General features: G+C 42.3%; 2 long non-coding RNA genes across 2 annotated transcripts; both read right to left on the reverse strand.

Moving 5' to 3' along the window:
- Window positions 1–2,583: 2,583 nt before the first annotated feature.
- LOC110354911 (uncharacterized) lies at window positions 2,584–94,524 on the reverse strand. The gene is made up of 3 exons (XR_010469673.1): window positions 94,264–94,524; window positions 20,695–20,781; window positions 2,584–2,776 (listed from the first exon to the last, which is right to left on the reverse strand). It is a non-coding gene; the product is annotated as an uncharacterized LOC110354911 (long non-coding RNA).
- Window positions 46,931–61,957, reverse strand: LOC110355702 (uncharacterized). Its single transcript, XR_002408557.2, has 3 exons — window positions 59,876–61,957; window positions 57,723–57,817; window positions 46,931–57,279 (listed from the first exon to the last, which is right to left on the reverse strand). It is a non-coding gene; the product is annotated as an uncharacterized LOC110355702 (long non-coding RNA).
- Window positions 94,525–104,436: the final 9,912 nt, after the last annotated feature.

A 104,436-nucleotide genomic window follows, 5' to 3' on the forward strand; every position in this document is an offset into this window, starting at 1 on the left:
CCTTCCTGCATGGTTTGGGTGATCCATCTGCTTGGGCCACTTGCCCTCTGGCAGGTCACTCTGATCTACAATTTATTACAAGTGAAACAGATGTTGCAGCTGTGACTGATAGTAGAACCAGAAATCTTCCTTCTCCAAGCCAGGAAGACCTGAAGGGGAAGAGCAGAGTCTCATACACAATCTTCCACAGACTGGTTCAGCCATCTGATCCCGTCATGACAAAATATGGGGCAAGGGATGACCCTGAGGATACTGCTTATGCTGTGCCATTAGATTGACCATGCTTGGTCAGGAGATGTGTCTTATTGCCCTGGTGTCCTTGCCACAGCTCCCAAGCAGTTCTGCAATAAGGATGGTCAAAGCAAGCTGCCCATGCTCTACCATCCATCCAGTACATCCAGTACATCTTCGCAATTGAACATTCCCAGGAGCATTTCATTCCTCCTTCCCAGAGGACACAAAGCCAGGGTTGTATACTTAATAGCAGCTAAATTGGTGATGAGTCTGGAGGCAGGGAAGGTAACAGCTTTATGGAGCAAAGGCAAAGACTCTTCCTTCTAAGTATTTTTTTGGACTCTCATAATATTATCTGAGTATACTGCAGCTGTAAATCCATTTTCTTTCAGCACCCTGTTGTTGTAGGGAAATGCTAAAAAATATGCCTGTTTTACAGACTGAGGACAAAGACCTAAACCCAGAGAGGCACTTAAACCCCTAAACTGTACAAATTCCTACATGCTTGCAGGTTGGGACTCAAGTACCTCATCCAAGGTGAAAGTAAGAGACTTCTATGGCAGAGCCAGGATGGGGAAACCCAATGATAGTTTTCTGGCTGCTCCGTGATCACTGCAGCTTGAACATCTGGGATGATGTTTTCCCCACAAGGAGAAGATGCGGAGGAAGGATTGTGACCAGCCTTGGACTAAACCCACAGAACGAGAGTGCTCTGGTCTTGCTCAGAAATCCCCACTTTCCTTCCAGCTCCTCATCAGCCATGGAGAACATCTCCTGGAGTGACTGCAGATGACCCCTGCTTAAAAAAAAGCCCTACAAATCATTTAAAAACATATTAATAAGCTTATTTTAAGGCATTAAAACAAATTAGAACTAATAGTGTTGACGAATAACAAGATTTTTGTAATAAGATATTATCCCCACATACATCACCATGACTCCAGTTAGCTAGCTGCTGTAAGAATAGGTAAAGATGATTGATTGGCTTGATTTTTCCTCTTCTGATTATAAAACAAGGCAGCTTGGATTCAGAATATTAAACTGCACTATAAAATACATTATTAATATGTACAGCAACCCTCTTTACAGCCTTATGCCAGTTTATTGCTACGGTATCCTTCTGAATGTGACATTAATAAAACTAGTGTGATGACACAGCCTCTAAATTGGTAGTTATTGGTAATGAGGGAGCGATTTAGTAGTGAGGTTTGTTGGCAAACTGAAGGCCCATTATTAGTCTGATGGTTGATTAATTAGTAATTATTCACTATCTGGCTTGTGACCCAGCCCACTGTTTTTAGAGATATCCTCACAAACATGCAATTTTTAAGCTGTTAGTCAAAACAGAAGTAAAATAACAGGCTGCTGTGCAGCCTAACCAAGGATTTCAGTTTCAAGATCAAGTAGCAAGAATCCTCATCCTCCATCCCATAATCTGATGCTGTAAATTGTCAGGGATGTCCATATTCCTAACAGTCTGGGAAGACCCAAGGCTGACACGTGTGAAATTGTCACCTCTCTCTCCCAAAAGTTGTGTCCTTCTGCCCTTGACCCCGCAGCATCTGTGGGCAGCTTTCTGCACTCAAGAGGCACATGTGCAGCACCCCAGGAGCTTCAGACATAGAGACACGTTCCATGGTGATGGTGACGAACTGGCAAAAAACAAAAACAACAAAAGGAAGAGCTGATAGCAACAGGTGGTTGTTTTATTCAAGATCATGTTGTATAAAAATGAGTTTTATGGACACTCTAAAGTTGTCAAATGTGTGGATGAAGTTGACTGAAGGAGCTGTTAATATGGGGAGGGTGCAGGACCTCACTTTCCCCTAGCAATGTCCTTTCCATTGTTGAAACCACTAGATCTACAAACTGCATATTAAAAAAAAACCAAACCAAACCAAACCAAACCAAACCAAACCAAACCAAACCAACCCAACCCAACCAACCAATCAACCAACCAACCAAAACACGGGGCAAATATTTTGGCTTTTTTACATGGAATTTTCATTCCATGCAAAATCCATTGTGATATATCAAAATAATATAATTAATGCTTCAATAGCATTTACATTTATGAACAGACCTTATAATCTGCATTTTGTTAATTTAAAACAAAAATGTTTTCTGCAGTGTTCATTGTCCACAGCAGCAGCAACTATTTTTATAGCATCTGGACATCTCCCCAGGCTATTTTATCTACTAAACCATGAATCATTTTCCTAAGCTACTAAATACTCTACAGTTAATGTCACTTAAAAAAAAATGGGAAGTCCTGATCTTGTCCAGACTTTTATGAATAAAATAACAAAACAATGCTGAACTGAAAGATTTTTAAAAATTTTTATTACTTTGCCCAACAAAAAATACAAATGTTCTTTCTTTGATATCTCCAGAGACATGATATCACCAAGGATATCTGGATGATCTTTCACCTGAGAAGGAGTTCTCTAAAGGGCATTAAATCCTTAATATTGCTTCTGCTCCCAGTTCTTGCCATGGAGCTCTGATGATTGGAGTCCCACCAAAATATATGAAGTGCCAACTGCAAAGAAGGAAAACCAATTAATATTTACATGCTTATGTGTTCACTGCAGATATATATTTTATGGGACTTGGTAAAATTACAGCTGAAGTTTACTGTGATGTAACTGAGATTAATCCTCTCTGAAGACAGGACCAAGGTTAATATCTCTCCAAGGTTCGCACAGTACATGGAGTATAATAACTAGTAATCTCAGGGACAAAATCTTTTTGAAAAGTGATGACCATCTGAGGAGGCTGAGATCAGATAAGGCTGAATTAACAGTTGAGAGGGGTTTTTGGTGAGTTTGACTCTGATGTGTCAAGCTAAAATGAAGACAGAAAGCCACAGGCTGACTTCATCCTCTGACCAAGAGGACACATGCACATGCTCTCATGCATATCCGTCACCAAAGATGGATTCTTACAAAGCCCAGCTCCACCAGCAACTCATTGCTCCTTTCAAACCCATAACCACTTTGGCACGGCAGAACAAGACGATGAGCAAATGCTAAGAACTGCAATCTTGTCAGACGTTGCTCTTGATCATTTCTTCAAGACCCATATTTTATTTAATCTACTGTTCATTTAATCATAGGCTGTTTGTTAAACTTGTTCACATTTTGAAAGTGGGAAAAGCGGGATTCATGAAAGCACAGGTATTTTTCCCAGTATTACATGCTGAAATTTAACTGTTCTGTCTTGTAAGCCATGGAGTTGGAGCTAAAGAACAGGCTGAGTTTGACTACATCAGCATTTTGAGTTGCTCATATATCCTACAATGCACGTGCATATAAACCTCTCTGTATTCTGTATTTAAAAATGAATTCATCTACATTTACACCCCTTCCCCATGGACCATACAAATCTAGAGAGATGGAAAAGTCACAGTCTATTAACATCTTCTCAAAGCTTACTCATGGTCTCATGCTTTCATATCCACCCTGTTTGACAAAGGGACTCCGTTCCAAAAAATGAACAGCTGCCAGACTTTACTGCCTTATCCATCCATTAGAAAAAACCTCACATTTTCTTTATAAAGGCAAATAATTTCACATAAAAGACTACTTCCACTGCTGTTACATCTTCCAGCAAACCTCCTGACTGCCAAACCCAGTTCCCTTCTCCTCATGCAACCATAATCGAGAGGATGCTTTACCAAGGCCAACAAGTGCCACAGCACTGAACAAGCTCATTCCAGGGATGTGCAATCCATTTATGAATCCCAAGTGCTGGAATTGCTCATACCAGATTGTAAAATCTTCGGAAGGAAACATAGCTTCTCTGGATATGAGGTTTTCAGTCTTATTCACTGAACTGGTATCATGTAGAGGACAATTCAATCAGGAGTTTTCTGCGTGCTCATCAAAGAAGAGATGTTATTTTTTCTCTGTTCTGTAGCTAAACCACGGACTTCTACCCATGTGAAATGTTTGGCAGACAGATATCGGAGGGAGGAGGCCTCCAGCCAGAGCCTCTGAAGGAAGGAGTTGACAAGGGTCAGAGAAAAATGCGTGTTTACTGGCTTTCAAAGCATTTCTGCCTTAGCTTTAGGCTCAGGAAAGGGTGTTACTATAATATTATACTGTCAAAGGCAAGAGTGCCTGTTTTCAGGCTGTTTTCTGAAGACATTAACAGTTGCTGAGTTGTCAAAAAAGACCACAGTTGCAACCTCGCGGGTTTTGAAATCTGAGATGAAAAAGACAGAGGGGGGTTCAAAGTGATAAGACCCCACCACTTATATCTCGTTATCTGGCAGAGGCACAGCAATACGCACCGATAGGGACTGTCTGTTGATCAACAAACCAAAGAAAGATTTGGCTGAAACTGATATAGGCTGGTTTAAATCCTTTTTCATCTCCTTCAAAGTTATATTTTCACCTTTCTCATTTCAAATCCCCTCCTATCAGTTCTTGCAAATACATTAGACACACATATGTCAGGAAGGAAGCAGATAAATCTCGTACAGACTTTGAGTAGAGGATGGACCATAAGTCCCCTAAACACGTCTCCAGCCCTGTGACCCTGTGAGCCAGCAAATTCCTTAACATGTAATTAACTTGAATGACATAACAAATTTGATGTTGGTTAATTGAAATCAATGGGAGTTTTAAGATCCATAGTCAGTAACATAAAAGTCAAGACTAACATCTGTGATAAGCTCTGCTGTTGTAATGAGGGATCACTGCCTTGGAAATGTAGAAGAGCCCACAAGAAAATCTTAATTACACATTGGTTATGCGTGCAACTATACAAACAATTTACAAGCTATAAACAGAAGCAGATAGGCGGTTCTATTGTTGTGGGGTTTTGTTTAGATATTTTTGTGGTTTTATTATTATTATTAATAATCTTCCTCAGTGGAATAGAAAAGTGGGGAGGTTGGTGGTGATGAGATCCAGCACATTGATCTGGCCACTACATTTTGTCTTTATCCTATTTTCTATGCCTGCATCTGTCTGTTGTTTTTTGGCTCTTTGACTGACGTCTTCTTTGACTGAATCAAGAGAAACTTGCTACTGACAGGGCACTAACCGCTCTACTTCTTATTTCTTCTTGCTTTGTAGTTTTCCTCTCCTACCTCACTCTACTTTGTCAGATTATGTCCTCATTTTTGATGTCTTCTAATTTCCTCATGGGAATACCAATATGGACAGCAAACTGGGTGTTTTCTGGTAATATACTGGCTCATTCCATATCTGATATAATTAACGTAGTGTTACCACTGGCTGCCAGGTAACTGCCTAAATGAAAAATACTGGGAGAAATCTTGAGCTGCTATCAACCAGTAATCTCTTCTGAAGTCCATTAAACTGAGATCGTTTATATCAGCTGAGTATCGGCACCATTTAATTCATCAAGCTCAAATTTGTCAAACCCACATCTTCAAATTTGCTGTTTATGGCTTTATCTCAATTGTATTTTTATAGCCAATGAGTAAGTGACCTGATTTCCAACTTTCCAACTGAAATGACAAATAATCACCTTATGACTGGGACACTTCAGATTACAGTTGAAAATGACATTGACTGACTTGTTGCTTTTTTACTTCACAGATTTTGATCTACTGTCTTGCTGTCTCTCTTTTAGAGGTCTCTTTCATTGTTAACATTTTACAGCTTCTTGCCTTGGACTGAGACCAATATCCTTCCAATCCAGACAGAATGTTTGTTGTTTGTCCAGGATCAAATTGATTTCATAATGAAAGTGAGGAAACAGCTTCCAGCAGAATGAAACATGTCACACAATCCTATAACCTAGGTGCAGTCAATGCTGCCTTTAGGACTGCATGGACTTGGTGGCCTCTGGACATCTCCTCCAGGTATACTGCTTTCTGGTGTTCACAAAAATCAGGTAACTTCACCTTGGGCAAAAAAAGGAACTAGAGAACTGTGAAACAACAGACAGTACACTCGATAAATAACATTAAAAAAAAAAAAAAAAGAAACAAAAAAACAAACAACCAAACAAAAAAACACAAAAAAAGGGAATTCTGAAGAAATTACATGAGTCAGATCCAGTCACAGACTAAAAATCACTAGCTACAAACTCTAATAATAAAAAAATTGATTGTTTTTTTTCACCAATCACCTTGCCTTCTTAATCAGCTCTTCACTGCCCCTTACAGCACAGTGCAGAGTACCCGAACAACACTGTAAGACATTCCTTTATGTACAGACCAGGAATGGGTTTGCAGGGGAACCAACCCTCGATAATTAAGAAAATGCCAGTGTCTCTGGAAAGATTTATTCCATGACCTGATACTTTCAGTGTCTTCTCCTAACCCATCTGGTTCAGCCCTGTCTGTCTCTGAAAGGTAATTAGAACCTCAGAAGGCATAGCCAGTATTCACCTTAACAGCTTCACACATCTAAGCTATTCCACTCTCTTGAGAGCTGATTTTCCCTTCAGAATAAGGTTTTCCCTTATTTCTTAATTTTATTTTTTTTTCCCCCGTGGTATAGGCTTGGTCTATCTCACCAGAACAAAATACTCTTTGAAAATTAATCAGTTTAGAACATAATGACCAATGGAAGTTTCTCTGATAACAGTGATCTGGATAACCCTAATAAGGAACAGAAAACTCTCATTTGGAATAAATAAATAGACTTATTACTGTTTGAAAAAGAGAGCATTATGGAGCTGGGCCTGGACCTCCCATAAGGGCTGAATACCCCTAGCTCTGAAGAAAAAAGACCATCATTTTACATCTCAGGAATTGAACTTGTGAGATAAGGAACTGGTGATAATAGGATGGTGTTCACAAAGTGGGCAACTCAGAGCAGCCATTGAGGCAATTTCTCACCAGAACTAAAGTCAACCCAGATACCCACAGCAGCTTCTAAAAATTCAAGGACACCGCATCGATGGAGCAGGATGTGTACAGCAAAGTCTAACACATTCAGAAAATGAGCAGCTGTTAAGTGATCACGCGTTGGAAGAAAAGAAGAACAAAAGGAGACTGTATTCATAAAATCACCAAAGAACAGCAAAACTCTAAAGGGCAGTACGGCATGTCCCAGAAAGGACCCTATTGCGTTCAAAAGATACATCTCTGTGACAGGAACTACAATGCAATCTTTGGAGTTGCTACAGACTGAGGCATGAATAATGGAATAAACAGAAAATATGAAAATGAAGCTTCAGGAAAGGAGTTAAAATCCAAATTAGTCACCCTGGGCAGATTGCCTCCTCCCCTTCCACAGTACACCACTCTTAGGGTAATCTAATTGAAGTCAAGAGGATGATTTAGGAGTAAAGGGATATGAAAAATGATTAAGGACATCAGAATATGGCCTTTTTTTTAAGATAAAAGATGCTAAGATGAACTAAAGGGAATCTGAAAAGGTTAAGATTTATGAACAGTCATTCAGAGAGAAATGTATCATGCTAACAACATTTATGCATCCTAAATTCACTTTTTTTTTTTTTTAAACCTGTGTTTTGGTATATTTCCAGTGTAAAGTACAATAAAAATGGTTAATAAGCAGGAAACGTCAACAATTAATCGGGCTAACTTTTGGTGCTGTTCTAGTTATTGACATTTTATACCATAAATGTAAATCTAGTTTTGGTGACCCCAACAGTTTAAGACGACTGGTAGAGTTCTTTCAAACTAGTAGGGCTAAAGTTTCACAGGGGGCTACAGTGAAGCCAGTCAAAGTTGCTTCTCTGCATTCAAATACCACATGCAGACCACACTCCCCCATTTTGTGAGCTGAAAGAAGGAAGGAACAGAAGTGTGGGATTTGTCTTCTATTATCTTTAGGCCGCCACAATGTCAACAGCCTCATCTGAGCTAGTTGTTGAAGCTACGTTGTCAGCGGGGAGAGGAAAATAGTTCTATAAATGTGATTCATGCAATCTATCTCAACATCTACATTAGGATGAGATGACTCACACCCTTTAGATGACTACAAAGGGAGTCATGAGTCGTGTGGGTAGTGATATCTAACTTCTATCAGCACTAGGTGAGAGGAAGCTCACATCTAGAGTACAAAAACACAGCTACTTTTGTTCCCTAGACCACAATTTCTAAGCCTTTGGCTCAAAGGCCCTGGTTTCATGCTGCTGCTGTCTTCACATGGCAGCAAGACTGGGTTTTAAGATTGCAAGTCTTTGCAGTTTCTCAAGAAAGAAGTTATACGCCTTGGGATCTGATACTTTTCCATCATTTCTGATTCAACTGCTGCCCAATGATAATCTACATACTAAACCAACCACATGGGGTACCAGCCATCTTCTCAGTCACGCCCAGTATCCTCCAGAATCATGTCACAATCTGCTGGAGATGGATACGATCACACAAAAGTCTGTGATTTCAGCAAGACTTCTTATATGATATGAAACTTTTCTGTCTAGTGTGCGGACCACAAAAATACCTCAAAGGTCTATTCACGTTTTAAATGAGTTTGTATTTTCTGAAAAAAATAAGAGGAGATTCCTGTGTTTCAAACCACCATCTTCCTGTGTTGGGAACAAGACCTATCCTATAGTAAAGAGAACTAGGGGTTAATTTGCATTGTGTTCTGATTTCCCACTATTCAAAAGGGTGTGTTGGCTACTGGATATGAAAGAAAACCACAAACTTGAAGAGTTTAATGAAATCCTCCAATCTGACATTCCTAGAACATAAAGAAATAGCTGATTACCCTTTCAGTTCTTCGGTTTGGTAAACAGACAGCCACTTCACCTGAACACTTATTACACATTTGCCTTGTCAAAAATAAAAGATGGATGTCTGCATTTTTCCTTTTCTTCTTCCCAATACAGAAGGAGCTGAGCTCTTTGTGAATGGATCATGGGCTGAGAATGCACTGTCACAACAGACAACCCGTTTAATATAGCTGCCCAGAGGACTTTAAATGCTCCAGGGTAAGACAGCATATGAGAGAAGCTGTTGCAGCCTCAAGAGCTCACCCTGGTTTCAGCAGTACTAGTGAGTATATACATAGGATTTAAGGAGAGTAATAACCCCCTTTTCACATTGCCCTAAGTTCATAGACTCATAGAATAGTTTGGGTTGGAAGGGACCTTCAAAGCTCATCCAGTGCCACCCCTGCCATGAGCAGGGACATCTTCACCAGCTCAGGTTGCTCAGAGCCCCGTCCAGCCTGGCCTGGGATGTCTCCAGAGATGGGGCATCCACCACCTTTTTAAGCTATTGCTAAACTATGTAAGTAAACACTCCTCAATCTGGTGCTGCCAAGCAGGACATCCATAGAAGTGGTGGAATCTCCATCCAAGGAGGAGTTCTGTTGGCTAGACAAAAGCATGAGTCACCTGCTAGTGTCAGTGATAGTCCTGATTCAGGAAAGAGATGGGGCTAGAGACTTCCAGAGCTTCCTTTCAACCAGCATTTATGTGACCGTTACCCCTGTGCCCAAGGTTAGGAAAAAAAATCTCGTATTTGAAGACGAAAAGCAAACTTTTGCTATTTCAGTGTACAAAAAATAAAGAGAGAGTGGCCAAGCAGTTGTGCAAGCAGATTGCAATGGGCACCAAGCACAAGGGTGATCTTGGAAAAGTTGTTTTGGAGACTAGTGACATTTGTTATAGCTCAGCAACAATCAGGACAGTCCATCTCTGCAGTTCTAATAAATCCTTTAGTTCTTAGGTACAAACTGCAAGATGATATTTTATGCTTAGATAACGTCATTTAAAACATTTATTGCTCCGCATTGCTCACCTGTTCTGATGAATTCAAAAGTTTGGTTTTTTTTTAGTAAGGGTCTGTACTTTCCCAGCCTGGTTAATGAAGCAGAAGCAGGAACATTTCTTTCTAACCTACAATTCTCTCGCTTGCCATGTGGAGGTGCCCAACGGGGTGAAGGAACCCACTGGGTCACACCTCTCCCCAGCACACATGTACACAACATACACACTCATCCTGCTCTCTCTGAGGTTGCTTTGCCACCTGGGATTTCAAGAGCTCCCAGGAACATTTAAGGAGCAGAAGAAGGGCCGTCGAGCTCTGGGTTTGTCTTGGCAGCACAGAGGAAAATTGGCAAATGGCCCAGGCAATCTGAATAAGAAAAATAAAGTGGTAATCCCTCAGAGACAGTTGAATATTCAGATTTTTTTCTGTATTTGCACTGCTCCATATGCAACAGGGGCACGGAGGGGTTGAACCAGCCTCCATGAACTGTTCAGTTGATCCTCAGTATTTCCCATCTCCCTAGTCAGGAACAATTTGCCTGAAAGATCTTTTATTTCCCCTCTGTTAAGGAATAATTACTGCTTTAAGCAGGTAATTCTACATGTTTTAAATAATCATAGGTTTTCTGGGGCCAAATTTTCAGGGCAACTTCCAGCTTGGAAAGGTCTCATGCTTGTTCAGAGTTCAGAAAAGCTTCAATACTCCCACCAAAGCAGTCTGTCCTGTGAGATGCTCCTGCTCTTGCAGTGAACATCTGCTCCCTTTCCTGATATCTGGAGGCTTTTAGCTTGAGACAGTGTGAGACTGAAGGGAAAAAAGAAATCTTGATTCATTTTTTATCTTTTGTAAGATGAGCAAAACATGTTCTGTCTCACCGGACTGCTGATAAATCCTGGGCCACAAGAGAGTGTGTGACAATCACTTACCAAAGTAAATATGTTGGGCTTTTCTTCCTTTTTTATGTATATTTGAATATTTCAGAGTGCCTAAAGTTTAATTAAGCAGTTGCTGCTTTAAAGGTGAATGCCTGCCTCATAGCATCAGTGCGACGACTGAGAACAGAAGCCAGCAAGAGGGGAAAACACTCATGAAAAATGAAGCCCCCTTCCCCCTTATCGCTGAGCAACCATCCACTTTTGCTCCAGGCATTGCAATTTTTTGTTCCTTACCTCATGTCTGCTTGCTAAGGATAAATAGCACATACAGTGTGTTGGTTCGGCTGGCTGGAAATTGTGAAACATAAAGGATTTTTCTGTGTTAGAAATGTATCTTGTGAATGCCCAGATGAAAATATTCTTCAATATCTCCTTTTTGATCTGGTTTGACCTGCTGGATTTAACATCTGGCTCATCACATACGTTCTTTGCTGGCTGCCAAGTGCATTGATACGATCTTAATCCCTCTCTTCCTCTCTCCTTTCCCCACAGGACACAAGAAAAACCTCAACGTTACTTGCCAGTGCAGTGGCCATGGAAGGGAGATGCTGAGCCCTTTCATGAAATCCCACACATGGATTTTACTGAGGAGGCTTTCTGTCCGTGGTGTGTTACATCTTGGAGCAGAAGGTACCCAAGTTGGATGCTGAGGCTTCACATGATGCATAGACCTACCTCCCAGACATGAAGTGACTCCAGTAGGTTGGAAGCAGCAGCTCAGCTTCGGTCTTGCAGGAGTCATCGTCAAATACAAGATAAATGGGCTAGAAAACCTCTATATCTCTGGGTCTCCCGCAAAGACCAATGGAGTTGGGCTGATCTCTTAATACACACAACACAATTGAGCAGAGTTCCCAGGATTTCCTCTCCTTTCTGTGCCACTATCTCAAGGGAAAGAGCAATATCACTCCATCTCGTTAAGGTCTTCACATTAGTAGTATATTGTTTACAGCAAGCAAGAGGCAAATAAGATCCTTGCAGCTGACTGATGTTCCCTTTCCATTTACAAGCCGCAGAAGTGCCCATGAAGACATCATTGTAAAGTCAGTTTTGATAATACATAATTCAGTGCCTTCAATTTGGCCCTCCAGGCAACTGTGGTGTTTTATATAATGGCTTTACTCACGAGGGGAAAATTAATTGCATCTTCCTGGCTGGTTGCTCAGAGCTACAACTTCATGTGCACAAGGCAGACTCCCCTCAGGAGTCCTGATTATTGTCAGAACAATCTGAAATTGTCTCCATATCATTTATTATTACAACAACAAGCAGCGTATATAAAATACAAATCTAGGTCCATTTAAAAGCGTTACGCCTTATTGCTGCTATGAACAGCATGTTTTAATGAAAGTGAAGAAAGAATAGATGTCTGGGTTATTCACCTGGTGTAATTTTGGGACACATGGCTATAGATAGGGAAGGCTCTGAGGAAAACATATTGCAAATGGGCATCCTCTTATTCATTCACACTTTCATTTGGCCTTTGGGGCTTGTAGGGAAATTAAAATGGCAAAAGCAGAGCAGGATGACTCAAATAACCCCTACTGTCCAAGCTGTCAGGGTATCAATAAAGCCACTTGCCTAACAAAGGATTGTTCACATAAATATTCACTGCTGTCCACACAAAGAGACATTATCCCACCTGGCTGGAAAGCTCAGCGAGGTGAATGTTCATCAGAGTTTAGGAAATTTCAAGCCTAACAGCCAAAGCAGAAAGTTTCCGAAAGTATGATTATGTATCTTTACACCATCATCTCGCATTAGACCCCTCATTAAAGCCAGGTTCCTTATGTACTAGATGCTGTACAAGCACGGAAAGAGTAAAAATGGTCCTTGACTGTGACGAAGCTATTGCAGCTGCCTGTTACTTCTTTATAGAAGTTTTTGGGAGGTGCTGAGCTGCCAGAAAATGTCCCCATGCAGCTTGCACAGCACCAGACCTGCAGTCCCGCAGGGCAGCACACGGGCTGCTGTGCCAGCACCAGCACAGGTGCTTCTTATTTTCCACCCGCTGCAAATAAAATAGCTCTTTTCTTTAAAAAAAACCCACACAAACAAACAAACCAAAACAACACCATAGCTTTTCAATGAAAAATCACTGAACCAGAGTAGCCTTTTTCATGATGTTTCTCTGCTGCGTTTCATCAGTTTTTCCTTACAAATGTCACTACATCTTATTTTGCTGTGTGTTTTGTTTAACCCAAGCTTTTAACCCAAGCTAGTACTTTTTATAAGAAAATATAATTTCTCAGGTGAGGGAGAATCAGACTCTTCCATAAGGAACTGAGAAGCTGGATCCTAATTTCCTATGGCCTGTATCCTTAATGTTCTTCACCACATTAAGCCCAGTTCCCTGCTTTTGTTCTCTATGACATGAGTGCCTCCAGCTCTCTGCCATATCCCCCAGCCCACAATGTACCCCAACACTACTCCTGCTCTCCAACTTCTTCCATTATTCACCACCTATTTTGACCTCCAGTTCATTCCTGAGAGAGGATTTCAGACAAGCAAATGCATCAGTACTGTCGTAGTCCACAGCTACAGCCCTTATTGAGGCATTTTTCTCTCTGCTTTTATAGTTCAAAAAAAAAAATGCAGGGATTTAAATACCCCTTTATTAAATGTGTTTGGAAATGGCTGGTAGGTAAGGAGAGATATTGACAACACTGGGTAGACAGTAAGAGGAAGGATGTACAACATGACCACTGGAGTCTCTAGTAACAGCTAGAAATAATGGGAAACCACCTCAGAAATGGACTTCAGCCTTTCTCATTTGGATATTTACTTCAAGTTTTACTTTTCAAATTTTGTTACCAGTCCTGCTTCTGCTTTAATCTGCAATCAGGAATACCCATAGAAAATTATTTTTCCCTGATACAGTGAATCATCCTCTGACAACTGACAGTTTTGGGATTCCCTGAGCTTAGGGAAGCTTCTAGGCCATTTTTATGATTATTTGTGGGTATACCCTCCAGAAATGTGCCTGACGTCATTTTGACAGTCATGTGTTTTCCGTTGTGTGCAGTGCTTTGCCTACAACTTCAAACACTTGGTTAAAGCAGAGGACAGAGAGGTACCCAGACGTCCACGGTGCCCGACCACATGTGGGGACAGAGTTTGGGGCTGAAAGAAACCTTGCAAAGCCCACACAGCTGGATGGGCCAGGGTTTATAAAGAGAAGGATGATAATGCCTGGCAGAAGACCAAAGGCTTCCGCTTGCATATGAACACCTCCCTTCTCATCCAAATGAACTCAGGTCTTAGGATATCACCATACTCTTGGCCAACCAGTCCCCAAGACCATTGAGTTCAACGGTTAGTATTGAGCTAGGGTTTGCATGGAGGCTTGTCCACATGTAGCACTGATGTAGCCTGACCAGGCCTTTCCCACCACTGAAGTGACTGCTAAATCTCAACGATTTTGCACCAAGGATATGACCTCAGTTCTTGCCTGTTCAGGAGAAACCTCCAAACCCTCTGGCTGGCTTCAAATCCTGTCTCCCATCCTTTGCCTTTCTCATCTCTGAGATGTGATATTGAATGTTTCAGACGTGTGAGGCATTATATCTTGTGGCACATAAGGGACAGGTGCCAAATCCAGGTTTGCTATTTCAGAGGTAAATCCTTGGGACAAAGCATGTGTCCCTGCACTCCTCTCACAGGTGATCCAATCTTAGTCACAATAGTCCAGCACTGGAGATGATAGCCCCAAAAATCCGAAGGTGTTTCTTTCTCCCAGGAATTCTGAGCCTTTAGGTCTTTCAGAGAAGAAAAAATGGATGGAAGAGGCTGCCTAGAAAGTGTGTATGGGAAAGGAACGAAGCTCAGTTCCTTACCAAGTTCAGCAGTGGAAGCACTTTCATGAAACATTCATGCCCACTTTGAATATTATATAAGAACTGTTAGCGAATGATTCATGCCGTGTGTCATTTACTCACCAAGTGCACAGATTGTTTATAAATATGTTATAGTCTATCTTTGGAAATGTAAACGACTGTAATTAAAGACTCCTGTTTTTAAGCCCGGTGAAGTCAGTTAACTGTGGCATAATGGTTACTGAACGCTGTTTTAAAATACCATCTGAAAGGTCTTTACATATTCATGGGTCTGTTGCTTATACCTTGCTGTTGGGGACTGCAATTTGTTTTTCCAGCTATGGTGTTAGAAAAGGGCTTTAGATCAAGGGTACAGCTTTAAATGCATGCTGGCTGGAAATCTGGTCCTCAGTTTCTGATTATTACAGTGGACCAAATCCTCTGTAGGCATAAATCTTCTTGCTTAACTCAATAAAATACACCAAATGGAATAATTAATCCTAACCTTCCTCTTCCCATTTAGCTTTCAGTGTTTAACAGCCTCACATACTATTTCACAGCTGCATGTTCCACTTCAGAAAGCCATGTCTTTGAGGCGGATAACTGGTGCATACGAGGATGCAATATACCAGGACAGCCTGAATGCCTAGTTCTAGACAATTTTTGTGCTCTCAGGCATAGTGAGAAGAGGTCAGTCATCAGGAGATGGGCTCCTTTTGAAGTAGCTCCTCTCCTTTCTTCAAGGTTTTGAGTTGCAAAGTTGTCATTTTAGTCACAATCAAGCAGCAGAGAAGTCTTCCTGTGTTAATCCTATCTTTCTTTTCCCTTGGGAAGTATCAACAACAGTAAGTTTTGATAACAAACATTCTCCAGCATTCATGCTTGCCACAATACCTCCTTCTGCATTGCAAATAACATCTCTGGTTTCAGACACAGGAGAAGATCTGCATGAACTTGCTTCAACTTGATCTCTGACATGCTTGGGTTCATCTCCCATGAAACATTCAAAAGAGTAAGTTCGACAGGCAACAGGTTCTTGCAGAACACTGATCCCCTAAACACTTCTGCAAGCCTGTCCTGAGAAGCTGGGGGCTTCTGAAAGTTAGGCTGCTTACTTAGAAGTATTCAGCACCCGTTCAACAAGAAGAGGTAGGTTTGAACAGAAATCCAAGAGTTAAGGACACTGGGGTCTAAATATAGATGAAAAAAGTTCTCTCAGGATGCAGCTGATTTAAGAAAATCTGCTACATAGATTTGGAAGGGTCTGGAACTATGAGGCTGCACAATAATTTTCTTATTTGCTCCTTCTTTCTCACTTACTTGCTTGTTCCTTTGTCATATGGAGCTCACATTTCCCTCACAAGCACAGGAGAAGCACAAAGGTAGGGAGAGTGCATTTTTGTTTCCATCGCAGAGATCTGTTCTTTCACCAAAGATGAATTTGTCCATCTCTGATGCTCACATGGTTACAAGATGAAGTGTGCAGCTGAGGTGATACTGAACATGATGTGGCTTCTTGGGACAGCCCACATCTAAAACGATGTCTAGGAATCAATGAAGTTTTGTTGCTCTTAACCAGAAGGCATGTTTGTTTAAGGGAAGACTGGAAGATCAAAATGCAGGACTGAATTGTTAAGAAGAGGAGCCACAGCTCCCATCAAAACTTTTATTGAGAAATCTTTGTCTTTCTAAATGTTAAGAAGTTTTTTCCTATCATCAGGTTGCTCTTAACATTTATTCTCTGGTTCATCAGTGGAGCCATGGGTCAAGGGAGACACAGTTCAGAGCGGGACTTGTTAAACTTAGTTCTAGCATAGAGGAGTCTTGCTTGGAACCTTGTATGTTGGTCATTAGGAGCTGCACTGAGGTTTAATTCTACAATGCCCACTTGTTTATCACCTCTGGGACACAATACAACTCTCCTCACCTTCCAGCTCACACCCAAGCCACTCTGCACAAAGTGGGGGAGTTTTTCTGGGGTCATGGAATGAGTCCAGTTAATCTATTTTCCTCAATATTTTTATTTTCTTGAGTGCCTGTATCTGGGATGAAGGGTCTGCTTTGGTAATGCTTACAGCCTAGCTAGAAGCGTACAGAAGTTCAACTTCCTTAAACTGCCAGATGACTTATGCAGAACAAGCAATCCAGAAAAGTAAAACTAAACCTCCAAGTCAAATTCTAAGCCCTGATCCTTTCACAGCTCTTCTCATGTCTCCAGCTTAATGTCATAACAGCTCTTTAAGTTTCCAAACAGCACTTCATCATCAAGGCCTTAACATTAAAGACATGGAAAAATGCTTTTCTTGAACTTCTGTTTTTGGTTGCTCCTAAATTTGACAATTTTAACTGTGAAAGCTGGGATTACCCACGTATCTCCTCTGCTTTAGGAAGCTATTTTGAAAAGTCTAAACAAAATTTCCCAGGTGTGTCAATTCTGCTTCAGAAGAATGAAAAGAAAATTCACTGCTATTTTAAATATTTTCCAAGTGGTTTTGGTTGGAAGGAGGAATTGAAAGGTGACAGAGGGAGCACTTGTCTTAGCAAGAGGCTTCAAACTTTGAATGCTACTGTCAGTGTATGGGCCCTGGACCAAACCTAGCATCCTGAAGGCCACACAGGCAGGGCCATAGTGAAAAGAGTCATCTTCTTCCTCCCTATCCCTGTCTCATCTCTTCCCCTGGATAATATTCAGTTTTATGCACTTCACGACGTTTCTCCCTGATCAGGATCTGGTAATGCTGTTGCTGCTTCATTTTGCAGGTGGGGTAACTACAGAAGAGAAAGTCCGCAGAAGGTCTTTCCTATAATAACTGCAAACTTATTCTTGTCTTGCAAAATGCCAGATCTACTTGTTTGGCTCGAGTGTCAGTCAAACGGGCAACCACACTATGAACAGCGAGACTGCAAACTGCTGGAGAATAAAAAGTGACAGCAGTGATCTGCTCAGCTTTCTGCTCTGGCCTATTCCTTCTACACAGCCAACACCATGTCTGGAAGTCTGATTGCCACCTTTCTCCATCCCTGTGGCATGGTTGAGCTTTCCAAAGAGCACTGAGGTGAGCAGCATCTGTGCACATCCCCTGAGGGTGTGCACAGAGATAATGGTGCCCACCATCATCTCTCGTGTCTTGGACCCTGTGGCAGAGCTGTGTAAGCACTAAAAAAATCACAGTTTCAGACCCTGATGGCACAAATGTGGAATGGTTATAGCTGCATGTAGCAGTGTTACTTTAAGCTTTGGTTTTGTTTCATTTTCCTTTTCTTCAAAGAAAAGGAGAGAGAATAGTAGTGAACACTAACTTGAAGCACCATGTTTGAGGCACAAACGTTAAAACAGCAAAACCAGGCAAATAACAAAATTGTGCTTGCCCGTATCTGGTCTCATACGCCAAATATATACCAGGAGAGCAAACATCCAGGTTTAGGCCAAGACAAATGGGAGTGTAAAAAGCACGTGGAAGAGGGCAGAGAGGACAAGTACTGCAAGACCTGGCTGGTGAGAGCCACAACTGATGGTCAGGGAGGCAAGTTTCAACTTTTTGCCTTGAGCACAAACTGCAATATTAGAAAAAGGAGTTTGCAAAAGGAATTTAAGGAGGACACTAAGGCCTTCTGGCTTCCTCTGTGTCACAAGCCCAATTATACTGGCATCCATGTCCAGGGGTAGAAATCCCTCAGCAGAGCTTCTCTGCATACCATTGCTGCAGTCACGGGGCATCTTTGTGCATTGGTCATACCCTCTGGGCAGCTGAGGCCAAGAATGTGTGCACAATGGCAATTAGTCAAAGAGGAGAAATTTCAATTTAATTCCATTTCAACCTCTCACCCGAGCTGTTAACGCTTGGGAAAGGATTTTAATAAAATGGGACAAACGGTGATCTCATTTGCCGTAACTAACGCTATAGTTACAGATGCACCATCTGATTCCAGGCACAGAAGAACAGAGGATTATTGGATTAATTCTAATCTCATAATTGATTCATTCTGGTTTTAGTCTGCTTGTAAAGCAAGATAAGATCTTAATATTGTGCATTCAGCACAACAACCACTTGCCTTTCAGAGAAGCCTCTAATTTCTGTGAGTGATTAGCTCACACCACATCCCCAGTTTGGCACAGTCCCAGACTATGGGGAAATTTGGAGCAACATCCAGACTTTGCAGCTGGTTCTTATCTGAATGAGGGGCCTGGCTATATTTACTATTAAGGCAATATTAAGCTCTAGAGCTGAACACAAGTATGAGTTTGTTCATGTACAAAAGCAAGGAGAGACTGTCCCAATAGATCTTACAAGTCCGTAGCTGATTTGCCACAGTGAATGGAGAAAAACAGTCCAGTTGAAAATGTGATGAGAAACAAAAATATTCATATACCATACTAATGCCAGGCCTGGAGGTAGACTGTGGGGATGGACACACAGATCACTGTCAAGGTCAAGACCTGGGCACAGTTAATGGTCATCTAAGTATCACTGATGATATGGAAAACATTTCTGGCTGTTTAGAGAAGCACCTGTCAGTGTGCACAGTCAGGACATGGCCTCAGGGCACACTGCTGTCAAGAGACTGCTGTCTCACCCATGCCACATATACTACCTACCTGAGAACTGCTCATCTAACCAACTTGACACATCTTTGGGGAAAGGTGAGCAAGACCAGCTGTCAAGATGCATTCTCAGAAGACATTTCAATAGATCTGTCATCCACAGCACTCTTTTCTCTGCCTGTGCCCCTTATCCTGCTGCATTTCCACTAAAGTTTAAAGCTTTTTGAGAAAGAGTATATGTCAGCTTGTTTTTACAACACCTATTGCAATACGCAGAGGCAACACTCACCCCAAGTCTTTTTTAGAACTAAATCTTTCCAGCCACCTGTTTCAGCCTCAACGAATGGAGATGACTGAGCTGCTATCAAGGCTGAGAAAGAGGTACAGAAGGGAACACTGGATGTGTGCAGTGAGACACATTTGGGCTCTGATCCTGGCAGACAGTGAAGTCTGACTTTGGCCATACAGATCACAGAATCATAGAATCATTTTGGGTGGAAGAGACCCTCAGAATCATCAAGTACAACCGCAACCTAATCTAACTCTAGCACTAAACCATGCCCCCAAGAACCTCTTCTAAATGCCTTTTAAACATCTCCAGGGATGGTGACTCCACCACTTCCCTGGGCAGCCTGTTCCAACACCTGACAACCTTTTCGATTAAGAATTTTTTCCTAATATTCAATCTAAACCTCCCCTGGTACAACTTGAGGCCATTTCCTCTTTTCCTCTCACTTGCTACATGGGAGAAGAGACCAACACCCTCCATGCTCCAACCTCCTTTCAGGTAGTTGTAGAGGGTGAGAAGGTCTCCCCCCAGCTCCTGTTCTCCAGGCTGAACAGCCTCAGGTCCCTCAGCCGCTCCCATCACACTTGTGCTCCAGGCCCTCCACCAGCTTTGTTGCCTCCTCTGCACTCTCTCTGGTACCTCAATGTCCTTCTTATGGTGAGGGGCCCAAAACTGAACACAGTATTCAAGGTGCTTGATACCATCTGGAATGCCGTGGACCTTGTTCATGGAGAGACACGTCCTGAATCCTCCAATTAACAAGAAGACACGGGCACTGACATGACTCTTTGCCTAGACCAGCAGTGACTTCTCTGCTGGGAATGGAAGTCAAGACCTTGTGAAGGTAGCGGTGGTGGGAGTGAATGGGTGTGTGAGATAATCAGGTAGGGAAAAAGCTCTAATCCTGTTGGTTCTTCAGCAAACCCCAGCATCCAGATTCACTGCTGGATGTCATTTATTCTGCCTCTCCCATGATGTCCTCTCAAGTCTGATGTCTGAATCTGTGAGCTTGCTCTCATCTGAAACTTCTGCAGCAGATTCTTGATTACTGTTGCTGTGGGAAGACATTCGTGTAACCCAAACACAGGCTCTGCATCTGCCATGGTGAATCTCAATTCCAACAGAAGTCATAGAGAGACCCCCAGAAAGGGTGTATAGGGGATAAGGCTTGGGGAAACAAAAAGATCAGGGTGACATACCTGTTGTCATGTCTGCTGCCTGCTCCCAGGCCCACAACGCCTCCATTGCCTCGGCTCTACACCTCTCCAGAGCAGGGGTGATGCTACCTACAAGAGAGACAATGCTAGCAATAGGCTGTTCTTTCCTTCTCAACACGCCACAAGCAGCTTCCTCCTACTCTTCCAGCAGTTTTCAGATCCACATGTCCATGCATTTCTGTGTCAGGATCTCTGGGCCTTGGGATGGACATGGACATGGACAAAGACTCCAAAGGGTGTGGAGAGCATAAATCTGGGAAAGCGTGGAGGGGAAGGTACCCAAAACTTCAACATGGGCTATACTATCACCACAGATCCTAGGGAGACCCAGTTATCTAGAACCTGGGGAACGGAACAGGAGACAGAGAAAATAAGGGGCTTCCATTTAGCCATTGCTCCTAAAACCTCACTGCCAACAGGACCATGATACCTGACAGCATCCAGAGCTTCTATTTTCTCTCATTCTTGTGAAATGGCATCTTCTATCAAGCCCAGCTGGGTTACATACACCCCTGTGAAGGAATTGATGTCACTGGGGCTTCATGGACTAAGATCACCCCAAAATGTCTGCTGAGGAATAAAGACCTCTCTGTCAAATCTCCGATCACTTTATGGCTATGCCTGCACCATTTCTCTGTCTCCCTTCCATCTTTGCCTGCATGCCTCCTAGCTGAATTACATTTACTGAGCTGACACTGGCACCAAGCTGGCCAGCCCATGTTTTAATAAAATCACTCTGCCCCTTCCTCAAACAGATTACTCCAGTATTTCAATTATCATGCTGGTAATTAGAAACCTTAGTGAATGAATAGCAGCTTCATTCCAACAGAGGCCAGAGGAGTATGTTGTCCCCGAGACACATCCCCAACCATTTTAATCACTCCTGAAATACTGCTTGAGGCTAGAAAGGAGACACTCAGTTGCTATGAGATGGCTTTTGAAAAGATCCAGTGTACCTAACATGGGTGGGGACTGGATGACTGGAGATGTTATTTTCCACCTTCTCTTCTGCCCACACAAAAGGCAGAAATAATGGTGATTGCATAGGGATCTGACCTTTACACATCCAACCTCTATGCCCCTAAAAACAATACGCAGATTCAAGCAATTAATGTTTTAAGGGGTTCATATTGATTTTCATTTAATTTGTAAGTGTAGAATTCATAAGCAGTAGTCAAAAATAACTAAGAAGCTGGGGAGGCATCTTTAACATGAAAGACAAAATGAGAAGGGTTAGAGGGCAGACACGGGGTCTGTGTTGTCTGTCTCTTGGTAAGTCTGATTGCCAGATCTAACAACCTTGTCGAGCCAGAGCACGTCACTAGGCAATGCTGCTTCCTTATAGATCATGCAGTTACCTGGCTGAACGTTTCACACCACTGGTGAAAGGTTTTAAAGGTTCTCCTTTGTCTTGTTAGAAACAGCACAGATGTAAACCAGAGGAAGCTGTCAGTATCCACAGGATTTCATTTGGAGGGCTGGGGTGGGACTCAAAACAAACAAATATATGATGAGGTATTTTTAAATAAATGAGGTTTTACTTTCTTTTTCAACATAACATTTCCCTAAAAATATACTTTTTGTGTAACAGTGTTGTAAAATTCAAAACAACTGCAGTTACAATGAGACATTTCAGTGATATGAAAATTAGTTCTTATAATTTGACTTTAATATGACTCCAATTGTGATTTGCTGTGGGAAAATTTTATATAGTAGAAATCTGCTCCAAATTGCATTCATCCTTTTTGGTGTTGAGAGTCCAATGCCAAGTTTAAGTGGTACCTGTAGTGGTGACATCGTGGATCAGGAGAACCTGATTCTTCTCCACCATGTCCCTTGTGTTGCTCCTTGTACTTGTGCAGGATGGCAATGCAACCTCAGTACTGGAAAGAGCAACGGGCTATGGTGTGTGTCCCCTTTCTACTGCTCATGTTCTGAGAGAGGAAGGACCTCTCCAGGTGGGAAGAAAGGAGGAAAAGAAATCAACCTCATTTTTACAGAGGTATAGATGTTGACTTCTAAGAATATTTTTCAGACCAACTCAAAGTAAATTCCTGGTCTCCATGAAGCTGTAGGAGCATTGTTAGGAACTGCAGGGCAGTTAATGGTGCCAAGCAGAGAGCTTCAACCTAAGAAACTCTCTCATGAGGTTTGACGCAACTGCATAGACATAATCCTGTAGTCCTTCACCTGGGAGAAGATGAATCATTTGAACTTTTAAAGTGATGTTCTTGGAACCAGATTCATCCCAGCCAGCATCCACACAGAATGGATCCATTAAAGATTCTGCCTTCAAACAGCATGCATCTGTTTGTCCGGCCCCAGATATCTCATTAACACATCTGCAAAGTTGTGTTACTATTGTCCTTTGATCACGACAACTTTTATGAATGTTTCTCCATGAAGTCTGAATATAAGCCAAGTAACAAACACCAAGCATGTGTGACTGCAATGTGTCTTGCCATTCGGATGATACTTCAGAAAGAAAGGCGAAGGCAGAGATAGGGAATGTAACCAGATGACAAATATTGGCAGAAACTTTGCAACCCGGACAAAGAGTATTGTCTTTTTGTTACTTCCCATGCAGTGAATATAAAGGCCATGGGTACAATACTAAGCCTTGATTTTACAAAAACTTCTGAACATGAGTAATTGAATACACAAACACATTTTAATTAAGTACAGGTTGTCACATGATTACCTATATCTCCCAGCTGGCATCAGTCTTTTTATGCTGGCTATATAGGTGCATGTTTTGGCTTACACCAGCTCATCACCTACACAGACAAGAAGCAGATTAGGGACAAGAGACACAATACTGCCTCAGATCATTCCAAAAAATCCGTGTTCAAGCTATGAGAATTCCCACATGGGTGGACTCGCTGGGAAGAGTTATTTCCAGGAGAGCACATACATACTAGCAGGAAATAAGTTCTCTGTCATACAAGCTCCATCTGGCACGTAGCATGCAAAGCACACATGATTATGCCCATCTGACCTAATGAATGGAAATGCTTCAAGGTTGCCACACAGATAGTTGTCTGGGCAGTCTGGGGACTTATCTGTCTCCTTTGTCATCAGTGATTTCTGCTCACAAAAGCCCTGGGGTGAGGATTTGGTGGTTAAGGAATGTGTAGGCATGGAAGCTCTCAGATCCTCTGCAAAACCCTCCTAGCATCAAAAGCCTCAATTCAGATTGAAAGCATTGCTGTTCGCAGAAAGAAGCCAGGCTTCTGGGTTCTTTCTTGGTGTGCGGGCATTAAATGTACTTACGTATGGAGAAGAATGATTCAAAAGGTCCCCACTGCAAAATGAGTCACCAGCTAGGCTTGGTTTCTGTGCTAATTTCAAGGCAAATATGTATTAGCAGAGGCAAAGATCAAGGTTTTAAGGGCAAATGGGTTAATCTGCAGCTATGGTCCAATCTCCCCCAGTGTAGTGAGGATGCTCTATTGCTACAATGGTGGAGGAAACCGGGGTGAAGAAAAGCAAATCCAAGGATTAGTATGATGACCTGGCATTGATAAAGCCATTTTCAAATCCTTGCTTGACTACAGATGAGTTGCAGGCCCCAGAAAACTCTCTTGGTCTTATGTCCTCACAGGTGTTTATCATCCAGCTCCTGTAGAAAACAACAGGGACTGTGTGTGGAGATTTATTTGTCTTGTCATCAAAGACCTGGACGTCTTTGCTGAACAGTTTTAGACTTTGGAAGGCATGTTCCAGATTTTAAAAAGAATGGTCAACTTTTATGTAAAATGCAGAGCTGATACACAAAACAAATGTTAGAGAGCATGAAGTAGCTAGATAGTAGAATACAGGAGTCACTTCTGTAAAAACAGCACAGAAACTAAAACAGGTCAAAACTCAGAATATGCAAAATGTTTTCAGGATTCCTTATAGAATGAATTTACTCTGCTGAGGCCAGAAGAAATCCACTTTGGATTCAACTGACTTAATTTTTCTATTGTAGTCGGAACAATGTAGCCAAGCCTTAGCCAAAGTGGCACTTTGAGAGTCTTGACATGAAATGTTTTGATAAATTTTCATTGATCTTTTTGACTCATGTGAGACCTCTCCACAAAACACTTCCATTCATCAGTTACCAAAGCTGTCAAAAAAAAACTGAATAATGAAAACTGCATTTAAGGGAAAGTCCATTTTTCTGCATTTTACACATCTTTATATGAACAGTTCTTGATATTTCTTCTACAACACATCCCTTAACAGAGAGAAGAAAGCAAAAGTTCAATTTCATATGAGAAGGAAAGTCTGAAAGTTTTTTCATTGCAATCAGTCTCTTTCTGTTCATGATTTTATTTACTGAAGTCTGAAGGCAGAATTCACATGTAGGGTAAAAGACAGAATTATGAGGAGCATTTTTGGCTCTATGTTTGATTATGTGTTGTTGGAGTCAGCAGCTCCTGCCTAGCTTGGTACTAACTGAAATTCTCCCAGGTAAAAAGGATGTGGGATATCAATGTGTTTTTCAGTGGACAAATGTAATTATGTCAGAATTACAGACATCACAGACCACCTATCCGCCAGTGGCCCAATGCTGGGAGTTGGCTTTAAGTGACAATGGAAATCGATTTGTCACCAACACAGCTGGGTTAGAGGAACAGTGAAGTGTGTCCAACTTCAGTGAGGATCTCTGAGGTGAGCAGAGTGACTTGAAAGACCCATTTAAATAACATATTCCAAGCACAGATATGGACTCAAATAAAAAACAGCAATTTCGCAGACACAGAGAATAGCATTTGTCTGACTAGTGCAGCATTCCCTTCAAATCCCCAACTCAAGCTCATTTCATAAATGCATTGTACAGTAATAATAAGATTTCTCCCCTCACAAATACCATCACCAGTTAATCCTCACACATGTAAATATTAGCTCTTTTCACCCAATTGAATGTAAGCTTTATAAGGAAGAAAAGTAAATTCACATCCACATGGCATCCAGCAAGAATCACTGCATGAATTATTAAAAGCCAGTATTTGAAGTCCTCTCTTGCTGGGTGAAGAGAGTTTCTAAGATGGATGTTCCCCATAAAGCCCATTTTGAAGTGAAAGGACAACTTATATCCATTTTGGCACTTATCTGTCTACCCACCTGTTTAGAACTCTTTCAGGTTTTTGAACTGAAGGTTACAATTCTAACCTCACTAGAGATAATAGGGCTGAGCCATCAGTGTCAGTAGGATTAAAATGACATGCCCAGTGATTTTCCTGCGAGTTTACACAGCTTCCCGAAGCTCAGAACTTAGTAATAGTTTACGGGATTCATAGATTCTGGGAATTAGCATTCCAAATTGTGAACAGTAGGATGGACAAGATATTCCATCTGCCTTTGCTTTTTGGACAAATTCAGCTAGGAAATATGCAAAGGTGGCTCTTGTTGACTTTGCAGGTTGGTCACATGGAACACCAAGTTCCTACAAGCGGAATCTCTTACTTTGCCATATCACTCAGACCATTTTGCAGGACAAGGAGAGAAGGATGGGTGTAATTTGGGCGATTGTAGCAATGTAGGCGTACGTTTCTTGCTGTTGACTCTGCAACTTGAAAACACCAGGGAATATTTGGCTTCTTTGGTTAACATTTAATCCAAGAAAGAATGAAGAATAAGGATTTAATTGTAAGGTTATTGAAACAGATGAAAAAGTCCACCTTCACTTTTTGGACTTCAGTGGTGTTCCCCAGGGGTCAGTGTTGGGTCCAGTCCTGTTTAACATCTTTATTGATTATTTAGATGAGGGGATTGAGACCATCATCAGCAAATGTGCTGATGACACCAAGCTGGGAGGGAGTGTCGACCTGCTGGAAGGCAGGAGGGCTCTGCAGAGGGATCTGGATAGACTGGAAAAATGGGCTGATTCCAATGGGATGAAGTTCAATAAGGCCAAGTGCCGGGTGCTGCACTTTGGTCACAACAACCCCCTGCAGCGCTACAGGCTGGGCGCAGAGTGGCTGGAGAGCAGTCAGACAGAAAGGGACCTGGGGGTGCTAATTGACAGGAAGCTCAACATGAGCCAACAGTGTGCCCAGGTGGCCAAGAAGGCCAACGGTATCCTGTCCTGTATCAAAAACAGCGTGGTCAGCAGGACAAGGGAAGTGATCCTTCCCCTATACTCTGCATTGGTGAGGCCACACCTGGAGTATTGTGTTCAGTTCTGGGCCCCTCAGTTCAGGAAAGACATTGAAGTGCTGGAGCGGGTCCAGAGAAGAGCAACAAGACTGGGGAAGGGACTTGAACGTAAGACCTATGGGGAGAGGCTGAGGGAGCTGGGCTTGTTTAGTCTAGAGAAGAGGAGGCTTAGAGGTGAGCTCAGCACTCTCTAGAACTACCTGAAGGGAAGTTCTAGCCAGATGGGGATTGGTCTCTTCTCCCAGGCAGTTAGCAATAGGACAAGGGGGCATGGGCTTCAACTCTGCCAGGGGAAATTTAGGCTGGATATTAAAAAGCAATTATTTGCAGAGAGAGTGGTCAGGCATTGGAATGGCTGCCCAGGGAGGTGCTGGACTCACCATCCCTGGAGGTTTTTAAACTGAGATTGGACATGGCACTTAGTGCCATGATCTAGTCAATGGACTGGAGTTGGACCAAGGGTTGGACTTGATGATCTCTGAGGCCTTTTCCAACCCAGTCGATTCTGTGATTCTGTGATAATCTTCACTTACATTTCATCTGCACACAGATGATGAAACTTCCTCCAGTCCAGGGCTATGGTCTCTCATATTTCCATGCAGAGTGTGCACTCAGAAAGTTGTACACCTGAGTCAGCAACGTGCTGGAGTCCTTTTCTTTTTGTGTTGTGTTGACTCCAGAATGGTATCCTAGGGAGATGTATCATATCTGTGAAGAGATGTATCATATCTGTGAATCTGTCGTTTGTCAGGAATATCCAAGTGAGAAGGTCTGGCAGATATAGCTTTTCTTCAGAGATGGAATGAATGAAGATGAGTTATTTCTTGTGGTAAGCAAACACACACCACCTCATCCTTTGGACTGATGTCAAAATGACACCTCAGCTGAGCCAAGAATGACACATTCATATTCCAAGTGACAGAAAACCACTGTTAGTCATACTGCAAGATAGGACTCTGACGTCTCAGTATCTCATGTACCATTCACAGAGACTTTGACAGGCTTGAGAGGTGGGCCTGTGCAAACTTCATGAAGTTCAAGAAGGCCAAGTGCAAGGTCCTGTACAAGGCTTGGGGAAACGCCAAGCACAAATACAGGCTGGACAGAGAATGGACTTGTAGCAGCCCCAAGGAGAAAGACTTGAGAGCATTTGTTGCTGAGAAGCTCAATGTGACCCAGCAATGTGCTTTTGCTGCCGAGAAAGCCAATAGTGTCCTGGACTGCATCAAAAAAAAACGTGACCAGCAGGTCGAGGGAGGTGATTCTCCCTCTGTAATCCACTCTTGTGAGAGCCCACCTGGAGTACTGTGTTCAGCTTCAGGGGTCCCAACATAAGAGGGATGTGGACCTGCTGGAGAGAGTCCAGAGGTGGGCCATGAAGATAAGCAGAGAGCTGGAACACCTCTCCTATGAAGACAAGCTGAGAGAGTGGGGGCTGTTCAGCCTGGTTGTCAGGCATTGGAACAGGCTGCCCAGGGAAGCAGAAGAGTCACCATCCCTGGAGGGGTTTAAAAGATGCATAGATGAGGTTCTTAGGGACACGGTTTAGTGACAGTGTTGGGTTGACAGGTGGACACTATGATCTTGAGGGTCTCTTCCAACCAAAATGATTCCATGACTCTATGAATGCAGAGCTCATTTACAGAGATCTGGGATCCTCTGTTCTCTCACTGACCCCCTCTTTGAAGTCCTGAAAGACTGAAAATGAAATTGCCAGAACAAAAATAAACTTCAGCCAAAGGAAATGAAGCAAATAACTGCCACCCTTGATAATTTAGAAAAAGTTCCTTCACCTTGGTACCTGCTGCTCCACGGAGAGCTCTGAGTGGGGATTATTGCTCAGACAGACTTTGTTTCCTCACACAAATGACACCAGCCTGTACCCCTTGGCAATCTGTGGTCCATCACCCCAGTATACGGAATAATTCATGGCATTATTGCTCTTCATTGTACTTTCCAGTGTTCAGTTGTCATTCCAGAGTCTCTGTTCTTAGACAATTACAATTTATCTCAGCATATACACTTCTATTTAAAAATCTTCTCTGATCTTTTTTATTCCATTCGCATGGAGTCTATAGGTTGCTTTCAGAAAGGAAGAACAACATCCAGAACCACGTTCAAGCTAAAGGCATATTTCTAAGACATTTATAGCAGATTACTAGGTACTTAACACCAGTTTAAATAACTGGTTTATTAGAGCAAATTAAACAGTATAGACTGTAAAAAATGATTAAAGTAATTTTTCCTAAAAATGGATTATTCAAGTAAGCTTTTCACAAAGGTAACTTCCAGTTAATTTTAAAAATTATCTTCCATTTCATTGGGATGTGCCAAAAAACCCACAAAGTTTTGTTTTGTTTTTACTATGCAAAAATGCCCCATGAGATACTTAGTGTATCTGCCTCTTTTTAGATTCTTCTCTGTGGACAAAAAAGACCTGGGAGATGTGGGTGTTACATCTCCTGCAGCTTGTTATGGCCAGGATTATGGGGAATACTTTTTATTCCCCAAATGTTGTTCCCCCTCTGCTCTTCTGTAAGGAGACTTCATGTTATATCCTGAGGCTTACAGGAAAGCAAGGAAGCCTATAGAGTGGGAGAAAGTAATATGTTCTCGTACTTCATCCCCAAAGGCAGTGTTACAGCAATTAGGAACTGACTCTACTGCTTATTAGGAATAAAAATGGTATTGAAATTTTCATATAAATGTTTAATCATTTATAGCCAAGAAGGTTATTTCAGCACTTTACACCCATCTCTGATATCTGTAACTTGCTCATAACATCGTTGTTACACAACACGAACAGCACTACAGACTATTAATTAACCTTTTGTACAGGCAGCCTTTAGACCAAATGTGATCAATAGGATTTAAAAACATGCATGGTAGATTTTGGTCAAAAGGCTTCCAGGACACGCAGTAAAAAAGTGCCTGGGAATTGCTTGGGAGATTTCTGACTCTGATGCTTTTGGGTTTCTGTGGGGTTTTTTTGTGAATCTGTGTTTCAGGGCTTCTTGTAGGAGCACCACAAAATCAGAGCTTTACTCTGTCAAGCTAAAAAGAACAATATTAGATCTATTAATTAGACTTTTAAAATTCTGGCCATTCTATAGGGCTACATGTGAATTCAGCTGATTCCTCCTTTTAGCATAGTTGGTCGGTGGGAGTGCGGGTGTGGGAGTCGAAGGGTAGGAGAAGTTTAGCCATCTTTTCCCAAATTTGTTTTCACTAGCCAGAGGATTTTGTAGATAGGAGATGATAAATCCCTAGCAACGCAAGCCCCTGACAGATGGTGTTAAATGGCTTTGAGAATACTTCAAAATCTGCCCTACTTTTTATTCCCCAAATGTTGTTCACTCTCTGCTTTTTTTATATATATACAGATTTTTCCTCCAGTCTCCCACATTCTCATTTGTGTTACAATTTATGCTTCCTTATTCTCCAAACCAGAATCCAAACCACCCATTTAAAAGGAGAAACAACGTGCTGAATTTTGAACCTGGTTCTTTTCCTCCTGTTGGGCTGGGTATCCAATCTGAAATGAGGGAGGGAGTATCAGGCTGATCTGAATTTACTTCACATTCTCTGGGACGGATTATTTGGGCACAGCACCACATGTAAATCAAGAGAGAGCTTCACAACCAGACCCATTCTGCAGAGGAAAGAGCCAATTCTCCTTTCACATGAACTTTGGTGAGAAAAGACTGTGTATCCCTGGACAATATCATGCAAGGAAATATAAAAACGTGAGGCTGAAGAGCGTGGGAGAAATCAGCTTTTATAGTTTGCTTTAAAAAGGCTGGTGCTTAGAGGGATGGGAAATGTGCTGTTCATCCCCCAAAGAGGAACTTTAGAGGGTTCCAGTTTCCTTTCAGATCCAAATGTCACCTTATTCTTGCACACAGTGCCTGAAGTCCAAACTGAAATGACGGATGACTTTGCATTAACAAAACCTCAAACAAAACAAAACAAGAAATGGATGTGCCTTTTCAGGTTGGTATAAAACACCAAGCCAGGACATGTAATTTTTCCACAAAAGGACGGTATTCTCCACAGCTTCATCGGTGCTTGTTAGTGACCTCATTCTAAAGCAAAGGAAGATCAGAGCCTAATTACTGTCCTTCTGCCAGGGGCTCTGCTACCTTCTCTGTGGAGATCTGTTGCGATTACTGCCTTTTCTTTACAGATCCTGCAGCTGGCAAAGGCAGATCTCATCTTTGTTCAAGGCTCAACCATGTGCAAATCAAGAAAACCTCACAATTGTAAATACACTTTCAAGGGAAGAAGTCCACAACATGGCCTGCCCAGGGAGGTGGTAGACTCACCCTCCTTGAAGACTTTTAAACTGAGATTGGACATGGCACTTAGTGCCATGATCTAGTGAATGGACTGGAGTTGGACCAAGGGTTGGACCTGATGACCTCTGAGGTCTTTTCGAACCCAGTCAATTCTGTGATTCTGTGAACATCAGAAGATAAAGTTGCACAGGACAAAGTAAACTGATCTAATGGCTCGCCACTGTCAAAAAAGGGAAGGTTCCATTTCACACACATAGATTTTTCCCTTATCCCATCTCTGGTTGCATGCTAGTGTTATTATATTTTACCAATTCACTGGATGATGCTGAGAACCAGTGCAACCCCCTGACCTGGAAGAAAATGAATCTTCCCCTACAGTCATTCGACCCTCTATCCAAAATAGGAGAAAAATATGGACTATTTTTCATTGATTCAGCAAGCTAAGCAGGACCAGAGCATGTTGATAAGCAACAGCACCGACACAAAAGAGGAGAGGCAGAGCAAGAGGAGAGGACAGAAGAACTGGCAGCAGGAAAGAGAAAATGAGAAGAAAGCGTGTGGAAGATCCTGCCTCTTCATGACAGCTCAGATGACCCTGTAATCACACCCCAAATGTGCCCATGAAATGTATTTCTTTGTTCCTGCATTTACTTTCTTGGTTACACTGCTAAGTTCGGAAAAGAGCTTGCTGTGACAGCAACTTTGCACTTTTAAGACGTGATTTTCTCCATATGATTCTGGAAGCAACGAAGCTTCCAGGTACTTTTGGTGAACTTCAGGTTTTAAGGATGTCAATGCATCCTTAAGTCTAAAATAACTGCCCTTCAGCACAAGAACACTGAATATTTATGGATCCCTGAAGAGAAAATGTTAAAGAGCTCACAGCTGACAGCATTTTAATAGGATGCCCGAACTAGATCCATGCCTATTTTCCAGCAAGTGACTGGGTTTGCTTGCTAATAGGCAGAAATAAACACATACACTTGTTTTCTATGTACAGATGATTATTATTTAATAGCTAATTAGAAGCTGCACCCAGTGACCTTCTTCTAGGCAGACCACCCCTTAGCCTAGACAGAGAAGTAGTTATGTCCCACTGGAGATACCTGCTCTGTTGAATGCACAGGGAACCAGGGCTGGCAGTCTTGAAGAGACAACCTTGTGCCGCGAAGGCTCCTAAGTTCAGCTAAAGAGCTGAAAAGTTTGTCTGAATGCCTTCCACACCTCACCAGAGGCTTCCAGTTCATCCTGCTTGTCCATGCATCCCTGCCTAACTCCCTTCTGTCCACACATCTTCCATGCTGCAAATCCACCCAGTCCTCAAGAGCCGACTGCAAGTTCCCATTCCCAAAGGCCTTCTGTGTGCAATGGCATGAAGGTTTATTCACTTGTGTTGCAATGGTAAGACCCAAGGGAATGGCAGAAGATGTGCCAGGGGAGGTTTAGGTTGGACATTAGGAAAAGGTTCTTCACCCAGAGGGTGGTGGAACAATGGAACAGGCTCCCCAGGGAGGCAGTCTTGGCCTTAAGCCTGACAGTGTTCAAAGAGTGTTTGGACAACGCCCTCAGACACATGGTGTGGATTTTGGGGTTGGCCTATGCAAGGACAGGATTTGGACTCTATGGTCCTTGTGGGTCCCTTTCAACTCAGGACATACATTCTATGAAATGTGGCCTCAACATCCTTCCCTGCACAGCAGTCACCTTTATGGGTTCCCCAGGTTTGCTTTGCCTACCTGGTTATCATCACCTCTGCCAGTGCACCCTCATGTAGGTAGAACTGCCACAGAGAGCAAAAGCAGCTCAGCATGCACGGAGATCATGTTGTGTAGTCACACAGGCAACATTGGAGAGGATTTAGGGTGACCACTGCATTACAGCAATCAATTTACTCAGGGGCCAAAAGACCTCTACGAGGAATTAAGGTTTACGGAGATGTGTTGGAAAATGATTTATCTTGGTTTCAAGGATGCTACAAGGAATGTGAAATAAAGAAAAATATCATGCTCGGAAGAAAATCAGTGTGTTGTAACTTGTAATGCAATATTAGAGACAGTTAAACCCTTTTCTGTAGTTCCCAAACACTTGCCTGGAACATCATTTGTAGAAAGCAACAGTTTTCCAGTTTCCACATGCCAAACATACCTTTCTTCCCTCTGGGAGGAATAATATTCCCTCCATTGGGCAAATTTTCTATGAGGAACGGAGATAAAAAACAATCGACCGATCAATCAAATAAACAAAAATCTTAGTAGAGCTAGATACGTCTGCTCTGAAATTCACCTGTCAAACTACAACTCCCTGACTTTTGAAATCAAGACAGTGAACATAGACCAAAAGACCATAACAGAAAATTAAATAATGGGAGGTCCTGGAGGGACAAAGATACACTTTCTGATCCCTAATTCTGGGGTGGTCTGTTGATAGGGATGATTCGTTTCTACTCCAGCATCTTTGGTGTTTTCTAGAGACAGTGAAACACATTGAGTTGCTCTTGTTTTAAATGCCAGAGATTCTTTGTATATATAACCGAGACACCTTCTGGAATTATTTTAAAGCAAAACCAAAATTATCCCCAAGGCTTATGCTCAATTCCAAGTAAAAATTTTAAATGAACTTAAGACAAGCCCTGTTGAAGGTGATGGCAACAACAGTGCACATACAGTCCTATGTGGCTTTAGTATTACTCTGGCCTTGCAAGCAACGTACTATAGTGAGATAATGCTGTTACCAGCCTAAGTAGGTCTGTGTCACAGGACATGGGCTGTCAATGACCTCTACTTACCAAATATTGTGTTTTAAGCAAGTTTGAAAATAATACTCAGAGCAGCCCAACTTGGGTCACCCAGGCTTTTGAAAAGAATTGAGTTTCCAATTTCTGGCAAGAAAGAAGATAACCAATTTTAGAGTATATTAGTCTGGATGGAAAACTGCAATGCAAACCATGGCAGAAATGGAGCCATGGGTATGTTTTATCTGGCAGCTGAAGGATGGCTCCTACCCATTCAAAAAGTGACATTTCAGAGAAGTCTTTGGTTCATTTAGAGAGGGAGCTGGGTACTTTTATGGAGGATTATAATTTCTGAGATATATTTTCCTGCTGTTTTTTCCTGCTATTATTTCTAAGGCCCAACATATCCCTGTCAGCCCAAAGTCCTGTTACAGAAACAGGCATCACCTCAATGAGATGCTTCAGTCCTCCCATAGCTCCATGAAGGTTCCTGTGTAGAACTCACAGATGGCTTGAGGCTAAGTCAGTCCTAACATTAATTTTGCATGTAAGCTCTAATAAGTAATTACAGAAGGAGTATATAGAAAGGATCTGTTCGGTGGCCTCCTCACAGCATGAAATCAGGGCCAGGGCAAAGATCTTTGGGACATCGTGAGAAATTAAGTTCATCTCTGCCTTGCTGGTACTGCAGAACTGCCTGTTACAACATCATCCCACTTAACGCAGGTGCTCAGCTGGGTTAGACATTGTTGTCTCAGGCTCTTGTCTCCAGGACCAGCTTCCAGGTACACAACAGAGACAATTTAGATGCAGTAGCAAAAGGGCAGGTGAAGACGAAGAATGTTATTGCCAGGCCAGACAGGTATGTTTCTGAGAAAGCAAACTATGAGGATGTACGGTATTGAGAAAAATAAACCCTGTTTACAAGAGCTTGGTGAGTCACATCATCGCAACAGCTCAGAGACAGACATCCCGGAGCACTTATGCAAATGCCAGACATCATGTTTGAACAAAAGGTTACTCAGTAACATAAGCTGAAGTAACCTGAAGCTTTTACTGCTAATGAAGCATTTAACTTCCATCTCAAAATGGGGCTGTGAGGAATTTAGCACTTTTTGTAACTCAATTCATGATGGATTCAGTGACATAAAAATAACAGCATCCTCTATCTCCCTCATCTGAGATGGAAGACTTAGATTTAGTTTTTTTTTTTTTCCTTTCTTTTTTAATCTAGAATTTCTAATTGACAGAAAAACTTAGAATAGATCTTAATTTTTGCTTGTTTCTTTTCATTATGGGATGAAGCAGCTAGAGAACAGTGACAGCATGAGACGCAGGCTGTACTGAGCAAAAATGCTACCTAGCCTGTCTTACACCAGTGAAGAAGTTAAGACATTGCAATTTTAGGTCTTCTTTTTGCACAGATAAGAATATTGTTTTCTAAATGGCACACTGAAAAATGCATATGGAATAGAGACAGTTACTTTCCAGACAACCTTCCACTGGAAGTTGTTCCTTTAGTCCAGACTGTGGTCCATGAGACCAACCTTTGTGGTCTGAAGTTGTAATGCAAAATCAAATTAAGCACAGCAATTTGCAGACTTCACAGTTCTAATACACATGAACCACAGGGAACTTTAGAGTTGACAGAGATTTGTGGTTGCTCAGAGGTTTGGAAGCCACTGACACAAGTAATCCATCCACTTCATCCCAAGCCTCATTCAAAGACACTGTCAAACAGTGAGGAGGTAATGATGTGAAAGATTTTTGATCAGAGGTGAAAATAAGAAGTAACAAAAGCTGTCTCTACACTGATACGACGTTTAGATGACTGAACCCCAGCTGCAGGCTCCAACTGTCCCGACCCCTGCAGAGATATGTAGACAAGTCTTCCTGGCGACCTCCTGCAGCAAGAAGAGATCAGATCCAAACCCCCCATGGTGGCATCACAGCTTGTTGGGAGCTCATATTGCTGAGATATAGAGTTTTTGCGGAAAGTATATCTTTTTCAGCACCTTTTCACTGAAGATGAGTCTATTGGCAGAAAAAATGAAGCAGTAGTTTTAAAGGGAAGATATAGACATTAATGTTTATAAATATGTAAAGGGTGTCATTAGGAGGGAGACAGGCTCTTCTCAGTGACAAACAATGGTAGGACAAGGGGCAAGGGGTATATACTGGAACGCAGGAGGTTCCACCTAAATATGAGAAGAAACTTGTTCTCAGTGAGGGTGGCAGAGCCTGGCCCAGGCTGCCCAGGGAGGTTGTGGAGTCTCCTTCTCTGCAGACATTCAAACCCGCCTGGACACCTTCCTGTGTAACCTCATCTGGGTGTTCCTGCTCCATGGGGGGATTGCACTGGATGAGCTTTCCACGTCCCTTCCAACCCCTGACATTCTGTGATACCGTGTGATTCCATGAAACAATTCTGGGGGGGTAAGGATGGAGGGAGCAGGAGAAAGAAATGAGTTAGAACATGCCGTCAGCTGTCCAGGTCAGGAGGGCTAATGAGATCTGGAGTAAGGCAAGCTCTCTACACACAGACATAGCTATGTCAGGGACTTGACTATCAGCCTACTCAAAAGGAGGCCAACAGACTCATCAAACCATTGTGTTCTGAGGTTGCCATTTCACACCAGCCTAAGCCAGTGCTCTCCCCTTCCTTCCCTCCTGCAGCTGCTCATTCCCATCTATTCCCTTTGTGCCATCCCCACAGCCCCCCAGACCACTTTGTTCCTCTGTGTAATAGTCCAGAAGTAAATTTAATGTCACAAAAAATTGTTTTGGGAGCATGAGGTTGCCATATGGTCATCCTAGTCTGGTATAAATCTGTGTTGAAGCTGATAGGGTTGCAGTATGACATGACCCTCCCTGCCCTAGGTAGACACTTTTGCTCCTGTACCTACGTCTATACTTGCAAGTAAAATGGGATAGAGCATGGGGTTTGAGCCCCATCTTGTGATCACCAATGCTTTTTATTTGTTAATATATTTGACATGGTTTCAGCTTCTCACAGATGTCGAAGGGCCACAGACAACCCCTGGGACACAAAATGGATGAGATGTGTGTTAGGGGAAAAAAAAAAAAGAGTTTAGTCCTGTGGACTTGAACAGTTCTGTGCTGCCTTCCCTCCTGGAATGGTGCACAGCTCATTTTATTTACTATTATAGACCTGATTCAGATGAAAGCTGGTGACACTGCAAATTCCAGTACAAAAGAAGAGGCTGGTCTTTGATTTTGGGCAACACCTTCCATAGGCTGGAAAAGTAATCCTAGGACAAGTAATGGAAACAGCAAAAATCCATGTCTAAAAACACCAAGAAAGCAAAATATGCTGTGAACATGTCTAATGAAAGGAAACTCTAAACATTGTAGTGGTTTCTTAGTGAACTTCAGTTTTTGCAGGATTTTACTAAGTGAAGAAGTTTTAGATTTCTTTTGGAGAAGGGGAGAAATTTGATTCTGTTGCTGAGACAGAAATACTCATTTAGGCAGAGATGGTTTAAAACAGAAATCTCTCCACAATTTAAAGGTCGCTCTCACACTCCTAATGTTAGAAAACTTGCACAGCTGAAAAGGAAACTACCTACATTACAGTAATGGTTTACAGCTCCTTTTGAAATTGCACAGAAACCATCACGAGTTTCTGCATGAGGTCAAATAAGAGGGGCAGAGAAGAAGCCACACTACACATTCAAAAATCCCAAAACCCAACAAAGGTCAGCAGTTCAGCAGTTTTCTTTCAGTTGTCAGTGTGTAAAAGACACGTAAATCGAACAACTGAGAATCAAATAAGTTAGTGCAAGGATGTTGTTATCACCTGCTCCTAGTAATGCAACTGAGGCGAGACAGCATGGAAACCAGAGAGAGGACTTCAAGTTTAAGAAAGATCTGGGGTAAAAGAAGCTGAAGGCATGTTCTTCAGGGAGATAAAGGGTGGGAGTTATTTCCATCTTCATCCATGACCAAATACCCCCAAATTTTGGATCTCTAAGGAAGAATGGTCCAATATCTCAGCATTAGGAGTGTTTGGCTAGCTTTTGAGTTGAATAACTGTGTTGTTGGGTTTTGTTTGTTCATTTGTTTAATCCAGATGTGAGTATCACAGGGAACAGGGTGAGAGACTGACTGCCATGCTTGGGTTGGCATCAGACACCTATTTCACCTCTCAAAGAGTCCCCAGACTTTGGAAGTAACCTATTCCTTTCCTAAACTGAAGGGAGATGGGGTGACTACACACATGCAGATTTTGTTCACTTTAACCTTTTGCCATGATGTGCTGGGTGTTGGGAGATGCCATTTGTCTAGACATGAATCACATCTTGATGAGAGTTATAAAAGTTATAGTAAATATCAACTCTTTGTAATCAGTGACAACTGTGTAATGGCAACTTAGTGAAATTCTGTCTACAGCATCCATTGAGTAGTCTTCCATGTCTTCTTCTCCAGACTGTTCAGGTGGAAGAAAGAGAAATGGACGTAAACAGAGGGAAATAAAAAGAAGCATTTAGTGCTGTTCTATTAAAGGAGACACAGATACACCAAAGGTTTCACTCGGACCATGAGATCATTATTTCAGAATCTAGTTGCTGGTCTCCAAAACTAAGTGCTAAGTGCCTGAGCACCTGGCATTGAGTATCTGGAGTGGCAAAAAGGACAATAAACCTGGAAGTAAGCAAGGCTTGAGAGTCAGCCTTCAGGCTGTTACATCCCAAACACCATAAGAATCTCTGATGCATAAATTAAAAGGCTTCATGGGAGGGGAGGCAAGGAGTCCGGTCTGCTCTTCAGACAGATGCACAAGCTGAGAAGGACAAAAATAACATGGCAAGTGTCTCTTTTGGTAAGCAGTGCCACTTGTAGAGGGCAAACAGCAGTGCTGCTTCCTGAGAAAAGCAGAGCGCCAGGTGTGAGCTTGTAACTTACACATTCTTAAAATTATCCTCATCAAGACTGTTATTCTTGGTTTGGTTTGGGTTTTTTTAAACCTTTCTTATACCATGTTGTTGGAAAGAACCGTTAAGAAGTACCCAGAAGTCAACACAGTGGGCATTTAGGGGATGTTAACTTGTTCCAGTCTGGTGATTCTGATCCGGTCACACTATAAGAAATTACTCATTTTGAGTTATGGCTTGGAGAACTTCACCAGCTGATTTACCCTGAGGTCTGACAGGAACTGTGAAGTCTCTATCACTCAGCTTCAGATGATCCTTCAAAACACAAGACTAGTAGAGCTGTACGACCAAGTATTCTACAATGTATTTCACCAAGGAGTCTTTTTTTCTATACAATCTTGACTTGTTCAAGCTTCCTGATGGTACCAAAGTATTCTTTCGCATCCTGTCTGTCCTGCTGAGATAAGGAGGTTCCCTAGGAGCACAGTTCAAATCTATGTACCAAAAAGTGCTGACAATTTTTGGCCACTTCGCAGTCTAATTCAAATTTTGAGCTGAGTTCTGCCATGTTTCTATTTGAGATGTATTAAATAGAGGTTGGAAAACAGTGAAATTTCACCAGTGATGATCCTTCAGGATGCACAAGGGTGGCATACCCACATATGGATGTTCTTATATTGGATGATATTGACCATGGATCTGGTCAAACTCTGAGCAAAACTATTGGTGTAACTGTGAAATGCTTCCCAGTGAGCATTGCTCAGTTCACACTTAATCAGGAGCTTTATTATACCCAACCTGTTACCTCCCCTTATCATCAGTGGGTGTTTGCAATGTGCAGTAGCAAAGGACTCATTTTGTCGTATGACCTACAGCTCCAATAGCAAGTGTTGCCCCGAAGGGCAAATTTCACATTGGCGATTTTAAAAGACATTACCAACTGAGAGCCAATACCTCCCAACGGGGGGAAAATTGTCATAAACAGGAGTCCCTCCCTAACTCTGAATCATCCTGCTGAGATGCAGGGATCCAATCACAAATCCTGTTAGCTCACGAGAAATCAATGCCTAATGTTTCTTTACCTTTAAATTATACATAGCCATGCAAATACACAGCTTATTGGGTTTTTTTTATATATACATTTAGTTATGTGTCCATCTAATTACACAGATACATGTAAAATATGCATGAATGTATGTGTTACACAGGGTCATTAAATCACCTGTACTTTAGACTTGTAGACACATACACATATGTGTGATATAGATATATCTCCTTCTCTCTCTCTACATATATGACTTGTAGGCAATTTTGTACAACTTAGAGCTTGACTCTTCTGCTTCGTAATTTGATGCTGTTGATTTCCTCTGATTATTTTTCACGTGGGAGAGGCTGTGGAGAGATTCAAGCCCCTTGTACAGTTCCCCAGATTTTAGACTTGTATTCTGATAGTAAGAAAAGTCTGACGACCCAGCCAGCTACTCACTGGAAGCACTGAGGGGTGGAAACTCTTGATCTTTGAGTGCAAACCAAATGGATTTTGGCACCAAGGGACATTTGACTGGGTCTTGGCTGAGTGTGTCATTTCTGAGCTAGCCCAATTAAAGACGTTGTTAGCACATATGACATTGTGTTGATATCTGTAGGGAAGTGTCTCCAAAGCTGAGTTCAATAGAGAAGGATTTATTCTCCTGATTCTTTCTTCCAAAAGTCGCACAGTATGGAGATTTTTTTAAAAGAATTGCTAATAAGATTTGTTTCCTTTAGAAACTTTATCTGTTACATAAAGAAGAATAGTTCCTAGTTTCTAGGACTCCCCAAGGTGAGGCTGACACAACAAGGTTCTGCAAGCTTAACTACAGATGTGGTGAATCCACCTGATATCACTATGTCAGAAAAAAAAAAACAGTGAAGAGTTTCTTTCTGTTTGAAAGGAAGACATGTTCTGCTAATTCTTTATTGACTATTTAATTGCTATTTGATACCAGAGCAGTGATGTCCTCTCCCGGTTTCTGAACATGTTGGGTCACGTGTTTAACCTGTTTCCATGTTCTGGTGGTCTGAATAATCCTTCAAGTTGAAAACAGGGGTAGTAACCAAAGTAACTATAGTAACTACATTACTCTGATGCAGCAGAGAAATGTCTCTGAGCAATCATCTGTAGAAACACATTTTAAAAAAATCAAGGGGATAACAATTGCATCTGGTCTTTGCAGCTAGCAATTCTGAAGAGCTCATTAAAAAAAAAAAAAAAAAGAATAAAAATAAAAGGATTTAAACTACATGACAAAGATTTGGAACATAAATAAGCCTGTGAATTTATCATCCAGATGCTGCAAGCTCATTGACAGAGAAGCTAACAAGAAGGTCTGTCTGCAAGATCGATGAAACCTAGTTCAGGAAAACGTACAGAATCATCAATATTAGCATTATTTGTTAGGTTCTTTATACTTTATGGTGTTTCTTTATTATGGTGAATTTTTTACTATTCTACGTCTATTCATCTGACATTGATACTGTTTTGTGTAGTAGAAAAATAATATATTAAGTCAGGAAGCTTTTCACATCAAGCAATACACAGAAAGCAGAAAAACAGCAAACCAGGAAATTCAAAATACTAGACCCCGTAGAGATGGTAAATGCAGTCTCTATTTTGCAGAGTCTTTCTTATGCAGTCTAAGTGAATATCTATGTTCCTTCTGTTCAAAAGGTACAGGAAATACTTAACGCTGTCTTCCTGAACCACACTCTCCACTCGTGTGAAACAGTTTCTTTTCAGGGATGCCAGTTTACTGTGGCTGAACCTCTTGGCTTCAAAGTGGACCACATAAGTATTCAATGAGAGAGAGATTTCCAATATTTTGCACTGAAATGAGAAAAGTAGACTGACTGTTTTGGCAAATCAAGGAAACTCTGAGTTCCTTCAAATTTTGTCTTCAGCTTGACTCAAGTTGGAAGTTATTAGGCATGACTTCTCTCGTTATGTTGACTGAGGCTGAGTTTTTTTGGCACTGAAATAATCAGTTATCTGCTTTTTCAGCTGTTTATAGAAATTGTAAATACCTGTTTTTTTGGTATGTGTGCTCTTTAAATGATGTACCAACAGCTGCTGCAGTTACTTCGCATTTTATGTCTTTATATCATACCAAGATCGTTGTCTCACAGGTCACACTAAAACAGTGAGAGATAAGAGGGTGGTGCAGACTGAGATTAACCCATTATAAGATTTCCCAGGGACATGGATGGTGGTCTTGTTGAGTTACGTGATGGCAAACATGGTCAGTAGTGAAGAAGAATCCCAGATTTTCTCTGGGTTTCTCAGCAACATTTCAAAAACAAAGGGCATCACCCCAGAAAAGGGATTTTCAAGGTGCTATGCCAAGGCTTAGAAGTGCTTGAGGAAGACATGCTTTTTGCTGAAGGGATAAACTGATCAAAGAGATAAGAAAGCATCATGCCCACAGAAGGAACCACATCTCTTCCAGCTTTAATTTGCACTGCCCATGCTGGACTTGATCATTTATTTGAAACTGCATCTTATCTTGCTAGCAAATAAAATGGGCCAGGGCCAATTTCTGGCCCTCACTGAACTGCACCTGAACCTTCTTATTCTGCACCACAGGTAGGCTGGCCTCGTCTGTGCTGTATCAGCACGCTCCTCAGCATCGTCTCAGACTTGACACAAGACCAAGACAGAACTAGAGCATCCAAATAAACACTCGATCTGGCCTGAGTAATCTCCTGGCCCCTTTTAGTTTACTAGAAAAGACAAAGCCTGAGAAACACGGCACTGGGAAGGTAATGGATGCTGAGCTGCAATTTGTAATATTTTTCATAACCTTCTACTAAGCTATTGCTTATGCATTTCCATGTGGCCTCCCTCTTCCCCTTGCATCTTCTGTGCAATCCCTAAGGTCTAGCTGAGGTCTTTCCTTTGCCCCCTGCAGCTACAAAAGGGACAGTTTATCCTCACCAATGGTGAGAAAGCTTTGACATTATTCTCAACAGTAGCAGGATTGTGTAACCTGGACAAAACAAGAGCTATCTGGCTTTGCTGAGGTCTATGTAAATAATGAGCCTCGCCACAAAAGTTAAAGAGTGATTCCACAGCAGCTTCCTTAACCTCAAACATTGCTGCTGCCGCTGGTCCAGTTCCAACAGGGATGGCTGAGTGCCAGGAACATGGAAAAACTGATATTAGCATTGCTTTATAGTGACATTTTTCTTTCATAATGAAAATTACAGGATATTCCACAGTGCTTGGTCAAAATATTTTGGGTGAGACCTGATCTCTCAGATCCAAGTGGGAAACTGAAGTCAGCCCATTCTACCCAACCTTGCTGCCCTAATTAAATAAAAAAATTGCTGCATGAGACTGAATACTCTTGCATACTATTTGCATGGACATAAACAAGCTGAAGTAGTTTGACACTGGAACCTATTCATTGTCCCTGAGGTCAGAACTGGGATCACACCCTCATCAATCCAACCTCATCCATACGATCAGATGGTGAGCGATGCTAGAATACCTTAACTGCAGCTATAAATCGGGTGTGGAAGCAGGCAGCCTGTCATTCTCTGGAGAGAAACACTGACAGAAGTTGCATTCTAATATCTGATTTTACACCATTGCTCCTTGTTTAAACAGATCAACGCAGATCAGGCTGATCAGGCTGGCAGAAAAAAAAAAGAACCCTGAAGAAACATGTTTGTTGAAAAGCAACTGAGAGTTTGGTGGATTATGTAATGTTGCAGAAAGTAACTGCATAGCTTAATTTTATGGTTTCCATGGAAACCATCAAAATGAAAGGTAAAGGAGTTCACCGTTCTTGGCTCCGAGGAGCGAATCTCTTGGTTGAGATGTGCGTTTGGGGGAGAGGGGATTTTACCTGTCTCGCCTTGTTTTGGAGCAAAATAAACCTTTTGCAATGCTCAGTGCTGTTTTTTAAGGCGTCTCTGCTGTTCCTGGCCCCAGCAAGGCTGCACAAGAACCTCATATGCAGATAGAGCCGCACGAATTTTACCTGTGACACAATCAGGTAGAGGTCCCATCCAAGCTCATGTGGGTTGTCGGTGTGACAGTGAGCAACTTGTTTTCCATGGAAGATTTTTGCTAACAGAAAAACACCCACTCTTGCCTCATTCAAGATAAAGAACAAAAAAAAAGTGAGAAAACAACAAAGCTGGCAAGAGTCACTGCAGATGCAAAGGTTTCTGGCTATTTCTGTTAGTTCTGTGAAAGACCAGAGCCAGTTCTGCTCTTCTCTTTGCTGGGGCTTAGCCTGGCAAATCTCAGTGGTGTTAACCCAAAGACTCCTGCTGACCTTGGTGCGTTGTGGATCTGCTGCCATATGTCCTTGGATGTCGTAGCTGAGGTGATGGAGACAGGTTTGAGCGTGGGCTTAGGCAGGCCAAACCCATTAGACCACCCATAGCTTTGTCTCAGATACCAAGATGGAGAGACTGGTGGATGGATAGAGAGGCTGCAACACACTGAATTAACATCTCCAGGCAACATGGGGAAGAATAAGGACCACTTGTCCCTCTCCCACCAGAGAACCATAGGACATGGCCAGAAACTCCATTATAGGAAGAGCAAAAGCTTTACATCAGGGGCAATGGGCAGGTGTGATCTTCAGAGGAATCTTAGACCTATATGTAACTGAAAGTGTGAATGCACCTTCAACAAATCTGTTTCTTCGTTTGAAATTTATAACCTATAATGACATCAAATAATAATATTATAGCATCACACACTCTAAGAAGTATTTGTTACTGTCCTGCAATTTTTGTTATGGCTGTATTAGTACACCCTTGTATGAAAAAGTTGATGCAAACAATCCAAAAGCAAAATGAAAGGAGCAATGTGCAAGCAAGAGTGATGAGGTTCTGTTAATAAGGGAAACAGCTTATTCTTTCTTTTAAAACTCAACCTCTAGTCATTTTTCTCCTACCTGATTATCCCACAGAGCTTTGACACAGCTGAATTTAATGGTGGTTTTGGCAGTCTACTGATCTGGGATGATTTTCAAGTAGTCATGAGACTCTTAGATCTCAGGTGAAAAAGATATATCTTGTTTCAGCAATGAGCAACGATGTAAAATGTGGCATGGGTGAAACCAGAAGACAAATACAGATGGTCTCAAACATTTCCCTTCTCTTCAAACTCATGTCATTATTTTGTCAGTCTCCTGGTTTCTTCTCAGCCTGACTCAGCATTTTTCTTGTTCTGAGTTGGCCGTTTCGGTCCAACAAGCACCGGCATTGATAACAAAACAGCCAAGTTTGAAATCTGCAGTTGAGTCTCTCCTTTTGTCTCCTTCTAAAAGACAGGGAAATGGGAAAAGCCAGCAAATTCCAAGTATTTCAAACTCAGTCTGGTCATTGTTCATGTGCCTGGCCACGATGCCTTGGAGAAGCCAGCTGATGGTTCTTCTGTGGTATCGTTCTGGAGCAGGAAATACTAGTTCAACAAAACCAAAAAGTTTGGGAAGTGTTCATTGCTCTGAGCATGAATTCCTATGTACCACACATGTACTTAAAACCTCAAAAAACAAAAGGCTTTGCTTTATCAACTCAGCTTGGGTGCCTCAGTTGGAAAGCGTTTCTCTGTAGGATCCATAAAAATCCCATGGGATTCTTTAGAGAGTGATTGATTTGGAGGATCTTAGCTGCTCTGAACACAGAGTTCAGATGAAACTGGTGCTGTCTGTCATGCCTGGGTGTGTGTTGTGCCCCTTTCTGTACTACCTGTATCTAGCTCCCTTTTGTTACATGATGCTACACTAATCCCAGCAATAAAGTTCACTCAGTCCTGAAAGCAAGTGCTTTTACAGTATTCTTAAACTTATGCAAACTATACAGATACAGGTGGGGCTGGGAGGAATTTGGGGTCCATCTGTTCTTAAACCCACTGAGCTGCTCTGCCCGCGATACTGACGGGAAGTAACAGATGAGCAAAAGTCACTCACAAATGTTTCTAGAACCGAGCCCTAAGGGTTCAATTCCTCACTTCTAATTACCAAGTCCCTCCTCCCTGTGCATTCAGTTCATTTTCTTGTTCTAACACATTGTCATCAGAGCTGCAAGCAAGCTACCAGCTTATCAAGTTGCTACGGAGCAGCTTGGCCATGGCAATTACCCATGAGCTCTTTCTTAAAAAATCAAGACCATGAGGCAAACCCATCTATTTTTGCCTAATAGTAGCACTGGATACTAGCTACTACATGTTTTTCACACACTTGGAGCAGACAATTTGCCTGTAACTACAAATTAACCAGTGCATGGAAGCTTCCCAAGTGGAGCCTCTTTCCAAATGAACAGAGTAGCTGTACTACATTTGCATTCTTCCTTTAACTGTTGTGAAACACCCTGCTCCTTGTTAGTCCCATGCTCTGATATATTTTTCTTGGAGTGTGGCATGGGAACTAGGTGCCAGAAATCCTTTGGGTATCTGAGCTCTAATATATACAAATACAGTTACTATTTTAAAAGGCTGAGAAAACAAGACTGAAGCAGACATGCAAGTATTTTCTTCCTTATTTACATAATCTATCCAACAACTTGCCCCCAGTGTAACTCTGATGGCTGAGAAGTGCAAATATTTAATTCTGACATAGCTTTTCCTGCTCTAAGACAGCCTCGGAGATGTTTTCCTTTGCTCTGCAGATACATCTTGCAGCATCGTTCAGCATTATCGCATTCTCATCTCCTCTTCTGCTGCCAGCTCTGTTCTTGTCATTTTGCTAATATAACAAAGATTTAAAATATGTGAGACCCAAGGCCACGTGACAACCTGGTGTCAAAGCTGGGATCTGAAATTCAGGAGATCTGAGCACCCCTTGTTCTAGGGGCAGAGTTGGCTTCAGGCACAGTAGTCTTTGTGGCTCTCTGTAGAGCTTCTGCTCCTTCTACTGAGGCTTTAGGAGAAACAGAAACAATCTACTCTCTGCTTGCATCTTTCTTAGTTCTCCTTGTGTAGATCAAGACCACTGGGGAGGCTGAGCAACCACAGGGAGCACCATGGGGCATCATAAGATGAGATGCGCTGCTGCTTAAATGTCCTGTGAAAAAGTGAATTCTACATCCCTGTTCCAGTAGCATATTTCACTGTGGGTTTGTATCTATCTCCACTCAGCAAAGCAGCTGGGACTGACCCTACCAAAGACATGTTAAAAGATGATGATACAAGATAATGATACAAGATGAGCAAGTCCTACCACATCCTAGCAGTTTCCCTCCACACAGCCTGCAGTCCCTAAAACCCACTTGTAACGCAAACTCTCCTCTTGCACAAAGGCTGAACGCTGCTTGAACCTACATTTAAGTGACAGATCCAGCTTTGTCTTCACACATTTCCCTAAATATTCACCAACAATGGCCAAAATTTAATCTAAATCCACATAATCCCTTCCTAGGAGGAACCACATATGTTATAAAGGGAGCTCCAACAGGCTCAATTATCTCTAGCAAGGTTGTTCTCAAGCAGATGGCTTTCTGTGGTTATGACCAAAGCAATTATTAGAGCTAATTAAGGGATCCCAAAGGGACATCTAAGTTTGCTATATGTCAAAACCCATGAGTCCTTCAGCAGGTCCTTTTAGATCTGTATTGTCCTGCAGAGGAGATCAGCCCTTTATAGAGAACCACCTCCATAAAAACACACCACCTGCACTTTGAGTCCCTCTCACTATTGAGTTCATTGCGATCTTCGTTTTAAGAGCAGATGTACCAGAGAAGAAAAAAGTGTTTTATATCAGCAACTGCTTCTGCTTCTTCCTATGCAAGGTCAGCTGCATCACCCTGAATTGTTGAGTGCTTCTCTGCTTCAGTGTAAGTGGGTTGGGGGTTTATTTTTATCACCTCATACGAGCAGTTAATCAAACTTCCTCTTCCATTCCTGGTAAAACCAGCAAGTCTGGTGTTGGATGTTAACAAGAAAGCTATTTTCTAGGGGCTGGGCACTGACACCAACACACCTGTGCGTCAAAAACAGAAACTGCTTTCCTATTTGAACAGAAGGAAACCAAGTTAATGGAAAAATACGCGTGTCAGAAAGCTAATGACTATCTATACCCATAGCAGTGCACTTCAGAGCCAACCAAAAATGAACACCCCAAATGAACCTACCCACAGTGCAGGATTGGTTCCAATAAGAGATTGCCACCCACTGGTACTTATCAGCATCGCCAGTGTTACTGGTTTCCAGCAAACCTCTTAGCAAGGCTGAAGCTTTCACCAAGCTAAAGATGCCAGTGAGAGCCTAGGAGATCAGGAACGTATAGCTCTTCTTACTGTTCATACCTAAGTTGTGCAAGTCTTCATCACAAGAGAATGTGGTTGACCTAACTTTCATGGGTTCAAAAAAGCAGCAGGAAAACCTCAGGGAAGAAAAAGTCATTGAGGATAGTAAAATATAAAGACACTAACTCTGGCTTGTAATACAGTAAGCAGGAAGTTGTTGGAAGAAAAAAAAAAAAAGAGTACTTGGGGAGGCTATCTCTATTAAATACTACAAGGGGTTTGTGCTTGATTCATGATGGAGGTAGATAGCCGAATCAGCACAGCAGTTGGGCTGTTCTCGAAAAGTCAGTTTGCATTTTCCTAGTTCCCTTCAGGAACAGCTTTGAGACCCCCAAAGAGTGCAGAAGGGGATAAAATGTACCTGTGTGCTGAAGAGACCAACATCTTGACCAAGGTATGCTCTTCCACTTGCTCCTGACCAGAGCTGCACGAGGATGTGCATCAGGCCACACGATGGGACCACATCTGGTCATCTGTCTTTTCTAGGACACACAGCTCCCCTCCATCCAAAGGTTCTCCTTCAGCAGCAGAGAATGGACCCTCATCTGCCATCTCTCTGCCTCTCCAGTAAATGAAGAGTTACAAATGCCTCCCAAGGTGACTGTTTCTGCCTTTGTCTTGTGTTATAGATATGTCCCTTTGTGTGATGTGATTCCATATCCACTCCTGCCCAAGGTCCAGGGTAACTCTTCTGGCCAACAGCTGCTCAGCCCCCACTTCTGGTCCTCCCTCATCAGTTAAGGATAACTTGAGGCAAACAGCACTTGGGCAACCCTCAGAGGTTTCTGTGAGATGGGATACCAGAGATGGCACCAGAGATGCCATTTTAGATGGTCTCAACCAACTCCAAATGTTTTCCATTTACTAAGTCCCAAACAGAGGCCACAGATTGTAATTGTGGAGGTGTCTGTGTCTCTACCTTGTCTTGTTTCACTCAACAACTTGATTTTATTGATGGGAGGTATTATTATCTTCCACGAAAAGTTCACACACATGATGGATGCTTTGCCAGGGGAAATTAGATCTTACATTCACACAATCCTCCGTGGAATACATGCTCCTGTTGCAAAACATTTGCTGCCAGATACTAATGCGGGAGATCTTTTCTGCCAGTGGCATTATTATACAGCATGGGGAGAATTTTGCATCAAGAATCCACCTTAATATTGATGTGTTCATATGAACAGATGTCTCCTTGCTTCCCGCACAATGTGTTATCAGATTAGAGATTTGCAGCAGCAGCTTTAATTAGAAGCGTATTATTTGGCAGTACAAAAAGCCTCTTTTGGAGGTGTAAATCCCTGCAACACATGGATCCTGACCTGCCTCCTCCCCAGTGCCATCTACTGTAAGCAACAGACTTCTGTCCAGACATTTTGCACTTCAGCAATTAATCTACCCTTATATTTAAGGTAAGACTGGGCACTTGGTCCAATCTCAGCTTGCCCAAGACTGGAGAGAATATGAGAGTACAGCAGAGCATGGAATTCAGATCCCCGACCCCTAAGGGTTAGTACGGCCCTGAAAGTCCCCTGTTATTGCGTCAAGTCAATGAAGCACAACTGAATATAAAAGGAAGAAAATAAATGAAAATGTATTTGAGAATAAACACCAAAAATGTCAAGAAAAGTCTGAAAAAATATTCTTGGAGATGTTCTGCAAAATGTCTTGACCATCTTCAGTATCTGAAACAACCTGGGATCAGCAGAAGTTATCTGAGCGTTTACCACTCTGGGTTGCCATCAAGGAAAGTGAGTCAAAGTATTGTATGTTGCGTTTGGATGAGAAGATGGTGATGTTAAAGGTCTTTTCCAACACAAATGATTTTATGGGTCTATGATTCTATATTCCTTGTGGGGACAGCCCAGAAAAAGACCTGTAACCCATAGGAGCAAACCTTGTTTTGGAGGCAAAAAGCTCTGATATGACCTTCAGTCAAAAGGGAAGCATCCTCCCAGATATACACCACATGGACCTTTTAGTGCCACCACATAAGGAGCAGGAGAAAGCACCAATGAAACACTGAAACCCCCAACTAAGAACGAGGCAGATTTTGTCTTCTCCTGCAAAACTCTCTTTTCCACTAGGACTGCTTAGGCTAATTTCTTCACTGGCAGCTTTCCAAAGTCTGCGATGTTTTTCTTGGAAATGCTAAGATTTGGTGCTTACATTGGCTGAGTCCTTGGAGAGATGTTGTCTCTTATCTCAAAGAACATCTAAGATTTGCTGTTTATTTGGTTTTCCTTGCTTTTTAATCCAAACTGTTTTTTCACTCCATGTCTGTAGCAACCCTGGTAGCTCCCTTACAAATGCACTGACACATTATAAATAACCTCAAAAGAAAGTTGGATCCTCTTAGATGCTCAGAAACACCTTGTTCTTTTGAATAATACTCAGAATGCATTCACATTTCCAAAGTTTCTTCAATTACAAATGAGTTCACAGGTGCCAGAAAGGCATCAGTTGTTTCAACCCCCTTTCTATCTTCTGTTTTTCATGCAGAGGATAGAAGGGGATGTAGGGACCAGCATAATTTCCCATCATCCTGAAACTAGAGCAAAACAGTAATTAGTGCCTACGGTGGCCAGGTACTAAGTGTCCTTTCAGAAGTGCTGCATGGCTTCACCTCCCACCAAAGTCAAGGCAAGGTGAAGATGCTCGGTCCCTTGGCTGGATCAGCTCCCTGGTTTCCAAGGCAACTGTTCTTCAGTGAGATTTAATGAGAAGGTAAGGAGATCCACAAAGGTCTTTGAACATGCAGCAGAACGGACAGCTTACTGAAAAGACTGTGCTTTTTAGGGGGAAAGGACAGGCATCTGGACTGAATGGACAATAAATTGACATCTTAATGGGTTAACATGATATTGCAGAAAGTGACCTGAATAAAGTGGCTCAATCCCCATGGAGAAAAATAAAATAAGTATAATGGAAAGAGAACCATAAAAGGCTGAAATGTGGGTTTATTCAAACTGTCTGAATGGAAGCGAAAGGAGCTAGTTACATCCCTTTTTACAGCTTCTTAACAGCAGTTGGTCTCAAAATGAATTGGAAAAAATGTATCTGTGATAACCTGACATAGAAAAGCTGGTTGGGTAAGCTCCATAAAACACAGCCTTTATATCAGTGCCACAAATAAGAAGCTATTTGCAGGAGATGTTACAGCACAGGCAACAGGTGCTTCTTGTTCTAACCTCAAGCATTGTCATCTGCTACAAGAAAAGTGAAATTGTTGCTTGCACCCAAAATGTCTCAGATCATGTTTACGCCATGCCATACATTTTTGCACCCTAGAATTTTCCAAGTATACTGTAAAATGAATAGACTTATATTTCAACAATAAGAAAGCTCACGTAAAGATAAAACCCAGCTTACCCTGTGTGGTACAGGAGAGCTAAGCAAATACATACTTTTGAATCTACAACAAATACTGCTATTTTAATACTTCTCACCCTGCAGTTTAGATATCAAACTGAAAATAGTTCACCTTTCTCATCAGAATAAAGTCTGAGATTTTCAATTAAGTATTAGCAAACTTTTTTATTTAAATTCAGCCTTGACGTTAAAGTGGATCTGTCCACTATGTCTCAAAAGATTTGAGTAAACTGCTGGAATAATTGATTTTGCAAACTCTTTTGGGGAGGATGAATGGAGGAAAGGCATATTGGTTAAATTGGGGGGGGGGAAGAAGCAATATTTTTGAAATTAAATTGAGAGAGATACTTCAAGTCCAAACATTTTGTGTGGATGATGGGGCATTTTTACTGGTTTTCTTAACCTTTTTAAATGAAGTATTGGCAACTTCACACTTGTAAACAATTGCTTTACAAGTGCAAAGGAAGAACGTTCGCTTTTCAAAATGTTGAAATCAAATGTTACAACTGGTGCTTGGCTGGAAGAATAAAAAAAAAGGGAATTTTTGACTGAAAACTCTTAATCCATTCTACCCAGTCACAAATAATTCCATCCCTGTTGTCACCTTCCGCTACCCCAGAATTAGGTTTCAGTGAATGAAGTGTTCACCCAGCTTTAAAACAAAAGCAGGAGCTTCAACCTTGTAAGAGAAACACATGAGAACATGGTAACGGCAACTGTAGACCCTGACTGCCTCGATCAACATAGGACCACGTGCTGTGGTGATCACTGATAATTCTGAGGGGGAAGAGTAAATCTGTGCCAAGCTGAAGACAACAGCAGATTTATCCAACCGTGACTCCCATCCAAGAGCCACAGCTCTGGACAGATTAAAGCTCTAGGTACTGTCAGGGGAAAGAAAATACAGAGATCAAGAAAAAGGTTTTCCATGGCTTTGGGTGACTCTGGTACCACTTGCCCCAGGTGGGTCGTCACCCTCTCTGCTTCATGGCCAGAGAAGAACAGGGACACAGTTCACCTGGAGACTCCTGTGGGCTTCAATGATCTGTCTTTGAATTTCTCCTTGCTTTTAATCTGATATTTCATCTATTTTTGTGGAAGGGTCCTTGTTAATAATTCCAAAGAGAATATCGTGCTTTAATACAGTCATTGTAGGGAGAGGAGTGAGTGAACAATTATCCCTCCTAATACAATGCTGAAGGTCACAATTTTAGCATCTATGTTTTGGCCTTGTCAGCACTTTTTGCTCATGCACCTTTATGGGTGACTTTAAACCGGTGTCTCCAAGCATAAAGTTCTCCTCATCTTTAAGCTTATCGACTGTTTTCTTGAATGTTATAGCCAAGATCACTTGACTAATTCAGCTTACAAAGTACTACTGGGAAAGAGTATTTATGGCAGTCCCAGCAAGGACAACCAAATTAGCTGTAGCAAGCAGCCAGCCCGAAGATGAAATAAAATGAGGGAGTGAGATAATTTGGAATAAAATGTAAAAGAAGCACAAATCATTTAATAAAGGTTCTCCCTGGAGGAAACTTTCCAAGCAGCTGAACATCAGGACAGCAGAGGGGAATGAGGTCAACTGTGTTTAGACACAATGTGTATGTTTTACTTTTTAAAATGACCATCATTTGTCAAAATTTATGGGCCAGATTCTTTCCTTGGTTTAACTGGCATTAGAATTTAACTCACTGAAGTAAGATTTTGTCTTTAGCAGGCAGGAAGATGGAGAAAGAAATTTATTTCAAGGAAAATGTAAAACATTCTCTGAAGTGGAATCATAATGCCTAAGAACTGGAAAATAAAAATTAAGTATAAACAGGAACCAGAATGGCCTAGCTCTGCTTTATCTAAAGGTATAGCAAACAAAAATACCTGTAATTCTTTAGCAGGCTCCTGGGTTACATAGCTCTCTTGCGCATAGGTTCAACAGTACATGCTTTACATTTCTCTCATTGCATTCATAAATCTAAGTCCAGGCACACATAATAGCAGCACTGGACTCCAAAAGGACAAGATATAAGGGGAACAAAACTATCCTCCTCCTCAGAATAAAAGAGCTTTTTCCTTCCCTATTTCAGATTAAAACCTCCTTGTCATATCTAAGTTCAAAAAAGATACAATCTCCACTCTCCACCAGACATTTGCTCCTATGTGCAAGGGAAAGGGAACATTTGAAGGCATAGCTCTCTTTGCACATGTAACCCTGAGTAATCTGGTTGCATGTCCATTGCAAACCCAATGCCATGAAGAATGAAGAACCACAGTTCAATGTAAGCTGAAGATCCACCCTCTAACTTAAATACAAGGAAAAGGAGAGCGGTACAGTTATGAAGACTTCCTTTTTTCCTTACCACCGGAAAAATCAGTCATCTTTTTCTCTATGCTGCATTTGTATTGCAATAACGTGCTAATGAACTCTTATTCCTCAATTTAAAAACACAGAGCTGAAGCTCATTCATTCCCTCTCAAGCTGAGGTACCATGATCTACAGCAGAAAGCACAGAGCTATGCATGAGACAGTGCTGCTGCAAGATTTCAGCATGATTTTGTTAATTCTGTTTTAGGTCTTCCTCAATTCACCCTTCTTTAATGTGAAAATGGATCAAATTCACCTTTGCATAAAGATGTATCATTAGCCTTATTACCCAGGCAAGACAAGACAATTCAGGGAGTTCTGAGAAGAACAGCAGAGCAGACAATAAGATGGTCTGGGTGGGCCTTAATGAGTCTCATCTCTTACCTCTATGCTTCAGAAATTTGTTTAGTGCTGGGAGAGGGCTACAAGGAAAACTCATCACAGCAAAGGAGTAAGGAGGACCATGACTGATACCTTTGGTAGCTGATTCTGCAAAGACAAGTGACACCAGAAAAGACACCCACACATGTACCATTGCGTAAAAACCCCGTGAAAGCAGATTTCACCCTGCACTTTGCTAAGTCCTTTCCAAAAGGGGCTCCTCTACTTGACTGCTGTTTCGATGGATGGGAGAAAGCAAACAAATTCTCTTCCAGAATGTGTTTACTTAACATTGAGTGGATAAGACCATCACTGTTGATTTGTGACCTGCCCAGTTTCACCTCTGTCTTATACAACCTGCTCCTACCTCATCCTGACCTCCAGCAAGGCTCTCTGCAGGACAACCTGTCTTTTGCTTCGGGACTCATATGCCATAGCTAGGTGGTCCACCTGGACCTCTATATAGACAAGAGGAAAGTTCCAGGTCTACACTTCTGCAGAAGGGATTGTTCCAACCATGTATGACCCATATGTGCTGGGAGCATGCCCATACACACGTGCACTGGGACAAGAGACACTCGAGAAGTTTAAGAGATGAATGTATGTATGGGTTGCGCCCCACAAATCCCACCAGAAGGGTCAAGCCATGGAGAATGCAATCTGTCCTTCTCAGCAGTGACCTGGTCTTTGCACAAGTAGAGACATTTCAGCAAGGGACACATCACGTCCAAGGAAATTTTTCAACAGAGACAGAAAATGGTATGAAATACTGAATAGCCATGCCAACCTTTCGCTATGACCCTTTCTGGGCCACCAGGAAACAGCTAGGGAGAGTCACATCATAGCGATTAACTTGAGAAGGTTGTGCTAGCCATAAGTGCCATGGCCATTCATGGGAAGGGGTGAAGTCCTTAAGCAACTCTGGCTTCCCCTATCTCCTCTTGGAGCTGCATGACCAAAGTGGCATCAGAGAAGAGTTTCTGATGGTGGTGAGGAGAACAAACTCTCTGGTGGAAAGCCATGGAGAAGGGAAGGGCTCTCACAAGAAAGAAATGAAAGCAAACAGTGCCACTACAAAGTCAAATTCTGCTGTTAGCCTCTTGCCTGTTGCCTTGTTGAACACATTGTGTGTGTGTTTTCTCTTCAAGGCTGATTTTTATTTAATGTCACAAAGATGTGCTGCTTGGGGAGAGTATGAATCCTTTGAACGTTTAATTAGTGATGAGGGGGTTGCTCTATCCCTGTGCCCGCAGCCTCACAACTCACACCAGGGTGTGCCAGCTTCTCCACGCACTTTTGGGGAATAAAGATGCCCTTGAGACTGTGAAATGAAAGCAATCCAATCTAGGCAGCCTCAGATGTGAAACCGCACAAAGTTGCTGAGAAAGAGCAGTTTAGCTATGCTGATTTTTTTTCTTAATTGACAAAGCCCTCCATGCTTTGATCTTTGAAGGGCATGTTTATCCAACATTGTTCTTTGCAGCTATACTGCTTCTGGTTACAAATCGTGAGAGTCATGTTCTGTTTCAATGAAACAATAGGATTTAATTATTAGCAGTCTTCAAAGACAAATGCAGGGCTCACAGTCTTCTCTGGTTACAAGGTCAGAGCAGCAGATCAGTAGCTGAGAAGCAACAGAGTTGAACAGTCCCGTTTATGTTATTCTGGGGGAAAAAAAGGTGCATTTCTTTTTTAAATTTTAAATTTTAAATTCACTTTTCTTCAAATTTTCTGTATTTGTAAAAAACATAAATCAGGAGTTGATTGGATTTCACTCCTTCAACCTTATCCAAGGTTGGTTGTCCTTATGAAATGCATACATTATGTTTGAATGGTAAATTCAGGAATAGAAAGGTGTAATTCTGTAGACAACTATTGTCAGGAGATCAAACAAGGTAATAAAAAATGTTCATTCTGGGCTTTAAAGATGGGAAATAAATATGTACATCAGTTAAAACCATAAGAAATTCTGCTAAAGAGTAAAGTACAAAGATACTCTGGAAAAGTATCTTAGTACAAGATTATGGTAGGCATGGCACTGAGTCACCTACATGGATGACAGATTCTCCATTACTGCAGATTTTAAGAACAGTTTAAGTAAACTGCTGCCAAAAGGAGGTTTGGAAGAGAACTTGTTTCTACTGTAAACGTGTAGGTATAGATTTCTACAGTGAAAGTTGACTCAGATTCTCTAGCATAAACAGTCTTTGCGTGCCATCATAACCAAGGAATACCAACTTTAATTGCTAATAATTGTAGTTCCTAGTCAGTCATTTAGGTATTTGTGTCACTTCAAGCACAAGACGTGCTCATGAGACCATTCAATTAATGATACATCATCTTAGACAGCAGCCTCTGGAGAGGTCTGTGTCTTTCCTGTGTCTATGGCTACTAATGACAGAAATAGTCTAGACTAAAAGCCTAACTCTTAGACCACTAAAGAAAGTAAGATAAATCTGAAACTCAGCCTACATATTATTGAGCATTTCCAACTAATTTTCACTTCAAGGGTTTAACGGAAAATCTGCTGATTCTCTTTAATTATTCTCCTTTTTCTTTTATCTCTTAATGAAACGAGAGCTCAAAACACCAAATGAGGAGCACAGAATACAAGCTAAAGCCCAAAGAAACAAACAAACAAAACTCTAAAAGACTCTAAAAACTCAGAAACAGGCCTATTTAGGTGAATGTTTCATTTAACTGGTACTGTCTCTGTGTAGTTGCAAGTTCTGATATTGAGCAACAATGAAAATTCCTTAGACTGGCCTGCTGTGACAATAACACTGAGAAGATGCCCTCTCTAGATGGTCACAGAGTTTATCATCCCAGACTCCAGCAAGGACTTGGTCCATTCGTTCAGAGACCTCATTCCAACCTGATTTTCACCACTAAATGGCACCCAATGCTACTCCTTACAGGACAAGTGAAGAACAAGACCAGATACATGCCTGGATAAACCTGGTGCAGAGTGTAGCCAAAATGAGTTTTAGAGTCTTAAGAGAAAAAAATGAGCAGAGTTATGCAAATCACTTCACAGAAGTTGCATCCAGGGCAAACTTCACCTTCTGGGACCAGTGCCACCTAAGGTGTAAAGAACAGAAAGCATCAGGTAGAAGAAAGTGATAAAGCTTTGGAACTCATGTGGTCAACTCAAAGTGTTGGTCTTACGAAGCCTGATGTCCCACATGTCTATAGTTTCAGACAGACGCCTTCCCTCTGTCCAATGATGGAGAATTTTTAACTCTTTTTTTGTTTCCAGCTGAGAGAAATAGGGATTCTAGGACTTGCTACACATCAGAGAGAGAAGATTTTGGGAAGGGGGGATGAACTGTGCCTCTCCAGTCAGGTAAGATCCTTCCCATGGTGCTTCTTTAGCTTGACTGGGAGCACGCACAGAAATCTAGGCACCAAAATATTTGAGAGGGGGCAAGATCTGATGTGCTTTTGGGTTTTCAAACTGCTAAGTGGTTATTTCTAGATCATTACATTAGGCATAGATGCCTAATTTCCACTGAGACTGTCACCTTTTTCCATTTCCTTTTTCATCTCTGGAAATCCTTGGACCTGCTTGAAGATCTCACATAGCAGAGTGTCTTGTTCTGGGATTAGTCCCACTGACCTAATGGGTTAGAAGAAATCAGGTTAAAGAAAATCAGGTAATTAACATCCCAATCTATTGAGGATTCTTTACTCATTAACTGCCCAAAGCCTAGTCCAGCAATTAACATTATATTCCCAATGCAAATGCTAGAGTAAACCATGCCAGGGAGTTTTTTTTTAACACACCAAGACTGTTCCTGTGCTCCTGGCACCCCCAGACCCTGCATTTCTGTTTCAGAAGGTGAACTCCCCAAACCAGAATTCATGGTTTGGGCTGTAATCCTGTGACAAAAGGCAGGATAAAACTTTTAGATAAGCAAAATCTCTAATCACATTTGTTGCCATGAAATCACAGCTGGACGATGTCTGGGTTTTGCTTGGTCAGGCTTTTTCTTATTGTATATTTTTCCTTACTGGACTCCTGTGACATAAGACAGCCTTCTTCCACACAGCACCTCTCATACTCCCAGTCCCCAATGACATTATCATACTAAAGATTACAGCAATATGCAGCATTACTGCTTCATACACTTTCACTCATTTTCCCACAATGTTTCCTGATGCATTTTGTTTGTGTGAGGCTGCTGAATCTCACAGGGTAAATGATTATTCTTACTAGATTAGACCAGGACACAGATCTGTGTTCAATTCCTATTACACGTTTACTGACATGAACGTGCGCAGATGAATCAACTCTGGGTTTTTTTTTCAAGCACTTAAGTTCCTAAATGTCATTAATTTCAGTGCTCAAAAATTACATAAAATTTTGCATTTGGGCACAGATCACCCTGTCTGATTTAAGCACCTGCCTGAGGGTGTGATTTCTGAAGAACACTCTTTAATTCTGAAGAAATCAACTATTTTCAGAGGACAGTAAAAACTACTCAAAATCTCACTGTCTCCTTGGTCTGTAGAGGTGCTTTGTACCCCAGATGTGCACCCTCTGTCTGGTACATAAAATTAAATGGAAATGGAATGGTCCTTTGTGTCAGAATTAATTTTCCCTAATTTTAGATGTCTGAAATGAGATGTTTGAAGGTGGCCAGCAAACCTCAGCTCCCCTTGTAGTCAATGAGGAGATTTTGAAGGAGAGCTCATCTCACCTTAGACACGCATACTGGGCTCCTTTTAGGCAGCTGAAGAGCGTCCAACAACATGGTAATTAATACTTATTAAGATAAATCAGAACAAGTTAATAGGTAAAATACACTGCTCCACCCAAAAAGCTTCAATCTGAATACACACCAATATAAATTGCTTGCGATGGATAATGGACAAAGTTACCAAGAAACCAAACTCAGAGCAAGCATGGAGCAGAGAGTAGGAAGGAGGCAGTGATTATATCTGCAAGCTAAAGAGAATTGCTTTAATTATACCCACTTTAAAAAAAAAAAAAAAGTGAGCATCATTGGTGAGAAACACTCTCTTGCAAGCCTCTGTTTTCAAAAGCTAAATAATGATTTCATATTCATTGACAAGCTTCATTAGCTGGAATTAGAGAATATTTCTAACACACTCTCCTCTTCCCCCATTTCCAATATGTTCTCCATCAGGAAACAAGGGGAATGAACATGTTTGAAATGCTTGTGTCAGCATCTCAATGGGAAGAATAAGACCATGATTTCCCTGGGGAGTGAAAACCACCGCGAAAAAACCTACACGAGTGATAGCAAACACCCTATAAAACTGAATTAGAGAGAAGGAAGGAATATCCAGAGATAACTTGGTGGGGGGTGAATTTTGCTCAACAGCAGGCAAAAATCCAAGACAACCTTTGTCTTTATCATAACAGTGGAATGTGCACTCCATCTAATAACAGTCACTTTGGATTTTTTTATGGCGCTATTTAGCAGGCATCTGCTCGTGTTGACGGTCAGTTTATTCTACCCCAACAGCATCTATTTATGGCAGGAGTTAGGAAGAGATGCAGTGCCAAAGACTCGGTAAATGTTTGCTGCCCTCCTGTGTACAACTGCAAAAAGACACATGCAAGGATGCAAGAGCCTTGGATTTGTATCGCTCAAGACTTTGAGCTCCTGGGAGAATGGCTGGCGTGGAGCGTCTGTTCTTTATTTACCTCTGATTTGCGTTGGTGAATCATCTGCGAGTTGATCCAGATTTCTGCTAATGGATCTGGGTCCTTGTTCTCCCACCATCTGCTTGTTGCATCCATCGCTTGTTGTATATTTAGATACCATTTGTTGTTCCATGTGTGCAGTGGGGAGAAGGATGGCGGGTGAAAGGATGTTCCTTGGTTGCATCAGAATGGATCAGTTCTGAGCCAGCACCAGCAGCCTCTGAGTTGGCCAGACAGCCCTGTTGTTGTGACTTGCTCCCTGCATGTAACGTCAGGGGAATGGGTAGTAATTTCCATCAGAAGACTGATAAAGCAAAGACATCACCTGCACAAGGAAGTCTTGGGTTCTTCACCATGGGAGGTTGTTTTAAAAAACACCTTAAAATCGTATCTTCAAGAACTGCCTAAAAGAAGTTCATCCTCCCTTGGGGCAGCAAATAGTTTAGAGGATCACTGACTCTCAACCCTGTTCCCTGAGATTTATGATTTTGTTTGCAACACAATTAAATGAAAACTGAACGTTTCATGTGTTCATTTCTGATTGTGAGAATCATTGCACACAGTTACATGCTTACCTGAGCACAAATCAAGGTGTAGAGTTAGTGTTTCGATGATTATCTTTTGACATATTTGTCTCAGCACTGCTTGGCAGTAAGAAAACAACACGATGTCCAAAAACACTATGCCAGGGAAAATGCCAGAACTAAGCTTACATGCACATTTTAGACCTAATTTAATCTATGCTACATATTCACTTTCTTAATTTCTTCATCACATTGGTTATTACATTTAAGTGTCATTCTCAGTGGCTATGCAAGCTGCTTTTATAAAACCTGTATCTGTGCTTCTTGTATTTATTGTTAAAAATTAACTGAATTCTTACTACACAGAAAACAAACTAAACAAAAGGATATTGGAGCACAACAGAATAAAGGTCACTATAAATTGTCCAGGTAATAAGTGAACATTTCTGTACTGATGTACTTGTAACTCAATGAAAACCAATTTCCTAAGTCTAAATTTTCCTTGCTTACCTTCTAACAAAATTGGAAAAGGAAGAGCAACATACACAAAAAATGTTGCACTACAGTATGCAAACTAAAATTCTTCAATCCATCCTTTGCAGAGACTCAAACTTCTCCCCTATATGTACTGAAAATCTGGGGAATTTATTTTATTCAAGCCATCTGCCTCCTGCTTGGTTTCAGTTTTGGCAAACAAGCAGGTTTTGAAGCGTTAGGTCTCAAGGTCCTGTTTGGGGAGCATGAGACCGAGCCTCATTCTCAGCTCGGATGTCCTCCTTGGCTTCAGCTGAGTGATTTCAATAGAAAATCAAGTCATACGGATGTAACCAGTGAAAAAAAAATAGCCCGGTCCAAGGATTCAATAGTCTCAAAATGACCTTAACAAGGATGACTGTAGCTCTGCAGAATTAGATCAGGACAGAGCAGCATGACGTTACACAACTGTTGTGTAGATGAAATAAACAGTCAGGGAATTGAGTGCCTTTTCTCAGATAGGACTGAGCTATCGCGGTTACAGCTGTTTTCATGCCGGGCTTTTTATGAGTTGTTGGATGCATAAGGCAGCCGATAAGGACAAGTTCCCAGCTCCATCACATATCCCATTCGGTTGCTTTGGCTGGGGGACTTTGTCGGGCTCTGTTGGGGCAGAGTTATGCAGTTGACACTTTCTTGGCTACATGTCCCTGCAGAGGGAAGGAAAAAAGAAAGCAGGACTCTTGCGCCAAAACTATTTGCAATCTTGTCACATCATACTGCTACCTCTGCAGAGGAGATGACAAGGGTGACAAGGAGGAGATGGGTGAATAGAGGGACCAAGAGAAGGCAAGGCAGTGCCTGCCTCCTTCTCCAAGATCTCAATGGCCTTGCTGAGGGGTGAGAGCGAGCTGTGAAAAAGCCTGAAGTGTGTCACACTGATACAGAGTGAAAGGACAGGCCAGGTCCTCAGGCTATCTCCATCCCTCAGTCTCTAGCTTGTCCCCAAAGGACACAGGGATACCTCACTGGGTTCAGAAGTATCCAGGGATTGCCTCTACCTCAGAGAAGCTCTGCCCCATGAATGGGGTTTTAAGGGGTTTGGAGGGCTGGCCAGCAAAGGGTCAACCAGACACATCATAAGTATTGATTTAAAGATCTCTGGGAACTCTCTGTTCAATACACAATTACAGAGATGATGGCTCCAGACAAACTGAGGTCCCAGCACAACTGTTGTATCCTTCCTAAGATGGTTTTAGCTCTGAAAGATCAAGCCTAGGGTCTTAAAATGCTCCTCCAAGGGGTTGTCACTTCACCTACACTCCCCTGAGCCCTGGTGCCCTCCTGTCCACAGCTTCTTTCTTCACTTCATTACTCCATCAGACACCAAGCATGGCAGGACAGAGACCTGGTAGCTGCAAGGGTTCCATTGCAGGGGTGGCCCAGCTTCTGCCTTCTGCCACTGCTACTCCATCCTCTGTCAGGATCAATGGGATAGAACCCCTCTTCTGTGAGAACAGGCTGAGAGAGTTGGGGTGTTCAGCCTGGAGAAGAGAATGCTCCAGGGAGACCTTACTGCGGCCTTTCCATACTTAAAAGGGGCCCCTAAGAAAGATGGGGACAGACTTTCTAGCAAGGCTTGTTATGACAGGACAAGGGGTGATAATTTTAAACTAAAGGAGGGCAGATTCAGGCCAGACATGAGCGTGGTGGAACACTGGCCCAGGCTGCCCAGAGAAATGGTGGATGAACCATCTGTGGAGACATCCCAGGCCAGGCTGGACGGGGCTCTGAGCAACCTGAGCTGGTGAAGATGTCCCTGCTCATGGCAGGGGTGGCACTGGATGAGCTTTGCAGGTCCCTTCCAGCCCAAACTCTTTTATGATTCTATGAGGCCTGAAAGCTCTGCTATGTACCACGTACAGCAGCCTCAGGGACCCACCATCTCTTCTTTGATGCACCTCTGGACAAAAGGTGGTTTCACACACTTGTGGATGAGGTAAATGTAGAAATCGTTATCTGCACACCTTTCAGGTCTCAAAATTATGTTTGTCGCCATCCATTGTGGCACAAGTCTTAGAGTTCCCAATGTCCTTAAATTACACCATGTTTGTATGTTGTCCAACCATGTCCATGTGAAAATCCCCTTCACCTCATCAGAGAAGACTGGGCAAAACATTAACTGCTCTTATGCATAACAGGACTCCTAACACAGTGCACCAATGGCTGCAAACCAACCCTGTGAGCACTGTCTCTTAAAAAATTTCAGTTGCAATTGCCAGCTGATGGACTACCTTCACTATGAGACGAACCCAGCTGGCAGTGTTGTTCTAGTGAAACTTTTGTTTCTAACAAGAACAAACAATGATTGTATCACAGGCACACAAATAGCATATATTAGTCTTCTTCCATGGAAGTCAGTAGGGCAATGCCCACTGAAAGGCCTTGTGTCCTTAAAGGGTTCATCTGATTTTGGACTTGGAGTTGTCTACAGGTTGCAAAGACCTTACTGAAAGGATGTAGCAGGTGGGGAAGGGACAGAGAAAAGACAGGACATGTTTGAGCTGCTATCTTCTCCTTATGGTCACAGTCCTTCAGCTACTCCTGTATCACAATGCATTATTCAAATTTCCAACTTTATGGTCTCTTTTATGTCACTGTATGTCTTGTAGGAATATGTCATCACTGCACAAAGGCATAGGAACTGGGGAAAACTGGGGTGGGGACAGGAGACACAATTCCTGTGGTCATCCTCCCTGAGCCTTAGTGCACATACAGAGATATGGATGTGAGCTTGGCCATACCGTTCCCTTTCTGCGTCATCTTTGGCAGGCTACTTCACTCTGTCAGCCTTTACTCCTACCTTCTGAGGTCCCATCATTGGCTCACAGAGCAAGAGAGAAGTTTTCCCATGGATATGAAATGCTGGGTGAAAAACAACTTAAACACCCACCCCTCTTAAAAGGGGTGTCACGCTGAACAGGAAACATAAAAGACCATTTGGAGTGGTGGGAATAGCAAATATTGATCTCAATCCCAATCATAGGGAGAACTCAAATTGCAAACGTAGGGAGAACACAAATTGCAACCATGCGAGGTTCAAGACGTCCAGACAGATTTTCCCCTCATGTCTATAAAAAATAACTGCAAAATTTTGTTGGACGTTTCTCTCCACTTAACTAAGCTATTTACAGAAAGCCACTTGCTCCCTGTCTTGTGAAATGCTTTCCCTTTGGTTTTCTCTCCAAGGCATCAGTGTTCCCACTCTCCTGTTCAGAGGAGTCCATCATCTTTGCACACCGCTGTAAGTATCCTTCCAGCAGAATCTGCCTGTATTGAACTTGGAGTACAACAGAGTGAATCAAGCCTGAAATTCCCAATTTGTTTTTATGTGCAGCAGTGCTCAAATTACAATACTACTTTGAGGGAGCCTGTCTTTCTGCAGGAAAACATTCTGCGGTTGATGTGTAGACTTGCACAAGGGAAGAACTAAAGTATTGCATTTCTTCTCTCAAGTACACAAAAATGTCCATGGGAAGTCTTCCTTGGGTAATAGCAACAAATGAACTCCAGGGAATAAAATACTGTATAGAACAGGCCACCCCATGCGATGAAAACCAGGGTTTTCCATCAAGACGGTACAAATGGTGAGAGGATTTAAGCCTTCTTCCCCATTTGTCATCAAACTTGGGATAATTCTGAATAGAAATGAGGGGAGTTGCATGAAGAATTTGTTAAATACGTCATACCTGCTGACACGGCTACAGAAATAAGGAACTTGGCTGAATCTCAGAGGGATTAAATTATGTTTCTTTATCTCCCGCCTACCCCAGAAGGAAATATTTCAGTTCTGTCTCCCTCTCTTGCTAATTCAGATGGGCCACTCTTTGCTGAAGAGACCTTCTTGTTAGTTTGGGGTGTAGTTTAGCACCCACCACATAAAGGACCTTAATCTTTCTCTGTAAAAATGTTTTTCCACCAAAATGGATGGAACAGCAATGGGCAGGTAGTTCCACTCATAGAAGCAGAAGGAAGAGAGAAACGCAGCAATAAAGACCCAGAATGAGTCCTGAAGAAATGGGTGGCTGCTCTCCCTGTGTGACGGGCACCATAACTCCCATTGGGGGTGACCACACTTCACCAGTGGTCACCAGCCCAAATGTCCTGTCTGTGATTTGAGTAGAGCTTTGTCCTATGTCCCAAACCAGTCCTCTTAATACGTGTCATTTCCGGTCCTCTTTATTTCTGATAGAGCTGGAAATAGTTGTATGAGACTCTATCACATCCACTGGGAACATCCTATGGGAGTAGGCTGTAGTTGGAGGCTACTGAGATATTTAGTAGATGGTCCAGTCACATGAAAACAATTCTACATTCTCTCAGGGTAACTCCTTCCTTTTCTGTCTTTACTCTGGCACGAACTAGAAAAACCTGCTGAATAGGAGCCCCAGGGGGTGATACATTCCACAGCCGCTGGAAAGCAATTCCAACATCTTCTCAACAAATGCTTTTTCCTACACACGCTGCTCGTACTTCTAACAACCAGTTGCAAATAGGTTTTACTGCCCAACGGCTGGCTCAAGTAGATATTTAACAGGCTTTAATTCTCCATCAAGCTTCAGTTTTTCCAGCTGGGAAATTCTCCTCTGTTTCACCCCCTTTCTTTTCTTTTTCTTTGTTAAAAGCAGGACACGAGAGCCTGCAGGGTGATGTCTATTGTTATAAGTTGAAAGATCTAGCACACTCCGGAGTCTGAGAGTATGAATGAATTATTAACATCCTTTCCCACTGTTCCTGGTAATGTATGCAACATTTGAAAAGGCTTTTCTTTTAGCTTAAAGAAGCAGTGATCTTAGTGGCTATTCAAAACAGCCTGGTAGATGCTGTGTTAATATTGCTTACCCAGGGCTTGACAGGGGTGAACTTTGGATCTTTCCGGTCAAATGGGAGAAATGACATGGTTCAGGAATAGAAGCAACAGCATTACAACAGTAACTAAACAGCGTGTCCCAACAGCAGTGGTAATTTGTTTGAGAGGAGGAAGGTTATGCTACCCAGTTTTCAACCAGAAAGACACAGCTACTATAGATCACTCTGTGGCCAAAGGGTGCTAATTACCTTCCCAATGTAAACGAATCATTCTCTATGCTATCTGTTCCTCTCCACTGAGTACACAAACCCTCCTTGTCACAATCTGCCTTCTCCTCCACTGTTATACCTTAGAATCATAGAATCATTTTGGTTGGAAAAGACTTTTAAGATCAAGCCCAACCGTTAGCTCAACACTGCCAAGTCCACCTTTAAACCATGTCCCTAAGAAACTCATCTATGCATCTTTTAAACAGCTCCATGGATGCTGACTCCACCACTTCCCTGGGCAACCTGTTCCAATGCCTGACAATGCTTTCCATGAAAAAATTGTATTACATCCCCAGTTAATACTCTGTCCCATCTGCAGTTGTATGCTGTGATGTTTCTCTGCTGACCATCCTTGCCTGTGGGGATGCTGAGCTGAGGACATTTCCTCACCATGGTGGGCTGAAAGCTGCCAATCTTATTCTCCTGTGCTTTTCAGCTAAACCTTTGGTGCACTTTTCAACAGGCTGACACACACATTTGCAATGTTACCATGTCTCACTTGCTGAGGATAGAGATAATGTCATAGAATCATGGAATTATGTTTTATGATCCAGTGCTTCTGGTTGGAGACACATGAGTCTCGGTGGTGAGCACAGGTCACAGAGGAGGAGAATGGTGAAGGTGCCACAAGAACCATGAAGCTCTCCATGTCCATGACATGCTTTTATCTGCAATTAGAGCCTCCCTCAGCAAAAGAAAGTGCAGCTCTCCCGGGTTCAGTCACAGCTAAGTGGGCAACCCCTATAAAGCTGTTCTGATGCACAGATGAAATGATTCCTGTTCCCTTCAACGTCCGTGAAGGTCCAACTCCTTTGCACTGAAGGAGAGCAACACTAGGTGGCACTGACTTCATTATGTGGAAGAGTTCAAAGCCTGAAAGATGGACGGATCTGCCATCTGAATGGCAAATCCTGATAAACCCCACCTCGGGGACCCTTCAACCAGAGGTATCTTCTGCACCTTATGGACATTTGGTCTCCCAATCTCACTGTAATGCCTTGTAGATAGAAGTGTCAGGAGAACAGAAGTTCTTCAAACATACTCATCCTTAAATGCCCAGTGAAGTCTCAAAAATGTCCTTTTTCCTTAACGCTAGTAACACATACAAGTATTTTGTTAACCAGTGTCTCATCCAGACTGCCCCAGACATCAAGCTGCCTGAAACCCTTTGGGGTTTTGTATCATGATGACTTCAATATGGTCTTCTCCATGTAGGCTTCTTCTGTGGCACTGGATGTAGTGGTTGTGAAAGACCTCACCAAGCCTCTGCTGAGGGTCAGGGTAAAGCACTTGGTGGACATCATTGCTTCAAAAGGACTCCGTGAGAGTGCATAAACATCATCTGCACATGGCTGTTGTCGGTACAGACTATATGTGATGAAGTAGCATGAAGCTGTATGAGATCAGAGTAAAGGTCTGCTCAGTCAAGTTCTATCTCCAGCAATGGCCAACAGAAAATGTATAAAGAAGAGGAAAACCAAGAATATCCTGAAAACTTGCAGCTCTAGGCCATCAGTGGCTACAAAGATGATTTTGTAAGTAAAGCCTTTAATGGAGTTTTCTTCCCTGAATATGTTCTATCGCTTTTTGAAAGTATGGAAGTGTCAGCAACCTCTTGTCTTTTGGCAAAGCAAAATAATTCTACAGTTTAGCATTTTGTCAGTCTCCCCAGTCACAGGATATTGCATTCTCAGGTGGGGAGATAGGACAGCAACATAAATAACATCAGCTGAAGGCACAGGAAAGATTTATGTAGTATTGTAATCACGTTTTCTGTTATTGTTATATCAGCAAAGGCTATATAAAAGAACACAAATAACACTTTTCTTGACCATAAAGCTTCATACCAAAATGGGTTAGAGTCAAAAAGATGCCTGTCAGATCCATCAATCACCTTGCAGGAGAGCCATAGTTTGTAGGCAACCACCTATGGTCATCCATGGGCCTCACTAGTCAGGGAGACAGATGTCTTACTCCCTCCTACGGTGAGAATTCAGTCTGCAGAGAAGTCCTGAGGCCAGAGCAGTTCTGGAACCTGCCTTCCATCCCTTCCAAAGCTAGTAAGAAATCTCTTCATTTAATAATAATAAAAAAGGCATTTTTCATTAGGAAAAAAATCAAGACAGCATGCAGAAGAGCAAAGCACTAGAAGTTCAGAGGAACACATTTCAATACCTAGACACAGATACATGCAAGACAGTAATGCTGTGGCTCTCTGTACTTTGTAAATCATGAGGATCTCATATTTTTCAGACAGTCCCTTACAGTATATGGTCCCTTACATCTCAGACATTGACGTTGTTTTGTTCTCAGAGACAATAAGGGTAGGATTCATCCAACCTTATGTCACCTGTGTAGGTGTCAGGCCCCTTTCCCCCACTTATGATTAAAGGAAAATGTGGTCATATTCAAGATGTGATTCATCTGACCTGTTTCACACACCTATGTTAGTCTGAGTTGAATGTGCTCTGCAAGTACCTGTTTCTCTCAGAATAAAAAGCTAAATTTGATCAGACAAATCCCATCCTTCATGCCCACCATCCCACTCCATGTTAGCCTCCCAAATGGTGTCTGGAGTCTCAAGAAAACTTAAACCAGGAGAAATTCACCTGCTTTTACATTGCTTGAAGGACTCCACACCTTAGATGGATTTGGCACAGGTTTACAGAAGCAATCAGAGCAGGCTCATTTTTGTCAAGGTTCAAGATGACAAAGGCAAAGGAACTTGGTCACTGTGCTTTTTTCTTCCTATAGAGATAGTGGTGCCATCAAACAACTTTTGTGTGAAAGCTGGGATCCATACTAAATCAGGAAGCATGAATTTAGAGCGTATGTGAACCAAGACAGAAGAAGAAACATGTTCCCATTTCTCCAAGTCAAAATCTACACATTTCAGACAGCTCAGTACTGCCTACCATCTACATTTAGTTGTTAACGGGCTAAATGAACTCTAGAAATTCTAGGTTTGGTCCAGATTTTTCCATACAAGTTACAAGCAGCTCTAAGTTACACTTAATGCTAAGATTCTTAAATGCTTCATTTAGTTCACAGTTAGTTCTGCAGCATGTGAACTGAGAGTATTTACACCATAAACAGCCATCATAACAAGTCTTACTCCAGAATCAGGCTGATTCATGAGCAGGTCCTTGTTGCAGACGCTGTATAAGCATGCAGTAATAAAACTTCATGAGAGATTCAGCTCCAGACACTCAAATCTAAATGCTTGAACCTGGAGCTGAATCTCCCCCAGGCTGTAGAGATGTGAAGGTCCATGCATGCATTACATTGCTAAGCTACTTTTGAAGGTAAGAGGGATAGGAGGCACAGCTCACTTGTGGGACTCACCTGGACTCCATCTGCTGATCTAGAAATGAGAAGAAATCCTAATGCAGATGCCACAAATACCCTACATTATCTTATAGCCTGTGGCACTGTGTTTAGGTAACTGGGTTGAGACCAGGAGACAATACAGTCAGTAGTGATGAGCTGACAGTGCATAGGGATGCAAGTCAATTGTCTGAAGAGAGGTACCTAGGGCATTCCAGATCTAAGTTATCTAAGATGTCAGCACAGGGCTGGTAAATATAATATGGGATCTAGAAGAGACCTGCACCTATCCAGTGTAATAGCTGGAGGCCAGATGGGATGTGTCTAAAATGGCATAAGCCAGATGTGGCCTTTGATATCTGCTTTAGGGTCATGTTGAGTCATTCCTTACCTTCCTGCTGTCTGCCAGCACTAAATCTCCATGGACTGCAGTAGATGCTGAGCACCCATCAAACTCATAGGTGGGCACTTGCACTCTAAATACCTAAAGTTCTAACATCTGCATCTCTCAGGGTCTCAAGAACATAGGAATTATCTCCTTTTGCTCTCTATATTACATTTGTTTACTTTTCTAATGCAGGTGGTTTGATCTTATTTCATCAGGATGTCTACATTAAGGAAAGTCTTCCCTGAAAAAAAAACAAAACCAAAAACTTCCCTGCAGCTGACAGACACATCCCCTCAATGCTGATGTATGTTTTATGTCACACAGTAAAATTCTCATGTGTCACTGTTTACACATTAATATGAAGTACACAATTACGCTATAAAATGAACACGCTGATTTCAGTTCCTTTTGTCAACAGGGATAAATTACATCATTTGTCAAGCAGTGGTAAAGCTTTGGCATGGAGTATTAATGAAACTATCCATTAATACCTAAGTACTATGGCCAAGAGAGAATAAACATTTGTTTCTTGATCACAGTGCATGCTTCTTAAAGAGCAACAGCTGGAAATTAGCAGAATTATTAATGCTCAGAGTAAGAAATGTTACAAGAAATCACAGAGACAAAATGCAGACTGAGATTTTAACGGTATTCTCAGCTAACTTTTTTTACTATGGAGTGTAGTAGGATAACAGTATGTTCACCTTAAGCAATACACAGGTCCAACACTTCGTTTTGGCTCCAGCGTCACTGATGTTCAGTAATGAAATTGTCCTTTTCCATCCCACTGAAGCTTCAAGTCTACATCTCAGATTTTCTGTTGGCTGTCAAACAGCTATTTCATGTTTTCTTAGAAATCTGGGAGTAACATTGGGAGCGCCAACTGTCAGGGAGGATCATCCAGCCAGAGTAAGACAAAGATGCTAGACTAAAGGATCAAAAGCTTTGGAATAAAATGTTCTGAACATGCTACCAAGAAAATCTGTCTTTAAGGGAACGCAAACTACACGTATTTTAGTATTCAATACAAGAAAAATAAAGCTAGCATGTATTTAAGATAATTAGAAAGCACCTAGGAAGAATGTGTTCTCTTTTTCCTAGTCTGAAGAGCAGATGACCAAATTCTGATAGCAGAATTTTTTGACCTACAAAATGCAGTACACCAGGTTTGTTGTACACCTTTCCCTACAAAGTTCTCATTTTACATTATGATCACTAATATTCCACAGGCTTGGTCATATTGTAATTAAATATATGGCAAAAAAAGTGACACAACAGCTTTAAACTTATCGCAGGCCTTGCCTGAAGTGCATGGACCCCTAGTTTATGCCATCTACTTTTGGTTCCATTTATATAAGAGACAACATGACTGGGCATCTAAGACTTTACCTATGCTGTCTTGCCACAACACCTATATTATGCTGCAACAGTGAATTCATGCAACTTTGTTGAATAGATGGGAGAACAACCAAGAAGTTTGTCTTAAGAAATAAGCATTGTATTAGGGAAAAAACTGTTTATGCTAATGCTCAGAGGAGTCCCACGCTCCACTGTGCACTTTGAGCCTCCTTTTCTTTGGGAACATAGAATCATAGAATAGTTTGGGTGGGAAGGGACCTTCAAAGCTCATCCAGTGCCACCCCTGCCATGAGCAGGGACATCTTCACCCAGATCAAGTTGCTCAGAGCCCCTTCCAGCCTGGCCTGGGATGTTCATCCACTCCAGGGATGGTTCATGCACCACCTCTCTGGGCAACCTGGGCCAGGCTCTCACCACCCTCAGGGTCAAAAATTTCTTCACTTAGGGACATTAGAAGTACTACCTTAGACAAGACAAAGATAATCTATGTTCGCTGTATAATGTTCTAAGAAACTGGAAACTCCTACCCTGACAATCAGAGAGGGTGAATGGGACCACCAGCCATTCCAACTGCAGACCTGGGTCGCTCTCTACACGTAGTTTTGGCCTGAGGCTGCAGCTGCTTTTCCTGTTCACATGCTGCACCAAGCAACTCATGTTCAACTTAATAACAGTTGAAGCTATGCAGTCCCCGGGGTCAAAACTACTTAAGGTAAATTGATTCCCGATGCTGCCTCACTCTGCTCTTGTCTTTGTGCCTTTGTAGCATCTTTTAGAATTCAAATGCTTTCATTTGACACGATACTTTCATCTTTTAGCGGGTGAGGCCGTGCTATTACAATCCTCTGCATGTTGTATAATTATTATAACAGCTCCCTTCGGGCTCAAGTCATTGTAACTGTCATTTGATTAGCTTTTGTCACTGAGTCTTTTAAAGAATGACTGCACCCTTCACACATAACATATGTTAATTTATTTCCACAAACATCCAAGTATCTCTCCTCAGCTTGACAGTGACTTGATCAGATTTTGTTTCTTTTACACATACTCCCTTCTTCTAATTGATGACCAGATGGAAATTATGATCCCATGCCTAGCCTGTTTTGTTTATAATTTAGGCTTATCAACAGAGCCTACATGTGCTTTTAACCTACACACCTGAATGAGCATGGGTTCTTCAGACATCTGTATACTCATAAGACTGACATTTAACAAATATTTTTCCTATAAATTTTTTAGTTAGATGAAAAAGAAATTCCTCTTGCTCATTTCTAAGTCATCTCGGTGGCCTTCTGCAGGACACTTAAGTTCATGATTAACTTCAGTATATTTCTAACTCTTTCAGCTGTGTCTATGAGCTCTGATGGAGCCACATTGGGAACATCTCTAAGCAAAGCACATTTCATTCCTACATTACCTTCTATTATGGATGGTCTTGGAAGTGATTCCTGTTTAAGAAATGCTGATTTCAGTTATCTTTATTATGGTTGACCTACCACACTCTGACCACAGTACCAACTTAAAAGTTGTATAATATTCTTTATCTGTGTTTGAGTCTATTTGTTAAACTTGGATGACAAGCCCACCACAGGTTTTAGGTTGATCTGGGCTGTTGTCAAAAGTTTAAGGTGGTTTGTATTCATGTTTGCACTTCAGTTATTCTTGTCTGGTAAAGTTCTGAAAAATCTCAAACAGAATCAGAATTAGCATCCTAGATTTCCCAAGAAGCCACAGAAAGGGTCTGGGTTGAGCCTGGAAATCTCTACATGGTGACTTGCTTCCTTTCCTATAAACACAAGTTATTGTCCTGTGGGAAGCAACTGCCAGGTCTGGTCCTGGCCTGTTGTGGTCATTTGATTTCAAGTAATGTTTCCTATTTGAGCAGCTGTTACCAAAGAACAATTTGGATTAGTTCTCTGATAGAAGAAAAAGAAAAGTAACACCACTAATATCCTCCAACTGTCACTGCTCAGCCTTGCAACCCAAGTCTTACACCATGATGTTGTGACAACCACATTTTGTAAAAAGATGATACAAAACTATTAATAACCAGGTGGTTTGGACATCTGGTGTCATTTCCGCCAAAGGAAAATAAAACAACTTGCAAAGTGACTCAGTGACTTTGGAGAGTCTGTAACTGTTCAGACATTGAAAAGTCGATGTTTCCTTCACAAATGGCCAGGATGGGTTTGCTGGTTTGCTGCAACCCCCAGCATCACAAATCCTCATATCTCAGGTGCATTTGCCATTGGTTCTCTAACGTGCAAGCACGCTGCATCAGAAAGGGGGAAATGCAACAGAGACTTACAAAGTGGTCCCTGCCAAATTTTCAAGCCCCCAAAGGGCTGAAGAAAATGGTTCCTTGAACTTTGCTCACTGTTGTGGATGAGTGAGGCGGTAGTGGTGACGGTTTTTGTGATCTGTTCAGAACAAAAATTGTGGCTGTTTCCTGTAAAGGAACCATCTGCTGAGCCAAAACATGACGATTCGTACCCACTTCAAACACTGTGTGCTCCGTCCTGCAGCTTTTGTTTCACAGACCCAGCAGTAAGTCTGGGTGGAAATAACTAAATAAAGGTGCTAATTTTGTTTTCATTGGCATATTTAGGAACAAAGCTTGTCTGAATATCAGGCACCTCAACCTGTTACCACCATTTGCTGTCTAAAGAACACTTTGAGGATAGGACCTGTCCTTCCCTCTGTGTCATGTAGAGGCTCAGTAAGGGAACCAAAAAAAGGGAATAGCCTTAAAGAGGCCTAGAAAGCCAAGATCACATGCAAAGCTACACCTGTGGCAGTGAGTTAAATGGGCCGGGGCACCTTCTCTGTCCCCAAGTTCATTGGCATGGCTTGTCTGGTGTCTAAACCAAGAAAGACAAAGACAGACCGATGGCTCATATGCTAAGCAAGCAAGGAGAAGGTACATTTGGGACAGTGAACGGAGCTGGTGGTTAGGGACTGTGCTGGGAAGGATGTTCTAGTGTATGTGACAAAATAATTAGAGAGAAAATGGATTTATGCCTCTTCCACATGATGAAAAGTTATTTTATGTCAGACCATGCTTATTTATCAGCACAGAGCCAGCACAGATTGGTTCATCAAGGAGTTGAATTTCACTCATTAAAACAAAACAAAAAGGCTGAACACTCTTTTCTCTCAAAGGTAGAAATGGCAAGTCTGATTTTCAGGGGGTTGTTTTGCTCATCTGTCTTTCTACTCTAGAGCTGTGGGCCACACATCAAGGAGGGTTCATGCTCAGTCCCTGCTCTGCCACAATCAAGGGGAGACCCCTGTAACCCCCAAGATGGAAAAACTTGCAAGTGTCCTTCTGGAGGAGGCAAATAGCTGCATTTGGGTGCCACATTTTTCCGCCTCAAACCAACCTTTGGTGGGCCCAGCAGATAAAGCTTTGCCACAAGCTACGATACAGCTTGTGACAATTTTTTCTTCTGAGGACTCGAATGCAAACGTTTGACACGTGTTTGGTTTTCTAACCACAGAGACAATATCTTCTTCCTCTGGGCTGCGAGGAGAGGCAGAGGCTGGAGAGTTTCTCACTCTTCCCTCACCTCCCCTGACTCATTCACCCTCAGAGATGCCCAGGCAATACGAAAATAAACTACAGCAGAAACCTCCTGAGCAGTCAGGCTGTGGTGTCACAACCAGCCCTAGCTACATCGTGAGGCCTTGGGTCCATGGGGGTCTGCAGGTGCAGCTGCCCCAAGTCCCAGTGAATCCACAGATGGCCTCTACCCATTGGTTTCCATCTTCTCTCTCATGCCTTTGCCCCCGGAAAGGTAGCACAGAGCAGGGATGGATATTGGAGTCTGGCAGGTGCTACTGAATCATCGAAAACAGGGTAAAAGAAAAACAATGAAAATATGTACCCATACATCTATTCTTTTTTTTGTACTTGCCACAGGAAACAGGCATCAAAGGGCTGTTCTGAAGCACCCAGAGTGAAAGGTGAAACAGAGCTGCTCTCATAACCAATGCACTTTGTGATTCATGATCTTTTACTTTTCCTAGAAGGAAAATCAAAGATGATGGTACTTGTTCATGAGGAAGTTAAAGAAGAACCACCCTCATGGAGGCCTGGTCAGAGGACTTCAACCCTGTGGAAAAGTCTGTTATTCAGAGCTTTCCTCATAACCGAGGAGATCCAAATCCAGATGTCCAGGAGAGGCACTGCACCACAAACAACATATGGGAAGTATGGCAGGATGCCTTCCTGCCCCTGCAGCTGATGCAGGACCACAGTGCAGCATCCTATCTTAAACCTTCCATGAAGAGAAGCAGTAGTTCAAACTCCCTTTGGCTGGCAAAGAAGCACAGATCATCCATTGCCTTCAAGGACTCAACAACCACTAAGCTGTCATGCTCAAAGCAGCTGTGGCCCATATCACATAACCAGCTCTTGCATGCTCCTTGCACAAAGATGCCAGGTATTCCTCTTGGCTTTGGGAATCATGATCTCAAGGGAATCTTGCAGAGTAGAAATGAGAGGTTACCATCACAAGATGAACATTGAGTCTCAATCTGAGGCCAAGGTCCCTCTGACCTTTTCAGCCACCATGCCAGGTGGTACCAGTTCAGCCTAATGCCAAGTAGGATGAGAAGCAGTGACTGAGCCTGTTGGGATGGGTTAGCAGAAAACAGGGAGATGGGCTCTGGCTGATGAGAGAGAGTGTGAGAATGAAAGGAAAAATTGCGATGGCCAGAAGTGCTCAGGAACTTGGGCAGAACTTAACAAAGAAACTCACCCCTCAAGAAAGAGGAGTAAAAATGTTAGGATGTTGTATTTCTGCTTTTCCAAAGTGAAACATTGGGACTTGAAGCAGTCTGTTTCGTCTCAAAAGTGGAGCCAACTGTGAACACTGACAGACAGGAGGTTAAATACAGGGGAAATAAAACAAACCGCTGAACCTCAGGAGGAACAAAACATTTCAGCCCGACTTAACCTTCTCTGGGTTACTTTGTTGATTTCCAGAGAACATTTCCCCCCTAATGCCTCCCTCTTCAATCCTCTTTCACTCTCCTCCCATATTTCTGTTTTATTAATTTCAACTACCGAGCCCAGAAGTTTATGACTGTCTCAGCTCTGTCCACATCTTAACTCCAACTCCTTTGCTGCTGGAGAGGCAGGAGACCATCTGGAGGTGAAAGCCCTCCTGCACCCAAAACTTGGTTCTCAGAGAGTGCAGATGGGGTAGCAGTCCCCAGCACCACCAGTATGGTATCCCAGCTGCTTGGGTGGAGAGAGGGCGGGGGTTGGTTGTGGTTTCGTTTGGTGTGAATGCAGAGCCCTTCTCCTCGCTGCTGCACCATGTCCCCACGAGCCGTGCGATGAGGAGATGCTTCGGAGAGCCGCAGAGTTAGCACAGGATGCTTTGGCAGAAGTCACAAGTTTGAAAACCAAGTTATGCTGCAAAAGAGATACAGCTTATCTGTGGCAACCAGAAGGAACTGCGGACAAGACAGCTCTCAGAGGTCTTTGGAAGATGTTTGTTCAGTAGTGACTTGAAGACAAGTAATCCGGCAAAGGTCTACCCACTTCAGGTCCTGGAAACAACTCTACTGGATCTACCAGGCTCATAACAAAACCTCTTAGAAACACAGTTCTGCACATATTGCTTTCCCAGACCCTTATGTCCTTAACAGCAATAGAAGGGTGACAAAAGTAGCACTGGCAACACTAACAGAAAGCAGAACTTTAAACAGCAAGAAGTATTCATTAACTATTGAGGTCTGGTTAAAGAACTCAGTGAGATTATGGAGTCACTGGCCTTTGAGACCTCCTGTGCAATAACTACACTGTTGCTGGTGGCAATATTTGTAAATGCTTGTACTGCAGGAGGCCAATGCATGTAGTTCTTCTTGTGGGATGATGTGAATACTGAAAAGTTGCTGGTATGCAAAAAACAACCAGATAAAGTTAAGGAAGTAAAAAATCCATTAGAGGTATTGAATATAAAGCCACAACTGCAGGAAATCTATGAACAACAAATCTTTGTCTGAGCTACTACTGGTTTGACTTGAACTCTTTTTCTCGTACACCTTAGAAGTGTTTATAGGCATCTTATCTGTACTACTTCTGGGTGGGTAATACTGGGACTCTGCAAAGAATCTGTTCAATTTCTGAAAAGCTTTGTGAAGGCTTACATCCCATGTTGGTTTGATACTGCTACAGGCTAACAGTGCAGTTGGTTACTCCAGCTGCCTGATTATGTCTGTGAAGACATCTGGATATGGCCCCAATAATTTGGTCATTTATCAACATGCTTATTTTTCACAGGTTTTCACCTAATCTTTGTGTTCCACAGGATATATGTAAGCACGTGTTATACTCCTGAAATCAAAGAGCAATCCACATGAACCCTGTAGTACCTTTACATAGGATGCTTCTAGGTAGTACCTGGCCCCACAAACAACCCAAAATGCAGGCAGGGATGGAAACATCATTTGCCACTAGTGCTAATGGCACTGGAAACCCCTTACATCCTCAGCTGTGCAGGGAGCTTCATGATGTCAAGTGTCACTGTTCTGGCTATGCTCCGAGCAAACTGTCTCCCAGTTTTTCCTTAATGCATCCCAACCACATTGTCAAGGGTTAATACCAAATCTGTGAATACTTCCTAATTTCTAGTCTCTGATTGCCATCGCACTCTGATCTCCTATCAAGGGATCTAGCTTCCCTCAACGCAAGAATTTCTCTTCAATCCCAGATAGGTCATAAAGTCGTCTATGTTTTCGGCTTCTTTTGATAATAGCTGTCTTAAAGGATCTCTCTCACATGTCTCTTCTTGATGTGGAGTGCAATACTCCTTCCATCCCTGCTGTACACTTTCCATAGTTAACTTCCTCTGCATGAGTTAGCTCAAAAACATTAAAAGCATGAAGTGTTTTACAGCCAGCTGCCATCAGAAATAAAGGAACCTTCTGACTTTTCCTTTCTGAAGCATGCTTAATGTGGTGATACAACATGAAGCTGTGTCTCTCCTCTTTCCCTAAAGGTGCCGTTTGTTTAGGGTTTACAACTGGGCTCATCTTCCAGGCAGTGCATTACTGCTTTTTACTAGTTTAGCTTACTCCTTATACAATGGTGTGTTCATTAATTGCTCCCAAGAGATGTGCCGGGGCCCCACATTCTTCAGGGTTTGAGTTTCAATTATTTCACATTGTGCATCTAGGGCACTTTCACACAAGAATTACTGTGCAGTAGCGTGTCAGAATACATTAGCTGCTCCTGATTAATTGTTTGCGTTTCTATGCTTTCCAGTTCATGGTAGCTTGCCATACAAGAGCTTGCCAAATGCAAAGCTCTTTGTTCCCTTTATTTAGGGGTAAGCTAACTGAAGCCACCTGAGGTGTCTTGCTCATACCTGGCGTTTTTCAGTAAATGTGATGTGGCTACATCTCTATGTTCATCCCAGTCTGCAAAGAATATTGCTTCCAGGATTACAGCTCCTATTGCTGGTGAAAACATGAGTAAAAGTTGCTTGGCGTATTGATTGGCTTGTTACTGTTTTGTGAAATGAGATTTATGACCTGACTTGTGTTGCTACGTATAATATACATATATACAAGATTGCTGCTGGAATAATGTTTAAACTGCCTTCCAGCCCTGTCAGCCAATAAATCAAGGCCTGTAAAGCTCTAGAAAGCTTGCAAAGCTGAGAAGAGAGTTTAATTCCTTCAGGCATCTTCCAGTTCCTCAATCCCTGCAGAGTTAACCTTCACAAGGATACATTTCACAAGATCTGAGAAGCTGCCAGACTATTGGGAAGCTTCATTTTTGGGTACTCAGCACAAGAATTTTTAAAAAGCCTCACCTTCAGGGGATGACACTCGTTCTTTTTTGAAGTTTGAGAAGCTCAACATGACCTGACAATGTGCACTTGCAGCCCAGAAGGCCAACCATATCCTGGGCTGCATCAGAAGAAGCTTGACCAGCAGGTCAGGGAGGTGATTCTGCCCCTCTGCTCCGCTCTGGTGAGACCCCCCCACAGTGCTGGTCCAGCTCTGGGTCCTCAGCACAGGACACACACGGACCTGCTGGAGAGGGGCCAGAGGAGCCACAGAAATGATCCGAGGCTGGAACAGCTCTGCTGGGAGGACAGGCTGAGTGAGCTGGGGTGTTCAGCTGGAGAAGAGAAACTCTGGGGAGACTGTCACGGAGGTACCCCGAGGCTAGTTTAAGGGACAACAGGGTCCAAAACAACTTTTATTAAACTGGTGAGAAACAGGGTTTTAATACTCCAAAGTGACTTAAATAAAGGTTCAGATATCAGTTGAGGAAAATTATTAAGGGGCAGCAACTAATACAACAGGCGGTCCACGGTGTGCATGCACGTGGCTTCACCAAAACAATGCCGGAGCCGTCCCTGAGTCCCGGAGAAGTACACACTTGCCTGAACACAGTGTGGGATGATTCTTAAAGAGATACACGTACTCGTAGTGAGTACGGAAAGTGTACACTCGCGATGGTGCGAGGGTAAATTTGTAATACACTCGCAATCCTGCAAGGGTTAATTTACTTACACGTACAAATGTGCACGGAATATTACACGTGCTTATGTGGAAGCACGGGAGGAAGATACACTCACGATTCTGCAAGGAAATAATTTATACATGTGCTCGTATTGAGCACGGAAAGTTACACGTGCATACATGCACGCAAAGTATAAATATACTCGCAATCCTGAGAGAAGTTTTACTCACACCCGTGGTGGCAAGGCAAGTGGAGTCTCCATCCCAGGGGGCTCTCGGCGGCAGCATCTTGCTTGTGCTCCGAGAGACCCGCGACAATGGGCGGAGTCTCGACGAGAGTCCCGTTTTTATACTGGCTGATCAGATCTGATTGTAGGCATTCTAGAAGCTTCTCTGCACCCCCACACTGGTTGTGGGTGCCCCTGAAGCCTCCAAACATCCCCCACACTGGCCGCAGGTGCCCAGCGGCTCACTGGCGCCTCTGCGCTCCCTTCTCCTAATGGCCCTGGCCAGGGTGCTCTGGGGCCAAACAAAAGAAGCTGTTAGCCTCAAGTGGCAGAGAGAGAGGAAGATGTGCCCACTCCTTCCATACTGAAGGAGGGAGGGGAGAGAGGGGGCTTTGCATTCTGCCACAGAGACCTTATTGTTGCCTTTCAGTACCTGAAGGGGATCCACAAGAAAGATGGAGGGGGACTTTCCACAAGGGCATGTAGTGATAAGACAAGGCCTAATGGCTTCAAACTGAAAGAAGGCAGACTTAGATTAGATATAAGGAAGAGATTCTTCACCATGACGGTGGTGAGACACTGGAACAGGCTGCCCAGAAAAGCTGGGCCCATCCCTGGAAATGTTCAAGGCCAGGCTGGATGTGGCACAGGCCAACGGCAAATTAAAACTTGTTTTCTACAATGTCTAAATGTACAGACGGTCTTCTAACAGCTTTTATTTTCTATGCTGTTGCTTGGTCTGTGACTCAGATGCATAATTTCCATTAAATGCAATGTGGTTTGAAACCTTGCATAGCCCACTGAAATGCACTGTGTTTCTCATCTACGGTAATTGCTCTTATTTGTACTGGAGAAAAATATTTACAGAAAAATTTAGTGCTAGACTCATAGGTGGTGTAAGTCTGCGTTTAGAGAGATCACAGAATCACAGTAAAATAGGATCTCAAGAGACCACCGCCTCCATCATCTGTCCCAGGGTGAGATCAGCTCAGTCTATTTCAATTCACTATATATGTTTGCTTAATTCCCCATTAAAACCTCCTACCAGTTGCTGTACATGTACAAATTCACCTGATTTGTTTTTAAAACCTCCAGTGATGGAGCTTCTGCAAGGCACCTGCAAAAACCTGTGCAGAGCTTCTTGGTCACAACTGATGAAGCATTATCCCCAATATCTGCCCTAATTCCCGCTTTTTGAGGTTTAAACCCATTATTGTCAGCCCCAGTCCTACCACTGGATCCATTGAACAAATATTGCAGCAAATGCCCTTCAGAATTTCAGGGTTATAATTGCTGTTAGAGTGGATCCTCTTTTACAAAGGAAGAATATATAATATATATTTTTCCACTTAAGTGCTTACTATGAAAAAGGGAAAGCAGGGAGACAGAAAGCGATATTCCAAGAATGCCACAGCTCTGAAAGACAGCAAGATAGTGTACTATACACTACCCCATATTACTTCTTATTTAATTAATAGCTCTATCCTGAAAACACTTCAACAATTTTATTCCAGTAAGGTTGTGGACACATAAATTATGGCAACATTCATTCGGAGAAGCATCTTTCTTCTTTTTTAAAGATTATGGGCTGTGCATCGTCTCCAGGCCTGATTTATAAGCTCAAACAGCTGAAGTATGAATCGATTCTCATATTTCTGTACAAATATGCTGAAAAACGGCCTTCCCTTGAATTATTGTGTAAAAGAAAAAAAAAATCATACTTACTCAAAAACCTACATGAGTAATAGGCTACCAGAATGTGCCATTGTCAAGGCAATTTTAGAGATTGCATCATCTGTTTTGTTTTGGCATGTCATGCTGTCGAACAGACTTCAAAAATTTCACATTTGAGATCTGCCTCAAACATAAATTCTGTTTAAGTGCTGCATTTCAGGAGCCTGTTAAAACAACAACAACAACAACAACACAACACAACCAACCAACCAGGGTCCAATGTGTCCTAGTGAAGTGCAAAAGAATGTACACATTCATCTATATGCATGTATGTGTGTGTGTGTATATATATATATATATTGCAGTTTGAAAGCTAGATTCAGCTTTAGAAATTCTAGTCACTGTTTTTCTATCTGTAATGGAAAAGATGAGTCAAACGCTAACTCAGTGCTTGGACTTGAACCTCTCCTCCCCAAAGCCGGCACAAACAGAAGTAACCCAAATGAATTATTTGGAGTTACACCAGCATGAAACAGAGCAACTGAGAGAAAAATAACCGTCATCTGTGCATGAAGCTGAAGAGGTTTATTTTAGTTTCATTCATTCCCAGGCTTTTCAGCTGGGAACACTATTGGGTTTTTTTAAATTCATATGGTGTAACTTCAAGCTGCTATAAAAACTCCTCCACTCTTTTGAAAGTCAGGCTTCCTTCTTCCTTTGTAACATCCATAACCCTTGACTCTCCCACAGAAATTGTGTTCCTCAAAGACTTCTCACCAGAGTGACTGGTTTTCAACTTGATTGCATTTTGTGTGACAGGGAATGTAAAAAACATTGACCTAATCTAATCACCTGAGGCATGAAAAAAACAAAGTGAATGATTTGCATTTGCTGCAAGCATTCGTATCCTAACATCAATTTTATGGGCTCGTTGGCCCCACATCCTGCAGGATCTGGGAGCTGTATCTATATGGCTTTTGTATAAACCCAGTTTTGCTTTATCCAGCCTGTTTAGATCCCAAAGCCTGTTTGGTCCAAGTTGCCAGCAGATATCCAGAGCTCAGCTCACTCAGAGCACTGTGTTATCACAGAATTATTTGTTTGGAAGAGACCTTCAAGATCATGAAGGGCAACCATTAACCTAACTCTAGCACTAAACCATGTCCCTAAGAACCTCATCTAAATGCCTTTTAAACATCTCCAGGGATGGTGACTCCACCACCGCCCTGGGCAGCCTGTTCCAATGCCCAATAGCCCTTTCTGGGAAGAAATTTTTCCTAATATCCAATCTAAACCTCCCCTGGTGCAACTTGAGGCAATTTCCTCTCATCCTACCACTTGCTGTTACATTATACAGGAGAAATCCCCAAATAACTATTGTCACATCCATGCACCACGAAAGAGTAACTCAGGGATGACAGGTGTCAGACATCCTGTTGTTGTGTACCTGCAAAGACCCCTCTGGCACTCGTGTTGGCTTTATTGGTATCATGATGGTTCTACCATCTTTCATTCTATCCTCAGTTACCTATCACAGTCCATTCATGGTCTACATCAATATTGTCATATCAGCATACACAGACCAGCTGACACTAGTTGCAAAAATAAAGTCAAAAAGAGAAGATGGAATGAGACCTAAGCACATCCAGAACTGCAAGTCAGGCTTAACTGATGGGAAAAAAAAATCTTTTTACAACTTTGTGACACATCTGGCAGTTGTGAAGCCAAGACTTGGTGCTCCTCAGAAGATTGCTCCCAGGACAAGTGTCCAGGCTGAGCCAAGGAGATGGGGGAGGTGGGGCTGGCCAGCTGCAGCCCTTCCACCTCATTTCAGTTCAGATGCATTGCACACCAGACACAGGAAATCGCTACCCAAGAACACAAACCAAAACATAAGTGAATCTTTAGTTTCATTCTAGCAATCCCAAAAGGCAGCTGTTTCTCATTAAAAGCATGATCTGAAAAGCTGGGAGGAGGAAGGCACCTTTACAAAGAGATGGAGACGGCAGGAGACTAATAGATCATCCTCTCCATCCCTCTATCACAAGGCAAGATCAGCTGTACACAAGACCTTCTCAGTAAATGTTTGTCTAAGTTATTTTGAAAAGAAAACATAATAATGGAGTTCCCATCCCTTCCCCATGAAAGCTATTAGAATGCTTTACTGGTCCTAGCAGTAAAATGTTTTATCAATGTATAAACTAACAATACAAGATGAAAAGTTCAGTATGCTTTCTCAGTCACAAACTCTACTCTGTGAACAATCTCACCTAAGTTGTTTATTATCATTATTATTATTATTACATTAGTAGGATTATTTCAACTGCAGTGCATTCTAAATGTCTCAGGGTCAGGACAAAATTGAAACAAGACACCAGTTCAAACTGTCGGGCAATGCTATCAGTCAAACCATAGCCATCAGCCAAAACAAACCAATCTGGTCTTCTTGGGACAGCCTGCACATGCAAAGGCAAGGTGGGATATCTTTCTTAAAAAGCAATGATTCAGAGAGGGACTAGAGAGTGTATTCAAATGTCTGACCCAACCAGCCATTCCTGAAGTTTCAGGCTAAGATGTCTTGTCCTCAGTAAACACAGAGAAGAGATAAACCTCTTTCTTTGCCTCTACTGGCTTATTTTAAAGCTGTTGGAATATCTTGCTTTGCCGGTCACGTATTTGGATTTAAACATCCCAAATAGCTTCCTTCCTTTGCCATGTTCTTTAGACCCTCATCCTTGTGACCACCATATGCCCTCCTCCTGAAAAACCTTAGAGCCAACCTGGCACCCACTGCAGTCAAAGAGAAGATGACTTCTGGATAGTCCAACCTTTAAATGTAGACTTCCTGGGCTGCACTAGAACAGTAGCTTTTCCCTTCACTTGGATTCCATGCTCATAGAGACTTGTCCATTGCATCCAGTCTAGGTGTATTTCTACTGCTCAAGCAAAAAACTAAGCTTTGGTTGAAAGTACTTCCTTAATACTTCGATTTCCTCTTCAAGTTCCTGTCCCCTTGTTTTGTTTAATTTAATAGCTGGGGATGACTCAGAGACTCACAGGAACCCAAGGGGATTGCAGACACTGGCATTTATTTGCTGCAGCAGCCCTGGAGGCAGCACAAAGCATCAAGCTGTGTCTTGCGCTGTGTTCCAGATCTTGCCATCTCTTCCTGTCTGTTGCTGTTTCCACCATGTATCCCTGTCCCTGGAGGGGAGTTGGCAGCATTAATGGCAAAACTGGTCCTGATCCTGTGAACTCAGTCCTCTGCACTGCTCTGAAGTATTCTTGCAATCTCTGTAGTGAAAGTCACTGGTCAGCTGTGGGGGAGGGTGGTAAAAACAGTCAGAATTGTTCACTTCTGAGATGCTTATAATGTAGGTAAGTCTGTCAGCATGAGGATGCCACTATGATGTGAGAAAGACGTTTTTTTACAATGAGGGTATTAAGACCCTGGCCCAGGTTTCCCAAAGAGGTGGTGGATGCCCCATCTTTGGAGACATCCCAGGCCAGGCTGGACGGGGCTCTGAGCAACCTGAGCTGGTGAAGATGTCCCTGCTCATGGCAGGGGTGGCACTGGATGAGCTTCGAGGGTCCCTTTCAAGCCAAACTATTCTATGATTCTATGATGATTCTATGATACTGCTGAAGATGCAAAGTGGAATCAACCTAGTAAAACTAGGATAAATTTTCAGATAGTCACTCTTATTTTGATGCAGGTAATCTTCTCAAGTAGAGTAAATCCAGGAAAGCTGGTTAAAGACAACTCAAAATGCATCAGTCTGTCTATGAGATAAATGCATCCTCCCAGTCATTTGTATTGACAAGACTGTATTAGGTTAATTAGCCTGGCAGTCAAGAGCATTACACCTTTTAACCTTTGCATTGAGCTTCTCAGCCATGATTTCCTCTCTTGAAAAAGAAAAACAAATGTTGGGGAAAGATGTCAAATCTTGAATGACTCCAGACAGCAGCTGGAACATAGGTAAGTTTCTGCTTACAAAAACCTTTCTCCAAAAGACTTTTAAGCTGGGCTTCTATGTCCATAACTTGGTAATTTTTTTTCTACCTAAATCAATCCATTTTTCTAATAAAAATATTACATTTCTCTACAAACCTTGTGCTACTTATATCCTCAGGACAGCATGGCTACAGAAACACTTCTATTAAAGAGTCAAATGAATAATACATTAAGGGGGATTTCTCTGTAAACATGTCTTTCACGTCTTGTCTTTACTTACTTGTAAAAAAAGCATAAAAAAGAGAACTTTGCTCTACAGCTCAAGAAAGGTGCAGAGAAGGATGACAAAGATGATGAAAAAGTGTGAAATAGCAGCCCAAGGAGGAACAATTAAATAACACTGGACTCATTTCCAAGCTTAAGAGGTAGCTGAAGGAGTATGAGAAAGGTCTATGGCACTTCTATCCATCTCCTAAATAATTTTCTGTTGTTTGACATCAAACAGATTGCAAGGAGCAGTCCCATATTGGCTCTCCTGGTTTTTCAGATGCTGTATAATGTAAGAGGGACAGAGAATAAGCTCAACACGTGGGCTGCTGCTTGCAGGTTTTGCACCCATCCATGTATCTTCATGCCACATCCCAAGGTAAAAAACATTTGCTGTCACGTTCTTGCCATGAAGGACAACTCTAGCAGCCTTATTATTGTGACCTTGACCTGAAAACAAAATAATAAATGTGTGGAGATAATAAAGACAGTGCAGATAAACCTGTCTCAGGACCAGGGGAATACAAGACATGACATGGTGAAGCGCCAAGGCCAAGTGCAATGTAGTGTGGATGTAGCCAGGAACCAGTTCCAGAACGGGCGGTTGGTGCCTGTTTTAACAGTCTATATATAGCCACTGGTACAGGATCAGGCATTATAAACATTTTTAGGTGTTTCTCCACACAGCAACATCCTCAGTGAGGCCAAAGACCAGAGGGACCAAATTTTGGTCAAGAAACAACCTTCATGGAGGCCCAGGTAAGGGCAGTCTACAGCAGAAAACCAACCTTTCATTCTCTGCCCGATCTGTGGCCCAAAGATGCCCTTTAGATGCTGAAACTGACTCCCAGTTTCTTCTTCCAAGCAACCTCTATTTTTCAAACATTATTCTCCTGTATTTCTAGCCACCTCTGCCTGTGCTATAACATTTTGGTTGTGCAAACACTTTGGTTCCTCAAGACAGGACACTGGACCTGTGTATTCGATTTTTCTTTCAGTCGCAAATACACTGTGCCTGGTGCCACAGGTGGACTTGTAATCCTGCAGCAATGGAAACAATTCATTATAATAATTAAATCAGTGTTTCATTTCTCAGTCTGATCTAATTTTTCCTGGCTGTTGGCCTGCAAGGGCACCTCTGGGATTTATTGCGGTGTTGCACATTGCTGAGGGAGGTATCTTTGCTGTCTCCCAGCCTTACAGGGCAATTCTTCCTCTGGAGCGCACGCTTGGTGCCGTGTCTCAGCCTCATTTCACATCACAATAAGGCTTCTGGAGCCATGTCCTGTGCCTGTCCCTTGCTCCATACCTTTGGGACAGTTGGAAGAAGATCAGACTGAGGGCTCTGGGTATTTCACATTTCACAAGAAGATGCAGATGGTCAAGATGGAGACCCATCTCCACCTACAAAGGTTGCAGTTGCAGACACACCACCTGTTAGACCTTGAAGAATTGACATGGGAGAAAACTCTGTGCTGCTGCTTGGGCCCTGCAAGTAGGTGAAAGAGACCAGCCCCCTGCAGCAAATCCACAGATAATTAATGGAATGACTTATTTCTTCCTTAAACTGACAGCTTGGAAATAACTCAACCCAGCTCTGTATTCTCCATCCGAGGCAGGGAACTTGCTCTGTGCTGCCAAAGGAAAGAAGATCCCACATTTCCTGAGCTGGGTGCTTTATCTTCCACATCGCAGCGCTATACAATTTAAGCCACACAATTGCCAGATCTGCTTTCACGGGACAGTGGCTGCAGGAGGTGGTTACAGACAAGGAGCCCCAAAAACCCCTTTCGGCAGCCCTCGTGTAGTCTGCCAGTACCTGGACAGCCCACAGTTTCCTCAGTGTTAAACAATTCCCCCACCAATGTTAAATATTCAATTTCTTGAGGGGGAGGGAGGCCAGTAAATGTTTTGGGGAGCAGAAGAAACCAGTGTACTTGACTAGAACATAGGAGGTGGCTAATCATGGAAGTTCATAGTAGAAATCAGAGAACTGCCCAATGAATTTTTTGCCTTCAGGAGAATTGTGCTGCAGGATTTCAATTTATACATATATATAAAAAGTCTTATTTCTAACTGGAGGGATAAGGTTGGAAAGTGGGAAGGACGACATATTGACCCAAGCCATATCCTGCATTTTCAATGCGCATCAGAGAGCGTTTGAGTGAGGGAGTTTGTATGATTCCCTTCCACAGACTGTCAACTCTGAAAACTAACGATGACAGGTTACTGCAGGCTAGAATCAAAAAGCATGGGGAAACACATGGAGATTAACATTTCAATGAAGAACATGGATCATGGTTTAATCGACTTCTTTATTTCTGTATTTCAACTGAATGCTCCTAAAGCAATAATTAATCGATTAAATTCTCATGCGAAAGAGTCAGGGCTTGTTCTGCTTACCTAAACTTAGGTTCCTGGGGCCATCTGAGGTGCTTGGGGTATCTGAGACATTCACATAAGGTTGGCTACGTAGGACCCGTGCTTTTCTGGATGTGTGGCTAGAAGCTGAGTGTGACAGCACGATACTCTGGCACATCTAAAATGGCACTAGACAGATATGACAGAGCAACTGTCTGACACCCTCGAAGTCCACGCACCCTGCTATAAAATCAGCTCAATTTTCTGCCTAGAATGTGACATTTAAGTGCAATCAAGCAAGCGATAAACCTGTAAATGCCGAGAAAAGTTAAAGAGCAGTCTTGCACTTCACAGCCAACCATCTAGTCCCCAAAGCATTTTACTAGCTTTTATTTTAAGCTTTTCTTTAGCAAACATAATGTCTGAATACAAATTATCACAAAGATCAAGATGTTCAGATCTGAAAACACCTCACTGCTACTGTCTGCTTTAACCTTTTCATATTTTACATATATTTTCCTTAGAATTGTATTGTACTAAAGGATTTCAGAAGCACCAGAAGGCAATGCTTCTACAGAGGATATTTGTTAGAAGATAGTATCTGCTATAAATTGTAGCTGGGAATTATTAGAAAGTGTCCTGGAATAAATATTCTCCATTAGACCTATGCTAACTCAGAGGATCATATAATTTTGAAGCAAGAAAATATATGCAAATATCATCTGTCTCATAACTGGAAAATTGCCCCAAGCCTAAAAGTTTGAGTGCGGATCTAGATCTTACACCTCATGAAGTGTCAAGAGCTCCAGGGTTGGGATCTTGCTGAATAAAACATTAGAAACAAATTAGAAATAAGACTAACAGCAGCGCAGAAAGGTCCCAGCACCCAGGGTCTCTGATGAGCCCAACAGGCAAGTCAGGTGTGGAGGCACAGGCAGCAGATAAATTCAGCGATCAGGGGAGTCAGCAAGTCTCTAACAGCTACAAGAATTAAATGCAGATGTACTATAACTGCCCACTGGTCCTTTAACCGTATAACTGACATTTCTGACACAGCTGTTCAGCATATCAGCTGCACTGACCAGAGACAGAGCAGAACATGGTGAGGACAACCAGAGGTGGAGAACCACATTTTCAAAGGAATGGGTTTACCTGTAAAGTTATCAGGACTTTTAATCCCTCCCTTTCCTTTCCCCGTTAGCATGCTGGAAGAACAGATGCTCTTATATCACATTGATTTGCATACCGTAGATTTGCACCAGCCTGCGTCTGTTCATGACAGATAGTTAAACCTGTTGTGTGTAGTGTCAGCTTGGTACCCATGGAAGATGAGGTCCAACCTCCTCTTCAGGAAAGATGTGGAACAGTAGAAGGTGGCAAGAAATACCTCAGAGGCTGAGAAAACATCATCTACGAGGAAAAGTAGACTGAATTGGAGCAATGTACCATTAAGACAGACAAATTCAATGCAGGCAGGTGGGTACCCAGTCTCTCAGAGTTACTAATGGCAAATTAACTAAGGAATATCGTAATATGCCAAGCACACATTAATATTTCCTTTTATATTCCCAGCCTCCATTAACTTGTATTTCCAGGACTTCCTAAGACAGAAAGAGTCTACTGGAATCTGATAACCCTCAAGGGATTCTTATCTGTGTATTTGTCTAAGTGCTTTTTGAACCTGCCTAAGCTTTCAGTGATCACAACATCCTCCAGTGAGAGGTTTCATACATTAATTACAGGGCTCGTATGCTGCATGAAGAACTACATCTGCAGGTTTCCTTTAGCCTATTTCTTTCATATAATTTGATGATAATTTTATATTCTTGTACTAGAAAAGACTATGGGAAATCATGTCCTATATGTCATCTCAATGGCACTCATGATTTTCTAGGTCTATGCCATATCACAGGTTAAGAATCTGGAGGCTGCATTGTGGTGAATTTCAGTTGGATGTTAAGGAAAAATCGCCTTCCTAGTGGTAAAGAGAATGAAATGCTGAAATAGATTGTATGGTAAGAGCATTGAGCTTGACTGTATATGTGTCAAGAAAGCAGACAATTGATGTTCATGGTGCAGTTTATCCCACTCTGAAGTATATGTCCACGTTCAGTCAATTAAATTGCACTTTAAACTCCACTGACTATGGGTGAGATCTCAAATGACAACCATGAAGCCTCACCAGCCTTGTCACAGGGGGATAACCAAAGTTAGAGGAGAAGAATCCCACCCATTTGAGACTACCCAGGCAAAGCAAGACTGCCAAACTTCCATCTTTAGCGAAACTGTGCAAATCATTAAAAGCTACTGAAATGCCATCACAATGATTTGAGTTAATGCCTTCAAATACTTGTTTTTCCTATATGTTCTTTACTGCCAAGCAAACATAGCACCAGTTCAACTCCCATATATTCTTCTGGCTTTGCAAATTGTGTAGTGAGGCTGCAAACAGTGGTTGTGTTCTGCCAGGTCATGGAGTGGAAGTGAAGCCAAGACAATGAACTATGGTAGGAAAGGATAGCATCCCTGTAACAGATATTTTCCCCATTTGACAGTTTAATGCTGTGGCCTTTCCCACCAGGATGCTTCTTCCTGTCCCAAATCTACAGCACTTTGAGGGATTCACAGCTGGCCTCCTCTTCTCCCAGTTGTCTTCAGTACCTTTTCTGTTTGAGTTTTGTCCTTCAGACCTTCCTTAGGTCTCAAGCCAGAAGCCTTCAAAGTTCATGAAGGGACATCCCCTGACTTCAGGAGGGCTTGGCTCACCCAAAAATTACTTCCATCATGGAAATGATTTAAAAAGGACCTTGGCTTTGACAGGCATCACCAGCATCAACCACCTCCAGCACCAAGGACCTACCTACCCACCTGGATTCCACACCCGATTTGGAAATGAATATTCAAGCTCTTAAATCACAGCTACATTAAAAGCAGTAGAAAGAAGAAGCCTCAACAGTTCCATGTCCAAGCTTTCGCATGGGGCTGATTCCTAAATCAGTGCAACCCCTATAGCTAATTCCGTGTCAGATGGCTAATTCACCATCTCTTCATTCCTTCTAGGTACCTTTCATTATCCCTATGTCTAATTAGCTAAATCTAAAGGAATACTATTTTTTTTTTTTTTTTTGGTGAATAATGGCCCCTCTTAAATCTATGTACCATAATAATGGCAATTAATTTGAACTGGTCATTTAAAAGCTATTGTATTTAGCTCAATACAAGCCCAACTGACATGTAAAAGCCTTTTATAACCTGGTACTCTTTCCACTATCATCAATTACCTTCTAATTAAACTACAAAAGTTCCCTTGCAATGCCCCAGTTAAATATCATTACTAAACATTTTGCCATCACTTAGAGGATTAATGGAGCTAATTAAACAACTTGCAGCATGGAATCAAGATCATGGCATGACACCTGAAACGAGGTGTACACATTTCTATATACTGTTTGAAGTCAAAACTTGCTTAGCCTCTATTGACAGAAAGGATTACTTTCAATGTCAGTATCTTTATTCTGTTATTTTTTTCCCATCTTGGGTGAATAAAAACAACAACAAAAAAAACCTGCCCACAAACTATTGGAAATGCTGGTATTTCCATGCTCAAAGAAGAGACTGCTCACCTGCTCAAAGTTTTCAGGGGTTGGGAACATAAGGGTTTTAGACCAAGCATTCAATCAAAAATCTCCCAATAAATTTTCCATCAACGATGAAATCTGAACCCTTCAGCTTTACCTATGTACCTGCTGGGAGGATCTCACTCCATACTGGAGCCCAGCTTCACATATAACTGGGAACTCCTGCTGGAACTGTTCATATGCCACTGTATCCAGTAGAAAGAGTTTCAGGATGACTTTGCTCCTTCAGCAGGCTAACTTGCTGCTGAGACTAACCAAGCCCAGGTTAATAGAGCTGTGATTACATGAGTATTTCCAGATCTAGTCTACTTCCAAGAAAAGTGTGGGTTTGCAGGTTCAGCAGCTGCCAGGTTTGATGCAGCTGTCACTTTCCAGCTGTTGTTGACAGAATCATAGAATTATTTTGGTTGGAAAAGACCTTTAAGATCATAAAGTCCAACCATTAACCTAACGCTGTCAAGTTCATCACTAAACCATGTTCCTAAGACCCTCACATGCACATCTTTTAAACCCCTCCAGGGATGGTGACTCCACCACTGCCTTGGGCAGCCTGTTCCAATGCCCGACAACCGTTTCCTGGAAGAAATTGTTCTCAATATCCAATCTAAATCTCCCCTGGCACAGCTGGAGGGTGTTTCCTCTCATCCTACTGCTTGTTATTTGGGAGCAGAGCCCGACCTCCCCCTGGCTCCAATGTCCTTTCAGGCAGTTCAGAGATCAGAAGGTCTCCCCTCAGCTCCTGTTCTCCAGCTGAACCCCCCAGGTCCCTCAGCCGCTCCCATCACACTTGTGCTCCAGCCCCTCACCAGCTCCGTTCCCTTCTCTCAACTCGCTCCAGTACCATCCACCTTGCAGGATCTCTATTTTGAGTTACATTCTTCAAATCAACAGCTATGGTAATAGGTGAAGGTCTATTTAACCTAAAGAGGGACAAGAGTTGCAAACGTATAATATATGTGAGGCCACTTACAGTGCACCTGTCTCCACTCACCCCAGGTCATTAGCTGAAGTTAGACAGATGGCATTCAAATTTTGGAGTCAGAAATTTCTCGTAACTCCCAGCATAATGGATTCCTAATCCACAGTGAGGAGCACACCACTAATGAAATGCTCATGATCCTTAAAAGAAAAGCCTCACCCAGGACAAAGTACAGCATTGCTGTTTTGTGTTTACAGCAGCTGCAAGTGTGAAAAAGCTCATTTAGGATGTCTGAGATTCCTCATTGGAGCTGTATCAGGGACTGTTCACATCTCCCAGTGACTCTGATGACTATGTTGACACTCAAATCCACAACAGCCAATGGCAAACCCAAATCACTGCTCTGCTACCCTAGGAAGCAGTAAACCAGCAGCCTGCCTGTGAAAAAATATCTTAGAAAAACATGATTAGGTAGTACAGCAATAAACAGTATGCTAGGTATTTTCATGTCCTATGCTACATCTGACAATGTGCAAAGGGTTCAGATTTGTATTCAGATAAGGCAATCACAGTGAAACTGAAACTCCCTGCATGATAATGAGTTCTTACTAAGGTCAAGGATGTTGCCTGAATTATTATAAAATTTGAAGCACCCACCAGAAGCAAGCGTGTCCAATACTATGTTGCCCAGTGGCACTCAGAAAATAGCCGTGAAACAGTTGGCTTGTACACCCTCCACATGGAGGCTGTCATTAAATCTCTTTCCATTAGAAGGTGAAGACTGTGACTTTCCTCTTAACCTGCCCCACTGGATTGAGCAGTGGCTGCTCTGTTCTTCTCTTCATGCCAAACTGAGCACAGAAGGATTTAAAGTCGCATAAACGGACATATAAAAATGATCCCTTTCGTTTTTCTGTGGTTCACAGTTTGATCACCAAACTGCCTTGGAAGAGTGATTGACAGCTGACTGCATCTCTGGCAGGTTGGATGGAGATATCCTGGTTATCCATCCCTGTTCTGCTACGGCCTTCTGTGTGCTCTAGGATGCCACTGTCATGTGTCACATGAGTTAAAATGAAGCCTACTCATGTACCAAAGAGCACTTCCTGCCTTCCTTTCAGCCTCGCACACATCGTCATCCTCTGCTTATTATAGTGCCCAGTGCCTGGTCACAAGCGATCGCTTCCTCTTTCTCCCTTTAGGCTGCAGAATATTGCACAAACTGAGAAAAACAGCCCCTACCCAAACCGAATAAAACTCTCACATGGAAGAAAAGCACATTATTTGAGCAGGGCTACAAATGCTTGCTAATGGGCTCAGCAGAGCACCCTGATGAAGAACAAGCGAGCAGACCTGTACAATAATTATTACAGAGGCACCCCAAAAAGTCAATTTCAGCATGCAACAAGCTCCAAACAGGCTTTATTCTAACCATCACTGTTTAGCAGAAAACCCATTATGAATGGAGTTTATCCAAAATTATTCAGCACTCCAACAACATTATACCAGTTAGGAGTTCAATTACTACACAGCCAATTCAAACTCAAGAGGATCAGATCCCAAAACTCTACAGTGATGATTCAAAACATGCATCTTCCCACTCTTACAAAGTGAGGACTTTCAGGGGTACCCAGATGACTTACCAGGTTGGTAGGGTGTCTCAATCCCTGAGCAATTTTCCTCAGATGGCCAGTCTAAGGAACAGAGTCTCCACCAGCAACCACTCTACTCCAAGAAAGACCAACTGAATAACAGGGCCAGCAGCTTTATTTATACCCCAGCTGAATCTGAGCTGTGGTCATTTATGGTAGTTGTCCAGAAACTTCTCTCAACCAAGGTATTTCATTGGTCAAAGGCCCTGTCTGTCAATCAAGGGGCATGTGCATGACCATACTGGTCCAGCAGCTGAGAAGTTTATGTTTGCTTTGGGGTGGAGAAGTGGGTGGGAAGTTCATGTGCCACAGTGAGACCTCCAAGTTCAGATTGCAGGAGGAAGGCTGGATCCAGGATGTTGGAAAGTAAAATGTAGGAAAGCAAGATGTGCGGTTCCAGCCATCTGGATGATAAAGTAAGATCAATACTAACATGACCATCTGGATGATAAAGGAAGATCAATACTAACATGACCATCTGGACGGTCAAAGACATAATAATAACATAATAATATATAAAGGGCCTTGGACAGATTACTTTGAAGTACGTTTCTTGTAATTGTAAAAAGTTATAGCTCAGACTTGTGAGAATGTTATCTTGGGGTGGATAACCGCCCCCAAGTGAATGGGATGTGTGAATGTCCTTGGGCCTGGTCTGTGAATGAGCGGAAAAACAAGTGAGACAAACATCACATGAGTTTAGTGTGTTTTTAATAACAATTAGTGGAAAAACACCTTTTGCAAACATCTTATTCCAGGCCCGTACCTGTAAATCCTGTAAACTGTCAATGGTGAATAAAGAAGGCAGCCTAGGCCTAGGTCAGCTCTCTGCTTGGCCAGGCTCTGCGCTCCTTCCTGAAGAAGATCTCTGACTCTACGTGAATTTCTGTCTGCGCCCTGGTATGCGTCGTTTCTAATCGTCACAAATGGTGCCCCGTGTGAGGACATGGCTGGTAAGTGGATTAGCTGGGTAAGTTAGTGGTACAACTCCTTCAACATGTGGGTGACAGCCCTCTGCTGGATCAGTTGAACAGCCATCTGTACTGCAAGGAACCTTCCATCTCTACTGCAAAGAACCCGGAGAATAAGATGTGATGTTTGGGGACACTATGGCATGTTAGACAGGAGCAGCCACCTCCTCAAAGAACCCCACAGTCCTCGGCAGGAACAGCAAAAACAAAATTGCATCAACTCTGTTTAAGCCACAAGCAAGTCGATGTGCAACATGAGCCTGGGATGGTGCTGTAGTTGCCAATCTTCACCTCCTGCTATATATGCTAGATTTTGTCCTCAAATACAGATGTGCACCGTCTGAAAGCTCTCTTCCATCGTCTCTAGTTCCGTGTGTCTGTGTCTATCTCTACAGTTTTCCTCAGTTTCCCTTGTGTCCGTAAGTCTTTTCAGCTGGGGGACTGGTGGTGAGTCAGACACAGTACTGAGGCAGTGAAGCAAGGATCAAAGGTTCAAGCATGGAAGACTCAGTTTGGCCACTTTCACACTTTTTCACATTAGAGAGGGAAAAGTGTCTGTACAGGCATAACAGCCTGAAACAGCTTTCCCAGCTCAGTCACGTCATTTGTATTGCAATGTCCCCTCTCTTCCGATATCTGGACAAGTGCAATAAGAATATTTGCAAAACTGATAGAGACTGTTGGAGAAGAAAAATATACATGTGTATAAATACTCACATAGGCAGATGGGACACCAGACTGTTCTGTTACTGCAGCTCTCCTTTGTCATCTGGGCATTTCTTTTTATATGTCCAAGCTGCTACCACCTCCTGTTTGTGCTGCTCTCTCCTTGGTCTTGGATGCAGACACCTGTGGCAATAGCGTGGCGTGTCTGGGGGTGTTACGTATGTACATAGGCTCTTTTGATATCCTATGTAGATGATGCCTGTGCTACAGCCCTGCATCTTAACATTTCTGCAGATTACACATGGATATGACTTGGCAGTGTTGGGTTTATAGTAGGACTAGATGATGTTAGAGGTCTTTTTCAACCTAAATAATTCTCTGATTCTATATATGAATGTGGATTTGTATGGATGAGTATCTTGCCTTTTGTTGTTTGTATGCCTTTAGATTAATGCACAATGGTTTCACTATTCAAAGTTTTCTGGCTCTTAAAAAGCATGCTTTTTCTTCTTAAACTCAGGTCTTATCCTGCATCTTATGATATTTTCTTAGTAAACCCCAAACACAGAGCAGTTCATATAACTTCTGGTTCCTGCCATTTCACCACCTTGCTTTCTCTCACAAGCACTTTCCTCATATCCCCAAAGACTCAGAAGAAAGAACTCCTCTCACTGACACTGAACCAAAATCATGTAAATATTTCTATTGATCCATATTTCTAAAATGATTGGAGGTGTGACTACTGTGGTTTAAATGAGCACAACCCTGCTCAAGTCAATGAACTTCTTCTGATTTACATGGAGCTGTCTCTTTGACTTTACCATCTTGACAAGTTGGATGCTAATTAGACCAGCAGTTCTTCATGAAGGTGAAATTCTACATGAATTTCAGAAGCCAAATATATGATTCCTAAGGGGAATATATACTGCCTTATCATCACAGTTATTATTTAGCATCCATATTTCACTAGGATCTGGATGTTGGCCATGGTGAGAAGCTATCATGTGAGAACATGTCCAGACCCTTAAAAGTGACAACTGCTGTCCCAAAGAGCTTGAAGTTGCAAATCAAAAAGAACTGGGGGAAGAGTGAGACACTACTAGAATGAAATTACAAAAAACAGATGTACAGTCTTAAATGCTAAGTGCAGTAACGTTGCAAAAAGTCACGGCCCTATGTTCCACTTGACCTTCCAATTGCAATATGGAGCTGATTCCCCATTACTGAACATGCAATGGCCTAAGAAATAATATGAATCAAGAGTTTGTGCAGTGACATTTTTAAATGTGTGCTAACTTTTAGCAAAAGCCCACAATGAATATTAAACAAGCTCTTGGATTTTCTAGGGTTGGTGGGGTGACTTTCTTTTCTCAGTTGTGTGTGGTGACCTTTTAATTCTTGTCACTGCACGATTCCTCTGCTTATTCAGAGGAATATTATTTGTTATTCATTCTGGGACTTCAAGAGGATTGTCTTCTGTTGCTAATAAACGGAGCCCTGGATTCCCTCACCTGAAAGAGGACTAACGCTACTGTGCATGGAAGAGTGCTCAGAAATTGTAAGAGCATTTGAGCACAAACCAGAGGCACAAATGAAAAGAAATAGTGGTTTCAGTTGTTAGTTCTGAAGCATTTAGCATTATAACATCTTGATGCCTCACACAACACCTGGATTAAGTCTAAATCTGCAAGGCTGTGCTGAAAGATAAAACACAAAGCCTACTTATTACCTAAGTCCCACTTAAGCCTTCAAAATAGACTTCAAGTACAACTGGAGTGCTGCACTTACCTTCTGCACAGGGGACCTTCTGTGATACAGTAATGTAATTTCAGAGTATGTTTGAGCTTTTCCTTGTATATCCTGAAGGAAAAAAACAAGATGAATCACTTTGAATCAGACAGCAGAAAAGCAATCATACATTTGTTTTTCCTCACCATCTTTTGTTTTTCCTCTCATTAGCAGGCACTACTGAGCAGGATTCCAGCCATTTGGTTCCTAAGAACCAAATGAAGCTGGAGGTAAAAAATTATTCATATACAGACATGTTTATCATTGTCTTGAAAGTAAAATGTTCTAATGAAATCTGCCAGAGACAAAATAGCCTGAGCTCCTACTGTGATGACCTAGAATCATAGAGTCATTTTGGTTTGAAAAGACCTTTAAGGATCACCAAGTCCAACCATTAACCCAACACTGGCACTAAACCATATCCCTGAGAATGTCATCTACATGTCTTTCAAACACCTCCTGAGATGGTGACTCCACCACTGCCCTGGGCAGCCTGTTCCAATGCCTGACAACCCTTTCCGTGAATAAATTTTTCCTAATATCCAATCTAAACCTCCCCTGGCACAACTTGAGCCTGTTCCCTCTCATCCTATCACTTGCTACTTGGGAGAAGAGGCCAACACCCTGCATGCTACAACCTCCTTTCACATAGTTGTAGGCAACGAGAAGGTCTCCCCTCAACCTCCTTTTCTCCAGACTAAACAGCCCTGATTCACTACTTCTAATAATAAGTGAATGTTTCAGGACTATGCAGCTGGGGTAAATGTGTAAGGGCCCTGAAGCATGGCTAGGAGATATCCTATGGGAAAGGATACTCTAGGGTCTTCTCATCCCTCAGATACCAACCTTCTCTGAAGATGTAACTAGACCATGAAGTAGAACCATGGGATTCATCTGTTTACTAACACGCAACAAGAGCTCTGAAGATGCAGCAGCCCAGGCTTTATTGCATGCCAGGGGTCCAGATGACTTGCAGCCACTTGTAAGGATATCCCAAAGTTTCATTTTCACTGCTGTAGTGGCAAGGACAGTATGCAAAGAAGACTGTGATCTAATGCACAGATATCAACTTCTTGATATGATTGCTCAGCCCTTCCTCCCCCACATCTGTACTGTCACAGAGCAACTCCTTGAAATAGCTACAGGAGCTTGTTTCAAATGAGCTCAGGTATTTCCGCACTGTACTGCAAGACAGGCAGCAGCATTGGCATCCCTAAAACCAACCCCAGTGAGGCAATATCCTCTGTGTTCACACCTCCCCAAAGCAGGTGTCTTCACTGCATGCTGCCCTGAATCACCACCACACTGTACATGTGCTCTTCCTGTCCTTACACCACAACCCTCTCCTCTTCCCACACTTCATGGCTTAGACAGGGTACTGAAGGTCACTTACAGCACTAATCTGTCCGTGATTTCTCTCTTTTTTCTCCTCTGGTCTTCTAACATAAGTGTGAAGTTTTCAGTGCTTCAGTTTACCCTGCCAGACCCCTTGGACCACAGCAGACATGAAGATCTCATGGAGCTGTGTTTCTAAGGGGTTGATGGAGTGGCCTTCAGTCATTCAAAGGAAAATAGTAATGAACAGTGAACACACAGTGAAGCCAAAGCCATCAAATGCCTGAGGATCTCCCTTTTATTTCTTCCCTCACTGATATCTCATTTCTACTCCTGCTGGCAATGCTGCAGACACTTGGGTACCTAAGTGGCTTTGTAACCCGTTGACTGTGGCCAGTGGCAGAAAGAGAGGATCATTGCTTACCTTACCTTCACAGAATCATAGAATAGTTTAGGTTGGAAGGGACCTTCAAAGCTCATCAGGTCCCACCCCTGCCATGAGCAGGGACATCTTCACCCAGCTCAGGTTGCTCAGAGCCCCGTCCAGCCTGGCCTGGGATGTCTCCAGGGATGAGGCATCTACTATTTGTCTGGGTGACCAGTGCACGTGTTTTACCACCCTCACCGTAAAAGATTTCTTCCTCATGTCTGGCCTGAATCTCCCATCCTTTAGTTTAAAACCATCACCCCTTCTCCTATCACAACAGGCCCTGCTAAAAAGTCTGTCTTCATCTTTCTTAGAAGCTCCTTATAAGTTCTGAAAGGCCACAATAAGGTCTCCCCAGAGCCTTCTCCAGGCTGAACAACCCCAGTTCTGTCATCCTGTCCTCACAGGAGAGGCTTCATGTACTATCCTAACACTGCAGTTGCACAGAACATTGCTCCAATTACCTTCTCCTGTTCCTAGCTGAGATCTCTATAGCATCTACATCTGAGGATCAGCTATTCCAACTGCCAGAGCTGGCCTGTGGGCACTTGGTTTTCAGAGGGAAGCTAACATGTTTAACATAATGTAATCTTATTGTCTTCCATGCTGCTGAAAATTGAGTCCATCAGGCCTCTTGTTGGGTGTCCCAAAGATGAGGTCCTGGATGGAAAAAGCATTCTGGACACTCAGTAAACAGAGGCTATTGTGCAAAATCATAATTTTGAGAATTTTATGACCCTAATGGAAAGGATGTGACACTGGTTCCCTTAATCAGACCCTGATATGTTTCCATCAGCCAGCACTGATCGTAAATGCGCTCACTTCAGATATTTTCATAGCACTGAAAAGAAAAAGTGTTGACCTTTCACCATAACCACTAAAAGAAAGCAAGCCAGCAAACCCATTCCTCACCCAAAACATTCACCACGAGCAGGTCAGGTCTGAAATGTTACTGTCAGCAGCCTCTGCTCACCCCAGCTTACGCTAAGTCTGCAGCAGAGAAAACTGATTTCTGGGAAATTCAGAAGGAGGGAGCACACTGCAGCACCCAACTGAATAGCTCATTATTAGCAAAATTTCACTGGAAAACACCACTGTCTGCTGGCATCCTTGTTTCTTGTGAATAGGACAGTTCAAAATAATTAGCTTGTCTGCTCGTGAGAAATACAGAGAATGAAGAGAAATATCAATGAAAGACCTTCACTGGTCCTCTTTGGCTCATGTCTGCTCATGGAGAGGTTAGAGAGGAGAGGTAAAAAGTGCAGAAAGGGCTGTTTTTGGCTCGCTCCTCCCAGCTTGGAGGTGGCACTGGTGCAAACCAAGCGCAGGAGGCATGTCAGTGCTCATTTTGCAGCTCCAAGAGGGTGACAGCATGGCCACAGTGCACAGTGGAGTAGTGGGGCATGTAATTCATGTCATGCCTCAGGAAAGACTTTCCAATGGGACAAGTCTTCATCTTCTCCTCAGCCAGGCCTGACCTGTCAGTTCTCACCACATGCCTTCCAGACAGGTCCAAGTGCCAAAGATGCCTTCAAACAAGATGTCTGGGGACTCATAATGTGTGACTGGTTACCCAAAAGTAGACAGCACCCTTCTGTGTCCCCAGGCTTGAGTCTCCTGTCTGTAAAAGTGGGAAAGCTGTTTATTTATAGGGCATGATAAGAATAAATACATTAAAAACTGGGAGGTACTAATATAGAATCAGAATTATCACAGTGTATAACCCAGAATCAAAACTTCTCAACTCCTCACCAAGAGAGCAAGAGAGCAAGAGAGCACTCAAGATCCAAATTTGTATTAACATCACGGTGTCTGACTACTCTTTCTGAAAAACTGCTTTATTTGAAAAATAGGGCAGACATCTGCTGAAACTGTACAGATAATAATAATAAAAAAGAACATTTCTGGATTCCTAGGGGGAGGGTTCAAACCCATTATGAGTGTAGGATCACTACATCAAATGCAAGAGCCCTTACCAGCAGGGCTGCTGGAGCCCGTAAGTTTGCAGGAGGTGACTATGTCTCCAAGAAGAACATCTGTCCCACATCAGCAAGCATCATAAGCATCTTCTAGCCATCATGCTTATTTCAGATTTCAGTTATGCTGCAGCTTAAACCTTGGTACAGACATCAGTCATGGCAGGACAACATGGTGTGGGTTGTCAGAAACAAGGCTCAAAACTCAGACATCCAGATCTAAAACTGAAAATATGTCTCATGTGCAGAACAAAAAGCCCTGTAATGTTAGCACAGTGGCAGCAGAAGATAGATCAACCTCCCAGTCATCTTGTCTTTAGAGTACCCTCTAGAGGGGTACAAATTTTCTGTGCTGAATACCGATGCAAGTTACAAAGATAAATGTGAGCATATTTGAAATCCTTCTGATCTCTTAACCTCTGTGACCTCCCTGGGCTATGACTTATGCTAATCCAAACTGAATTAAAACTTAAGTTCTTTTAATTGGGAAGACAGTAAATACAAAGGATATATAAATGCATTACAAAATGAGCCAATTTCATTTGGTTGCCCAAAGAGGTTGTGGAATCTCCATCCTTGGAGACATTCAATAGCTGTCTGGACATGGTCCTGAACAACCAGCTCCATGTGGCTTTGATAGAATAGGGGTTTCGGACAAGATGACCTCCAGAGGTCCCTTCCAGCCTCAAACATTCTGTGACTTTGTGATTACAAAGATGACTACTGTTGATTTTGCTTCAGATTCCCCATGCAAGTAATTAATGTTCTCAAAGGATACATGTGACAGCAGTCCTGCAGCCCCCAAACCCGGCACTTTGTCTTCAAGGGTTGTCAACATCAAATGCCCAAGCACAGGAACAGGCCAAGGTTGGCATTGGCTTTCAATGATACTCATTTCAGGGAGACTTACTAGAGATGGTGTCTTTGTGCAGAAGTCAGTGAAGGGGTATTTCTTTCACGCAATCTATGGGAGACTATTCTTCAGGAGAGTAAAGGAGCTTTTAATCACAAATTATTTTGTGTGTTTCCAGCAGTTTCAAAGTGCCACACTCTCATGCGATGTTGACTGAAGCGTGTGGTCACACACCATGAACTTTCTGGCTATGGAGCTGTCTGTGGAGGTTTTCACCCACTCCCATCCATCCATCGATCACCCTACCTCTTCCTTACTACTGCTGTGTTCAGCCAGCTCTTCATGTGGCCATGCCTTTCTCTATATATATTTGTTTTTTCCCAGTTTTGCTTTGCTTGTTTTTCTTAAATCCAGACCATTTTGCTGCTCTGGCTGAGAGCACGGCGAGGCGATGGGTTGAGTCAGCAAAGCAAGGAAGCTGTAACGTGGGTTGGGGAGGCAGGACACAGGCAGGAGCGAGGCAGAGTATGGGAACCAGTAGGTGAGGATGGGCAACCTGTGCGCTAAAATGCATTCTGTGTGTCTGCTTAAATTGATTGTTTTGAAAGCCACCAGCTCATAGCTTATAGATTCACAGAATCATAAAATCATAGAATCATTTTGGCTAGAATAGACCCTCAGGATCATCAAGTCCAACCATAATCCAACTCTGGCACTAAACCATGTCACTGGGAACCTCATCTATGTGCCTTTTAAACCCCTGCATGGATGGTGACTCCACCACTGCCCTGGGCAGCCTGTTAGTGTTGAGCCCAAAATAACCAAATAAGGACTGAGAAAAAGCTTTGAACCTCTACAAAATCACAGTTAAGCAAACTTTATGGATTTGGAATAAATTTTGCTTCATACATTTGGTTGGTCCTAGGTATGAGACTAACAGCTCTTAGAGGGTACTGCAAAAACACCAGTGATAAGACCAGTATGATGATGTATTTCTCTTTATAACTTGAAAGGGACAACACACATCTCCACTCAAGGAGTTCCAAGGAAGTAAAATCAGACTGAACCCTGGAGAAATATTCTTCCATAATTACTCAAGCTTTTCTGGTGAAGCCTGGGAGATGTGCACCGTCACACAGTATTTTGCAAGTGGTTTGATTTGCTCACTGTATTTCCTGTCCTCTTCTGCAGAGGACGGGGAGCTCCTGAGCTGGAAGTCTGTGATGGCTGGATGGACAGACCTCTCTTGGGAATGGGTGGTGTGGGGAGTGTTGGACCTGTTGTATAGTAGAAGGGATGAAGTGACATCTCTGGTCCTTTCCAAGCCTTTTTTTTACAACTGCTATAAGAGACCGAAATGTAAACCTCGTGTTAACACACAGTCCATACTTTGAGCAGAAATGGAAACTGCTAGGGAGGAAAAGGACAAGAAAAAGACCAGTTTTAGTGTTATTCTGACATTGAAAATTACCTAACCCACTATATTTTCTTCTTTATTTTTCAACTCATTAACTGAGTTGCAATTAATTGAAAACAAAGAGGAATATTTTACCTTCTTTCGCAGCAGTTATTAGATATGTTCCCTAGGTATTTTTTTCCCACACCTCCTTTAAATTAACAGTAAACTGCAAATAATCATCCCTAAAAACCAAACATCAGAGACCAAATATTTAGAGAATGGAACTCTTCAGAAAGGCCCATTGCCCAGGCAGAATGCTCAATCAGTTTATTTTTTTTTTTCTTACTGAAAATGTGGGTGGTTTTCAAATACAGGAAAGAAAACACGATGGCTTGTGGTGATATTTTCCACCAGAAAGATGCAGCTTTAAGGGCTTTTGGTTTCCAAATACCTACACCCACAGGAGTGGCCTTGCCTGTTGTAAAAGGCAATGCCTGATTAGTTGTACAAGTCAAGTTAAATGACTATAATAATGTACAGTGGTGTTTCAGCGGAAGCTCTGTGTCAGCTGCGTAACTAATATGGCAGGTGCCTCCCAGAATACAGCACTGCCGGTTTTAAATATGCAAAAAGCTGCTGCAAAAAAATAAGGGGAAAATCTGTTCTTTGCATCCCTGGTGGACAGGACCTAATTGAAGATGTTCCTGCTTATGGCAGGGGGTTGGACTAGATGACCTTTGAAGATCCCT

Source organism: Columba livia, chromosome 1, assembly GCF_036013475.1.
Source record: "Columba livia isolate bColLiv1 breed racing homer chromosome 1, bColLiv1.pat.W.v2, whole genome shotgun sequence".
NCBI lineage: Eukaryota > Metazoa > Chordata > Aves > Columbiformes > Columbidae > Columba > Columba livia.